Source organism: Sphaeramia orbicularis, chromosome 11 (genome assembly GCF_902148855.1).
Source record: "Sphaeramia orbicularis chromosome 11, fSphaOr1.1, whole genome shotgun sequence".
Classification (NCBI taxonomy): Eukaryota; Metazoa; Chordata; class Actinopteri; order Kurtiformes; family Apogonidae; genus Sphaeramia; species Sphaeramia orbicularis.
The window spans coordinates 19,451,904-19,596,082 of NC_043967.1; the positions used below are offsets into that span (position 1 = coordinate 19,451,904).

The 144,179-nt window shown below is 37.7% G+C and overlaps 5 protein-coding genes across 10 annotated transcripts; 2 read left to right on the forward strand and 3 right to left on the reverse strand.

Moving 5' to 3' along the window:
• The first annotated feature begins 33,398 nt into the window (after nucleotides 1-33,398).
• Nucleotides 33,399-37,868, forward strand: tac1 (tachykinin precursor 1). The gene is made up of 5 exons (XM_030147757.1): nucleotides 33,399-33,854; nucleotides 35,073-35,175; nucleotides 35,272-35,295; nucleotides 37,136-37,192; nucleotides 37,273-37,868. Exons 1-5 carry the CDS (start codon nucleotides 33,738-33,740, stop codon nucleotides 37,317-37,319), a joined length of 348 nt encoding a protein of 115 aa, XP_030003617.1. The 5' UTR covers nucleotides 33,399-33,737; the 3' UTR covers nucleotides 37,320-37,868.
• A 349-nt stretch (nucleotides 37,869-38,217) lies between these two features.
• asns (asparagine synthetase) lies at nucleotides 38,218-59,929 on the reverse strand. Its single transcript, XM_030147756.1, has 12 exons — nucleotides 59,834-59,929; nucleotides 56,846-57,101; nucleotides 54,165-54,402; nucleotides 53,871-54,056; nucleotides 53,693-53,794; nucleotides 52,270-52,397; nucleotides 51,810-51,936; nucleotides 49,228-49,334; nucleotides 46,628-46,728; nucleotides 43,015-43,096; nucleotides 42,765-42,920; nucleotides 38,218-40,290 (listed from the first exon to the last, which is right to left on the reverse strand). The coding sequence occupies exons 2-12, from the start codon at nucleotides 57,092-57,094 to the stop codon at nucleotides 40,084-40,086; spliced, it is 1,683 nt and encodes a 560-aa protein (XP_030003616.1). The 5' UTR covers nucleotides 57,095-57,101; nucleotides 59,834-59,929; the 3' UTR covers nucleotides 38,218-40,083.
• A 5,959-nt stretch (nucleotides 59,930-65,888) lies between these two features.
• On the reverse strand, nucleotides 65,889-85,656 carry LOC115427845 (asparagine synthetase [glutamine-hydrolyzing]-like). Of its 4 annotated transcripts, none has more exons than XM_030146542.1 (12): nucleotides 85,572-85,656; nucleotides 83,467-83,722; nucleotides 80,906-81,143; nucleotides 80,612-80,797; nucleotides 80,434-80,535; nucleotides 80,214-80,341; nucleotides 78,905-79,031; nucleotides 73,715-73,821; nucleotides 72,461-72,561; nucleotides 70,574-70,655; nucleotides 70,324-70,479; nucleotides 65,889-67,900 (listed from the first exon to the last, which is right to left on the reverse strand). In XM_030146542.1, the coding sequence occupies exons 2-12, from the start codon at nucleotides 83,713-83,715 to the stop codon at nucleotides 67,694-67,696; spliced, it is 1,683 nt and encodes a 560-aa protein (XP_030002402.1). In that variant the 5' UTR covers nucleotides 83,716-83,722; nucleotides 85,572-85,656; the 3' UTR covers nucleotides 65,889-67,693. The 4 variants fall into 4 exon arrangements, with proteins under 4 accessions (XP_030002402.1, XP_030002405.1, XP_030002404.1 ...); XM_030146545.1 differs by having other exon boundaries at nucleotides 83,467-83,719; nucleotides 85,572-85,636; XM_030146544.1 differs by lacking the exon at nucleotides 85,572-85,656 and adding an exon at nucleotides 84,352-84,411.
• Nucleotides 85,657-104,514: 18,858 nt separating this feature from the next.
• anln (anillin, actin binding protein) lies at nucleotides 104,515-122,599 on the reverse strand. Of its 3 annotated transcripts, none has more exons than XM_030147355.1 (24): nucleotides 122,441-122,599; nucleotides 120,222-120,363; nucleotides 119,585-120,019; nucleotides 118,426-118,736; nucleotides 117,739-118,045; nucleotides 117,409-117,611; nucleotides 117,228-117,335; nucleotides 116,979-117,099; nucleotides 115,803-116,119; nucleotides 115,511-115,647; nucleotides 114,376-114,517; nucleotides 114,147-114,282; nucleotides 112,892-113,083; nucleotides 112,569-112,695; nucleotides 111,182-111,230; nucleotides 110,640-110,693; nucleotides 110,289-110,321; nucleotides 110,141-110,159; nucleotides 108,467-108,579; nucleotides 107,804-107,857; nucleotides 107,449-107,535; nucleotides 107,258-107,365; nucleotides 105,904-106,076; nucleotides 104,515-105,801 (listed from the first exon to the last, which is right to left on the reverse strand). In XM_030147355.1, exons 1-24 carry the CDS (start codon nucleotides 122,456-122,458, stop codon nucleotides 105,687-105,689), a joined length of 3,501 nt encoding a protein of 1,166 aa, XP_030003215.1. In that variant the 5' UTR covers nucleotides 122,459-122,599; the 3' UTR covers nucleotides 104,515-105,686. The 3 variants fall into 3 exon arrangements, with proteins under 3 accessions (XP_030003215.1, XP_030003214.1, XP_030003216.1); XM_030147354.1 differs by having other exon boundaries at nucleotides 115,803-116,122; XM_030147356.1 differs by lacking the exon at nucleotides 107,804-107,857 and having other exon boundaries at nucleotides 115,803-116,122.
• A 2,790-nt stretch (nucleotides 122,600-125,389) lies between these two features.
• matcap2 (microtubule associated tyrosine carboxypeptidase 2) lies at nucleotides 125,390-137,069 on the forward strand. The gene is made up of 7 exons (XM_030147358.1): nucleotides 125,390-125,685; nucleotides 127,633-128,312; nucleotides 130,594-130,737; nucleotides 132,048-132,180; nucleotides 132,302-132,607; nucleotides 132,786-132,883; nucleotides 134,803-137,069. Exons 1-7 carry the CDS (start codon nucleotides 125,661-125,663, stop codon nucleotides 134,959-134,961), a joined length of 1,545 nt encoding a protein of 514 aa, XP_030003218.1. The 5' UTR covers nucleotides 125,390-125,660; the 3' UTR covers nucleotides 134,962-137,069.
• Nucleotides 137,070-144,179: the final 7,110 nt, after the last annotated feature.

A 144,179-nucleotide genomic window follows, 5' to 3' on the forward strand; every position in this document is an offset into this window, starting at 1 on the left:
GTAGTGGCTGGATATTGGTAGGAACGTGTCCCTAGCGTCCCTATGCAATTCTACGCCCTTGCTGTTACCCACCTGGATGTCAGACGGACACAGGTTTTAGACATGTCAGTACTCACAATTTCAAAATCATAAGCTGTCCATCCTCTTAGACTAGATATGGTATGATCAGAGTGAAACATTTAACCCTTTAACCCCTGACGTGTCTGTGGTGAGCGTTCCATATGTATGATGTATTTTAAATATTCACACAAACCGTTAGATCAATAAGAAAAAATTCAAACTGCGCTGATAGAATAGACCTTGTTCTTTACAGAGACATCTGAGCATGCTCAGTGCACCCCCTGCTGCCTGTGGAATGGGGGGCAAAACACAGAGCAGGGAGTGAGACTGACTCACTAAAAAAAAAAAAAAAAATGGTTCGGGCTTTTTTTTTTTTTTTTTTACACTGTTTTCGCAGTTGTTTTTTGTTATTACTGTTGTTTGCAGTGTTGTGGTGATTTTCCTTTATTTTTTTTACTGTGTTTTTACCAAGTTTTGACCTTGTAACTACTTTGGAGTTCAACCAGGTATATACCAAATCTAGGGATTGAGGTTTATAAATGAGCTGTTCCTGTTTTTAACTTCATTTCCCATCATGCGGTGTGGTACTGCGCTTGCATCAGCTGTCATGGGCAACACACTGTGATTGTAAGGCTAACGTATATCTCCCAAAATATTGGTCCTATCAACTTACTAACATATTTAATGTGGAGATGGGACTATTCCTCAACTGTAGGTACCAAATGGGCCTGTTAAAAACATTTGAGTTTCTCAAAACTGTGCACACACACACACACACACACACACACACACACATGCTTTGAGACCTTCCAGTATTATGATATAGATGGTTTTGTAGCCCTGGTTGCAATGAAACACCTGAATTCAAAGTGCCCCACTACTTTTGTCCATATAGTGTGTCTTATTTTGCAGAATATATGAGTGAACCTATCCCCAAATACAAATTAATCATAGCCTAAACAATCCAGAAGCACAATAATATGTTTATTAAATACACATAAGACAATAACTATACACAATATGGACAAAAGCATTGTGACACATTGAATTAAGGTGTGTTATTGATAACAGAGGGCGGGGCTACAAAACAACAAGGACAAATGTCATTATTGATTGAACTGACATTTGTTGTGATAATTATTGACAACAACCGACCAACATAATTATTGTGATAATGATAATCCGCTGTAATGGGAAATCCTACATGCTGTTGATGTGACGAGTCCCAGTATTTTTGTCCATGTAGTTCATGTACTGAGTCAAAACAGTACGAGTAAAGGACGTTTTCATGCAGAGTCTGTCCAGAGCAGGAGAAAAGATGATTATTAAGAAGAGCAATCCATCACAGGGACATAAAGTCTTTCATTACTGAAATAGAAGAGGTCACGTCCAGCTCGTGATCAACAGCATTTGTTTGGCGTGGCTCAAACCTGCTGATATGATGAATATTCATGGAACCTGGACTGATTAAGAGTTGTTTCCCAAAGGTCACAGGATCAATGAGGTTTCCAGAGGTGCCATTCCACAGTCCACAGAGTGCTTTCAGTCTCTATGTTCATTTTCTGCTGTGATGGCTTAGGAACATTTACGTACACAGAGGGAATAATTTACTCATATCTGGAGCGCTGAATTTACAGTATGCTCATCGGTTTGGCTAATGGAAGTATGGGCACTAAGTAGACATAGTAAATTATTTTTATGATTGCGTAGTTAAGTGGTGGTGGGTAAATGCATTGTATACTTATTTAATGAAAATAAGAGCACCACACAAGCTGCTTGGTTGTTGCTTTTTTGCTAGGTGTAAGATCATAAATTCAAAGTAACATAATACAGGTGAAGTAATACAGTTCTACTCTGAAATTGTGCTGAACTAGCTGGAAATTTGAACCCATAAAGACCCAGTGATACTTTTGTGGCATTTCCCAAATGAGTTTTTCTGTCTAATTAACCTTTCTTAAGTGATTTATCACCATTTCTCCCTATATTTCCATATATTTCCATCCTATATTTTCTATATTTCCATATCATGATTTATATCATTGTGTGCCTGTCCCCCCCCCCCCCCTTTTTTTTCGTTTTGTTTTGTTTTGTTTCATGTTTAGTAGTAGGTTGTATGTACGTGGGAAGGGTGGGAGGGAGGGGATTCTGTTGGTTAAACTAAGAAAAACAATTCAAGACACTATCTAAAATACATTATGTATTGTTTTTCCTTTCTTGAATAAAATATATGTATACATTGTTACGGAAATTTTTGCTCTGCTGCTGGTGAATAATGAAATAGAGACTTCTGCCATCCAACAAGATTTTATTTCTTTGCAAAGAAAGGTCAGTTCTGCACACGAGCGGTGATTTTGAAGAAAAGACAAAGAGCTTCTCACAAGATCCACCTTTTATAGAGTGAATTCTGGAGTGGATTCTGTTGGGTTTCTGTAAATTGGCTTAGAGTCTGGTTTTGACCAACTCTATATATAAAGTGTCATGAGATAACTTTTTTGTTGTGATCTGGTGCTATATAAATAAAATTTGATTGACTGAGTGATTTGATTGGTTTTCCCCTGTAAGTCGCTTTGGAAAAAAGCGTCTGCCAAATGCATAAACATAAAAAATGAATCCCATTTGAAAGTGACACCTCCAGTCTCTTCAAAGGGTCTTTTGATTGAGTGATGAGCCCCAGGTTTTGACAAACAGTCACCTTTTGTCACCTTCCAAGAAAATTAACACACACAGTAGGAGGGTTTGGGTAAAGGTACGGGAAAGTTAGGATGCAGTAGAGGTGCAGAGGTATTTGGGAAAGGATACGGGAACAGAGAAGGGGATTAGATAAAGAAGTTAAAATTCCATTACAATATATGAAAAAGTGATTTATCACCATTTCTCATAATATTATCCTCTGTATTTTACATTTTTTACTTTAAATCATGTACTTTCCTGTATTTAGTTCCATAATATTTGAGAAAGATGTTCATGGAAACTCAGAGTTAAGTCAAAGGTTATTTTACCAAAACAGAGAAAACTGAAGAGCAAATCTATCATTAACTAAACAAAAAGTCTCTCTATCCACTGTCATTGATCCAACTCTATTGGTTTTACTGGTGAATCAATGCTGTAGAAGATGATGGCGTTTCCATGTTCTCTATGGAGCCTCTGAACATCCAAATGGGTCATATCTGATGACCATGAAAAGATGACAAACTGTATTTTACACCAATTATTTACATGGATTGATAGGATTAGTGGATCAATAGGTATTAAACAGTTTAGTTCAGTAGATGCTTTTGGTTTGGGTTGGGTCTTTTTGGGTTAAGAATAGCCAATACAACTGTCCGTGGGTTTCATGGTTTGTGATTTTTTTCACGGTCACGTAGACCTGATGTTGAAGGCTGGTAAAACCCTCGACATAATGACCATAGTAAGGACCTACTAAATGATAAATACATAATTAAACAAGGACATCAATTTCCGTTCTTAAGTGATTACGTTTTATGACAAGTATATTTCCTCCGTTTACATCAGCCCTCATCCACCTTCCCCATCATCTCTGCTAATCATTTTGCAGGTTCCAGACAAACCTATAAACTCAGGCGCCTGTGGCCTATTTGTTTGCATCGCTACCTTCTGCTTCAAATCATCATCTGACCAGGAAATTAACCTCTTATGACAACAAACGGGAGCAAAAGCCCCGACTGCATGTCCAAAGCCTAAGTTTAAGTGCTGCATGTACTTCATTAAGACATGCCGTTCAGTTTATCTACTACTGCAGGGGTGTCAAACTCATTTTAGTTCAGGGGCCACATCCAGATAAATTTGATCTGAAGTGAGCCAAACCAGTAAAATAATAACATAATAATATATAAATAATGTCACCTCCGAACTTTTCTCTATGTTTTAGAGTGAAAAAAGTTAATTTACATCATGAAAAGGTTTACATCTACAAACTATCCTTTAAAACAATGTGACTAACATGAACAAGCTGGGTCTAAGGAGATTATAGAATGTTACAATGTGAGAACAGATTAACAGCATTAAAAAAAAATGTATTTCATAGTTTTCACACAGTATGTCAGTAAATGCATGGTGTCCAGCTGACTGGACATTTTTGTAACCCCATGAAAAATAGGTAGGAAAAAAAATTCAATCACATTGCTTTTTTTCATGCCTAAAGAGGAATAAAAACACTCAGGAAAAAAATCTTGATTAAGGTTCTCATAATTCATGCATGAAAGGGTTAGAGTACCTGGACATTATAGTGACGTAGTGTGTAACTTCCATCGATGTCTGCTCAGAGAGTTGCTGATAAACTCACTTATTGTGTGTTGTCCCGTCAAGTTCACACTGACAGAAATGAATGAACCTCCTCGACCGACCACAGTGTCATTTTGTGGGCTGTCACCATAGATTAGCCTACCGGTGTATTTACTGTAAAATTCCAAATCTGTTTTTTTTTTTTTTTTTTTTTTAAATGGTGTGTCGCGCATTGATGACGCAATTATGCAGAGGCAAATCTCTGACCAATCAGTGGTCTGCAGCGTTTACACATCACATTTTAATATCTCTTCACCTGTTTTGGAACCTCGGCCCAGCAAGTACTAAAAAAAGTAGTGCCAGGGACCAGATTCCAGGTTCTTCTAAGTAACAGAAATGCAAAAAGGCCGAGTCCAGTCGAGTCGAGTCCAGCCAGAACCATATAGTGGAAATGCGGCAGTAGAAGCATCTGACGTATGTTGAATGAAACCTGCTATAAAAGACATTATCTGAACTAAAGGGTTGAAGACATGTTAAATGCAGTGTGAGGTCACATTAACCCTTTCATGCATGAATTATGAGAACTTTAATCACAATTTTTCCCTGTTTTTTTTTTTTTTTTTTTTTAACCGGCTACCACCACCCCTCCCCTTCAGAGGACAACTTCATTTTTAACTATACAGGGGTTATTTTCTTTTGTTCAGAACAAAAGAAAATAATCCCTGTATCATTAAGATACGAAGACAAAATGAAAATTCTTGAGCTATTTATTTTTAATTACAGCTTGTGTTTAAGTAACAATCTCAAATTTTATATTTGCATGTTCATCCATTCCTTGCTCGTATACATATACATAGAGGGAGGGCTCACATAGATGAAAGTGTACAGGGACAGGATGGGACAAGACCATGGTTCCTCTTTAGGCTTGAAAAAAACAATGCGACTGACATTTTTTTTACAAACTTATTTTTCATGGAGTTGCAAAAATGCCCACTCAGATGGATACCATGCATTTAATATTTGAAACCAAGAAACGTGTATTTACTTATATATTGTCTAAAAACTATGAAATAAAAATGTTTTTAATGCTGCTAATCTGATGTTTTCTCATATTTAAATATACTCTAATATTAGTTATTACTCAGTTCATGTTGCTAATATACAAAAAAAAACATGTTATGAAAAATGATAATTGTAATCTAATAACAATCAGCGATTGATTTACACTCAAACATGTTGGTGCAGATCAGGTTTATCAAAAACAGCAAAGTTACAGTAATGGTATGAATGTCAGTGTATGGGATGGTGCAAAAGTGTCCACTGTGTTGGCTGATATGGAACTAAAACAACAAAACCCACTCATATAAAAGAGAACAAATGGAGAATAACTGTCCACTGTAGTGACCAGTATGCATGAAAGGGTTAAATACTACCGCTGCTTTTCCTTGAGACTTTTGTTTTTCCTGCTGTTCATACTTCACATATATCCAGATTGGATCTTAATACAGAGACTGAAAAATACACATGTGGTCATTTGAACTTTACTAAACCAACAAACCTAATGTAGGACTAGGACTTTTACACAGTACTGTGTATTCTACATGTGTCTTATTTTGTCTGTTTTGAGTGTGTTACAAGCAGTATAGAAAGGAAGACATGACATTTTTTTGACAACAGTTTTCACTATACAATAGTGGAGGGGTGGCTCAGCTCCTACACACTGATGTCAAACAAAAAGTGTGTTAAATTGGATATTTTCGTGCTTTCATTCACTGGTTTATTTGTGTAGGTGTGTTCACATCGTTATTTATGGCAAAATACGGAGCACTAAAAGAAACGACAGGAGAGGAAACTGTGACTGGCGTTGGCGGAAGCAAACATTACAAAACCACAACCATTTATAAAAGAAAAAAACACAATGTGATATAATATAAATAGAATCACATGATAGTGAATAATGCACCAGGTAAGACATGGAAAGGTGAGTTTACTGGCAGATATTCCTGATATTAGTTTGAGTTATTCCATGTCAAACCTAAAAACTCAGCCAAACAGGTTAGTTAAAAACCACTACAGACACAGTGTGAAGGGGAGCAGAAAAAAACCCCAACATATTTCAATATTTCAAAGCATCAAGTGGAGGTGATTAATAAAACTTAATAATTAATAGTCTTTTTCTTCTGTTAAAATGTGGCATCCTTGTACATTCCATAAATCTTCTATGTTTTGCTGTAGGTTAAACTGTGGGAGCTGTCTCCTGGTAGGACATAAGAAACTGTACAGCACTGAACACTACTGAACAACCATGTAAACACCGATAAACGACATAAACCAGATTAAAAACCTACAAAATTGAGGTGCACCCCTTAAAGTTCGATCCATCATATTGTGGCCTTTTCAAAACTGAGCTCGAAGCCTTGAGAGAGAGAGAGAGAGAGAGAGAGAGAGAGAGTCAAAATAGAGATTTGCGGTGCGTATTTATCAGGTATTGACAGAAATCTCTTTTCAGGCGATGATAACTCCAGAGGAGACCTTTTACCATCTACACTGAAAAGGGCAAACAAAAAACTATTTCAGATTTAGCTCATAACAAATCGTACAATAGGTTGCACAAGGTAGTGGGTGAGTGGATGTCCTTGAGGACGGCAGGCTATAAGCTGTCACGATGGTTATTTCTGATGCATATAATGTGTTTAATTTTAATTGGATAGCTTAGTGAGGTATAATGATCTGTAATGTGCTTTAATTAATAAAGTTGCCACATATGTTAATCTCCATGGTAGTGGAGACAGAGATCCAGCCACTTATATACAGTAAAATACATTTACAATAAGCTGGTAAAGGTGTGTTTTTTTTTTACTTATTTACTTCTTTTGCAGTATACATTATATTGGTCAAATGACTATGTGACTTAAAAAGGCCACGTAAAATATATACACAGATTTTTGCCACATTGAAGTCAGTCAGTACATTTTAACATTTTATTGGGCAAGTAACTATTTTTGGTAATTTCTGCACACATTACAAGACAATGACAATATACAATTTATAAATACAGTTTAGATTACAAAAAATAAATCTTACAAAACCTCTTAATTTCACATTGTTGCCCAAAATTGTAATTTGCAAACTGGGTAGTTAAACTACAAAAAAGTACCAAAAAAGTACTTGAACTACTTGTTGCTGCACAAAATATGAAAGGAGTTTAACTACCAGCAAGTTACCACAAAATGTAGTTTAACTACATATTTTAAGTCTCCCCAACACTGGAATTATCACCACTAATGTAATAGCTGATTGGTGAATATTACTGTTACAATAACACCAGCTGGACATTTAAAGGTGGGGTGCAAGATGTTTTCCTGGAGCATTTTTCACTGTATTGCTTAAAATCCCCTTCACACCCCAATTACAACCAATTAATTAAATGCTTGAACACAAAAATAAAAAAATTTAGTCACCCATGGAACGGACAGGACTGAAAAAAACACCATCCAATCATTTTGAGCACCCAGTTGAAATGATTGAACGGTGATATGTCTACCAAACTCAACTGTCATTTGTCCCTCCTCCCTCCCCCCTCTGTGCGTACCCCCTCTTCATGCGTTCTCAGAGGTTTGGAGCACTTGTACAGGAAACGAAGCCAGAGCCAGAGCTTGGCTATATTAGTTATATTAGGATGGAAAGTTCACCACCAAACTGTTTTGTCACCAACATAAATCACTGGGAAATGTAGTGTTTGCCAGATAGGTCTGAACTGGGGCTGTTCTGTAAGAGCGGGGGTGTTAGAGGAGACTGAATGAGGTATGCATGGATTGGGGCCAGAGCTGAGGACGGAGCCGGGGCTGGAGCTGGCGAATTGTTGCTGTGCAGTGCTCGTGAACTCTTGGGAACAAGCATTGCACTTGCCAGTACTCTGGAGGTGTGGCTTCAGGGGGATGTCTGAAGAAAGGGGTTTGGACTTTTGAATTAAGTATTTTCAAAATGTGTCTTGCTTGAACTGTTTTTCTAAGATCTCGTACCCCACCTTTAATCAGCTCAACTTAACCCTTTATAGTTCACTCATAGAAATACTCTGAAATTCAAAATTTCTCTTGCCAGATGGCAAGAGTTCAAAGAGGTGGTGGGCAGGGTGGAAAAGGTCTTTGCGGATGTTATGGGACTTCTGCAGACAGTGAGAAGTGAAGATGTCATTCAGAGCAGGTAGTTGGGAGTTGGTGATGTTCTGTGCAGCTTTTATGATCCTCTGCAGAGCCTTTTTGTCTGCTGCAGAGCTACTCCCATACCATGTCAGGATCCTGTGGGTCAGGATGCTCTCAATGGTGCAGCAGTAGTAGAACACAAGTAGATGCTGGGATAAGTAAATCTTCCTGAGCGTTCTCAGGAAGCATAGCCTCACCTGTGCATTTTTCATCAGCATGTTGGTGTTGGCAGTCCATTTGAGGTCCTCTGTGATGTGGGTACCCAGGAATTTGACACTTGCCACCCTCTCCATGTCTTCACCATCTATGCCTAATGGCCTGTGTACATCCTTTGTTTTACCTAAAGTCAATTATAAGTTCTTTTGTTTTTTTGATGTGTGAGGTTATTTTCTTTACACCACATTGTCAACCCTTGCACATCCTCCCTGTAGGCAGACTCATCATTGTTACTGATCAACCCCACCACTGTTGTGTCATCTGCGAACTTGGTGATGGCATTGGTGTTATGTGATGGGGTGCAGTCCTGTGTGTACAGGGAGTAAAGGAAGGGGCTTAGCACACAACCTTGTGGGGCTCCTGTGCTCAGCGTCAGAGTGGAGGAGTGATGAGTGCCCATCCTGACTGACTGTGGTCTGTTTGTCAAAAAGTCCTTGATCCACAGGCAGATGTTGTGCTGTATGCCCAGGTTGTACATTTTGAAGAACAGCCTGCTGGGTAGAATAGTATTAAACGCAGAGCTGTAGTACAGCAGTTGTACATATGTCCCCGATTGTTCCAGGTGGTGCAGTACCATGTGGAGGGCAGTGCAGATGGCGTCATTAGTTGACCTATTGCTCCTATATGCATACTGATGTGGGTCCAGGGTGGGTGGGAGGCCAGCCTTGATGTGATTGAGCACCAGTCTCTTGAAGCAGTTCATGATTATAGGTGTTAATGCCACCGGTCTGTAATCATTTAGCTCAGTCACTGCAGCCTGCTTGGGAACTGGTACTATGGTGGATGTCTTCAGACATGTGGGGACAGAGCATTGCAACAGAGATAAGTTGAAGATATTTGTAAAAACCTCATTCTAACTCTGCAGCGCAGTCTCTGTCAACCCGTCCTGGTAGTCTGTCTGGGCCAGCTGCCTTCCGAGTGTTGATGTTCTGGAGGGTACGTCCCTCGTTCTGCTCATGTCCCCCGAGCGGAAAGCAGCGTTACAGGCCTTTAGTAGGCAGTGCACATCTCTGGTCACCCAGGGCTTGTTGTTAGGGAACACCCTAGTTTGTTTGGTGGTGGTGACATTGTCCATACAGCTTTTAATGTAAAACAGTACAGTTGAGGTGTAGATGTCAATATTGTCCTCCTCAAACAATGACCAAACAGTACACCTGAAACAGTCCTGGAGTTGCTCAGATGCTCCCTCTGACCACACCTGTATCCTTTTGACAGCTGGTTTGACCATGTTGTTAAGAGGTCTATCTCTTGTCATGGATAAAATCTAATAATAATAATTATAATACATCTTATTTGTAAGCGCCTTTCACAGAACCCAAGGACACATGTACAGCAGAGGATAAAAAAAGACAATACACAGAATTAGGGATGGGAATCGAGATGCCGGTTCTTTTTGAGAACCGGGTCCCAGTAGCTCAATTCCTTGAAATCATTTCCCTACCTGCTTATCAATTCTGCTTATCAATTCTGCCTTCGTTGCACATGCATGATGACATCACACGTACACTGCATTGTTTTGGTCAGAACGTAGCCAACATGGCGTGAAGGGAGAAACAGTCTAAAAAGATGACACCAGGTCCACTTGTAACACTGTCAAAGCTTCCATTTCTTCAAAAGGGTGAAATCCCTCCAATATGTTCAAACATTTGTCCACATGGCATGTGATTCATTTACAGGAATGTCACGTATTTGATACGCTATTTAGCAGCACTTGTGAATGTAGCGGCAGAGTGAACACCAGGACGTCATCCGGGCCCAGTTCTGGTTCCGGTGTGGGCAACAAACGTCGTACCCCCTCAAATACAAGTTTCCAAAGGTAGGGGAAAGGAAATGAGGTGCACAACAATGGGAGACGGGCAGAGTCAAACCGGTTCCACATAGTGGAAATGCAACAATAGAGGAATTAGTAGAGCGTCTTTTATTTCACTTCCACCGTCCACCCCCCCCCCCACCACCACCACCACCACCACCACCACCCACCCAAATGGGGCCCGGTGTCATCTGTTATTATTATTTGTACATATTGTATATGTTATATTTTCCTGCGCAGAGATGGAAATATAAAAGACAGTTAATACAAACACACCTGTTTGTACTCTTTTATTCCCTCACCCAATAAGAATCGATAAGGAATCGGATCAATAAGCAATATCGATAATGGAATTGGAATCGTTAAATTCTTATCAATTCCCATCCCTACATAGAATATAAAATAAATAAATAGATAAATAAGTAATTACAATAAACAAAAGAGTCAAAAGAAAAGAAGTGAAGAGATGCAGTGCAAGGTAAAATCTAATAAATTATCAAAAACTACATGAAGAAAATATATGAACTTAATCGCTTAAACTTCAGTGGTATTTGTTCCACTGCTTTTATGTGGAGGATGATTTTCTGTTTGACTGTTCATACAGCACTGTGAAGCATATTTTACTAAAACTGATGACACTGTTGACTAGACACAAAGCACGATGTAGAAATAGCAGAGGATGATTCACCAGTCCTGTCTGAAGTCCGTCTCACTTGTCTCTTAATGGCCATTAAGGAGAATCTGTACTAATAAAGATAAGTTGGTGAATGAATGAAAGAAGGAATGAATGAAAGTTGGAGTAAGTGTGTGCCACTACATCTAAAAGCCCCATTGAGATCCTCAGTAGCAATTTATGAAATGCATTGGCATCATTGAGAAAAGCCATTCATTCTAAATAGGAACGTGGCCAACAACAGCAGCAACATCAGCAGCAGCATTACCCAATTCATTACCCAGATTGGCCATCGCAGTCTTCTTAGTATGCAGCCTGTATTTCTTCCAGACCTGACAGGGTTCAATACTGCGATGGCATCAGAGGGTAAAGCGGTAAAAACAGTGTTCTCCGACTTCGAAAAGCTAAAAACAAAAAAAAAAACCCTTAAACATAAAATGCTTGTCGGATACTGTTACAGGAACGCTGTGAGATTCTGACGTCGAAGGTTTCTTGTCAATTGAGTTAAAGACTGCAGCAGGAGGGGGAGGGAACAGGAGCCCCACCCACCCACTTACTGTGCATCTTCTCGCCGTAATGGCAGGAGAACCGAGGGAGCTCCTGCGTATTTCCCTGTCTGAGTGTGATTGATAATGTCTGGGCTTCGTCCTCTTCGTCATTGCTGTGAAAAAACACCAGACTGACTTCACTCACTGCTGCAGTCACTCAGCCTGGCTGGAAACACATTGAGTCACACATGCATTCATTCAGTCATTGTATATATAATGAAGGTTATGAAAAAAGCCTGCAGCATCTTTTTTTTTTTTAAATATTGATAAGGTTTTTAATTACTCGTGTCACTAACACATCTTGATGGTTATGGATTTGTGGTAAAAATGTTATTGGATTACTCCATAAATGAAGTGCACTCATGTTATTCCCTTTTGATTTATGATACACTGAAGATTTTGTGTCTTCATAAGCGTACAATAGCAAATTTAAATAAGTGATGTTTTGCTTTTTTAAATGGAATTATGCATTTAAAAACATTTCCCTGTGGTCTACATAAATTGTAAATGCTATGCTTGGGTCTGAATTCTTCATTAATTCAACTCTCCAGGTCCATCGTCAACCCTATTTCTGAGTAATGACACGAAAAAGGTCATTTTGAGCACTGGCCCTTTAAATGCACATGACCCCACCCCCTCCAGATTATTGGCTGTGCTGCTCTGTCCCGTTCAACCACTTGAGTTTGTTAATACAACCAACAATTGAACGTTTCGGGTAATCGACTCGAAGTTTGGATATATTTTCAGTATGGACTACAACCGCTGCTGCTGACTAACAGTTATGTCGTACTCATGTAACCGGTGGTGTCGGACTCTGCATTGTGTTTTTTTAAGGACGAGACCCGCACGTACAACTTTGGGGGCAGTCTCCGTTTATTGTTTTTCGGCTCCTGACAAAAGTGGCATAGACACAAAACCCTTCGGTCAGTGACCCCTGTAAAACATGCCCCTACACAAACCAAATGATACAGAAATGTGTTTCAGCACATCATAAACACCTCATACAGTTTGGACTAGCCAGTTCATTAAAAAATTTAATTAGCAGAGGCTAAACCAAAAATGTCCCCTGACTGCACAGCTGCTTACCTCTCCCATAGAGATCAGGAACAAAAGGGAAGAGGTAAAGGTGTGAAAACTGTAGTTATAGTGGGCAGTGTCACACTGTAAAGTACTCATTGGGGAACAGACTCCAATTTAAAGTTCCACTTACTGACTCGGAGGCCCATAACGTCAGGTATTAACCAAAACAAATGAAAATAAAATGAACAGATTTTGTGTAATTATAACAACAAACAACACACAATATCATCTGCATACCCACATTGCTGCGAAATAATTGACCCTGTTACACTCGGAGAAATGGTTGTCGGAAGTCTTGACCTTATATGTGCAAATGTCGTGACATAACTAGTTATAGACGTAACAAATTAAGAAGGAATTAAAACAGGTTGTAGAAATCCCAAAAAAATTTGCCAGAATGAATATAAAGATAGCTTTGTAGCACCTGGAGGGTTCAAATTCAATCTTTATGAACTGTAACAGTCCCCAGATACACAAATAAATGCACCAAAGACTGATAAAAGTGGGTTTAACAAAATATGACCCCTTTAAACACATCACACATATTCATATTGACACACAATATGAGTCTGCCTACTGTTTGTCAGTAGCTCATAAATACATGGACAGGAAGACAGTTAAACACAGACAAACAGATATCAAGATAATGATGAAGAGAAACAAGCAAAACATATTGCAACTCCATACAACCCACAGGTGGATAAAGACAGGTGAGTTACAGCAGCTGCTCACACTATTAAATATATTTGCTACTGGACAGGTAAGTATTGACTGTTGTAATAAACATTTTAGTGTTTTAATACACATAGGTGTCACATAAAGTCTACGTACCGCCTGAATAAATATACACAAAGTTTTATAGCTTGTGTTCTCTGGTTCATATTATGTTTCTTATTTTCTTTAATATAATTGACAGAAAAGCTGCTCTGAAAATGAGCAGTGGATGATCACAAACGTTTATCTGTTTCAAGCACAACAATGTAACACACACACACACACAAATAACCCAAAAGTTATGACCTTCAAAAGTATTTGTTGTTTTGATGGAACTTATTTTTATCGGCTTTCATCGAGTGTGATCATACAATATTTTACTGTCATATGTGTTTTCACTTAATAGACTGAATGAAGGTTAACCATATATAGCCTATCCTCAAAGCAAACCTGAATAAAGACATTATAAAAGGGAGTAATGAATAATACTAAAAATATAATAGTGATAACAGTAAAAATAATAATAATAATAATTATTATTATTATTATTATTATTATAATTACCTGGCATACCTGGAGGTATTGTGGTCACTTTGCTTTGTGTGTTTGTGTGCATGCATGCATTATGGCGTGTTTGTTTGTTTGTTTGTTAGCAAGACAACTCCTCGTTGATACGAAATGATTAAATTTTGATAATGATCGGGGGGGGGGGGGCAGATCTGTCTTGGCGGAGGTCTGTGCTCTCCGAGTGCTTTTCTTGTTAGTATTATTATAACAAGTGGTACCAGACACAACAAACCCCGCCCCTCGCACATATTGTTGGTTATTTTGGCATCGATCCAGCTCATGTCATTATGTCTATGTGTGTGCTGATGTCAGCATATCAGTTTCCTCTATGTATATGCCAAGTTTGTAGTAAACTGAAACAAAATTGATGCTTTTAAAGACATGTGAAATTTCATAAAATATTTGACCTGCTTTTCCCAAAATTTAATCAGATCTTTTCTGGGTCACTGGCAATCTATAAACCCAATTTGGTATAAATTCAACCACTAGTTTTGTTCAGGAAAACAGTGAGAAAAAATCTCTGTCTGTTCAAATTGCAGCAAGTGAAAAACAAAAATGAAATGATTGCAGTCTTGTAATTGTAATCTTGTAGTTACACTGTCTCCTTCCAATGACTAGTCTTTCCATAGGATCAGGAAACTATGATTAAATTTAGCAATTCATAGAAAGACTCTCAATAGTAATGCTTTATGACTAATATTCCATATATACCTAGCATATATCTAGACATTTGTAAATTTCATTTTGTATCTTCTGCAATTTTTTATGATTTCTGACAGTCCCAAAAGATACGTGTGGTCTCCCTCAGGCAGCATTTGGCAGATGCAAACACACAAACTGCATGTATTGTATGCAATGTGACAGACGCCTTGTTGTAAATGCTGAAGAGTGTTTTAGCTTTCCAGTCTACTGAGCTTTTGCAGACTTTTATTTAGGCCAAATGCAACTAATGTAGGCATCCTCAGTTGTATTACACTCCGTTATACACCAATATTAATCTGTAACAGCTATTTTTCAGGGAATTGTGTGTGTTCTAAAAAAGATTAGGCTACTGCAAGCATCCTATTTCCCATCTTTTGAGGACTGAACATCAAAATCTAAAATGACTCAATCATGTTTCCCTCAGTGGTACTTTACATTTTAAAATAATCTAATAGTCTCATCTAAGGTTGAACTAGCCCTGAAGATACCGTATCACTGGGGTTATTTCCTCAGGTTGAAATGGTTCCCTTCAGCTCATCTGTGTTGAAGGGCACATTTTCATTGGATGTCTTCTAAAACTAAGACTGCAGCGCGTTAAGTAGATGGATTGTGGTTATATTGCACCCATAAGATCATATTTTAACTGTCCTGTTTTCTTTCCAAACACAAACAAACCTTCAGGGACATCTAAAAACATGCATAATGCAAATTCACATGTTGTGTTCATCACGGGTGCCTGGAGCTTAGTCCTGTGTTGCAGTGTTAATTATTCAGAAGACTAAAATACAACCTAACGGGTTGTGCCTATGGGGCACTTGGGAGATGTTTGTCTTTTAGGACTTTATGCCAAAAAGTCTCTGCCAGAAAGACTTTCAAATACACAGTTAATGCTGTGGAATGGTCTATTTTATCCCATCATGTTTTTTTTCTCTCATTTTTTCCCTAAATCTAACCAGTGGAGGGTGGATACGACTGAGATAACAGGGAAGAAACTCATATACTTGGAGAATAGAAATGACTGGTGCTTCATGTGTCATGTGACTAGTGTCTGTCTGCAGGTTAACAGCAGAGAAAGCTGTGAAAACATCTCTCAAAAAATTACATTTTCATGCAACAAAATTGTTCCCAGATTCTTTTTGAAACCAACACAAATTAAAATATCATCTGGTTTCAGTGGCATTCATAAGGGTTTTGTGCTTAGGTTTAGGCATTAACAGCACTTGATTAATGTTTTAAAAAGATATCAGAGTTTGGTTTAACTCATAAAGCACTGAGCACTAAGGATGCAATGCAACATTTATTACAAAATATAATTGGATTTGGGTAGGATAGCTGCATTTTAATGAAATTTATCTGAGGCTGTGTAATAAGAAAAATTAGGTTCTCCATACTGCAACATGACATCCAACCCAAAATAAACAAAAACTTGAACCGATGGTTCAAAATGTTTACTCCCTGTCTCCTAGTGGACATAGACAGAGGGGTTGAGAACAGGTGAACAGATGAAAATAGATGGATAAGGTCTACATAGAATAATAGTAACAACACCAAGATTTTCCATTACTGCTGTTTGGGTTCTAGCATGTTCCTTTAGTTTGTGGAAGACTTAAATGTGTAGATGTATTGAGACACAACAATTTTACAAAATTTTGCAAAATATATGATTTATCATCATGAATATGGACCAAAATTTAAAACAGCCTCTAAATCACTGAAAAAGCTTAAAAACCAATACATGCCTAATGTTACCTTGGTGATATAAAAGGAGAGTAACTGATCGAATATGTCCTTTTTTACTTTTTATTTTTATCCTGTATTACTATTGCTTGTAATCTGTTTTAATAAGCTAGATATGTCCATGCTGTTCTCTCTCAGGATGTTTGGGGAAAAAAAAGAGAGAATTAGTTTAATTCCTAAGAAAGTGAGACCGAGACAACCAAAAATGTATTAGCCACACTGTACCTCGTCTGATGGAGAATGTGTTTCTAAATATGTACACAGTGAGGAATATGTAACAGATTCATGTGACTGGAAGATGTAGTGTCTCTTATGCTTCAATAAAAAAAGAAAAAGCTTAAAAACAAAGTTGGCTGAAGTGGACTTAGGACCACCTGAAGTCTTTTTTTGGTAGCTTTGCTCTCCTCATTCATTTTTCATTAATTGCTCTTAGGTGGTGTGCATAATGGCTTGAGTGCTCCACCTCAAAGTTAAAAAGATGAAGTCCCTTTATTATTTATTGCAGGGAAATTCTGTCACTAAAATGTACCTATCCTAATATACACAGTTTAAGGCCCTTGGAATAGTGAGCTGCCACTGATGGTGTTCAGGGACCACCCTCAGGTTTTCATCAGTACCTTGGTCAAGGGCACAGGAGAATGACAGGAGAATTAACCTATGCATGTTTGTGATGTCAGAGGAAACCACAGGAACCAGAGGAAGCCTGAGCAGCATGGATAGAACAGGAAAACTCAAAATACTGCAGATACTAATCTGACTGGCAATCGAACATGGAGGTGGTGAGGAGGAGGTGCTAATCACTATGCTGCTGTGCCATGCTAAACCTTGTAATGATGGAGGAAAACCTGACTTTTTAACTGGAAAGTAATATTGTTTCATCATAATTATCACTTGCTTCATTATCCAGCTCATTTTTACCTTCTTTGGATAAGTTACACATTGCCAGATGTTGTGAGTGTATGTTACTGACATGGAGACAGGCTCAAATAAAGCCTCCTAATTCTCCAAAATTAATGACATTGATCCATTGCGACAGCCACAAAAAGATGCAATTGAAATTATAAATATGAACATGATCTTTCAAAAAACAGGCTCTCCATGAAAGAGTACAAACACCCTCCCTCCTCATTTGTGGAATGGACAGAGTTTATTAGTCTGTTAACATTGCTGTTTGTTCAAGGCTGTGTGCGAGGGCTGCTGAATTGCAGCAGGCAATTCATAACAATAAAACATGGGGGCCAGTAAAACTTATGAGATCAATATATCTCTGTGCTGCAAGCATTCTTTTTTGCAAACCACATTTAATTCTAGTAAATAAAAGATGGGGGTTTTATTATGGAACAGGTTATGAGACATAGCAGCTGTCAGTGGGTCGGACACATCAACACCTGTGTGGTCTCATGTCAACACATTTAGAATAAAGGTACAGGAGCAGCGAGGAGGGAGGTGAGTGCCAGTTCATGCCAGAAATGAGGTGCAATGAGAGAGCGTCCTGCTGAGTGCCAATTAGAGCCAACGTCCCATCTGGACCATCCAGATTACAAAGTCTTATAAATGCTGTGGAAAGCTGTCACCCCTAAAAATTCTCCACGGTAATCCATTCTTTTATTCCCATGGGGGCTCTAAGTGTCTTTGGGTGTTGTGGAAGGACAGGTGACAGATTCAGATAATGTGGCTGTTGATGATGCAACCGGATTCCTGCATCTGTCACACTGTGTGACTCATTTTTGTATCACTCGAGAAAATTCAAACATCCTTACAACCTTCAAAAATAACATAGCATATTGTGTTGTGTGCGTTTTTGTGTGTGGGTGTTCCTGTGTGGGAGGGTTTAAACACGGCCTGTTATTGTTTTCACCCACTCCAACCACTGAAATCATATTGTTCGTCCATTGCTGCATTCATTCCAGGTGTACTTGACATTCAGCAGTAACAATAGCTAACCAAAGTTGATGGTTTGAAGTACTGAAAACAACTGGTCAATAATTCTGTACAATCACCTCTGACAATGGAAACAAACCCCACTCCTGGTGGTTATGAGTGCTCTACAGCAAACAACAGCCACTTGTCTTTGCATAGCTTTATGCAGTTCATGGTTTGTTGGATTCTGTTGGGGCGGACAACATTAGATTGTTGTTAAGTAATATATCTATTAAACTGTCAATTTAAAAGGTAATTTTAACAAGTCAAAATTCGTGATAACACTGTTGAAGACTGAAAATATGTAAACAGAAAGACTACACACCTGAAAGTAGAGGTGAGGTCATGATTATACCTCTCTCCATGATCTATTCACAGCTGCTTCAACATGACCAGATCGATAGAGATTTTCACCATTTTTAATACTTTTTCACCTCACCCTCAAAAATTAAGGTAAAATGTGAGAAGGCAGCAGCTGTTTTGATGTTGGTGTCAGATGTAATGATAGATGCAGTCCATGAAGCTCCTTACAGTGACTTTATTATCTTTGCCACAAACTTTGGCTTTCAGGGCTGGTGAAATTTACTTTTAAACAGACAAACATCATATGTTTAAATGGCAGCACAAATAAAATCCATCCATCCATTAATTGTCTTCAGCTTATCCGGGGCCAGGTTGCAGGGCAACAGTCTAAGCAGGGATGCCCAGACTCCCCTCTCCCCAAACACCTCCTCCAGCTCTTTCGGGGGAACCCCGAGGTGTTCCCAGGCCAGCCGAGAGACATAGTCTCTCCAGTGTGTCCTAGGTCTTCCCCGAGGTCTCCTCCCAGCGGGACATGCCCAGAACACCTCCCCAAGGAGGCGTCCAGGAAGCATCCCAAACAGATGCCCGAGCCACCTCAGCTGGTCCGTCTGGATGTGCAGGAGCAGCAGCTCTACTCTGAGCTCCTCCCTGGTGACTGAGCTCCTCACCCTATCCCTAAGGGTACGCCCAGCCACCCTACAGAGGAAACTCAACAAATTGGGAGATTTTATCACCACTTGGATGGTGACAGATATGATGTTGCAAGATCAGCACTATCCAGACTGGGGCAAAGCAGCCAGAAGGTTCTGGAAAAAGGGCAACAACAGGATTGTTCTTTTCTGGACAAATAAAATGGGATCAAATAATTATTCCTCTCTTACTATTAACGAACATTAATATTTTTTTCTGAATTTAGGGTCAGTGGGACACAGTGGAAGGTGTGGGATCTGTCTTACACTCATGATGGTAGAGGTGAGATCTTGGCTGGTTACCAAGGTTACGTGAAGTCAAGTGAGGGAATAAAATATGTGCATAGTTACATAATCTGTTTAATTCATTTGCATTTTTCATTATGTATCCAATTATTACTAAAACATATTTGATAAAATAGAACCAATAAGAGCAAATTTCATGTCAGTATTTGTTACCTGTTTCTTGAGGAAGAAGAAAATATTCTACTTTTCCATCTTAAAAGTTGCTGGTAGCCTTTGAACACATTGATTTCCACCTTTTTTCTATCTTGCTGTCAAGCACTTAGGAGAAAAAGGCAGCAAAATAGCTTCTCACCCATCATTCACTCTTCTGAAGATGCCTTTATTTGTGGTTCTTTTCCAAAGAAACATTACAAGCCAGTCTGCATCCACAGTGCCTTCAACCCAACGGTGTCATTAATGTAAATGTACTGGGCTGGTGGAGTTGAATGGATGATAAAGTCTTCACTTAAAGAGTAAAAAAAGCCTTCTAAACTTTACTTTTTTTTTAACTTTGAACAAGAGGTACTAGTTTGTTTTCAGGCTGTATCATTTGATGATATCATTAATGTTTATTCTGATCAAATTCAGTTTGGTAAAGCTGTGGTAAAGCTCATTTCTTATGTCACACAGACAGTTATCAATATTCCCTCCACATCAGCCACCGCCCACCAGTGAGTATCCATTAAATAGATGGAGCCCAGGGGACCAACTCCATCAAAAGGTCACAGCTTTGTTCATGTAACCAAACTCTCAGCTCAGAAAGTAATTCAGCCACAGATGGAAAGAGTGCATTTTGGGTTCAAATCAAAAGTTGATAAAAAGACCAGAATCTTCATAATTTTGCAGTGAAGTATCAAGCTAGCTGGAATGACTTTGACATTGATTTCAGGAAGTTCTGTTTGAGGAAGCAGATGCATATGTTGTTCACACTTAGACTGAGAAAATGACAGTACATTATTGCACAAGAGACTCCCATAGTCTGCTTTATGATGGCGTATTAGGGTCACATAAAATAAAAACACTTGTCACTACAAGAATAAAATCATGAAGTGTTGAGATAAAACCTGTAATTTTATGAGAATAAAGTTGAATCTTAATTTTACAAGAATGAAGTCATAATATTATAAGAATAATGTTGTCATATTTCCAGAATAAAGCCGTAATATTACGAGAATAACATCATAATTGAAAAACAGATGGGAAAAATATCATAATCTAACCACCGATAGCCCTGCAGTCAACCCCTTCCAGTCAGTTCCTCCTCCACAAAAGAATTAATTTGCTCCAAATCCATTTGGTTCTTCCAATGATACAAACCCAAAGATGTGCAGACTCGCTTCAAAGTCCTTAGACTAGTGATAATGTGTTGATGGTGGGATAATAGGCTCAGTATTTCACCATGTGTAAACCCCAAATGAAAGTATAACCTCACAAAATGTCCCAAGTTCTCCATTATGTGACAAATGGGTATGACTTTATTCTATTTTTCCTGCCTTTTTTTTAAAATTGCGATGTTATTCTTGTAATATTATAGCTTTATTCTCCAAATATCATGCCATCATTCTCATAAAACTATGAGTCTTTTTGTATTCAACTTTATTCTCATAAAATTCCGGGTTTTATTTGCGATATTTTACGGCTTTACTCTCGTAGTGACAAGTGTTTTTATTTCCTTATGTGACCCTAATACACCATCGTACTGCTTTACTGAACTCACTGCACATATGGAAAATTTGTTTAGAATGATTGCTGCCAATTTTTTATAGGAATTTTGACAATGAAATTAACAATGAAATAACACAACAGGTAGTTATCAAAGAAAGAAAATAAAAGCATGAAGCAGAACACCAGCACCTGAGAAGTCCTCTGTATTCCTTTACCCAGTACAAACAGTTTAGGCTTTAACGTTTATAATTACATTTACAACAAGAAAAGCACTCAGAGAGTGCAAACCTCTGCCAAGGCAGATCAGTGCCCCCTCCGATCACCACCAAAATTTAATCATTTCTTCCTTGAGCCAGTATCAACATTTCCTGAATATTTCATGAAAATCCGTCCATAACTTTTTGAGTTATCTTGCTAACAAACAAACAAACAAACAAACACGCATGCACGCAAACACACAAAACAAAGCGATCACAATATCTCCTGGCAGAGGTAATAAAGGTGTGAAATTGATAACATTACAGTAAAAACTGAAATCACAAATAGCCTCAGATAAAATGGACTCATCATCCCTTATGGTTATTTATTGTGCATTATTTATAAACATGTAGGATTTGGTTATACATGATGCAAAATGATGATTTGTCAATGTGTCCTTTCCAAGACTTAAACAACAGCACAAGTCAAGTCAAAGTCAACTTTATTGTGAGTTTTGCCATATTTACATTGCACACAGAAAACTGAAATTACAAAACTCTAGGGCCCCACCATGCAAAACGGTAGAAAAAATACAAAAACAGAAAAAAAAAAAAAAAAAAAAAAATAGAATATGTATAACTATAAACAGAATACAACTATAAACAGCAGGGGGTTGACGAGACAATACACAGGCAATAAAGATGCAACAGTGGCGTTAAACAGATGAGTTATTGGTAATAGATGAGTTGTTGAATTTAAGTGAAGTGCAATATGTGCAATAAAGTAACTAAGTAAAATAAAGTGGCTGAGATCAGTGATCTAAGATTTAGGATTTATGTTTCACCCTTGAAATGAATGACCAGACTCACGTTCATCTTCGTTTTGGGCAACTTTTATTACTGTCCTCAGTTTGTTTTACATCAAGCATTTTTTTAAGTTTCTGCACGACTATACAACAATGCACTGACTCTACTACCCATGAGTCCTTTCGTGTCTCACTCTTAAAGGAGCATGACCATGTTATTACATAGGTACAGTTTTAGAATGAAAAAAAATGAATTACTCAGTTGTGTATATATATGAATAATGTTTTAACCTCTACAATGAAATATAAATTTATAATTATGTACTTATAATTGACTAAATCCTATTACCGTGTAAATAGTTTTTGCTTTTAAATTTCAATGCGCTATATTTAGGAGACTCTAATTGTGGAAATGGCACATTATGTTTTAATTATTGTAAAATTACATGAAAACAAGTGGTGACAGGCACAACAAACCCCGTATTGTAGCATGTATTGTAGCTTATTTTGGCATTGATCCAGCTGATGTCATCATGTCTACGCATGTGCTGATGTCAGCATAGCAATTACCTGTATATACTGTATGTGCCAAGTTTGAAGTAAACTGAAACAAAATGGATGTTTTTATAGACATTTGAAATGTCGCCCATTATAAGTAAATGGGAAAATTGTTTTTTTTTTAATTCATAAAAAATTGATCTTTGACCTACTGTACCCAAAATGTGATCACATCTATTCTGGGTCACTGGCAATCCATAAACCCAATTTGGTATGAATTCAACCAATAATTTTGCTGCTAAAGTGTTAACAAACAAACAAACCGAACCAAAAACAATACACCTTGCCTTTCCTTTGGGGGTGGAGTAATAAGAATTATTCTGTTTTCATTACCATAGAATGAGCCATTTCTATGTACACAGAGATGAGCCTCCTGAGCTGTAGACTCTTCACAGACTCTTCACAGACTCTGCAGCTCAGGACACATTTCTTCTTTTTTGTTCCATTGTGGGTGGTGTTAAATGTGAAGGTGTCGTACTACTATGTTTGAGTGTGGACTAAACCAGTGACTCAAGAGTAAGAAGACGATTGACGTAAGGAGAGAATATAAGAGGATAAAATGGAAATGTAAAATTAGAAATGACCTGTTAACACTACAGTCCACTGTGTCCTGGAGGAGGTGTCACCTACTGAGTCCTTACTCTACACTATCTGCTCTGAGAGGATCACACAGGATTTGGTGTGTGTTTCTCAAGTGTTTCAGAGAATTGTCCAGGCTTTAATAAGTGCTTTTTGAAGTTTGAAATTTTCTTGAAGGTTATAAAAGGTGGTCACCAAAAGCCGTAGTAGTGAGTAGAATACTGTTCTATTCACACCGAAAATAATCCTTTTGGACTGGGTTTTTTAATGCCTTTTACATAATTGTGATTAATGTTATTATTGTGGTATTAATAAGTGCTCCCTGAGGTACTGCAGGATGTTTGGTTGTGGTCATAATCAGCCTTAAGTGGATACTACTCATTTCATGACAATAAAACAACATTTTTGAATCAACAGCTCAGTACTACAATGCATCAAAAATGCAAAAGATGGACGGACGGACGGACAGATAGGCAGGCAGGCAGGCAGGCAGGCAGGCAGGCAGGCAGGCAGGCAGGCAGGCAGGCAGGCAGGCAGGCAGGCAGGCAGGCAGGCAGGCAGGCAGGCAGATAGATAGATAGATAGATAGATAGATAGATAGATAGATAGATAGATAGATAGATAGATAGATAGATAGATAGATAGATAGATAGATAGATAGATAGATAGATAGATAGATAGATAGATAGATAGATAGATAGATAGATAGATAGATAGATAGATAGATCTTAAATGCATATGTGTGGTCATTAAAACTTTACTAAACCAACAAATATAATGTTGACCCAAGACTTGGACACACCTTCTGATTTAACCCATAAGGCAGTGTTTTTCAACCTTGGGGTCAGGACCCCACGTGGGGTCATCTGGAATTCAAATGGGGTTTGAAATTTCTAGTAATTGATAAAAAAATTTTTAAAAAGTACAATTAAAAGCTATATGGTGAGTTGAGACAATCCCAATCCATAAAATACATGACAAACTGTGAGTCTGAAACTGAAGCACTGTGGTACTGTTTATCTGTCAAATGTTCATTGTGGTCAGTTTCAGATGCTGCAGCTCTTTCATAATTCATAGTTTGAGTTCTTGTTTGTTCAGTATTAATTGTCAGCCTTGTAAATCCAAGCTGGACTGACTGTACATATCCTGACCAAGGAAAATAAAATTCTCACTTTGTGCAGTAATCTACACCTGGCTTTTCTGCCTCTGTCCATAATAATATACATTATATAGACTAAATGTGTCTAAAATTAACATTTATTTGCAACATAGTATAGCAAACTATTACATGATCAAAAACAAATTAATTTTAGCAAAAAAAATGTCTCCATTTTGAATGTCTGGGGTCGCCAGAAATTTGTGATGTTAAAATGGAGTCATGAGCCAAAAAAGGTTGGGAACCACTGCCATAAGGACCCAGTGTGACTTCTGTGTCAGTTCCCAAACGAATTTTCTCTCTATTTAACCTTTCCCAAGTGATTTATCACAATTTGTTATATATGATCCTCAGAATTTTGGCTTTTTTCCAGTGAAAATCAACTATTTTCCTATGTTTAATTGACTAATTATGAAGATGTCCATAAAAGCTCAGGGTAAAGTCAAAGGTTATTGTGTCAAAACAGAAAAAAGTGAAGAAAAGGTGACTTTTTGAACAAAATACAGCATTAACTGAATATAAACCCAGTGTGTCCATCCACTGTCACTGATCCAACTCCATGGGTTTTACTGGTGAATCAATGCTGTAGAAGATGACAATGTTTCCACGGTAACTACAGAACCTCTGAACGTCCAAATAGGTCATATCTGATGACCATGAAAAGATGACAAACTGTATTTTACACCAATTATTTATATGCATTGATATTATTAGTGGTTAAACAGTTTAGATCAGTAGATGCTTTTGGTTGACAGTGGATGTTTGGGTCTTTATGGGTTAAATGACAGGAGATGGACCGCAGATGGCCAATAAGTGCTCAGCATCACTGGGAACTCCTTCAAGACTGTTGGAAAACATTTCAGGGGATTACCTCATGAAGCTCATCGAGAGAATACCAAGAATGTGCAAAGCAGTAATTAAAGCTTAAGGTGGCTATTTTGAAGAATCTAAAATATAAAACATGTTTCGAGTCATGTCAGACTTTCTTTTTTTTTTTTTACCTACGTAATGTGTAACTACATACGTGTTCATTCATAGTTTTGATGCCTTCAGTGAGAATCTACAATGTAAATAGTCATGAAAATAAAGTAAAACCACTGGTAGGGTACAAACACAAAACACATTCAGCTGAAATGCACATACCCACATAATCACACACTTATCCATACATGTATATAAATACACATACACATGCACATCATACTGGCCAGTCTGAGTTATCTGTGTCTGTTAAACAAGTTGATGGCAGTTGGTGGAAATGCTTCAAAAAGCTTTATAATCTCCACAAAACACCCATAACACTATCCCCACTGAAAATAGAAAAACAAATTAACTAATTGAGGAAAAAAAAAACTCAGGAAGAGGGATCCCTCTGCCAGGATGGAGAGACAGCACAATAGGTGTTGAATGTACAGACATTTGGATAAAATAAACACAGAAGATCTATAAATATAATGATTTTAGTGTCAAAGTGACTAAGTTGCTATTTTTAAGATGCATAAGTTCAGCAGTCTGTATCATATATTGTGCAGGAAAACAGGTTGCAGCATTGGAAGGATCATGAATGTGAAGTTCATGAAACATATGATTTTTCCACAAGCTGAATTTCCCACTCCTATATCCTGGCTGACATCATCCTCAGGTTACTCCACAAGCTGTGTACAAATTTGATCAGTTCAATTCAGTAAACCACACACTTTCTTACGTCTTGCTCCTTTTCTAGGTCATTTCATGCATTTATCTGATATTTTTGTTCCTTGGGGTGTAATTCAATCAAACATCTACTGAATTAAATAGTGGTGAAATTTAATCTGTGCTTTGTGGAAAAGTGTATTAAAGGCCCCTATGGAGACCCCTGGACACCAGGGAGTGAGCCACGGGAGTAAAGTGTTTCACCACTTTCTCTAATTAAAGTACTGAGGGGCCACTAGCAGGAGACTGATTACCATTCTATGTTTTATGGATGTAAAAAAAAAAAAAAAAAAAAAAGTGAAATAATGATGAAAACAAAGCTTGTGTGCACATAAAGAAACCTGACAGTGATGTGCAAGAGTTTATGGAGCAAACTGGGATTTTACAATGTTTTCCATGCAGCAAATGCAGCTCATTTAAACTGCTGTGGGAGGTTTTTAGTGGGAATTTAAGTAGATTTAGTGGAGAAAAATGCACTACCTTTGTGCTTTGAACAGCTCAGATGATTACCACACATGAATACACAGGAGATTCTGATCTAAATAAAAGTGATTGTACTTTATTCACACACAAAGAATTATTCCAGTCATTAACTCCTCTCCATAAATATGATTGAAACTGCTGCACTGGATTTATTCAATAATCAGAATCATTTATCCCAGGGGGAAATTATTTATAGTGTTATAGTTGCTCCATTCAAGTATTATAAAAAGTAGCAGGAAAGAAACTATCAATATAATATAAATAATAAAATAAAAAATATACTGTATATACATACATTTATATAAAGTTCTAAATGTACAAACATTTATAGCTCTGAATGTACACATACCTAATATACATATTAAAATACTTCACTAGACCAGGGGTGTCAAACTCCTTTTAGTTCAGAGCCACATTCAGCCCAATATGATCTGAAGAGGACTGGACCACTAAAATAATAACAGTAAAAAAAAAAAATTACATTATGAAATGTAATTATCGTTACAAAAGTTTCCTTAAAAATGTGAATAGCATAAACAACCTGAAATTTCTTAAGAATAATAAATGCAATTTTAACAATATTACGCCTCAGTTTATCATTTATGTTACATGTGTAACAACTTACAGATCACAGTGGATGTATAATGACAGAAAACATTTAGTAAAAGGCAGAATATTGTTAAAATTGCACTTACTTCTCTTAAGACTTTTCAGGTTGTTCATATTTGTTCAGGTTATTCACATATTTTTTTTGTGAAAGAATAGTTTGTAAATGTAAACAATTTCAGGTAATTATATTTTTTTACACTAAAACAAAGACAAACATTTGGAGTTATCATTATTTATAGGTTATTATGATATTATTTTTACTGGTCTGACCCATTTGAGATTGAATTGTTCTGTGTGTGGAGCCTAAATTAAAATGATTTTGACTGCTTTGATTGTTAATATCTTCAGTGTAATTTTTGCGTTTGACAAATTGATCCCATGGGCTGGATTGGACCCTTTGGCGGGCTGATTTTGGCCCATGGGCCGTATGTTTGACACCTGTGTACTAGACAATATGTTATCATTATATTTAAAGAAATATAAGTGTGCAAAATAATGTGTATAATTATAATTATAAGGTTATAAAGTGGAATTAAACACTTATAGTAGTTCTATTCAATACCAAGTTTCAGTTCCATGACACCAGCAGTCAACTATGGAGTTTATTTATTCCTCTTTTTCCATAATAACCACAGAAAAAGTATATTTCTCTAAATGCACAGTCATTTACGTTATACAGCTTATCATATTTTTAGCACAGGTCACTAAACGGAGCTCTGAGGCTCATGTCTATGGCAGCCATCTGCTTCTCTTGCTGGAAAATAAACTAAATGAGCTCCTGCTGTGGAATATGTGGTGAACATGTGATACCCACAGAGAACATTGACAGGTTGTAGCGCCCTTTAAATGATCACAACACCTTGAGTTTAACAAGAAACAATATGTGATGCTGTGGCCTATATGTTCAGAATTTTATTGTATCTTCAGAGTGTCTCCTGCATCATTTTACATTAGTGAATAATGACTTCATTAGTTGGAAGATGATGTAATTACAGTTAAATGTATGATCCCATTCCTTCATTTACCAATGTCTCTAATGAAGTTCTAGTCAAGGCAAGTGTTACAATTCTACCAAACCCTAAACATCCTATTTGTACATTTCCATTCATTTAAAGATCCTTGTGATAAATTTTGTTTCTCATATTAATATTTGAACAACCAGGCTATTTTAATTTAAATATAGATGAAATCACAGTCACAGGATCTATGTTTACACCCGAGATTTTCTCATTCCAGTTGCTCATGCATTATCTATTGGCACTGTGTTGCTTTGAATCAGTCATCTCCTCCAACAAATTATCTGCTCTGGATTCATTCCATGCACAAAATCAACTAATTCCCTAATATATCCATGCATTATATGAGCATGTTAGAGTCCCATTTGCTTTTGGATGTGTTCAGGAGATTGTCCACAGTGACCTACTAAGTAATCCAACTGTTGATATTGCCTACGTATGCTCTCTGGACCGATATGGCCACGTCTCCCTATCTGCATATTTGTTTATCTCTAGATGCCACAACTTCAAAAGCACTGGCCGTCTTTTCGCCTCCTACATCTCCCTTTTCAAAGCTCCTCCGTGGTAACTCCCTCCCATGGTTCCAACAACTCCATCACCTCTCTATGTCTCTCTCTCCTCACCTCCCCCTTCCGTCTGTTAATTGGATGAGCTGTCACAGTTGTGAGCGTGATTAAATTCCGGGCTGGAGTTGCTCTGTGACCACAGGGCCCCCTCGGTGGAGATAAGCAATGGATATCTGGTGTGAACGTATTCACATTCGCTTTGCCTGTGCAGAAGGTTTAACAGAACATCTCATCCTATGGGTCATTACACACTGTAAGACCGGAAGTTGTATTTACTAAAATACTTTAATTACAAAAATGATTTAAGTTTTATGACATTGCCATAAAATGTTCAGTATATTCTACTAATTTGTAGACATAGTTGAAAGTACAAAAAAGTTTAAGTTGAAGGGATTTAAATCACTAAGTTTGAGTCATGACCACACCTTTTTATCTCCGCGTTCCATTGTGGGTATTGGGCATGTTGTTGAAAATGTGTTATTCTTCTGTGCAGGGGTTCAGCGGGTTGTGGTGTTAGTGTTAATTTTGACTTAATTTGCATATGGCAATGTTTATTGGCCTTTTGTGTTTGTTTTTGTATTTTTGTAGAGCTGCACCATGAGTGAGAGCCGAAGGCCCAACAATGGCTTTCCTGTTCATCCAATGTGACTTTTTGTAAGTGATGAGACTATTGGGTTTTTGAAGGGAATTGTTCAAGCAGGAGCCATTCACTGAATAGAGACAATTGAAAAACTGTCTCTTCTATGTTTTTTGTATAATTTGGAAACACCAACATTTTAGTGACTAAATAGGCTACATGTGATGATTGACATTACATTTTAAAGGTGTTTAATTGGCGCGGCAGTAAATATTATCTTACTGTAAAAAAGAATAGTTAGTTTAAATGTGTGGGCTAAATACATGACATGAGAAGTGACATTGGGCAAATGCTGGAATTTGACAAAACATCACGGTACATTATGTGGACTAGTCTGTAGCCTAAAACTGAAGAAGAAAATAATACATTTTCTTATGACATAACATTTTATTCTCCTCAAAACAAGAACGATAAATGTGAGTTTTCAAATGGCGGTGCAAATTATTCATTGACCCAGACTTGAAAGACGTATTTTTTTTTGCAAATACTGTATTACAACTTTCATGCCCATCTTTTCTTTCTGAAAAGTGCATCCAAATACTCCTCCTTTTTCTTTGGCTCATTACTCACAGGTGGTCACTCACTCACTTTCAAACTTTTCTCCGGTTTTGACCAGTCTTCCAGCTCCGCCTTCTTGAGTATGCTCACCTTACGCTTCAAACTGTTGTTTTTTTGCTAACTTCTTGCCATGAGACATGCACATTGCACAAGCACTCTTTTTTTTCTGCTCGAACATTCTCCTCCTGCCCAATGCCTCCCCTGTGGTGCTAAACTGACAGGCAATCGGACACTCCCTCCTTAAAAAATAAATAAATAATTTTTTTTTTTTTTTTTTTTTTTTTAAATCAAGGGCTCTTTACAAAGACTCGGTTCCCATTGTTCATTTCAAAGAGTCGTTCAAAAGATTCGATTCGTTCATGAACGTCACATCACTAGTTTCTGTACAATGGAAATCTTTGTCATACAAGGACCGGACTGCCCTTAGCAAAGGGCCCCGGACCCCATACTCCCGAAGCACCCCCCACAAGATACCACGAGGGACACGGTCGAACGCCTTCTCCAGATCCACAAAACACATGTGGACTGGTTGGGCGAACTCCCATGAACCCTCGAGCACCCGATGGAGAGTATAGAGCTGGTCCAGCGTTCCACGACCAGGACGAAAACCGCATTGTTCCTCCTGGATCAGGGAGGAGCTCGGAGTAGATCCGCTGCTCCTCCGCGTCGAGAGGGGCCAGCTGAGGTGGCTCGGGCATCTGTTTCGGATGCCTCCTGGACGCCTCCCTGGGGAGGTGTTCCGGGCATGTCCCACCAGGGGGAGACCTCAGGGAAGACCCAGGACACGTTGGAGAGACTATGTCTCTCGGCTGGCCTGGGAACGCCTCGGGATCCCCCCGGAAGAGCTGGAGGAGGTGTCTGGGGAGAGGGAAGTCTGGGCATCTGAGCCTGTTTAGACTGTTACCCCCGCGACCCGGCCCCGGATAAGCGGAAGAGAATGGATGGATGGATGGATGGATGGATGGATGGATGGATGGATGGATGGATGGATGGATGGATGGATGGATGGATGGATGGATGGAAATCTTTGTGCGTTGTCATATTACATGCACTTCCTGTACTGGGGACTGACATTTAGCTAACTTCCATCTATGCTGTAATATATTAGATGGAATAATTATACAAAGCACTTTAAATTGCAAAAGATTTCAATTTTTAATCAACTTATGATTGAGTAAAATGACCTGATGATATTAAGTCTAATGATTATACAAAGCAATTGATATTGCAACAAATTTTAAGTTAAATTAATCCTTTCATGCATACTGGTCACTACAGTGGACAGCTATTCTACAGCTGTTCTCATGTATATTCATGGATTTCAATTCATACCATTACTGTAACTGTGCTGTTCTTGATTAACCTGATCTGCACTAACATGTTTGAGTGTAAATCAGTTGCTAATTGTCATAAGACTATAATTAACAGGACTCTTAAACAAAAAGTTGTTCGTTTTTGTTTTTGTTTTTTTGCATATAATCTCCATGAAGTGAGTAATAACTAGTATTAGAGTATGTTAAAAATGTGAGAAAACATCCAATTAGCTGCATTAAAAATGTTTTTAGTTCATAGTTTTCACACAGTATATCACTTTCTGATGATGGTTTTAAATACATGTTTGTTTGCTTTAAAAATGAAACACATGGTGTCCAGCTGAGTGGACATTTTTGTAACGGCATGAAAAATCGGTTCATTACAAAAATTATCAATCGCACTGATTTTTTTCATGACTAAAGAGGAATAAAAACACTCAGGACAAAAATCACAACTAAGGCTCTCGTAACTCATGCATGAAAGGGTTAACTTGGCGTTTAGTGTGTTGTACTTAAAATAGCAATTCCATTCAAATCAAGCATTTAAGTTTAATACACTCAAGTTTCCATTACTCATTACTTACATATGAGTTACCTGAGATTTTTTAAGTAAACTCAACTATCCGGTCTTACAGTGCATGTCGGAGTCCCGTAATCAGGCATGACTTGGATATGTTCACCACTGACATGAGGTCAAATATGCCAAACAGGGCCAGTTAATGCACAACATCCTTCATAAATACACCTTTTCATGTAAAGTGGTGTGGCATCATGGATACATTGAACAGATGTATGAATGACACTTGCCACGTAAGACAGACTGAAGGGAAAACATTTGCATTCGCCAGTAGCACATGGGTAAATAAAATGGACTTATTGTAACCGGGATAAAGGCACTTAAGCAAATCAAGCCTTTATTCAGTTGTGTGGATGCTGAACTTGACATGGCAGTGTACTCCTCTATTCATCCTCAACATCCTACTCTTAAAAAAACAGCTTTTCGAATGGAAATTAGTGGCACCCAGAGGTCACAGGCAGCTCCAACGAGTCTTGTTCCTGTTCTGTTCAGGCTTTGATATGCGAGGTTGGTACACATTTTACATTTTCTTTGAGCAAGAAATAGAAATATATCAGATACAGGGAGCAGAGGGGGTTTAAGGTGTGTTCAAAGTCAACATAGAAACGACGCAATTACCATTCAGTAATTGAATAAAAAAAAAAAAAAGAAAATACAAGGATTACAAAGCTTCAGTAAAAAGTGTTGTTAAACGTAAAGGCTACGTAAGACTGCGTGCGTCATCACATCTGTACGTGACTGCTGCGTTATTAGATAGTAGCTACGTGACATACACTTCACATCTGCTGTTAGTTTAAGTAATATAATATGAAAAAAAAAAAAAAAAACAGCACTCAAAGTTAAAAAATGTCTCCATTTAGTGTGAATCACAACTTTTAATTTGATGTAAAATTAAGCAACATTAAGCTACAGTCAAAAAAAACAAAAAAACAAAACACTTATATGGGGCTATATATTTTATCAGGGTACTTTCCCGTCCGCTATAAACGATAAAATTCTTCTGATAGCCTACAGGTGTTGAACATGATATAACAGGACACGATGAAACTTAATTAGACAGTGGAAAATCTCCAGTGACGCATATAATTTACAAGTCGTGATAACGAAAGTGCGGATGGAGTAACTTAAGTAAACTCAAGTACTGGTCTATACTCACTGCTGGGCTCAGGTAATCACACTACTGTGACGGCGTTACCAGGCAACACCGCGAGACCGCTATATAGGAGCGCGTGAAAGACTCAGCGGATAGGAGTAGTGCGCACGAGACCGAAGGGGAAGTTGGTGCATCCGCAGAGCGCGAGGAGCAATTTGGAGACAGTGGCAGGAGCCTGGCACAGCGTCCTGACGCACGCACTATGGACTACTGCTGAGCTCTGACGGAGGAGCAGTGCGCACACAACAGCAGCTCAGCCCTTCACTCCTTTCCTGTTTTCTGTTTTTTATGTTTTGGAATTAACTGTTGTCGCTTTAAAAAAAAAAAAAAAAAAAAAAAAAAAAGTTTTATAACGACAAGTAATATCAGAGTTAATTGAAGTGAGCAGAGCTGCGTCGAGAAACAAACAAGTGTTTTGGCCAAAATGAAGTTGCTGCTTTTACCAGTTTTAATGGCTTTTTTCGCCATCACTCAAGTTTTTTGCGAGGAAAACAACCCAAGAGAAGAGGCTGACTACTGGACAAGCAGTAATCAAATTCAGGTAGATCACAGTAACTTTGTCTAAGTGCTTAATATTAGACTTTGTATTAATGAATGTATAGTTTCATTTATTTATGGAGAATAGTGAGTCTTTAAAGCTGTTTCATTTTGCGCTTTTGTTTGACCAAATAATGACATTAAAGAGTGGCTTTTTTTTTTCTAATAATACCTAATGATGAATTTAGGTAAGGTCAATTCATCATCAAATAGCCTATTAAATATGAGATTTTTAGATTAACCTGTCGACAGATCGATGTTACTACTTTTGAATGGATTTTAACTTAACTGTGATATATATATTCTGCGACTTTTAACAACTTGTAAATTATTGAACCTGAACCTCCTCCTCTCCTTTTGAGAAATATCTTAGTGTTATTTTTGTCATATTTTGGCTGTGCGCACTGGTGAAAGAGCGTGATTTAGAAAACAGATTATTGTTAAAAATGACTGAGAACACTGATCAACAATCTAGAAAGGAGTCAGATGTTGCACCGATGCCACTTTTATATATGTTCCCCCAGTGTATTGTTAAAATAAATTGATAATTGAAGTTTTTTCAGTGTAATGTTTTATGAAACAGATTGCTGCAGAATGGAGGATGGATGGTGATGCAGTCCTCAGAGCAGGTTACCCAATGGGAAAATTGAATAAAAGCTTAAGTGCATGGTATACTGGGGTCTACAGCCCAGAATATCTCCATCGACATGAAACGCACGTCCTGTGTTTGACTTTGCAAGATGGAAACGTGCCAAGCTGCACGGCTAATAGTCTAAACGCATTGGCTGGGGCCACTCTGCAGATGAATACCAGGACCATAAATCACGACAACGTTGAGCGGGAGACATTAGTGGCCCCCAGGTCTACATCAAGACTAATGCATACTGTAGAAATATATCCTGAGATGGAAATAGAAACGTCTAATGATGGCTCAAAAATTCAAGGCCCATATTGGTTATTACTGTGGGTGTGAGTGGAAGGGGAGTGGGGGCAGGTGGGGTTTGTATAAGCAAATCACACATCACATCTAGATACACAAGACTTATGGGGTTTGTGGTAATTATAGTATGACTGAAGCAAATGTTAAGGGGAAAAATGTAAAATTATTGAAGAAAAAGTACAAAGATGTCACAATATTTAACCTTCATCACCAAGCAAATGTCTGTTAATATTCCCAGCTGTCTCATTCATTCATTCATTCATTCATTTATCTTACTCCCAGGATCCTTGGCTTGCCAACGACCCATTCAGAGAAATCCTGCTGAGGATGACAAGAAAGCCTCGGCCGCATCAGTTCATCGGCCTGATGGGGAAGCGTTCTATGGGTAAACAGCACAGCTTTAACCTCTCCACTGTTTATTGTATCATTCCCTTATACATTCGTTCTCAAAACTTTGTCCTTTTACTTCTTTCTCCTCCAGCTAATGCACAGATCACCCACAAAAGTAAGTAGAGTTCACAGCTAGTCATTTGTTCATTCCTTTCATTTACAGTCGTGACAGTTCAATTACTTGTATTATTAAGACCTAGAAGTTCTGACAGATGAATCAGTGGTGTCATTTATTAGACTTCCCTTAATTCTAATATACAGGAAACGTTTGGGCCTCATGTCTTATTCCTGGTCACTTTGGCTGGATGGTTCATTGTCCGGTTCAAAACCTAATGTTTGTATATGTAGGTTTTTAGAGTGTAGTTTAATGGAAACAATAAAGAAAAGAAAATGAAATGTCTTAGACAAGGACATAACCAAGGCCCCCCACTCCCAAGAAAAACACAGTATGAAACATTTTGGAAGTATAACATTTTCTTTAAGGTTTTTCCCCCAAAAAATTTAATTCACAATAATGTCAGGGATGTGGAATTAGTTCAGAAGAATTGTAATCACTGTCCTCCTCCTAAACGACTTTGGCTGGAAGATAAAGTCTTAGTGCAATGCTTTCAAAAGTTAAAATACACTTACATTTAAAAAAAAAAAAAAAAAAAAAAAAAAAAAAAGGATTAAGAAATGTTGATTTTAATGTAAAGACAACATTTGTGGAGGTGCATCATTGTTAACTAGTTATAATATTTTCTTGTGTAATCATAGTCAATTAAATCCAAAGATTTTTCTTTATGATGTGCATTTTAATGTGAATTCACATTGGACGCAGCAGAAAATTCTGTGTCCAACCATTAGCGCTGGGAATATTCTTGTCATATAATTTATTGTTATTAATATTATAACATCTTCCTCCTATGGAAAGCATAAACATGCATTATAATTAACTTCACTCTTTCTTTTTATGTCAGCAGTTTAAAAACAGTGGGCAGAGCATTTCACAGTTTAATTAACGGTAACTGGAGACTATTGTGTGTGTTTTTGTTGTCTTTTGAAGACGGTCCACATTAATTTGTCAGTAACGGAGGTGGTCTGGAGTACAAGTCTGTGTGGAAGAGAGGGAAGAGATAAAGAGCATAGAATGAGGAGGAGGGGATTTTCCCCTTTCTTTGTCAGGTTTCTTGTTTTTCTGTCTTGATTAGTCACCCACTCAGTGATGCAACATGGTGCAGCATAAGTATACATCCAATTTATTCCTCTTATGCAGCCATGACCATAAGTCACTCATCATTAGGGTGAGGGAGAGTGCTGGGATCAATGCCCCAAGGACATCCGGGAGTTAAATTGGATTGTTTACGCTTGTGAAGGATAGAAGGCGCTTGGAATTTTTCTCTTCACTTCTAACGAGAATGTCTTCCCATTCATTCTTCCTTGCTGCCGTAAACACAAAATGAAAAATGCAGCCAAGGCCCTACAGTTTTATTAGTTTTCTTGCAATAACTTCAGATTTTACACATTTACAGTCGAATGTCATCAGTATAATGCAAGTAATGATATGTGTAATGTTCGATATTTCCTCAGAGGATTCCATAGTTTAACACCCCAATCCAATACAGCCCCCCCAAACCTGCTCCTCCTGATCGTATTACAGTCCATTACCGTGATTGACGGGGACTCCAGTCAGTCTGTGATGCAGCTGTCTGTCAGGTTTACACCGGTTCTACCTATCCCAGAGTGCATTAAAAGTCTGAACAAGCACGCCTGGATTTGACTCAGCTGAAGTCGAAACACTTCAGATTACAAGTTTAAAGACCCTTAATGAAGGAGTTTGTAAAGGTAGACATAACTCCGCAGTGTTTCTAAAAACCTTATTATGTCCTTGGATAGACTGATGTAAAATGCTATTGTTGCCTCATCTTTGTTGCTTTGTTAGATACTGTTTCAGAGAGCTGATCTTTTCATTGCAGGGCATAAAGTCAACTCTTTTGTCGGGTTAATGGGGAAACGGAGCCAAGAGGAGCCAGGTACTTTCATTTTAAACATATATGTGATATTTTTGTGAAAGCTCCGGACACACTCTTTAACATGGCTTCTCCTTTTGCAGATTCCTACGAGTGGAGCACAATACAGACGTATGACAGGCGCCGCTAAACAGCCATCTCCTCACCTACCTGCTTCTCATTTTTGCTATTCCTCATCCATAGGAGGGGTACTCGACCCTGGTTTTGTTTTCTCAAAACTGTGTATAGCTGTTAGTCAAATAAAAAAAATTATGTTTCCACATTGTAGTGATGTAGCAGTGCTGTACCTGTGCCAATTTCATTTGTCCAAGCAGAAGGTGGAAAGAGGTGAGACGGTGAAATGATGTCATTATCAATGTTTGTGGTTTCTGTGACCATTTTAGACCATCTGCCATGCCACAAAAATGTTGTTGTGGACCATCCAAGCAAGGCCATACCCCTGGGGTATGCTGAAAATTGCACTGCCAAAGTCACTGTCTAGTGCCTCATAACTGTTTAATTGCAGCTGATTGTTCTATAAATACAACACACGTGAGACAGGTTCTCATTTTGCTTTTAAGTGACTTTATTAGAGCTGTTGTGTTTTCCACATGGACACATGGTGTGACATGACAGAATATCTGTGTGTTCTAGTGGTTTGACAAATATTAAAATTATTTTCTTTACTGGTTCAACTTCAGTTTGCTATTGTGAATTCCTTTTGATCTGTGGTAAATATTAATGTACTGTAAAGGTAAACTGAGATGAGAGAGCCCCCTAGTGGACGACAGATGTACTGCATGATGCATGCACATTACATAGAGCTCAGTACAAATTCATCTTGAGTGGCTCTAGAGGAGATCTCAACTGAGAATATAACCCTTCAGCTTGGCCTTTAGACACTACTGAATTGCATTAGGGGAAACTAGCATTTTTTTAAGTATACAAAGAGTATGTTTTGTCAATTCTTTTTCAATTCTATACTGACTAGTGAGAAGAAACTACACCCGAGAACCCTGATTGTAAAAATAAAACAAAAAAAAACTACATTTTTAGTGCCAAGAATGCATTTATTTATTTATTTATTTTTAGCAACAATTAGTATGAAAAAGAAGCAATGACAAGAAAGCAAGTCTCAGACAGATAATGGAATTGATTACAGAATTAAACAACTGAAATACCATAATCAAATAGCTTACACTATATTGTCAGATATTACAGCTCAGACCTTGTGCAACACACAAATGTTTGCATAGCTAGAACTAACCAAAGACCAATCTACCAGTAAACAGATCTAGGAATTGCATTTGTCTGTTATTACTTTTATTGACAGTTTTCAGAAATGACTCAGCTCTAACCATGAGCAACTGTAATGTACTTCGCACACAGACTGCATAATAGTGGTCAACAAACTTTAGCTGTAGCATTTCTGGTGTTAACACCTCTAAAGAATTGATTCAAGATTGGATTACAAACCGTCATTTACATATTTTATGGAAAAAACTATCCTAGGTATTAGTCTGAATCAACTACATTACATTTTCTATTGCATCAAGACCACAGTGTTGAAGAAATAGCAGCAGTTTACAGACAATTGAATGACACTGACATTTTTGGATTAAATCCATGGTCCATGATCATTTTGTGCCACTAAAACAAAAACTAAAACACAAACCGTAATAACAGAAAAGGAAATATATAGGCATGTACAGCATGTTTTGATGCTAATGGTTTAGTTGGTTCAGTTGCTCCTGGAGGCGGGTTTTACAGTCCTACACCCGAGTAGGAATACCATGATCTATCTTATAGTACCTGGAACATGATGAGGCTTGAGGGCTATGATGGATGACCCATTTCATGCAAGCTCCAAGTTTCCGCAGGCCTATTTTCACTTGATAGCAAAATATAATGAACTGAAACCGATGACTGCCTGGAAGCTACGAAATCTGTAACTAATGACATGATTTAGAAAATAGTCTGCAAATAGTTGGTCTTACACAAGCATTCATCACTAAACTAACAAAACAGGTTTGGTCATACTTTCAAGGTATTTATTTTGTGTCAGAGGCAGGTAAAGTTTGTCAGACTTGACCTTACAATGCCAACCTGGGCCCGTGGGAAGGAGCTGTCAGCCACATAATGTGAGCATGTGCCTTCGGAATGTTCATGACCATGACCCATAAGACACCTGTTCATTCACAAGAGCTGAAATAACAAGCATGGAAAATGCATCTGCAGATAAAAAGTTACAGATAAAAATGTTCCGTGAGTCGGTTTTGGTGCATTAAGTATAAATGCAACAGAGGGAATAAAACAAGCAATGCTAATTTATTACTACTACAGAGTACGACACAGTTCTCTTGTAATAGTGATGGAAAAGTCTGTCTATGCTGGAACAGACAGAAGTTTTTTCTAACTTTAACTAGTGACGACACTAATGAGAGGGTGCACAGCAGTACCGTGGGTGAATGCTTCTAATAAACATGCTGCTTTCAGGACACAGCTGGTGTTCAGGTGAGACTGTTGAGATAACATGCACCTTTATTGATCCCCTGCAGGTGCAAAGTAAATTGACACAGCAGTACGAAGGATGACTATACCGAAGGTGTGATATGCACAGAGTCAAAGACCTGCACAAGCCTATGGTAGGTGTTCAAAGCGCTACAACTAAAAGTGTACGTCAAGGCTGAAAAATGGAAACTGCGCACACACAGCAGCCCTTTTATTCCTCCATTCGAAGAAAACAGTAAAGTCTGACAAACTTCACCAGTGTCTGACAACCTGCAAAGCAAGAGAAAGTACAGCTCAGCAGAACCAAATGTTTGTGTAGTGTAAAAAAGTACAGCTAAAAATGGCACGTTTGACTAATAATCTCCTGCAGAGGTCAGTGTTGCAGTGCAGGAGGCTCCACTGGTTCACTCTTTGTCGGGTTTATAAATGGACAGCGTCCGGGCTGATGGGTCGGAGGCGCCGATCCAGCACGGCATCCAGTAATGAGAGAGCCACTCAGCCCGACCTGGGAAGTGCTTCTCAAACACCTGCCTAAAGTAGTAGGCCTCTTTGGTGGGAGGGGGGATGTGGAGGAAGGTCTTCTGAACCTGCTCCATCTGGTCGTCATTGACCTGAGAGGAGACAGTTTACACCAGTACATATAATATAGTATGTGATGGGAAATCTGGATACTGTACGGTCTGGAGTGTTCTACTCATTTTAGTTCAGTTAGTTTGATGTTTTGTGTTGTAAAAATGTTTAAAAAAAAAAAATAAATAAAGTGTGTTAAGGAAGCAGAATCAATTTAATTATTAGTTCGTAAAAAGAGGGTGGGAGTCTGTAAGTTCTACTTCTTCCCACTCTTTTTCAAGTGCCAAAAATTTTGTTTGTCCATGTTGTATTTTTCTTTGTTATCTGATGATTTTATGTGCTCAAAATAAAACTAAACTAACTAAGTTCAGGGGCCAAATACAGCCCAATATGATCTCAAGTGGGTCAGAGCAGTAAAATGATAACAGCGAAAAAAGTCAAATTACATTCTGATAATGTTTACATCCACAAATTATCCTTTAGAAAATGGAAATAACATTAACAGCCACAACCAGAAATTTCTTAAGAAAAATTTTAACAATATCATGCATCAGTTTATCATTTACACATGTGCATTACAGATCACAGTACAAAGGCACAAAATATTTAGTAACAGGCAGAATATTGTTACAATTGCACTTAATTTTTCAGGTTGTTAATATTTGTTAGTCACATTTTATGAGACAGGATAGTTTGTAAATGTTAACATTTTAATGTAATTTTACTTTTTTACACTAAAACATGAGAAACATTTGGAGTTGTCATTATTTATAGGTTATTATGATAGTATTTTACTGGTCCAACCCACTTCAGATCATATTGGTCTGTATGTGGTACCTGAACTAAAATGATTTTGACACCCTCGACTGTTGATATCTTCAGTGTAATTCTTGCATTTCTCAAAGTCATCCCACAGGCTGGATGGGACCCAGTGGCAGACCAGGTTCGGCCCACGGGCCATATGTTTCACACCCTGGTCTAACATGAGACTTACAATAAAAGGTACCGAGTTCATTTAAAGAACAGAAGAAATGCATAATTTATTTGAAGTTTATATCTCATAGTAAACCTCTACTGTATATTTGTAAATGTTTAAAAAGAATAAATGCATGATTCATCCTACTATATTATGTATTCTGTGTCTGTCCAATCGATGTTGCAGCACAGGAGGGCGTTTGTACGGATTTTCCTCAGCCTTCACAGGCCCGATCACTGCCAAACTCGCCAAATGAATTGAAACATCACCTGACTATCTACTAGGCACAATTTTATGTCCGTATTCAAATGTTGTGAGGTACGCTGGGCAATTTTAGCCTCTCATGCTATCGTACAATGCCGCTAGATGATATTAATTCATGCTTTTTTGTTAGTGTTAGTGACATGGCAAAAAGCTGTATGAGCCTTGGGAACATGTCGTTTTTTTCCACTGTGTAACTCAATGTGATTCAGACATTCTATTTCATTAAAAGTTTTTCAAGTGGATTACATCTGTCATTCACATCAGAATCGTGTTACTGCGTCCACACCTCAAATGGGTCTTATTGGACATACAGAGGGAACTATGCAGAGTATGTGATGTGAAATGTGAACATGTCACTCTAAGCCCACAAGAGGTATTAGCACATACATAAACGCTACAGCAGCTGAAGAACAGCGACATAATGAAACATATAGTATAATCACAGCAGAGAGCAGTGCAGCTACTGTAGATAGAGGCAGACATTTATGAAATACTGCACTGCAACATCCTTGACAATATTAGTACTATCATTTCTTCACGCGGATGACCATATTTTAACACTTTTGAACATAGTAGCAGTAATATATATATATATATATATATATATATATATATATATATATATATATATATATATATGTGTGTGTGTGTGTGTGTGTGTGTGTGTGTGTGTAAGTTATATCACATATTTATATGCATAAATATGTACTATAAAATGTGCTATGAAATTACTCTGTCCCATAAGTGGTATTTGATGACTTTTAACTAATTTATTATGAGCATTTTCACACTATTAACAAATGTGGACCCCTCTAATTTACTATCCTGTTGGGATACACAAAACTGCTATTGAATCAACATACATCAATATTGTTTCTGTTTTTGTTTCTGCATTACTCTCTCAAACCACTTCAGACTGTTCAAAACTACCAAATTCAATCATTTTAAATGCCCGTTTGGACACATGATGCCACGTTTTATAAAAGAAAACAAAAAGAATATGAGCTATTTTCCATATAATACATACAATACACATCTGTTACTCCTTTGGCTTGGCTGTGGAAATCAGTCAATGGTGGAAAAAAGGTGGGATCACCATCTGACTTTTTTTCCAGGATCTCTGTGTAAAAGTGGCTTGTGAGTGCTAGCCTACTAGCAGCAAGCCTTGACAAAAGATTCATGGAATAATATCTGTAAATTAGAGTAAAAAAGCAGACCTATCATGCGTATAGGGCTTCTGTTCAGTGTTTAGTGGTCTGGTCTGACAGTACGTACCATAGACTCCAGGTGGTCCTGCAGGTAGGCATACCAGGACTTTTTTATAGACGTCATTCCATCACTGAAGGCTTCTTTTCGCCTCCACAGGACCTCATCAGGGATCAAGTTGAGGCCTTTGAAGGACTCTCTCAGAAGGTGCTTCTCCACTCCGTGCTGTACACACAAGTACAAAGCAGTTTAATGACCACAGGGAGTAACTGTGTATTTTGGCGACACAACAGGCTGTCAGCTATGCAAATACACCAACCCTTGGGATCCTCATCTCCTCAGGCAGGGACAGGTAGTACGCTGTGAGTCTGTGGTCCAGGAAAGGCACTCGGAGCTCCAGACTGAAAGATGAAAAGGTGGATCAGATGAGTAAAGGGTTTTGTTTCTCACATGTTTTCTTTTATTCATATTTTACTTCTTTTGAAGCCTTACTGGTTTTGTTGGCTTTCATTCCTGTAGCTATTCAGGCTTGTAATTAAGATTTAATTAATAACACAGGGTCAGAGTGTTATTAATTTGACTGTTAATGATTCTCAGTCAGGTTGTTATTGACGTCAGCCTACAGAGCAATTCATATTCCACCCCTGAGAAAAAGCTTCATTTTTCTGGATTCCATCATGGCTAAATTTAACAAATGAACAGTACTAAAAGCTCTTATTAATGAGTCCAGTTTCTAATGTCAGTGCATTTTTTTCTGCAGATCACAGAAAAGCAGAGATACAGAAGATACAGAAGATGTGCTGATGGCGCCCTCTGTGTGTGAAAACAAGCGGTGCAGGTGTGATGTTGATGTTGAAACAACAGAAATCTGACTTCATTGAAGAGGTACTGGGGATAAAACATGTTTCTGAGATGTAAACAGGATTATGACTTCAATGTAATGAAAAACATTAATGTTATATGTTAGCATTGGACAGCTGGTGTTAATATTCCTCCAAATCTGTCAGTTTCTTCAGTTTTTCTTCATAGAAGTGCCTCAACATGCCACTTCCTGCTTTAAAATCATTCTGAGCCCAACAGTCATCAAGTCACATCCCACTTATAAAGAATTTAAAGAGTTTTTTTTTTCCAAAACAGGCTTGTAAGCAAATGTTCAATGTCAGTGTGAGCTTTTTTTTATTTATTTATTTTTTAACTAACAAATTACATACATGACCCTAATAATACACTAAGTGAACACTGAGTGATTGCACAATTGAATGTGTACATAAAATATGATATATGACAAAACTGTTGCTTTTATTACTCAATGTGATGTGAAAACAGTGTGCTTTTCTGTTCTAAATTACATTTCAGTTTCTGACTTTCTCATTAATATTGATTAATAACATGCACCTTCATATGTCGTCAATTTAAATCAACTGTGAATGTGAGAATGATTGGTTGTTTGTCAGCATATAACAGATTGTGATGAACTCCAGCAACCCAGCAACAGTGGATGGATGGATGGATGGATCACTGAGATTGCACCAAAACAATCTGAAAACCACAGACTTCACAGCCCTCTTGGAATGAGTCCCACTTTTGGGTTGACAGTTGAGAAAGGTCGCTGTAAAGACCCTCTAGTCCAGACCTGGGCATTGTGAGGCCTGGGGGCCTCATGCGGCCCGACAGCTGACCCTAACTGGCCCGCATGAGGTCATTGGCAAATTAAAAGTCAATGCAAATATATATCATCATAATAGACATAACCAATACAATGCCACTGCTTTTATTTTGAAAGATCTGCTAATTTACCGTTTTTTTCCACACATACTTTCTGTATTTGCATAAGGTTTATGCACTGAGTGGTTTGCTGGTCAGTTTCAGCCCATGAAGATGTCAGCTAACGGCAAAAAAAAAAGAAAGATTGATTTTGAATGCAGAGTTTTTAACAAGACATGGACTTGTAAGTATTTCTTTACTGAAGTCAGAGGTAAAGAAAATAAAAAGGAACTGTGATATGCAAACAAACAAAGCTGGATATATAGCCGATATATATTGAATGAAGTTTGAATATTTTGAATGAAAGCCAATATATATGGAATGAAGTTTGAATATTTTGATTGAAGTCTATATATTTTGAATGAAGTCTGAATATATGGATTGAAAGTGTATATATATTGAATGAATTTCAGACTTTCAATTCATATATTCAGACTTTCATAATATATATATATATATATATATATATATATATATATATATATATATATATATGTATACATATATATATATATATATATATTATATATATATATATATATATATATATATATATATATATAATTTCCTAAACGGCATGCCATTATATATACATATATATGAATATATATATATATATATATATATATATATATATATATATATATATATATATATATATATATACAGAGAGAGAGACAGAGAGAGAGAGAGAGAGAGAGAGAGAGAGAGAAAGGAGAGCTGCAAGTGTATTGACCCGGCCCTTAACAACTGTCAAAGTTTCTCATGTGGCCCCATAGGAAACTTAATTGCCCACCCCTGCTCTAGTCAAAGGTGTGCAGCCCCCTCTGCTCTATACCTCACAGGACTACAGTTTATCAATTTGTACCTGAACTGACAACTTACAACATCAAAATCACACAATAACACAATATTTCTAACCAGTTAAGGCAGCTCTTGTTCCAGGTAGCGTTGCTGCTTTTCTTAAGGTAGTCTGGTGGGTTGAAGGATGCTGCAGGGTGTCACTTAACTGTCAAAGTTCTGCCTCCCAGTAATGTAGAGTAATGAAAATACTCTGTATACTGAGTACACTTAAATTGAAATTTTTAGGTAGCAAAGTAGTTTAAAAACTAACCCTTTCAGTCTCTAATGCTAGGAAAGTACAGGGTGTCCCATAAGTCTCCATACATACAGGGTGGGGAAGCAAAATTTACAATATTTTGAGGCAGGGATTGAAAGACAGTGTATGACCAATTAATTTATTGAAAGTCATGAGAATTTATTTGCCACAAGAAAATTGACATAATAGAAAATGTTTTTATTCTATGTGTCCTCCTTCTTTCTCAATAACTGCCTTCACACGCTTCCTGAAACTTGCGTAAGTGTTCCTCAAATATGCGGGTGACAACTTCTCCCATTCTTCTTTAATAGTATCTTCCAGACTTTCTCGTAATAGTTTTGCTCATAGTCATTCTCTTCTTTCCATTATAAACAGTCTTTATGGACACTCCAACTATTTTTGAAATCTCCTTTGGTGTGACGAGTGCGTTCAGCAAATCACACACTCTTTGACGTTTGCTTTCCTGATTACTCATATGGGCAAAAGTTTCTGAAAAGGTATGGATAATAGTGTTAGTCATTGATTATGACATCAACATATGTTTGGTTTCAAAACAATTGACATAGTGCCTGCTGAGAAAAAACAACTAAATGTTCATTGTAAATTTTGCTTCCCCACCCTGTAGGAGACATAATACATTCCATACATATATGGTTCTAACATTTATTTCTTTATATTTCAGATAACCCAAAGAATACATTTGAATAAAGAGCAACGAATTGAAATCATCCTGATGGCCGGTTCAGCAAGCAGTCGTATGGTTGCAAGCACATTTAACAGAAAATATGGGATGAGTATCACACACGACACTGTGGCAAAACTTATTGTCAAGTTCAAAAAAACAGGAAGTGTTTTGGATCAATTTGTTCCCGACAAAATGGCAGTCATATAGAGCATATTATATAAATAAAAATGGTTTATGTCAAGAAACGTTTATTTTTCCTATGTATGGAGACTTATGGGACACCCTGTACAACCAGAAATGTTGCAGTTCAATGGACCTGTTATAAAGAATCCAATAAGAAAACTGTTTTTGTGGCTGTACTGGGTGCGAGACAAAGGGCGTTACCCATGAGCAGCGGTGGTACGGTCCGCACGGAGAACGTCAAACAAGTAGAGCTCCTTCAGGAGACGAACACTGTCCTCTGCAGCTGCTCTGGGAGACGGAGCCTGGGAGACAAGAATACATGTGATATTATTAGCATTAGTATGATGTGTATGTGGTAGATGATATCAGATTGTATTAAAGACAAACACAGGACGATACAAGAGGATAAATACAATGACTGGATGTTAACATTAGTAGGTTCATTATGTGATCGGTTATTATTCTTCAATCGTTGCTCGACCTGGAAATCATTTCAGTCCGATATCACAAAGACTGTTTTGCAAATCACATACAAGATCATCTCAAGCAGGGATTCTCAACTGTTACGTTGCAACCCAAAAGTGGGTCGCAAACCCATTTTCAGTGGGTCGTAGGCCTCTGTCTGGGAAAAAAAACAATGTTAAGAAACTAATCCTGTGCTTTTTTTTTTTTTTTATGTAGCTGAGCACCACACATTCACATTCCCCAACAGTAGGTGGCAGTAATGCGCTGTCATGTTTTATTAACACGAGACATTTCTCAGCATAAAAGAAAACCCAAGAGTTTCTATTTGAAGCATGGAGAAACTCAGGTATGACACCGACTACATCAGATATGGTTTTACCTACATTGGACAAAATAAGTGATTGAATGCACCTTTAATTTTTAACTGAGTGCACATTTTTGGTTAAGATCTGCCCAATTTAGCACTTCATTATTGGCAAGACGGCACCTTCTCCTTCATTGGAAATCCACAAAGACTCTTTCCAGTACGCAATGGTTCAGGGCTGTTATGTCTTTCTTAAAAATAGAAAAGATTAGATATTCTTTAAGAGCTGTTCCCTCTAAGTTCTACAGTAAATGGCAGTGCTTCTTAAGTTTGTTCAAATCACTTTCATTTTTTTTGTGACTGATGACCCCCCTCCTTCATTTTTATTCATTTATTTTTATTATATTTCTCTTCTTCTTTTATATACTTAATTTTACTTAATTATTTAGTTTCTGTGTATGTTTTCATGTTTTTTTTTATGTAGGTTTGCTTACCTCTTGTATACTTTCTGTATATGAAAAAAATCTTTTTGTGTGATGTACAGCAATAACTATGACATTTTGTTTCCTGAAATGTTGACTTTCTGTCTTTGATGTGCCATATTTTTCACTAAAAATATTTATAAAAAAAAAAAAAAAGATGTACCCCATTTAGGGTTAAAGGGCATATTTTCCTCTAGCATCATCACCTGCTGGTCAGTTTTGTTAATCATTAAACCTGTCTTCTGTGTTTTCATACTGTGATATTCTGTGTTATCTCAGGTTCAAAACACACCATCTTTTAATTCAATAAATTTGGAAAGTTTGACGTGTATCAGTTTGGGTCACAGATTGTCATTGAGTGCTGATAGTGGGTCCTGAAGTCAGACCAGTTGAGAACCATTGATTTAGAAAGTCAATAGAAAACTGTTGTTTGATTATGCTGATCTGAACCAAAAAATAAAAGAAAAGAGCGGATTATTTAATGAAAAGGATCTGAATCTGTAAACATAAAACATGTTTTGTGGATTACACTTGTTTTCATAAAATGGACTTTTAGGGAGAAATGGAGACACCTGATGTCCAACAGTCCAATTTTAGAAATGAATATTTATATATTTACAGAATACAAACCTTAATTTAGTTTAGATATTTCATTCATAAAAATAATACAGAAAAAAAAGAAAGACACAGAAAATGAAAACCTGCTTTTACATTTCAGCAAACTGCCCACATTATGAACAAAAAGAAGCAGAAAAAAAAAGAACAATCTTATATTTTCTGCCTCTAACAAAATCAAACCTGCATGTTTACAATGGTAATTTCATACAGAATCAGTACTTCACTGATGAACTGATATGAAACTTTATTTGAATGTTGTTGTTTTTTTTATTAACAGCATTTAAGATTCTCTAAGTGTTTTCTCTTTTTGTTGCTTGATAACAGCATGGAGTCAGACTTAAAGCATGGTGTACTGTCCAACAAAGACCCTTATTAAAGAACTCTGTGGTTTTATGAAAATGTGTGAATCCCTGTATCACAAAGCAGGATTAGGAGGGCTGTTGAGGTGAACACTGGGTTTGCAGGGACATGAAGGTGAATTATTAAGTCATCTTTCCTGCTCCAGAGCATCAAGATAAGACAAGTCAAAATGTGACACCTGCTGACCAATCTATTCTTCCAGAAGATCCTGTGGACCTCAGTGCATGGATTAAAAAAGAAAACAACTCAGCCGGCTGCAGACGCTGTGTTATTATATTAGAACATTCCTCAAATGTTGGATGGACTGGTGTGGCTTCTTGGCCAAGTCTCCCTCAAAAAAAGGTTTATTCTCAAGGGATTTCCTAGATAAATAAAGATTAAGTTAAAAAAAAATATGTGTTTAAACTTGTACTTTGTTCTTCTTGTGGCTTTAACCCTGACCTTGGACCAACTCCACTCATTTTCTGTGGATAATACAAGTGGAAAACCACCTTTGTGATACTGTGTGGTGTCTCTGGATGGAGTATCTGACTTATTATCATGTGCTTGTGATGTGTTGGTGATGGACCTGCCTTGTGGAAGTAAATGTATCCCTGGGTGAGTTCATCAGATCCTTCTCCAGAGAAGATCACCACACTATCAGTCTTCTCCCTGATGTACTTTGAAACCAGGTACATACCTAAAAGGACAACAAACAGAAAACAACACCTCTGAAAACACACACACATATATATAATGTTTGTCTTCACTTCAGAGAGTGAAGAGCATAGAAGGAAAGGTCATTTCAAGCACCAGTGTGCACAGACAACTTTGAAGCAGATGTGTAAATCAGTGGCTGGTGTTAAACTCTGGAATTCTCTTTATAATGAGCTGAAGGACTGTAAAAACATGTGCCAAGTGAAAAAAGTGTATAAAGACAGAACAATGAGATTATATGAACAGTTCTAAGTTTTTACATTTTGCTTCAAATTTGTTTTGGCATCTTGTGACACATTTACTTATTTTGGTCTGGTCTCATAATTGTTTTGCATCATTTGGTCAGGTATATATTTACCTATGTTTTGTTTGTTTTGTACTTCCTAGATATGTAGTTTTGCACTTGGTTTTGTATTCATTTTGTATTATCTTTGGATGTATTTTGTTTGCTTTGTTTGACTTTATATAGTATGACTTTATAGCTAATTGTGTATCACTATTATTATCACTATTAGTATGTAGAAGGGGGCAGGAAATATAAGATTTTCTTCATCCTGCTCCTTTTTGAGCATAAGTGTGTACATGTTTGTTCACCTGATGATTATTGAATGTCTGCTGATGAAATGCACAAAATAAATGAAATGAAATGGAAAAAAATATGGTTTAAATTTAAAGTTAATGTTAATTATTCCTTTATTATCCCACTGGAGAAATTCTCTGCATTTTTACCCATCCTAATACACATACAGCACCTAGCATTAGCATTAGCACATAGAACTTACATTAGGAGCAGTGAGCTGCTGTTGAAACACTCTGGGACCAACTCCAGATCTTCATCCATACTGTGGTCACCGACAGGAGAATTAACCTACATGTACCTCAACAGAATAAAGGCTCTGGTCCACCTGAGGACCAGAACCGTCTTGCTATGCCTTCCTACCTACATCACATTACATTATTTCACAGTACATACCAGGTCAGTGTATGTATATATTAATGTTAGATCTGCTTTTCATGTGTATGTGTTTGACTCAGAGGCAGTAAATGTCTTCCATTTCTGCCCTCTGTTGACCTCTGACTCACTAATCTCACCAGATTCCTCCCTAATTCTGGTCAACCACTCAGGAAGAAAAGGAATGCACATACTTTGACACATTCTTAACACAACAACAAGCACATCGATGATGTAAAAGAAGATTTACGCACATGTATGACACACAAATACTATCATGAGGCACCTATTCAGAACTGGACCCTTTTCATGACAGTATATAACATCAAGATCACAGATATAAGAACACAGATATAATCTCACTATCCAGGAATTAAGTCTGGTGTGTTTACTTTTGCTTTCATAACACATATTGAACTTTACATTTTTATGCCATACTCAGAGATTATGGGTTATTGTTTAATACCAACTGAACTTGAACATTTTTATTACACATGCATATCTTACCTGAGTGTCAGGTGGTTTTTAAAGGAACTTCTGGTATAAAAACTACTTCTGTTACATTTTTATAGCTTAGTTTCCTACATTTCTTTGGTTGTAAACTCAGTGTACTGAAAACTGACTGGTAGTTTATCTCACTACACTTTCCAGTAAATGATTATTGCTTCATCTCAATAGTGATCAATTTAAAAAGTTTATTTTTAACAAACTCTGCACATTCTACCTTAATTTTATTTTGATGTGAAAGGTATTTACTTAGTTCTGCTGCTATTTATAACATTAATATCACTTATAGGGTGAATTAACAGTTTTTAGTTGATGAAATGAAAATTATATCATGGTAAATTGTTTGATTGAAACTTCAGCTTTCAGCTATCATTGCATTAACTTCCATCACCTTTCAGTTTATTGCAATTCAAGTGACCTAAGTGGAAACAAGACTCCAGCTCCTCCTCTTGACTGTTTACGGAATGTAGAAGATTCTACCCTAAAACATAAGATTTTTCCTGATCACAGGTGTTTTCAGACACGTGTGTGCAGAATACATGATTGACAGTTGTAATTGCTGTAATACTCTACTATAATAGCTCTAAGAGTAACCTGGCAGCTTCCAAAATTTGGCTTCACTTTCCCATATCAGCATGAAAATGCATCATATGTGTAGGTAAACCATGACTTTAGACGAAGGAGTGACCTGCAGTGCAAAGGTGTGTATTTTTAAACCGTGATGTTTTTTCTTGGTCACTGCAGATTTAAAGAGATTAATTTTTTATCTTTTTCTTTGTCTTTAAAGTCATTATTTTATTATTTACTTATGTTATTTATAGACAACTCGTGGGTTTTTGTAGTGTAAAACTGTGTGATTATCTAAAATGCGTGCTTTTTGGAAATCTACAAAAGGAAAAGAATTAGGCTGCATATTTGCACTACAAGTGTAAAGTCATAAAATAAAACTCATATATCATTTAGCCTGAAAAATATTTGTAGTTTTGTACCCACACTTACCAACAGAGGCACGTATGGTGGTTATATCGTAAGTCTCCAGGTGAAAGATGACGTCTTCTATAGCCTGGATGCCTTCTTCGACAGAGAACGTCACCTCGTGGTGTTCACTGCCGATGTGAGCTGCAACCTGACAAACATGAATATGAGAAACTACAAACAACAGATTATACATTTCAAAATTATTTACATTTCCTTTCATTTACCTTAATGATTTTGTTCTTTCTTGTGTTCTAAACAAAGTTTCTCATCCTCATTTAGCTTCATAAGGTACAGTTTTGTTAAAAAAAAATCTCTGTAAAGTATTTATTTGCATTCCTAATCTAATATCCAACAGCAAAACTAGTCATTTTTATTCCTCATTCTGCAGAACTTGTCTGTTTGCTTCCAAATGTTTCCACTGTTTTTCAGCCCCCCCATTCTACATGCAAAGGCAAGGGAAGCATTTGGCACTAGAACTTACTTTGCGAGCAGCTAGAATGTCTGGGCTGTCCTCTGAGCCGATTGCAAAGGTCTGGATGGGATACTGCAGCTTTTCCTCCTTGCTCAGTTTTACTACCATGGCTGCGACCAGGCTCGAATCCAGACCACCTGATCAGGAGACAACAGCCATGAGGATCACCAAAGCACTGACATCTGTGGTCAGGAAGTCCTTAGTGATATGGAGATACAGGCAGGGTTCCTACGGGTTTCTACAAGTTACATCTAAGACTTTTTAAGACAGAATTTAATGCCCATCTCACTGTAAATTTCACAGCCATACTGGCACATATTCATGACTCCTAGAATTTAGGAAAATGTATTTATTTACATCAGCAAAGATTAAATATCGTATATCGATGGCCAAAAAACAAAACCTCCAATCTGCAAATTTTTAGATTTTGAGTTTTCACATTAAATGGTGAGTATATAGTATGTATTGTTACCACATAATATAGAAAGAGAGTCTGAGAACAGTAGAATATGCTTGGATATCTTTAACAAAGACCATACTATAATAAAACTAAACTTTTTTTTTTGTTTACTGAAAAAAAGTGATTTTTTTCAGATAGGAGATTGTGTATTCTGGCCATCGATATGTACTGCAAACAGAGCGGAATGTTCTGGGATCATTTCTAACCAGTGGCTGCAAAGTTAGTGATAATTGGTTCCTAATTTCAATATAAATTGTCAAGTTGGAACGGGAGGAACTGAGTAGACTAATGTTAGTTTCTTTGCTGTTTGATGTTTCCCAGACACATTTAAACACAATACAGTGAGCAAGTTTATGGCAACATAGCTTAAGACCTACATATCCAGACACATACCTCAGGAATGGCCAAAAAGAGATAAACATTTAATGAATATTTTGCTGGTGACCTGTAAAAACACTATTATTACTAGGAAATGGCTATTACAGTAGAGCCCATCTTTAAACGGTTGGATGGAAATCACAAAGGATAATTATAAAATAGAAACGATGACAGCATTTGTTAATCACAAATTGGAGAAATTTGCTTCATACTGGGAAAACTGGGTCAACTATGTCACACCCTATAGGCCTAATTTTATTTTAACAAATCAGTGATTGTGTTGTATGGAAAAGATCACTCCCTACTTGTACATAGTTTTTTGTCTTTTTTCCTCTTTTATTTGGTTATCTGACATAAAACAAAACTATCATCCTGGAATTTAGAGCAGACAACAGATGTAGGATATTATATACATATGATGTACCGAATGTGAATGTCTGATACTGAAAGTCAATAAAAAATAAATTAATAGAAAAAAAAAATAGACCTACATATCAAATTTAATACCTTTTCAATACTTTTTAAGGTATTAAATGCAGATTTGTAAATTCAAGATTTTTAAGACCCCATGGGAACCCTGGCAGGAGTGTTTACCTGACAGGAGACACCCAATTCTCCTGTGAGCCATGAGGCGTTTCCTCACAGCGTTCTCAAAAAGGGATCTGATGTTGCTCTTGACCGTTTCTTCATCAAAACCTGCAGAAAAATCAGTGAAATAATGCCACACAAGCATTGAATTACTCATCCAAACAGAGAGTGCACAGATTCCTACTTGTATGGAGTCTCTCCACGGAGTCATAGATGGCATGAGCAGGCTCCTTTGTGCAGCAGTGAAACTGATCCATCTGAATAGACTGCACTTTGCCATTGGGCTTTAAATCAAACACCTCAAAGTAGCCAGGGGGAAAGGGGGCGATGGTGGCTGGGGTATCCATCTCATGGGAGATGTCTATTAGACCTGTGATCAGAATATCAATAAGTGAGCAAACCTGAAGAGTGAAAAACATTCTTCACCAGGCTGTAAAAGAGCTGTGGTCAGTGAGGATGTAGTCAACTATCTCATTACCTTTGGCCTCTGAGCAGACCGCCAGGAAGCCGTTGTCAGTCAGGAGTTTGAACATAGGTCGGACACCGTACGTATCCCTTCCCAGAAAGACCTTTCGGTTGGCAATGTCCAGCAGAATGAAAGCAAAGACACCATCCAGAAGAGACGCCATCTTCTGGATGCCAAAGCGGTCGTAGAGGTGAAGCAAGATCTCACCATCCACATTAGTCTGGTACTCAAACTCAAATTGCTTCTTCAGCTGAGAGAACATCAGAAGAACACAAAAGAAATGTTAGAGTTTATACCAGCAAAGCCTGGCTTCCACCACACATACATCACAAGGAAAAAAATCATCTGCATTTAGTGTTTGGGTTCAATGATAAAAAAAAAAAAAAAACCATATTCACCCTTAATGTGTTCCATTAAATCACAGACACATGTTTGTGTTTAACTCATAAAGATGCAGAACTATTTTTGTGGGGACTTCCACATTAACTTTTCTCTATATGTAACCATTACCAAGTGATTTATCAGACAAATAATAATAATGTGATAATGCATTATAATGGTTGTGAAAGTGAAAAGCCATGGGATCAAGACAGATTATTACAGTTTACACATACACATGATGGTGACTACAGTCTGAACTGTAGCTGTTAAACAACAAACCCACCCAGATTAAATAATTACAAACAGTGAATGACAGAAACAAGCAATTTTCACAGCAAATGCATCATCACTGCCTGATAAATTTGCAGTTTTCTTCCACATGCAAGGCTGGAGGATCTGAACCAAAAATCATATCATAACATTATTTTCCTGAATGGCACTACATAGTTTAATACTATTATGTGTAGTGGGTTAAATATTAATGTTAGGCAGACTAATAAAATACTTACAGTGGTGACAAACTTAAATAACAACCCATCGGTCAACAGTCTATGTATAATACTTTACTTTATGCATTTACACTAGTATTCGCAATGAGCAAGAAGAAGAGGAACGAAGAAAAGAAGAGGTAAAACACCAAAATGAGTCTCAGATATGTGAGAATCTGTACTTGGTGTTCACAATATAGTAATTTACTACATCCCACATGGAAAATATAGTAGCACACACACACACAGACATTCATTTCAATGGGGAAAATTGATTTGGAAAACAATGGGAAATCAGGATGTGAACTTCTGGCTTTTGTATACTGAAAAAAGGAAAAAAAAAAAAAAAAAGCAGAAGAACCTTCAGTGTGAAACTTGAGAATGCACATGTCTGTGGTTCCCAGAAAACAGTAGCATAACAGTAACAGCAACAGTGAGTCTGATGATCAGGTTGAGACAGACAGAACAATGAAGAAGTGCATCAACTAAACAAGAAAAGGAAAGGTTCATAGAACAATTTGTGCTGAACTGGCATAAGCTAGAACTTGAATTTCAAAAGTCAACCATTTTTGTGGCTACATTCTAAGTGATAAGAGATGCAGTCCATTCAGCTGTTTAGCACAAAACTAGATGCTTCCTTATAATTTTTACCACAAACTGCTGCTTTCTTAGCTTGAAAAAACTTATTTTAAACTGACAAACATCATATGTGTAAATGAATGTGAGAGAACTGTTTGTCCTTCTGTATCAGATAAACTGGTGGTACATTCAGGATGGATGGATGGATTTGTGTACAGGTTATTACATATTCTGAATAAACAGAAATTTGTTCGCTCCTGGTACTGCGAGAAAAGAATGATGTCATTTTTTTTCTGACAGCCCTGGTTTTGAAGTTCTCACAGCTTATTCTTCACACATCATCTGGGCAGAAGTTTTTTTTTTTTTTGTACGGTGTCTGACAAGTATTGTGTGATAGGTTACAAATCTGAAGTGGGCGTGGTTAATGTGGAAAAGCTGAGGAATTCCCGGGATTTCTACTTTTGAGTTTCTCATTAAGTCTGAAATGTCCTGACCAAAACTAACTCTGTTCTTGTTCTTGCCACTTCGAGAAACGAACACCTTTGTCTGTTGTCACTGAGTATGTACAGGCCTTAACCCTTTATCGGGCAAGTGAAATATGAGTCCAACCCTGTGCCTCAATGAGGTCAAGAAGCATGTTGGTTTTTATAACTATAAAATAAATGTAAATAATGAATATGAGTGATTTTTGTCAGTTTATGATGTTATAACAGTTATTTTATTTCATGTTTTTACTTTTTAGTAAGTCCTTCCCGGATGTTTTATGGCAAGAGGAGAGAGACTGTTGCCACGGCAACCGATGAGGAGGTGGATGACGATGTCCAATAACACACGAAGGTTAAAATTTTGAATTTCAAAGTATTTCAATGAGTACTCTATAGAGGGTTGAATGGTGGCAAATGGGATCAAAACATTATTTGACTGCTTTTTTTAAGTTAGGTCACATGGGACAGAACAGAAGGGGCCTGACTTTGGTTCTATGCTTTTATTTGATCAGAAAATCATCCAATGTAAAAAAAAACCAAAAAAAACAAAGCAAACTGTCCCATGTCACTCTGTTCTCCCTTACTGGTATTAGAACATCTTCAGTTTGCACTTCGCAGTGGCCAGTGATAGTGAGCTACATGCTGATAAACAAAAACACCGACTACCACATTGTGCATGAAAATTTATGACCCACAGAAGATTCCTCAACAACCACCTGAGGACATAAACCAGTGTGATTTGTGAAACAGCTAAACCCACCGTGCGATGGTTGTAAATCTCTCCATTGTAGCAGAGCCACAGGAAGGGGAACTTCTTGATCCGTAAGGGCTGCATGCCGTACAGGTGGTCGGTAATATCCAGCCAGTGGAAGCCAAAGCAGCAGTTGGTGAAGCCTTTGACATTCTCAAAGCGGAAAGCGTCGGGGCCTCTGTGAGCAATCTTCAATGCATTGGTGCATTGAACTGACAGGCACTCATCACTGCCGAACAAAGCCCAAATACCACACATTTCACTGCTGCAGAAGGGGTGGGGGTGGGAGGGGGGCAAGAAAGACAAAAAAACACACATAAACTCATTTATGAGTGAGAATACACTATGGAAGACACAACAGTCACTATCAAAGTTACTTTAACCTTAATGGGAGTAAAAAGGCAGGAGTAAGCATGCTCTCCCATGTGGTTACAGTTGCACTCATTCCCAGGCACACAATAACCCCCCCCCCACACACACACACACACACACACACACACAGTCCACTCAGCCTGTTTCTAGGTCAAGGAACAGAGAGTAGGGAGGCATTGATGATGTAAACGGACAGTGTAGGTCAAACAATATGCAAATAAGACTGAAAGAAAGAAAGAAAGAAAGAAAGAAAGAAAGAAAGAAAGAAAGAAAGAAAGAAAGAAAGAAAGAAAGAAAGAAAGAAATGGACTACAAGATAGGTGAGATTCCCACTAGTGACAGCGATGGCAACACAAGGTAATAATAATAATAATAAAAAGAAGAAGAAGGATACATGGCAATAATACGGAGCCTGGGAAGGGACATGAAGAAAAAAAAGTATTAAAAAAATTCCAACAGTTTCTGACTGAAATTCATATTTGCCCAGCTTCACGGTTGTGGGCAGCTTCACAGATCCAGGTGGATGTATGCCAAGTATGAATGGTCTACATGTGAGAAAGGAGGATGTGCACATTGTTTTAAAACCTTTTACTCCTAAGCCTAAAATGGTCCACCTGGACTTTTCTTATTTTGACCAAAAAAAAAAAAGTGAAAAAATATGCTTTGAGTAAGTCCTTTTGTCCATTTTTGCAGAACTCTAGAACATTCAATATCTAGCAGTCATGTATAATTCACTGCTTGTTTTAATACTGTATAGTTAAAAATGAAGAAAAACACAAAAATTGAGGGTTTTTTTTTGTTTTAGTAGAAAAACACTGAAATTACACATGGATACAAGATGTTGAATGTTAAATATGAAATTTGAAAAGTATAAAAAGTATTTGCAGCAAAATGTTTGAGTATTTGTCTTTTATTGTGCAAAAACAGGATAAAAGTGCAAACTCTACAGGGAATTTCCCCCCCCACACACACACACAGGGCATTTGTCTGTTCTGTGTCTGCAGAGTGCCTTCATGTTCATGGTTCTGCACAAACAGTTCTGTCAGTTCACAGGTCTCACACATCCAGCCAGTGCTCCTATGGCAGAGTCTGCACATGGAAAATAGTCTCCTGACACCAATAACCAGTCCTCCTGTGGATGTGTTGAATGTCTGTGTTATTTGGACTGATCCTCATCAGGCTCTGCCTCCGTCCTGCATCTGTGTGTGGACAGTCTTCAGTATCTGCTCTCATCACCGGAGCCTTGTGCATCATCACAGCTTCTCCCTCTTCATCCTTGAATGTGACATCTGGTGGACACATGGAAAAACACAAACAGAATAATGTATTACACAAACAAGACAAGGTAAAATCGCACCGTTAAGGAAAAAAGTCACTGAACATCAGTGCACGCGCTCTTATTTTGTCGAGCATGCGCACTTTTATGCACAGGAAGTACAACAGACTATAAACTTACACATATTCTACATGGTTTGTACCTTATTCTACAAAAACACCATGCAGCATAAGCGTGAATTTACACATACAATAAAGTAAAACAAGTAAAAACCACACAGAGAAAAGCAGAGAGTTCTTCAGTCATGTAGAAAGTCCACTAAATGGAACTGGTGAACTTTACCTTTCTTCTTCAGGTGTTGCTCCATCAGTCGTTTCTTCATTCACAAATCCATCCTAAACCTCCAGGGTGCTCTTGGAACTCGGGGTGACCGTCTTGCCTACATGTTCCACCACTAGATCTGATCCGTTCTCCGCTCTGCTGTGTGCGTCCACAGCCACACAACCCACTCTTTTCCGGCTTCTATGAGTGATGAGGACCCGGCAAAATACGACCCGATAAAGTCCATAAAACACAGGGTTTCAGGTTTCACAAACAGGTGGAATTTTTCCGATCGGACAAATATGAAATAGTTGCGGTCATCAGAGCTGCACATGCACAGGGCAGGTGTGTGTCACAGCTGACACGGACTGGATCCAAATAAGGCAGAAACTGTTAGAATGCAATACTGCTGAACTACTGCGTTCTAACGCAATAGTTTCAATTTTTTCGTCATGTCCTTTCCCGGACTCCGTACAATAACTCAGAAGCAACTAGAAAAAAATGTTGAATGTACCGTGATTTTTTTTAAATTATTATAATCCTTTTAAACTTAGAAGGACCTTTATCAAAATGAACTTGAAACTGAACTCCATTAAAACACCATCTCCTTTAACAATCATCTTAGCTGCAGTCCCATCATAGGTTGCTAATTTGTAAGACAGGACCTAAATTCAGTTCTTCATGTATAATTGTTAATTTGGCATTAACCAGGCTCTTTTATTTCTCCTAGTACTGACTCCGCCTGTTTCCTCCACCTTTTATTCTAGTCACAGATGCTCCATCATGGATGCTCACAGGGACATTTTTTATGACTAAACACGTCAATTCTAGGTTGATACTAAAGCCGAATCGGCAGAAACGCACTAGATATTCAGTACTGACGTAAGGATGTGATCTACATGCGAGTAAACTTCTACTGACAGCCCCATGTGTAACTTTACAGAAGGAGAACTGGTTCAACAGACAGTGAAAACCCACTGCTGTCCACGCACACATGTGACTGTAGTCTGTACTGAACACCCACTTACCTTAGTCTGGAAAAGATCCACGGCGAAGTGAGGACACTTATATTATCTCGTTGATGCGGGAACCGCAAGGTGCACTGTCGTGAAGTGACTCCACTAATATACTGTCCACCCCAACCGGAACATGGAGTCAGCCTTCAAAGTAAAAGCATCTAAACCCACGGTCACGCAAAAAGGGACACGACGTACACTGAGTCGTGACGTGTAATTAAAATAATACTTCTTTTTTTTTTTTTTTTTTTTTTTAATTAAATTAAATTAAATATAATAATAATGAAATTTCTCATTGTGAAAGAATCATACTTCCATTTCATTTATGATTTAAAAAAAAATAATAAAAACAAGTATTTGAATTTATTTCAGTCTACTACAGATATGTCATATTATACAGTTATATTAATGTCCATGTCTCCTCTACACATATCCACATCTGAATCACACACAAACTGTACCGTTTTTGTTAAAGAGATGCATTATATCAATTTTTCCATTATTATAATCTTATGTTAAAAAAATACAAAAGAAAACATTTTTCTTGAGTGTAACATATTGACTTGTTTTCCATTTTTATATTTTTATTCTGTGACAACTGGTATTATTATTTCTACACCATAATTGTTTCCACTTCATTGTTTGTGCCAATATCTACCAAAAACAAGCTCATCTTTTTCATTTTCCTAGTTCATTCATTTATTCTTACACCTCGGTATTTCCTCTGTGTGTTTATTTTGAAAGGTACCGTCACGTTGTTGTATTTTCACCAGCTTGATGCTGCAATGGCTAATACTGTTGCATCACCTTTTGTAGTGGCATCACATACATTCACTGGAAAATGTTCTGCTCAGAGCAATGCACCTGTTCTTTGCCACATCTAAATGTTTGCATATTGGTCAAAACTTTCATCTTGCAAAATAGAAATACCAGCGTATTTAGTTTTTTTATTGAAAGGTGTTTTTTTCTCCAGCCCTGTTCAGTTTCAGCGTTCAGTGGGTGTTGTCACCAGATCACAAACTGTCCTCATACTTTCATTCTGAGCTGCACCTTCAGGAAAAACCAGAATCAGCTTGTCTAATAAAGATAAGGACTTTTCTAAACATGAACAGCAGTCAGCATGTCCTCCAGTACAGTTGTATTTAATGTTGCACTGGAGTTATTGGTTAAACTGTGCAGATGTTTGGGTGAATTCTTTAGTATAATCATAAAACTGTACAATCATTGAGCTCTCCATGTCAGCTGTCCTTTAAGGTCAGTACTATGAATGCATTTTCAAACTGCAAACATTACTTTATTGCCCCATGGGGATATATTATGGCATTGTGACATTGTGTTCCAAAACCATGTAATTATTTATTCACATACCAAAAGCAAGTATGTTTTGGGAGGATTTGTACTTTACTGAGTAATTTTTATTCTGTTTACTTTCACTTTTACTTCACTGCATTTCCTAACTCAATCACATACTTCTACTCAGAAACATTTTTAATGCACAGTATCGTTACTCATTATAAAAAGTAAATTAAAGGGAATTTGGTGTTTTAACCGCTGATATTACCGGTGACCGCAACAAAGTCAGGAAGATGATTTGTCATTGGACCTAAAAGTGCAAACAACGGTCCACATACTCAACCTGTCGGGTATCTGTTGATGTGAGCAGCAGCGTAATATTCAATATTCTGTCTGCCTTTGGTTATCATTAACATTTACATGTACTTTTACTTTCATTACTTGAGTACATTTAATTGTAGATTACTTGGTATACTTAAGTACATTAAATACTAGCAAGATTTTAACTTAAGTAATATTTCAGTTGGTGACTTGAACCTCTAGTTCTACCAATGTCATTTTTGGTAGAGTACCTGTACTTCTACTCAAATGTGACTTTCCAGTACTTTATACAACATTAGTTTTACTTTACTTGAATATTATTTATATTACTTGAATTTTTTTTTTTTTTTTTTTTACATTGCTACCTGCAAATAACTGTACTTTCTACCAGAGGTGGGAGTGTGCAGGTGAGTAATAAGTCTTGAATCTCCATCAAATTCATCTAAGTCTAACTTCTAGAGTTTTTAGAGAAAATCAAACAAGTCAACTCATTTGAACGTCTACAGATGTATCCTATAAAAAAGCAGAGTTATTAATTACAAGCTTCCCTGAAAAAATATTAGACCTGAATGTGTCCAAAGGGAAAACAGACCGTGCTTTCACACAACTAATTATCCATTAACGCTAAAAAATAAAGAATAAAAGCCTATAATTCTCATGTTACCAGCAGTGGTGGACTGTAAATATTAAATATAATTTGAGGGTTTTATACTTTACTTTATTATTTCCTCTATTTTATGCAGCTTTTAGAGTCTGATCTGGACTAGCTCTAAATGTAAAGTGTCATAAGATAACTTTTGTTATGATATGGCACTATATAAGTACAATTTGACTGACTGACTGATTGATTGATTGATTGATTGATTGATTGATTGATTGATTGATTGATTGATTGATTGATTGATTGACTGATTGATTAGGCTTTATATTTTGACTGAACTACATTTCAGAGGCAAACATTATACTATACAAATAAATATACGAGTCAAACATTATACTCATTAATCATACTTCACTGTATTAGCTTTAAGTCTTAAATACTCCTCATCTCCAGGCTTGCTGGTTTAAGACTGTCATTATAAAAGGCCACCTAGATGTCCTTATTCTTTCTTTGCAAGAAATGTGCCAGAAAATGTCTTTTTTGCCAATTCTTTTAAACTTCTGTAATCATGAAGAGCATAACTTTCAGTATCATCAATAATAATTTTTATTATTATCAATAATAAACGTGTAAAACATTCTGTTTTTGTAAAAAAGAAAAAAAAAATGGACATGAAGTTTTTAGCATATTTATTATTAGAAACAACTGTAAATGTCCATAACAAAACTTTTTGAGATTGCAGAAATAAACTTCCAACTATTTTACATCTACTCAAACATACTTTTTTGTCTTGAACATTCAGTATGACTTCATATTTTTTGTTATTTCCAAGTGTTTTTAGCCTGTGTGGAAGTCTCTGAAACAGTTCCTTTCTACTTATAATAGAGTCCCACACTGCTGCTGTAAAGTGTTATATAGTGTCGGAAAGCTCAGAATCTGATTGCAGGTGTTAGAAAGAGAATCTTGTATTATTTTTCAGTTTTGTATATGGACATACAACATACACTGAAGCTGACACTCTGCCTTTAATCCATCACTTGCTCAACACGCGGGAACACACCACACACTAGGTCTTGCTCAAGGGCACATCAGATAACTTCTCTGCTGATCTGGGTAGTAATCAAACCACCATGGCTTACAAGTACTGATCTGGCTTAACTGTACTTAGTTTCTGAGATTAGACAAGATCGGGCGGGTTCAGGTCTATAAGTATAATAAACTGAATGACAAAGTCTTCCTTAATGCGTTAACGGTGGGGTAGGAGATGTTTTCCTGGAACATTTTTTACTCTATATTTAAAATCCCCTTCACACCCCAATTACAACCAACTAATTAAATGCTCTAACACAAAAATAAAAAAATTTTAGTCACCTGTGGAACGGACAGGACTGAAAAAACACCATCCAATCATTTTGAAGCTCATCAAGAGAATGCCAAGAATGTGCAAAGCAGTAATAAAACCAAAATGTGGCTATTTTTGAAGAATCTAAAATAAAAAACACACTTTGAGTCATGTCACACTTTTTTTTAGCTACACAATTCCATATGTGTTCATTTATAGTTTTGATGCCTTCAGTGACAATCTACAATGTAAACAGTCATGAAAATAAAGAAAAACAGGTGAGTCCAAACTTCTGACTGGTAGTGTGTGTATATACAGGATAACAAATACAACAAAGAATAAATATGCATATAAAAACAAATTGTACCTTTAAATATGTTACTTAAATACTCACCACATCCACCAGAACCTCAGTAATAACAGACCATCACTAGTATATTTTGCTACACCACATATCAGATCTAGACTTTTGACTCCTACATAAAGGATTTCTCCACCCTGGTTACATGAGACAAGTACCAGGATGAGAAATTATACAATAAAAAAACTATCAAATTACATCTGTGACTTATGCAGTGTTGTCAAACAGGTTTCTGGTGTTGCTTTTCATTGTTTCTTCATCAAAACTTGCAGATATCATACTGACATAATGCCACACAAACATCTCTTACTAACTCCACCTCAGACACTAATGTTTTCTACTCAGGAGTTTCTCCAGTTGCAGATGATGTGAGAGGTGAAGAGATTGTATCATTCTGTTTCAAACTGAAGACGTGAAAGTATCCAAGGAGAGAAAAGAGACAAGGCCTCCTGGGTAATAATGTGTCTTCAGCCTAATAACATGCAGACGACAACTTTTAGGAGTGAAGGACGATAAAGAGCACGAACCCTCTGGTCTGAAGTGCTGCAGCAGCATTTATCCCATTACCTTTGGCTTCTGAGCAGAGTAAAAGGAACCCATTGTCTGACAGGAGTTTGAGCAAAGGTCACACACCGGACAGATCATTTCCAAAGAGACCTTTCTGTTGGTAGTGTCCAGTAGAATGAAAGCAAAGACAACATCCAGACGAGGGCTCAGGTGTCTCCTGGATGCCAGAGCGGTCGTGAACATGAAGCAAACCTCAGTGCACAAATGAGTCTGATGGTTTATGTCAATATAATCAAATAGCGTATCTTTATATAGTGACATTGTATTCAAAATAATCAATTGCAAAATATTTTTAATGAATTAATAAAATATGTTTCCTTTTCCTATAGTGGATCCAGTGGACCTAAACAGATTGTGACTTGTTTGTTTCTTTTTAACAGAGAGCATCTTGGTAGAAAAGTTTTAGCTTGTGCATTACAGGTCTGTACACTGCAACCTGATTGACTGTTCTTTGGCGCCATCTGGTGGTTGAATGAAGAATAGCATAGGGTAAAAAGAATGAATGGACTGGAAAAAAAAAAAAAAAATTGCAGCAACATTATGTCTAGAACTACATATTTTAGTGTAAAATAGTATAAGACCATGATATATTCATTCATATATACAAGAGGGAGTAAAAAAGTTCTCAGACTAATGTAATGAAACATTTATTTTATTTACTTATTTAACACACCTCTGCCTTGAATTTCACAGGTCCAGCTACTCTGTTTGGATGCCACTGTTTTGCTGTCTGGGTCAAACTGGTAGATCCATGTTTCAACCCCCAGGACACAGCGCTCATCTGAGAACTTACTGACTCTCTTTTGTATAATCAACACTTAATGGCCCTGTATACTATAACTATAGGCTGCCATTTAGGTGAAGGCACCAGTGCATTAGCAAGTGTTATATAAGAAACTGAAAGATCAAATCAAATTTTATTTATATAGCACCAAATCATAACAAAAGTTATCTCATGACACTCATGGCAGACAATATTTTATCAGATACTTCTCATGCACTGCACCACAAATATATTATACTTAAGTCAGGAAGAAGGTACAGGGTTCCACTATGTAAACACAACAGGTACAAACACTCATTCATCCCTTTGTCAGTGAACCTCATTAATGAGCAGATTACCAAGGATGAACAGAAAGACAGAAAACCAGTAAAAACCAGTAAGGTCATCCACATAACTGTGTGTAACAGTGTAAACTGGGGTCCAGCCAGTGCCCAGTGTTTTTCATGTGCGCTATTTATCTGATAATTACAGGAAAGTAAGTTGGCTAAAACAGTGTAAAGGCTATTTTTAACATGAAATAAAATCTTTTTCTCCATAAGTATTTCACAAATCTGGTATTTTTGGTATTAGTACTTAATATACTATCAGCAACAATACTATGAACTACTTTTAATGTGTACTTTTGGAGTAATTATACTCCAAAATCCCTTCCAGGCTACAAGTGTTTTTGTCTGAAATAGTGTAAAAGACTAAATTCAATGATAAATAAAATACATTTTTCCAAGAAGTTCCTCATGAATCTGGTATTTTTGGTATTAGTACTTAATATACTATCAGTACCAACACTATGAACTACTTTTACTGTGTACTTTTGGAGTAATCATACTCCAAAATCCCTTCCAGGCTACAAAAGCGTTTTCATCTGAAATAGTGTAAAAGACTAAATTCAGTGATAAATAAAATAAATTTTTCCAAGAAGTACCTCATCAGTCTGGTATTTTTGGTATTAATACTTCATATACTATTAGCACAAACAATATAAACTACCTTTACTGTGTACCTTTGGAGTAATCATACTTCTAAATATACAGGATTCATGAGATACTTACCGGAAAAATTAATTTTATTCATCACTGAGTTTAGTCTTCTACACAATTTCAGACGAAAACGCTTTTGTAGCCTGGAAGGGATTTTAGAGTGTGATTACTCCGAAAGTACACAGCAAAAATCGTTCATTGTGTTTGTGCTTATAGTAAATGAAGTACTAGTTCCAAATATACAGGATATTAGTGATGCACGGTACCCTTGGTGCCAAAACGTCATGGTTACTACTATACCAGAAAATCTACACAACAGTACTACCACAGATTACTGAACTACCACTGAACACTGCAGTGCCAGTTTCCACTGTGTAGTGGGACGACACTACTCCTCCAGGCTCCTGTTCTCACTACACACTGTTCTGATGTCATCAAACACACATGGCCAATAATTTAACAAATCTCCACACATATTTCTAACCAGCCAGCCTTACCGGTCCAAACAGGAGCACTGTGTCAGACTTAAGGAGCAACTGAATAATGCTTTTTTTGTTGCCTATACCAGGCTCAGTGTACACACCAGGGGGGTGATACACTACAATAAATAGCATAGGCTGGAATGTTTTTTAGATTGGATTCGATAAGCTAAGACTAAGACTTTCAAATGAGTTCAAATTTGGCTTAGGTTTAGGATTCACTTGTAGATGTGAATTAAAAATAGCTATAACTCCTTCTCCTCAGCCTGAGTCTAGAGGAATCTGATTATTTAGGTGACTAGGAGGAGAAGCTTCATTTAAGGACACATACTCCTCCTCACAAAGCCAAGATTCTGTTAAACACAATAAATCTATATGATAATCTGATATAATATCATTGATTAATATAGCTTTGGAAGATAGAGATCTAATATTTAGGAGGCCACATTTTATTTTCTTGTGCTTTGGAACTGTTGCAGTATTGGTGTTGGTTTTAATCAGGTTTTTATGTACAGATGTTTTTCTCTTTACTTCAAATGTAAAACCAGTAACGTTTATTTGATAATGGTTGTTTTGCAGCAGTTGACAGAGTACGACACAATTCTCTTCTAATAGTGATGGAAAAGTCTGTCTATGCTGGAACAGATAGAAGTTTTTTCTAACGACACTGATGAGAGGGTGCACAGCAGTACTGAGGGTGAATGCTTCTAATAAACATGCTGCTTTCAGGACACAGCTGGTGTTCAGGTGAGACTGTTGAGATAACATGCACCTTCACTGATCCCCTGCAGGTGCAAAGTAAATTGACACAGCAGTACGAGGCATGACTATACCGAAGGTGTGATATGCACAGAGTCAAAGACCTGCACAAGCCTATGGTAGGTGTTCAAAGCGCTACAACTAAAAGTGTACATCAAGGCTGAAAAATGGAAACTGCGCACACACAGCAGCCCTTTTATTCCTCCATTCGAAGAAAACAGTAAAGTCTGACAAACTTCACCAGTGTCTGACAACCTGCAAAGCAAGAGAAAGTACAGCTCAGTAGAACTAAATGTCTGTGTAGTGTAAAAAAGTACAGCTAAAATGGCACGTTTGACTAATAATCTCCTGCAGAGGTCAGTGTTGCAGTGCAGGAGGTTCCACTGGTTCACTCTTTGTCGGGTTTATAGATGGACAGCGTCCGGGCTGATGGGTCGGAGGCGCCGATCCAGCATGGCATCCAGTAATGAGAGAGCCACTCAGCCCGACCCGGGAAGTGCTTCTCAAACACCTGCCTAAAGTAGTAGGCCTCTTTGGTGGGAGGGGGGATGTGGAGGAAGGTCTTCTGAACCTGCTCCATCTGGTCGTCATTGACCTGAGAGGAGACAGTTTACACCAGTACATATAATATAGTATGTGATGGGAAATCTGGATACTGTATGGTCTTGAGTGTTCTACTCATTTTAGTTCAGGGGCCAAATACAGCCCAGTGGGTCGGACCAGTAAAATGAGAAGTGAAAAAAGTCCAACTAGAAAAGCACTAGGAGAGCGCAGACCTCTGTCAAGGCAGAACCCCCCCCCCCCCCCCCGGATCACCACCAAAAATTAATCATTTATTCCATGTGCCAGTATCAACATTTCCCGAAATTTTCACCCAAATCCGTCCATAACTTTTGGAGTTATCTTGCACACAGACCGACAGACAAACCAACGCCGGCAAAAACATAGCCTCCTTGGCGGAGGCAATTACATTCTGATAGTGTTTACATCTAAAAATTATCCATTAGAAAATGGAAATAACATGAACAGCCACAATATGAAATTTCTTAATAAAAATATGTGCAAGTTTAAAAAGATTATGCATCAGTTTATCATTTACACATGAGCATTACAACTTACGGATCACAGTGGATCCACAAAGGCACAAAATATTTTGTAACAGACAGAATATTATTACCCCGCCCCCAAAGGGGAGGCAAGGGGTACTGTTTTTGGTTTGGTTTGTTACCTCCACCAAGGAGGTTATGTTTTTGCCGGTGTTGGTTTGTTTGTCTGTCTATTTGTCTGTTCATGTGCAAGATAACTCAAAAAGTTATGGATGGATTTGGATTAAAATTTCAGGAAATGTTGATACTGGCACAAGGAACAAATGATTAGATTTTGGTGGTGATCGGGGGGGAGACTGATCTGCCTTGGCAGAGGTCTGCGCTCTCCGAGTGCTTTTCTAGTTTGTTTCTTTGTTTGTTAACACTCTAGCAGCACAACTATTGGTTGAATTCATATCATATTTGGTTTATAGGTTGCCAGTGACCCAGAATAGATCTCATTACATTTTGGGAAAAGTAGGTTAAAGTTTCAATTTTTAATTTAACACCCCCCCCCCCCCCCCATTCACCTATATTGGTCGAAATATGTGCAAGGGGTGGGGTTTTGTTGTGCTTGGTACCACTTGTTAAACTTGAACTTGCCTCTCAGGTTGTTAAGATTTGTTATTCAGATTTTTTGTGAAAGGACAGTTTGAAAATGTACACATTTTAATGTAATTCAAAAAATTTTTTACACTAAAACATGAGCAACATTTGGAGTTGTCATTATTTATAGGTTATTATGACTGACCCTGGACTGACCCACTTGAGATAAAGTTGGTCTGTATGTGGCCCCTCAACTAAAATGATTTGGACACCCTTGATTCAAAGAAATGCATGATTCATTGATATTAATTCATGCTTTTTTATTAGCGTTAGTGTCATGGCAGAGAGCTGTATGAGCCTTGGGAACATGTCATTTGTTTCCACTGTGTGACTCATAGTGACTCAGACATTTAATTTCATTAAAAGTTTTTCAAGTGGATTACATCTGTCATTCACGTCAGAATCGTGTTATTGCGTCTACACCTCACATGGGTCTTATTGGACATACAGAGGGAACTATGCAGAGTATGTGATGTGAAATGTGAACACGTCACTCTAAGCCCACAAGAGGTATTAGCACATACATAAATGCTACAGCAGCTGAAGAACAGTGACATAATGAAACATATAGTATAATCACAGCAGAGAGCAGTGCAGCTACTGTAGATAGAGGTAGATATTCAGGAAATGCACTGCAACATCCTTGACAGTATCAGTACTGTCATTTCTTCACATGGATGATCATTCTGAGTCATATTTGAACATTTTAAAGTAGCAATAACAAAAATATATAACATAAAATTGTGCAATGAAATTACTGTCAATCCCATAGGAGTATTTGTTGACTTTTAACTAATTTATTTTTTCAGTTTTTTTGTGGCTTAATCTCTCAAACCACTGCAGCTCTGCTCAAAATTGCCAAATGTTCAATAATTTTCAAGATTTTAACCCTTTAAATGCCACTTTGAATATGTGATGCCATGTTTTATTAAAAAAACAAAAAACAATATATGAGCTATATTCAATATAATACATGATGGAGTCATGTGACATTGTTTAATATTCATGTCTTGGGCATGTCAGAGGTTAGCAATAATGCTGATTTCACTGCAATAGTAGTTTTTGAGCAGTGCAGGATCCTAGAGGCCTCACTGACTTACACTGAAACCACATTTTTTAAATCTCACATAAGAATACTGATTCAATGAAATCAGTGCTGTTTATCTGTCAACAGTCTCAACCTTCATCTGTGAGTGCTAGCCTATTAGCAGTAAGCCTTGACAAAAGATTCATGGAATAATATCTGTAAATTAGAGTAAAAAAGCAGACCTATCATGCGTATAGGGCTTCTGTTCAGTGTTTAGTGGTCTTGTCTGACAGTACGTACCATAGACTCCAGGTGGTCCTGCAGGTAGGCATACCAGGACTTTTTTATAGACGACATTCCTTCACTGAAGGCTTCTTTTCGCCTCCACAGGATCTCATCAGGGATCAAGTTGAGGCCTTTGAAGGACTCTCTCAGAAGGTGCTTCTCCACTCCGTGCTGTACACACAAGTACAAAGCAGTTTAATGACCACAGGGAGTAACTGTGTATTTTGGCGACACAACAGGCTGTCAGCTATGCAAATACACCAACCCTTGGGATCCTCATCTCCTCAGGCAGGGACAGGTAGTACGCTGTGAGTCTGTGGTCCAGGAAAGGCACTCGGAGCTCCAGACTGAAAGATACAAAGGTGGATCAGATGAGTAAAGGGTTTTGTTTCTCACATCTGTTTTCTTTTATTCATATTTTACTTCTTTTGAAGCCTTACTGGTTTTGATGGCTTTCATTCCTGTAGCTATTCAGGCTTGTAATTAAGATTTAATTAATAACACAGGGTCAGAGTGTTATTAATTTGACTGTTAATGATTCTCAGTCAGGTTGTTATTGACGTCAGCCTACAGAGCAATTCATATTCCACCCCTGAGAAAAAGCTTCATTTTTCTGGATTCCATCATGGCTAAATTTAACAAATGAACAGTACTAAAAGCTCTTATTAATGAGTCCAGTTTCTAATGTCAGTGCATTTTTTTCTGCAGATCAAAGAAAAGCAGAGATACAGAAGATGTGCTGATGGCGCCCTCTGTGTGTGAAAACAAGCGGTGCAGGTGTGATGTTGATGTTGAAAAAACAGAAACCTGACTTCATTGAAGAGGTACTGGGGATAAAACATGTTTCTGAGATGTAAACAGGATTATATGACTTCAATGTAATGAAAAACATTAATGTTATATGTTAGCATTGGACAGCTGGTGTTAATATTCCTCCAAATCTGTCAGTTTCTTTAGTTTTTTTGGGACAGAAGTGCCTAAATTTCAGATCACTTTAAAATCAGAATTTAAAGTGTTTTTTTTCCAAAACAGGCTTGTAAGCCAACGTTCAATGTCAGTGTGAGCTTCTTTTTTTTTATAACAAGTTACATACATGACCCTAATAATACACTAAGTGAACACTGAGTGATTGCACAGCTGAATTTGTACATAAAATATGATATATGACAAAACTGTTGCTTTTACTACTCAATGTGATGTGAAAACAGTGTGTTTTTCTGTTCTAAATTACATTTCAGTTTCTGACTTTCTCTCCGGGTCATTCAGCTTCCTCCCACCGACCAAAGACATTAACAACATGCACCTTCATATGTCAGCTTGTGATGAACTTCAGCATCCCCGCAACACTCTCAGGGAGTAAGTGGATGGATGGATGGATGGATGGCATTTGCATTACCTCTTGCCTATAAACATCTTTCAACAAGGGGTGCCAGGCACAACAAACCCCTCCCCTCGCACATATTGTAACTTAATTTGGCATCAATCAAGCTGATGTCAGCATATCAGTTGTCTCTATATATGTGCCAACTTTGAAGTAAATTGAAACAAAATTGATGTTTTTTATAGACATTTGAAATTTCACCCATTATAAGTAAATGAGAGAAAAAAAGAGGTAAAAAAAAAATTCATAAAAAATTAATTAAAAATTTGAACTTTGACCTACTGTTCCCAAAATGTAATCAGATCTAAACTGGGTCACTGGCAATCTATAAACCCAATTTGGTATGAATTCAACCAGTAGTTGTGCTGTTAGTGTTAACAAACAAAGAAACAAAAAACTAAACCAAAAACAATACCCCTTGCCTCCCCTTCGAGGGGTGGGGTAACATCAGCCACCACGATAAAGGATATATCACTGAGATTGCATCAAAACAATCTGAAAACCACAGACTTCACAACCCTCTTGGAATGAGTCCCACTTTTGGGTTGACAGTTGAGAAAGGTCACTGTCAGAAAGTGCCGTCTACCACCAATATTTAATGGTGTATATACTGAGTATACTTAAATTGAAGGAAGTTCAAAAACTAACCTCTGCAGTATTTCAGACTGGAAATTACAACCAGAAATGCTGCTGTTCAATGGACCCGTTATACAGAATCCAATGAGAAAACTGTTTTTGTGGCTGTATCAGGAATGAGGCAAAGGGCATTACCCATGAGCAGCAGTGATACGGTCCGCACGCAGAACAGCAAACAGGTAGAGCTCCTTCAGGAGACGAACACTGTCCTCTGCAGCTGCTCTGGGAGTCGGAGCCTGGGAGACAAGAATACATGTGATATTATTAGCATTAGTATGATGTGTATGTGGTAGATGATATCAGATTGTATTAAAGACAAACACAGGACAAGGGGATAAATACAACGACTGGACGTTAACATTAGTAGGTTCATTATGTGAACGGTCATTACTTTTCACTCATTGCTCCAGTCCAATATCACAAAGACTGTTCTTCAAATCACATACAAGATCATTTAAAAGTAATTTGAAATCTGTTATTTGATCATTCTGATGTGAACCAAAAATAAAAGAAGAAAGCTGATTATTTAATGAATAGGATCTGAATCTGTAAACATAAAACATATGTGTTTTGTGGATTACACTTGTTTTCATAAAATGAACTTGTAGGGAGAAATAGAAACACCTGATGTCCAACAGTCCAACTTTAGAAATTAATGTTTGTATAGTCACAGAACAGGAACCTTAATTTGTTTAGTTATTCATAAAAATAAAAAGGAAAAAGACAAAAGAAAGACAGAAAATGAAAACCTGCTTTTACATTTCAGCAAACTGCCAACATTATGAACAAAAAGTAGCAGAAAAAAAATGGAAAACCTTATATTTTCTGCTTCTAAAAAAATTGTATTTGTATGTTTACAATAATAATTTCATACAGAATCAGTACTTCACTGATGAAGAAATATGAATGTTTTTTATGAATGTTTTTTTTTTCTTAATTTACAGTATTTAGGATTCTGTTGGTGTTGTTGAGGAGAATGCTGGCTTTGCAGAGTCATGAAGGTGAATTATTCAGTCACCTTTCCTGCCCCAGAGCATCAAGATGAGACAAGTCAATGATGCCAAAATAAGTTAATTTATATGTAAGGGTAGGCGTTTGTTGTGCCTGGCACCACTTCTTATATTAGAAAATACTGGATGGACTGGTGTGGCTTCTTGGCCAAGTCTCCCTCAAAAAAAAAAGGTTTATTCTCAAGCGATTCCCCAGATAAATAAAGATTAACTTAAAAAATGTGTTTAAACTTAGCTTTAACCCTGACCTTGGACCAACTCCACTCATTTTCTGTGGATAATACAAGTGGAAAACCACCTTTGTGATACTGTGTGGTGTCTCTGGACGGAGTATCTGACTTATTATCATGTGCTTGTGATGTGTTGGTGGTGGACCTGCCTTGTGGAAGTAAATGTACCCCTGGGTGAGTTCATCAGATCCTTCTCCAGAGAAGATCACCACACTATCAGTCTTCTCCCTGATGTACTTTGAAACCAAGTACATACCTAAAAGGACAACAAACAGAAAACAGCACCTCTGACAACAATATATGGTTTAAGATTAAAGTTAAGGTTAATTATTATCCCACTGGAGAAATTCTGTCTCTGCATTTTTACCCATCCTAATACACATACAGCACCTCGCATTAACATTAGCATTAGCACATAGAACTTACATTAGGAGCAGTGAGCTGCTGTTGAAACACTCTGGGACCAACTCCAGATCTTCATCCATACTGTGGTCACCGACAGGAGAATTAACCTACATGTACCTCAACAGAATAAAGGCTCTGGTCCACCTGAGGACCAGAACCGTCTTCCTATGCCTTCCTACCTACATCACATTACACACATTACATCAGGCAGTAAATGTCTTCCATTTCTGCCCTCTGTTGACCTCTGACTCACTAATCTCACCAGATTCCTCCCTAATTCTGGTCAACCACTCAGGAAGAAAAGGAATGCACATACTCTGACACCTTTTTAACACAACAACAAGCACATCGATGATGTAAAAGAAGATTTACGCACATGTATGACACACAAATACTATCATGAGGCACCTACTCAGGACCGAACCGTTTACATGACAGTATATAACATCAAGATCACAGATATAAGAACACAGATATAATCTCACCATCCAGGAATTAAGTCTGGTGTGTTTACTTTTGCTAATATTCCTATCACTGGAGCGTACATGGACTGAACATACAACCTTAGAAGAAATATGTTAAGTTAATCAATACTTTGATTTCAGATCCTTTAATTAGTTAAACCAATGCTCATTGTTGAGCTTTTAATATATCATATATTGATATTCTTCCCTTTTGCTTATTTTCATGACACATATTAAACTTTAGATTTTTATGCCATACTCAGAGATTATGGGTTATTGTTTAATACCAACTAAACTTGAACATTTTTATTACTCATGCATCTCTTACCTGAGTGTCAGTTGGTTTTTAAAGGAACCTCCGATATAAAAACTAGTTTTGTTACATTTTTGTAGCTTAGTTTCCTACATTTCTTTGGTTGCAAACTCAGCGTACTGAAAACTGACTTAATGTGGAATAACTGATAGTTTATCTCATTATACTTCCCAGTAAATGTCAATCTATTCATGATTATTGCTTCATCTCAATAGCGATCAATTTAAAAAGTTTATTTTTTTTTTTTTTGAACTTCTTTTTATTTAGATTTCATGTGTGTAGCCATACAGTGCATTGTAACAAATCATTATATACCAGAGATATATGTATATATATATATACATACACACACACACACACACATATATATATATATATATATATATATATATATATATATATATATATATATATATATATATATATATATATATATATACATACACATACATACATATATATACATATACATCTCAGTCTTAATGGGGGTAGTAGTCCATGGTTGTATCAAGTCCAAGGCTACAGGGACCAGAATATTCAGGAGAGGTCAACATCAGCCATTAAAATACAACATGGTAGAACCTTGACATTCTTTCAGAATCTGAGATAGAACAAAATAGCAATCCACAACAGTGAAAAGCAACAACACTTACATCAAATTAAAATGTGACTTAATGTGGGTCCAGTTGTTCATAAATATTTCTCTTTTCATTTGTAACACTGCAGTGGTATATTCCATGTTGTACACATCCTGAATTCTATCCCTCCATTGGACTATTGTGGGGGGTTGTGGCTTTAACCAAGAGGTTGTTATTACTTTGTTTGCAATCAATAAAAGTATTCTAAGCAGTTTTGTTTGACTGTTTTCCTGAAGATCCTCAGGTATTATGCCCAGTATAAAATGTGATGGTTTCATTGGTAGGTCTATGGACAAACATGCTTTTATTTCTCTTTGAATATTTTTCCAATATTCTGATAATTTTGGACAATCCCAAAATATATGTGTATGGTCTCCTACCAAGCCACAACCCCTCCAACACAAAGATGAGGTATTGCTCCATCTCGATATTATACGAGGCGTTCTGAAGTATCTCATTTTTAGCTTCCATCCGTATTCCCTCCAATTAGGACTATTTGTTGTTTTATGTCCCTGTTCAAATGAAGTTTCCCATTGTTCATCAGAAATTATTATGTTCATCTCTAGTTCCCATTTCTCTTTAATATCTAAATTATTCTCTCCCATATCCTCATTTATTATCTTATATAAATATGATATAAATTTTTTCTTCACTGTTCCATCTATTGTTGAAATTAAAAAGTGTTCTATTTTAGATGGTAGAGAGCAGAGCTTTTCCCGTTCTGGATGTCTGTTTAAGTAGTCTCGTATTTGTAAGAACCTGAAAAAGTCCTGGTTTGATAAATCATATTTTTCCTTAAGTTGTTCAAATGATTTTAATATAGTTCCTTCAAATAACTGGTCTAGAACTTCTAAACCCTTTTCTTTCCATCTTTCAAAGCCCTTATCAAGTTTTGATGGGAGAAATTCTGGATTGTTGGCTATTTTCATGGCCCTGGATATAGTCTTAGGTAGTTGTAATTTTTTCCTAACAGTAAGCCATATCTTCAAAGTATTTTTAACCCATATATTTGAAAACTTCTTCATCCTACCAGTATCTAAGTTAAGAAATGGGATGGAGTTCAATGGAATATCTGAGCATTCAGACTGTTCCATTCCTACCCAAATAGTATCCTTTTCTTGAAGTATCCAGGAGACCATGGGTCTTAATTGGGCAGCCCAATAGTATATTTTCATGTTAGGCAAACTCAGGCCTCCATTGATTTTTGTGCACAATAATCTTCTAAATTTAAGCCTTGGGGGTTTACTTTGCCATATGAATTTTGAGAACCATTTATCTATGGTGGTGAAAGTAGCGGAGGAGACATAGATAGGTAAAGACTGGAAAAGAAAGAGCAGTCTGGGCAGAATATTCATTCTTATGGTTTCTATTCTTCCGATTAAAGAAAGTGGTAACATTTCCCATCTTATAAGATCTGCTTTTATACTATTCATCAATTTTCCATAATTGTTTTTAAACAATTTTGATATGTCTGCCGTTAAAATTATCCCTAGGTATCTGAATTTTTGTGACCAGTGAAAATTAAAACTTCCTGTTAATTGAGTAGGCCATTGTCCTTTAAGCATCATAGCTTCTGATTTTGTTTGATTGATCTGATAACCAGAAAGTTCACCATACTCTTTCAGAGTATCCATTAAGGCAGGAACAGATGTAATTGGTTCACTTATGTAGGTCAAGATGTCATCTGCGTATAGGGATATTTTATGTTCTGTATTCCCCATATCCCTTATGCCTTTTATTTTGTTATTTTGTCTTATATATGTTGCTAAGGGTTCAATATTAATGGCGAAAAGCAGAGGGCTAAGACAATCTCCTTGCCTCACCCCTCGCTTCAATTCAAAGAAATCAGAACAGCATCCATTTACTCTGACCCTTGCTTTTGGTTTTTTATAAATAGTTTTAACCCAGTTTATAAATTTTTGATGAAATCCCATTGTAGACAGCGTCTTATACAGAAACTCCCAATTCACAGTATCGAATGCCTTCTGTGCATCAAAGCTTATGAGCATTGATGTCTGTTTATTTTTCTTCGCATAGTTAATAATATTCAAGGTTCTCCTTATATTATTAGCACTCTGTCTGCATGGGATGAACCCTGTTTGGTCTGACTTAATTAATAATCCAATATATACTTGAACTCTTCGTGCTAAAATACTTGTCAACAGTTTTTGATCATTACATAGCAAACTAATGGGTCTATATCCTTCACAGAATGTTAATTCCTTCCCTTCCTTATGAATTACAGATATGATAGCCTGTGACCAAGTTTCAGGGGGGTTGTCCCTAGAAAGGGCGTATCTAAATACCCTTGTTAATACTGGTGCTAGATCATTAATAAAGCATTTGTAAAATTCTCCGGGAAGTCCATCTACTCCTGGGGATTTATTATTTTTCATTCTTTTTATTGCATCTCTTACTTCAGCTTCTGTGATGGGTGAAACCATTTGTGATGATGCCTCTTTCGTTAATGTGGGTAACTTTAATTTTTCAAGGAAAATGTTGGTGTTATCAGTTGTTGATTGTAATCTGGGTTCTCTGTATAAATTTTTGTAAAATGTCGCAAATGCCTCTGCTATTTCTTTGGGGTGTGATACTATTTTAGTACTTGTTGGATGGACTATTTTGGCGACAGTTCGGTCAGCTTGAGCTTTACGGAGTTGAAAAGCTAGGAGACGACTAGCCCTGTTTCCACTCTCATAATATCTTTGTTTAATGAATCTTAAAGCTCCTTCTGCTTTGAGTGATAAAAGTTTATCTAAAGTTTTTCTTGCTTCCTAAAAAGTTTATTTTTAACAAACTTTGCACAGTCTAAATTAATTTTAGGTTGATGTGAAAGTTATTTATTCAGTTCTGTCGCTATTTATAAAATGAATTAACATTTTTTAGTTCATACGAAAATATATCATGGTAAACTTTTTGATTTAAACTTCAGCTTTCAGCCATCAGTACATTAACTTCCATCACCTTTCAGTTCATTGTAATTCAAGTGACCTAACTGGAAACAAGACTGCAGCTCCTCCTCCTGACTCTGTTTGCAGAATGTAGAAATTCTACCCCATAACACAACATTTTCCTGATCACAGGTGTTTTCAGACGTGTGTGTGCAAAATACATGATTGACAGCTGTAATTACTGACTACTGTAAAACTCAACTGTAATAATTCTAAGCATAACATGGCAGTTTTGTAACCAAAATATTTTGGCTTCACTTTTCTGGTAGTGGCATGAAAAAGCATCATGTTTATATATAAATCATTTTTTCCTAGTTACTGCAGATTTAGATTAATTTTTTAAAATCTTTTTTTTAAAGTCATTATTTTATTATTTACTTATGTTATTTAGAGACAAATTGTGGGCTTTTGTGGTGTAAAACTGTGATTATCTAAAATGCTTTCTTTTTGCAAATCTACAAGAGCAAAACAAATTAAGCTGCATATTTGCACTACAAGTGTAAAGTCATAAAATAAAACTCATATCATTTAGCCTGGATAATATTTGTCGTTTTGTATCCACACTTACCAACAGAGGAACGTATGGTGGATATGTCATAAGTCTCCAGGTGAAAGATGACATCTTCTATAGCCTGGATGCCTTCTTCGACAGAGAACGTCACCTCGTGGTGTTCACTGCCGATGTGAGCTGCAACCTGACAAACATGAATATTAGAAACTACAAACAACAGATTATACATTTCAATATTATATACATTACCAAAAAGATGCATTTTTTTGTCTCATTAACTAATACAAAAGCGGAATTCATTTCTCAGTACGTCCATGACCTCTATAACAGGATATCACAGAACTTTAACAAAAATAAACAAGTTATAGAAGAGTTGTGAGGGCAAAGACCCTAAAGAAAAAGACTTTTAATCAAAGAATGATTTCCTGTTAATGTGAGAGTGATTAGTTGTTCGTCTCTATATGTCCAGGTCATTATTGAAAATGAGAATCAGTTCTCAACTAACTTACCTGGTTAAGTAAAATAAATTTTAAAATATGTGCAAATTCCAGTGGGATCAAAAAATTACTTGTTCTTACCAACGACTGTAGGGCAATTTTTGCCTGAAAAAAAGATCCCATGGAACTAAAAGGGGTGGGACTTGGCCTCTCTATATCTGTACCATGCCCATTTAGGGCTCATTTATGTTCACTTAACGTACATAAATAGGTACATCCGTTTCTAATGCTGTCATATGTCACTGCCTTCATACTTCCATGAGAAGAGTAAAAGTAATTTGAAAAGAAGAAGTCAGTAATAACAAACATACTGATTAACATTTATAAATAGAGGTCCATGTTCTGCTCTTTTGTTATTTTAGCCCATTTCAAAATTAGCCTCAGTTTGTTAGAGCTGTTTTCACATACATCTGCATCCTCTGCTCACATTTAACATTGGGATGGAACAAATTAAACTCAGTTTATTCCTACTCCATTTTGAGCACAAAGTGCTATTAATGTGTTACACTGAAATAATTGTACATTTTGTATGCCACTTTTGTTTGGTTTTGTCTCATTGCTTTCTGTATTCTAGAGTATTCTGTTGAAATGTGTGTGTTTTTTTATTTCCTTTCATTTACCTGAATGATTTTATTTTTCTTGTGTTTGAAAAAAGTTTATCATCAGTATCATCATCATTAGGCTCCATAAGGTACAGTTCTCAGTAAAGTATTTATTTGCATTCCTAATCTAATATCCAACAGTGCAATTAGACATTTTTACTCTTCATTCTGCAGAACTTGTCTGTTTGCTTCCAAATGTTTCCACTGTTTTTCAGCCCCTGCATTCTACATGCAAAGGCATGGGAAGCATTTGGCACTAGAACTTACTTTGCGAGCAGCTAGAATATCTGGGCTGTCCTCTGAGCCGATTGCAAAGGTCTGGATAGGATACTGCAGCTTTTCCTCCTTGCTCAGTTTTACTAACATGGCTGCGACCAGGCTCGAATCCAGACCACCTGATCAGGAGACAACAGCCATGAGGATCACCAAAGCACTGACATCTGTGGTCAGGAAGTCCTTAGTGATATGGAGATACAGGAGTGTTTACCTGACAGGAGACATCCAATTCTCCTGTGAGCCATGAGGCGTTTCCTCACAGCGTTCTCAAAAAGGGATCTGATGTTGCTCTTGACTGTTTCTTCATCAAAACCTGCAGAAAAATCAGTGAAATAATGCCACACAAACATTGACTTACTCATCCAAACAGAGAGTGCACAGATTCCTACTTGTATGGAGTCTCTCCACGGAGTCATAGATGGCATGAGCAGGCTCCTTTGTGCAGCAGTGAAACTGATCCATCTGAATAGACTGCACTTTGCCATTGGGCTTTAAATCAAACACCTCAAAGTAGCCAGGGGGAAAGGGGGCGATGGTGGCTGGGGTATCCATCTCATGGGAGATGTCTATTAAGCCTGTGATCAGAATATCAATAAGTGAGCAAACCTGAAGAGTGAAAAACATTCTTCACCAGGCTGTAAAAGAGCTGTGGTCAGTGAGGATGTAGTCAACTATCTCATTACCTTTGGCCTCTGAGCAGACCGCCAGGAAGCCGTTGTCAGTCAGGAGTTTGAACATAGGTCGGACACCGTATGTATCCCTTCCCAGAAAGACCTTTCGGTTGGCAATGTCCAGCAGAATGAAAGCAAAGACACCATCCAGAAGAGACGCCATCTTCTGGATGCCAAAACGGTCGTAGAGGTGTAGCAAGATCTCACCATCCACATTAGTCTGGTACTCAAACTCAAACTGCTTCTTCAGCTGAGGGAACATCAGAAGAACACAAAAGATATGTTAGAGTTTACACCAGCAAAGCACCACACATACATCACAAGGAAACAATTCATCTGCATTTAGTGTTTGGGTTCAATGATAAAAAAAAAAAAAATCACCCTTAATGTGTTCCATTAAATCACAGACACATGTTGCTTGTGTTTAACTCATAAAGACACAGAACTATTTTTTGTGGGGACTTCCGCATTAACTTTTCTCTGCATTTAACTATTACCAAGGGATTTATCACCATATATTATAATATTATCCTGTGCATTTTTTCAGTAATAACCCGTTTTTTCCTGTAATTTATTGACGATGTAGATGTTTATAAAAGCTTAGAGTAAATTCAAAGCTTAGGAAACAACCATGACAATTTCAGCAAAATATATATTGAACTTTATATAAAAACAAGTGTCTATCACCACTGTCATTTGTCAAATTACAAGAGTTTTATTGTTGAACCAATGTTGCAGAAGACAACACTGTTTCCATGTTCAATAATCCAGACTATGAATGCATCCAAAATAGATATCCAATGCTGCTGAAAATCTTAGAAAAAAAAAAAAAAAAAAGAAAAAAAAAAAAAAAAGCATTTTACCTTAATTATTTACATGCATTGACAGGATTAATGGTTCAAAAGTTAAGCGTTTTAGATCAGCGATGCTTTTAGGTCTGTACGGGTTAGGTAAGGTTATGTTAAGGTGTGTTTACGAATTTAGTAGCAAGTCAAGAGACTAACACCTGAGCCCCCTGCCCAAAAACCTGTCCCCTCACCGGCCTTGCAGACACCACAATCTACAGCGCAAAGTTGTCAAATAAATATTTCACCCTAACTATCTTCTTCTGTTTCCTTCAGGACTTATGAACACCTGGATCAACCTCTATGTTTTCCTCTGTTGGTACATAATAAGGTTCTAGGTATCATTGAAAAAAGCCTATATTTATACACGCTTGAAGTCAGAAATACACTGTGACCATTGATAATCTCTGCATATTCAGGTCATTTCAAGTGTCTGAAAAGTTTTTAAACTATTCGACTGATTATGGACAGACTCACTCAGTCCATCTCCTATTTTTGGACAAGTTATGATTGTTGTTATTTTGGTAGAACAGGAAGTGCATTCAGATTGGATTCATCCATGTTATTTACTGAACAGTCTGTTCACACAAGTGCTTTCCAATAAATGTTCCCAGTGCAATACATTCACAGAATGTTCTGAGTGCCCCCGCCCGCCCCAGAAAATTATCTATCAGATTAACAATGAGATATAAAAAATTGCATAATAATGGTGAAAAGCATGAAAAGCCATGGGATCAAGACAGATTATTACTACAGTTCACACATATGAAAACAACAAACCCACCCAGATTAAATAATTACAAATAGTGAACAATAGAAACAAGCAATTTCCACAGCAAATGCATCATCACTGCCTGCTAAATTTACAGTTTACAGTTAAATTTACAGTGTAGTGGGTTACACATAGAAATGTTAAAGGTGCGGGAGACTTTCGTCACCAATTTTTCATCAAATCTGTAAAACCCTAGTCATAGCCTAAGTATCACGAATCCGTAAGTCTTTCTGTGATTACTCACCTGAATCTCTTCCCTCACAGTGAACAATTTCGAAGTGCCATGTGTTTACAAACAGAGCCGGTAGGTAACTCGGGCATCTTCGGAAATTTGTCGCAACGTGCATTGTGGGAAGCAGAGCTCCAGCCGTTTCTGCGTTGTGTTTGTTGCAGCTGCCAGGTGGAGTTCCGCTTGCTCCACTTCCCTCCAGCCGTTTCTGTGCACTGCCACTGCCAGGCAGCTGTGCAAGCCTCCGCTTCCCACAATGCACGCCGTGACAAAATTCTGAAGATGCCCGAGTTACCTACTGGTTCTGTTTGTAAATACATGGTTTGTTTATGGTGGAGTACACTTCGAAATTGTTCAGTGTGAGGGAAGAGATTCAGGTGAGTAGTCACAGAAAGACTTACAGATTCGTGATACTTAAGCTATGACTGGGGTTACGTTAGGTCACATGGGGTGAAGTGGAAGGGGCATGACATTGGTTCTATGCTTTTCTTTTATCGTATCATCCAATGCAAAGAAAAAAAGCTGTCCCATGTCACTCTGTTCTCCCTTACTGGTATTATGACATCTTCAGTTTGCACTTCGCAGTGGCCAGTGATTGTGAGCTACATGCTGATAAACAAAAACACCGACTACCACATTGTGCATGAAAATTTATGACCCACAGAAGATTCCTCAACAACCACCTGAGGACATAAACCAGTGTGACCTGTGAAACAGCTAAACCCACCGTGCGATGGTTGTAAATCTCTCCATTGTAGCAGAGCCACAGGAAGGGGAACTTCTTGATCCGTAAGGGCTGCATGCCGTACAGGTGGTCGGTAATATCCAGCCAGTGGAAGCCAAAGCAGCAGTTGGTGAAGCCTTTGACATTCTCAAAGCGGAAAGCGTCGGGGCCTCTGTGAGCAATCTTCAATGCATTGGTGCATTGAACTGACAGGCACTCATCACTGCCGAACAAAGCCCAAATACCACACATTTCACTGCTGCAGAAGGGGTGGGGGGGGGAGACAAAAAAAAAAAAAAAACCACACAAACTCATTTATAAGTGAGAATACACTATGGAAGACACAACAGTCACTACTCTATTAGAGTTACTTTAACCTTAATGGGAGTAAAAAGGCAGGAGTAAGCTTGACCCAAACAATATGCAAAGAAAGAAAGAAATGGACTGAAAGAGGAAATTCCCACTTTAGTGATGGCAACACAAGGTAATAATAATAATAATAATAATAATAATAATAATAATAATAATAATACACGGCAATAACTCAGAAGTAGCTACACAAAAAATGTTGGATGTGTAATGGCGTTAGTACAAACACTGAATCCAAATGCAGTAACTCGGACACAAAAATAAGGTTCAAAAGATTTATTATTCACACACAGGAGAAAGAATAATAATAATGACAGAATCTTGAGGATAAAGGTTGGAAATATCCTCCTCTGATTCGTCCTCTGGTTCGAGGGCGGCAGCCCGTCTCCCCGAGCGGCGTTTGGGGTATCTTTCCCGACTGGGAAAAAGCAAAGGGAGGTCAGGGACGGAAACAGGTCATGCACAGGCAGGCTATCACTCAGGCAACAGGACATAAGGGCTAGACAAATACTCACGTACCAGTAAGTCAGGGCGAGAAGATCGAAACCAGGAAATCAGATGAGGCAGACAAAACCGACAGGGAGCAGGCAGTAGGCAAAAAACCGAGGAATCCAAAAAGGGTCACAACAGGCAGACAAAACGAACAAACGAGGTCAAGACGCTGGTAAGAACTACAAGAGTTACAAACTGGCGTCTGACTGAGGGAAGAGACAGGGTTTAAATACACAAAAGGGAGGGAAGACAACTAGACACAGGTGGAGCAAATCAGGGCGGAGACAGGTAATCAGGTAAGAGGTCAGGGAGAACAGAGAACAGGAAGTAAAGACGACAGACAAGAGACATGAGGGGAAACTTAACAAAATAAAACAGGAAATGACAAACAAAACATAAAAGACAGACAAAACCAGACTAACGTCTGGCTGCGGGTATGACAGGATGTACCATGATTTTTTAAATTATTATAATCCTACTAAACTTAGTACGACCTTTATCAAAATGAACTTGAAACTGAACTCCATTAAAATATCATCTCATTTAACAATCATCTTCGCTGTAGTCACATCATGGATTGCTTATTTGTAAAATAGGACCTAAATTCAGTTCTTAATGTATAATTGTTCATTTGGTATTAAGCAGGCTCTTTTATTTCTTGTATTACTGACTCCGCCTGTTTCCTCCACCTTTTATTCTAGTCACTGAACATCATGTCGCAAAGGATGGATGCTCACAGTGACATTTTTTTATGACTAAAAATGTTTTGAAGTTAATACTAAAGCCAAATTGGCAGAAACACACTACACTGCAAATTATTTGATTCTTACCAAGATAAAAAAACAACAAAAACTTAGATTTAGAAGTGTTAGATATTTATCTTGTTATAAGAGTAAATGTCTTATTTTAAGTGTTCATACAGCTGTAGACATGCTTATTTCTAGATTTAACAATCTTAATTCAAGAATCTATTCAAATTAAATTATCTTGCTGCATGGACAGATAATTTCACTTGTTTTAAGTACCTTTTTCCTCAGATTTAGTGTTTTTATCTTGTTTTTAAGCACCCCTATTTTACAGTGTAGATATTCAGTATTGATGTAAGGATGTGATCTACATGTGAGTAAACTTCTACTGACACCCCCATGTGTAACTTTACAGAAGGAGAACTGGTTAAAAAGGCAATTAAAAACCATTGCTGTCAACGCACACATGTGACTCTAGTCTGTATCTGAACACCCACTTACCTTGGTCTTGAAAAGATCCACGCAAAAGTGATGACACTTATATTATCTCTTGGGTGCAGGAACTGGAAGGTGCACCGTCATAAAGTGACTCCACTAATATACTGTCTAACCCAACTGGAACATGGAGTCAGCCTTCAACATAAAAGCATGTAAACCCATGGTCACGCAAAAAGGAACACAACGTACACTGAGTAGTGAAGTTGTAATAATAATAATAATAATAATAATAATAATAATAATAATAATTCTTACTGTATCTTAATGCGGAAGAGTCATACTTCCATTTCATTTATGATAAAAAATTTACAGTGTATGTTAAAGAGATGCATTCTATCTATTTTTTCTATTATAATCTGCTGGAGCCAAAATACATCTTTGTTTGTTTATTCCTCTTTTTTATTTTGACCTTAATTTAATAATTGTTTAGTAGGTGTGGCTGTGATGATTGCCACAGGTGCAAAATGGTTTGTTGGTAGAGGTGTGGCAAACTGACATATACCTGCTGTGTGAGGTGGGCGGTGTGTGTGTGAGGACAGCCCCAAACAATTTTCTGACCGTGAGATTGAGTTGGTCTGTGTTTTTAGTATTTTTCTTGTGTTAAGGAGCCTATTTTGTTTATTTGTACAACGTATATGGAATCACAATTGTGAACTATAATGAACTCTTGGACTTAATATTGGTGAATAAATGGATTGGCATATCCAAAGACAAAGAAACCCAGCTGGACATTCATTCATGCACACGTCAAAAATACCATAGGTTGAACCCTTCCACACCGTAGTAGTGGCTAAAGGTAAAGCCACTACATAATCTTCTATGTTAAAAAAATGCAAAAACAAAAAAAAAAAATTATTTTAGGGCTGTCAAAATTAACACGTTAATGTGGATTAATCCATCATCATGATTAATCTGATTGAAAATTTTAATGCAATGAACCCATCTGCAGCACAGAATGACTCTGCCAACGCATTTGGGACAGTTTGTCCAAGTAGAGTTACTGTAATGAACAAATGGGCAGTTGACAGGCAGCAGAACCAACCCATAAAGATGGAAGACACTAAACAGCACATTGGCCCTCTGGATGGAAATATGAGGACAAAAAAAAAAAAACAACACGGAACAGTCGGCCAATGTAAAGTATTATACACACTGTGCAGGAAGGAGTTCTCTTTTCACTGAAGCACTTCCAGCTTCAATGTTGTGAGCTAAGAAAAACTCAAGCCAAATTCCTAGTAAATGTTCACATGCTTGGCCAATAAAGCTGATTCTGATTAAAATACCACATATCTGACCACTCCTGCAAACACTGTAATATGTGACAGACTGCTCTCAGTTGCAGGCAACATTGTAAATAAGAAGCAGTCAGCTCTCCTCTCAGACAATGTCAACAAGTTAGTTTGTCTTAGTAGCTGGCTGAAAGAGGAGTAACAGGGCCACATTACTTACCCTGCCCCCCCGAAGGGGAGGCAAGGGGTATTGTTTTTGTTTGTTTTTGTTAACACTAGTAGCAAAACTACTGGTTAAATTCATACCAGATTGGGTTAATAGATTGCCAGTGACCTAGAATAGATCTGATTACATTTTGGGAAAAGTAGGTCAAAGTTCAAATTTTTCATTAATTTTTAAAATATTTTTTTCCCCATTTACTTATAATGGGTGAAATTTCACCCATTATAATAATTAATAAACACATAATTGTGTCTATAAAAACATCAATTTTGTTTCAATTTACTTCAAACTTGGCACATATTTAGAGACAATTACTATGCTGCTGACATCAGCACATGCATAGACATGACATCGATGCCAAAATAAGCTACAATACATGTGAGAGGCAGGGTTTGTTGTGCCTGGAACCACTTGTTTGGATAAATGTTTGTTTGAAAAAGAGGCAAAAACCTGTTCAAGTTCAAGTTATTTTGTTGAAACTGTTGAAGGTGTTTAACAATCATGTTGAGTGCACATATATTCACTTCTTTCTTGAGTCTGTTTGCTCATTAATATAAATTGAAAATGAATGATATTTAGTTGTGATTAATCAAAATTAATCCACTGAAACCTAATGATAAATCTGATTTAAAATTTTAATCATTTGACAGCACTAATTTATACGTCTTTTTTGTGTGTAACATATTGACTTGTTTTTCATTTGTATTGTTTAATTCTATGAGTACCTGGAATTATCATTTCTATACTATTATTGTTTCCACATTTATTTTTTGCGCCAATATCTACAAAGACGAGCTCATCTTATGGTGAAAATTTTTCATTTTCCTAGTTCATTCATTTATTCTTACACCTCGGTATTTCCTCTGTGTGTTTATTTTGAAAGGTACCATCACACGCCGTTGTATTTTTACGAGCTGTAATAGCTAATACTGTTGCATCACCTTTTGTAGTGGTATCACACACAGTCACTGGAAAATGTTCTGCTCAAAGCAATGCACCTGTTCTGTGCCACTTCTAAATGTTTGTATACTGGCCAAAAGTTTCATCCTCCAAAATAGAAATAGAAATACCAGCGTATTTAGTTTTTTATTGAAAGGTGTTTTTTCTCCAGCCCTGTTCAGTTTCAGCGTTCAGTGGGTGTTGTCACCAGATCACAAACTGTCCTCATACTTTCATTCTGAGCTGCACCTTCAGGAAAAACCAGAATCAGCTTGTCTAATAAAGATAAGGACTTTTCTAAACATGAACAGCAGTCAGCATGTCCTCCAGTACAGCTGTATTTAATGTTGCACTGGAGTTATTGGTTAAATTGTGCAGATGTTTGGGTGAATTCTTTAGTGTAATCATAAAACTGTACAATCATTGAGCTCTCCATGTCAGCTGTCGTTTAAGGTCAGTACTATGAATGCATTTTCAAACTGCAAACATTACTTTATTGCCCCATGGGGTTATATTATGGCATTGTAACACTGTGTTCCAAAACCCTGCAATGATTTATTCACATACCAAAAGCAGATATTTAGGCTTGTTAAGGCAGGTCTTATACTTTATTTCATGGCTTTAGTTTGTGCCAGCAAACCAAAGATGGACAGTACAAATACAAATACTTTATCTCAGTACTGAAGAAGAGTTTTCAGGTATCTGTACTCAATGTTGTATAGTAACAAAGTAATTATACTTCACACCTGTACTCAAGTATGTTTTTGGAGAATTTGTACTTTACTGAGTATTTTTTATTCTGTTTACTTACACTTTTACTTCACTACATTTCCTAACTCAATCACATACTTCTACTCGGATACATTTTAAATGCACAGTATCATTACTCGATACAAAAAATAAATTAAAGGGGTTTTCACTGCTGAGATTACTGCAACAAAGTCAAGAAAATGATTTGTCATTGGACCTAATCACGTAATGAACAAGTGCAAACGATGGTCCACATACTCAACCTGTCAGATATCTGTTGATGTGAGCAGCAGCGTAATATTCAATATTCTGCCTTTGGTTATTATTAACATTTACATGTACTTTTACTTTCATTACATGAGTACATTTATTCCATCCATCCATCCATTATCTTCCGCTTCTTCCGGGGCCGGGTCGCAGGGGTAACAGTCTAAGCAGGGATGCCCAGACTTCTCTCTCCCCAGACACCTCCTCCAGCTCTTCCAGGGGGACCCCGAAGCGTTCCCAGGCCAGTCGAGAGACATAGTCTCTCCAGCGTGTCCTGGGTCTTCCCCGAGGTCTCCCCCCGGTGGGACATGCCTGGAACACCTCCCCAGGGAGGCGTTCAGGAGGCATCCGAAACAGATGCCCGAGCCACCTCAGCTGGCCCCTCTCGATGGCCCTCTGGTGGACCCACCACCCACCGGTGGAATCGTAGGGGCTTGGTGCTATGTGGATTGGGTGGCAGTCAACGGCAGGGGGCCCGATGACCTGATCCCCAGACGCAGAGTCTAGCTCTTGAGTACATTTAATTGTAGATTACTTGGTATACTTAAGTACAGTAAATACTAGAAAGATTTTAACTTAAGTAGTATTTCAGTTGGTGACTTGAACCAAAGTCATTTTTGGTAGAGTACCTGTACTTCTACTCAAGTGGGACTTTCCAGTACTTTATACAACACTGACTGTACTTTACTTGGATATTTTCAGATTTTCTTTTACATTGCCACCTGCAAATAACTGTACTTTCTACCAGAGGTAGGACTGTGCAGGTGAGTAATAAGTCTTGAATCTTCATTGGATTCATCTAAGTCTAACTACTAGAGTCTTTAGAGAAAATCAAATAAGTCAAGTCATATGAACGTCTACAGATGTATCCTATAAAAAGCAGTTATTAATTATGAGCTTCCCTGAAAAAATATAGATCTAAATGTGTCAAAAGGGAAACAGACTGTGCTTTCACACCACTAATAATCTGTTAAAGCTAAGAAATAAATACTAAAAGCCTATAATACTGATGTTACCAGCAGTGGTGGTGTGTTTGTGTTCCTTTTCTCCAGTGGTTTTATTTTACTGTGCGTTTTAGGGTCAAAATAGGGTGGAATAACAGAAAAAGACAAAGGGACAGATCTAATAAAGGTTTGCGTGTATAAAAACATGTGCAAACTCATTGGACGCGCAAAAAAATGTACAAACTGATTTACTAACAGTGTGCACTAAGGATTGCATCTTTCAAAGGTGCAAAATAGCGCGTCTGCATCCAGTTAGTATGTTTGCCACAATGCGCAATATGGGGTGTTTACACACAGTTGTGCAAGTGCTGGGAGGAGAAAATGTAAATATATTAATTTACCACACACAAAGTGATTTATCAAACCAGAATGCAATTTTACTCATAGAAACTGCATCTATATTTAACACATCTCAAAAGGAGGTGCAAACAGTTTGCTTGTGTAATTGCGCACAGATGGAAGTGGTTATTCTTGCAAAAAGGAGACATCGAAATGATGAAACGCATTCTGTCTTCACTGGTGTTTGTGAACTAGCTGTACAGATAGCTAACAGTTCTTCAAAGAAAAACACCCGGGAAGTTTCTTGCTGTTTTGGATATTTACTTAATGGCTGTGAAACTGTATATACAAAAACAAAATGCATGTCACAATCATGTATACCTACATTTTTTATAAGCAAAAACATGTGTAGAACATTAAAACACAATTTATCAGTGTTTTGTATATGTAATTCATACACAACATTCACTTACAGCGAGCTACAGTTCCAAAATACAAAAAAAAAAAAAAAAAAAAAGTCAGTTAATGATAGCGATTAGCATGATGCTTAAATACATGGAAAATCCCATAGGTATGCTAATGCTATTAGCATCTTCTGTTAATGCACAAAAATAAAGGTATTAAACAACACAAAGAGCCTCAACTGACTAAGTACAGTGTTTTAACATCTTAATATATCACACTACTTAGAGACACATGTGTTTGTAGGGCCAAAAAACAGGTAGCTGGTCTGTAACCGTAACCAAACTGACCAGACTTCTGTAGCGGTCTAACAACTACAGTGGCTGTGAACGGACAAAACACACGAACCCAAACTGAACTATCTGTGTCCACCAGAGGGCAGCACAACGAGATGCAGAGAACACATTGTTCACCCTTGTGAACATTTTTGAAATGATTCTTTTCCACTTGATCTGACGATTGTGATTAAAAACACGCATCGACATTAGGCTACAGTGTGACAAAATTAAGTGCACCTGACAGTCAATCCAACAACCCCAATGCCCCCCCACCTCTAAAATGAAAAATACATGAATGAATGAGTCATGAAATACCTCCTATGACAAAACTCCTCCAACTTTACATTTCCTTCATCTGGATCATTCAGCGCACTGTTCCCATTAGTGCTGCTGTATCCCAGAGCAGTTTTTGCAGCATATAGAGGGTATGCACGTGACGTCACCACTAGTGGAAGTCACCGTGGTTCCGCCCACTGAGTGGCAGAAAGAGGGAGATGAGTAGCGGCTTTGGCTTGAATACTGCGAAAACTTTAGAACAATCTAAAAAATGGGGAAGAGCTGTTGTGTCATTGATCGCACAAATAGATTTAAAAAGCACTCGGAGCTATCATTTTAGCGGCGACCTAAAGCCAAAGACAGAAGACGCGGATGGATCGCTGCAACTCGTAGAAATAACTGGAATCCAGGCAACAAAACCGGGATTCCTGTCAGGAAACGTTAATTTATGCTGTATTCTTGTGTAAAATCATACCTTAAATTACATATCGTTTTGGCTAATGTTACTTCTTAGTAAAGCTCTTAATGTTAGCATCTGTCATTTAGTTCTATATTTAATAACTGAAACGTTTTTGTCTTCAGTTGTGTGATTCTAAACCTTGTGCTCTACATGATTTGTAAACTAGCTTAAACTGAGGCTAACCTAGTTTTCCAAATAAGGGGGTACTCTAGCACAAAGCTGTTGTAGCTGTGTTGGATCAAGTATTTAATGTTAACTCTACTTAAATCTCCACAGTACCAGTAGATCATCCACTCACTTGGGTCAATACTAAGGGTTCAACTCCAGTAAATCAGTAGTGAACTGTGAGCACTACTGCTGGGCCTTTACCTTGGAAATCACCACCAAGAAAATACGTCTGCACTGACATAAAACCTCAAAAACAATAGTATGTTGAACTGAAAGCACTCACCAGCTGTAATCCTCTAATTAACGATGACGAGGATGTCAACAACTCTTTGGCTTTTGTATGCTTTCAGGCTTAGCATTGGGGATTTTCCCGGCGTTGAAATCAGGTTCATATAAATGTCAGGATACGTGATTTCTGTCCACATATCAATGTTCGTAGACCACTTGTTGTTTGGTAGCTTGTATGGATCCATGTCCAGTCCAACTGTCTTTAATTTAATGTTATATTCCACATTTTTCCCAGTCTCGCTGTAGTTACTGCTATGCTCCGGCATGTTGAGCAGGTTTGTTTTTGCCACTCAGTCTGATTTAGAGGGGTGTGGCCTAGGGGGGAAGTAACGTATGTCCATTCCCTCTATTGTCTCCAGTAGTGTGCGCAAAACCCTCATTTAAATAGGGCAGTCTCCAAGACTTTGCACCTGTTGACATTTACGCAAGCAATCTTAGTAAATCACCCGCAAACCGCAGTTCAACCCCACATGCAAAATTCTAGATTGCACACACAAATTAGTACAGGCAAACTGGGATCTCAGTAGATCTGGCCCAAAGAGAGGAATTGAATTTTGACAAGTTTTTACCAAATAAGGCACTCAGAATGTACATCAATAAGAGATTTAGGATGATGAACATGAACTGTGAACTGAAACACACAGAACAACAAGTGTTTGAATTTTGGCCCAGGAGTTTTTGTTTTAGTGCCTTTTTTTCTAAATCAGTCCAGCTGCTTTTTGACACCTGGTTCAACTCCAAAAAGCAATTACATGGTCAAAATTTGATAAAAACACAGTGAAATAAACAAATAAATAAATAAATAAATATCCCCACAACACTCTAAACAACAGTAAAAACAAACAACAACAAAAATAGGAAACCGATGTAAAAAAAAAAAAAAAAAAAAAAGCCCATATCATCTATTTTTATTGCGAGTTGGTCTCAGTCACTGCTCTGTGTTTTGCCCCCATTCCACAGGTAGCGGGGGGTGCACTGAGCATGCTCAGATGTCTATGGAAACAACAAGGTCTATTCTATCAGCATGTTTTAACATTTTTCTTATTGAGAAAACAGTTGAATTTTTCTGAATATTTAAAATAAATCATACCTTCAGAACGCTCACCACAGACACATCAGGGGTTAAATGGTTAATACCACTTTGCAGGTCAGTGGTTATGATGTTATGGCTGATCGGTGTATTAATAGCATGTACAGTAGTTCAAACGAGCTCAAATGTAAAATGTAACATGAACACAACAGTAAAATGACTCAAAAACACCTAATATAATAGAAAAACACTGACTGGGACCATTTCACTGCACAGCGACTGTTGCTGTTGCTATGTTAACTACATGTGACTGGTTATAAGTATTTTCAGGGTGTCATATTAGCACCTTTACGAAAGTATCTCATCTGAATACTGTGGTGAGTGGTTTTAGTGACAGTTAACCCTGATATTAGTACAGTATTAATAGTATGTTAGTATGTTACTAATGGGCTGACCACATTCTTTATTGGTTCACTGTCTGTTATTATTGGATGCTCTTTCAGGACGATTTCTAATGTAGTGTGTGATAGACCTGACTTTTCCATATGTTTCTGAACAGGATGACTTGTCAAATCATCTGCCACACAATAAAGTCTAAGTCACCTCAAGTTTTTCAAGTACTAAAACTTGTGACTTATGCCTAATGAAGTCAAATCCTGTGACTTAGTCCCTCACGTCTGCTTTCTACTCCTCACATTTATGAATGAGACTTTAGTTTCAATGCATTTAGGGGGAATTATTTAGCATTTTTCTAATGTTCAAACCAATTTCAATCTAAATGAATGGGACAACATGGACAAAATCCATTGATTCATATCACACACAGTAATATGGGTGCTTCTATGGGTTAATTTTGGTACCTGGCACTTTATCAGCTTTTTAAACCCAATAATAAAAGAGAAATTCAGACAAATTTCCCCCCAGGATATACCTAATGATGACCTCAGATATTTGCAAAAAAAATTATACTCTTGTTCTGAGTCATCCCTAAATTAATGAATTTTTAATAAAATATTGGGGCCAAAAATAGAACCAAAATTGGGACAGGAAAAGCTACCTAGGTGTCAGCGCATTTGACCTGGGAAACATGGCTGTAAATGGTCTTATATAGAACTATAAATAAATACACTGTGTTAAATTTGACGATCCTAGTGGTTTTTCTAATCCAGACTTGCGGGTTTTTCATGAATCTCGGTCTCATTCCAGGTTTCGCATGTTACATGCAGAACCTGCCCAGCAAGACACAAATATGTTGTGAGTGATTTTGCAACAGCAGTCATTTTTGTAAAATACTCTGCCTTGCATATTTAGTTCAATTCCCAAAATGTACTTGTAAGAGAATAGATATTCAAAAAAATAGTAGCGTGTAATTTTCATGTTCTTTTAACTGTGTTACATGTAGATTTTGGTATAAAAAATAACAAAAAAATATATTAAAAAAGTGTTTTATCTGAAAAATAATCTCTTTTTTTATCTCAGTAAATACTTATGTTTAAAATAGACCCAAAGTGCTTCCAAACTTGCTTCACCAGTCTACATCTGGTTTGAGTTTTTAGCCCCCATGTCCTGTTTTTAGGTTCCAAAAGTCACTTTTTCTTCAGGTTTCTCTGTTTTTGATATAATAAAACAACTTTAATCTGAGTTTTAATAAACATCTACATGATCAGTAAATTAAATATAGGAAAATACCAAATTTACACTGAAAAGCACAGAATAAAGAGGATAATATTATAATAAATGGTGACAGATCCCTTAAAAATGGAAGCATTTCAAGAAAAAAGTATTTAGGAACTGTCACAAAAGTAACACTGGGTCTTCATGTATTAATCTTACACAGAGGAGTCAAATCCTAAACCCCATAAATATTCTGTACAGCTACTGCTTGGCCAAATATAACGCTACTGTAATAATATTAATTTTCATCATTTTAGGGACAGGTTCAGGGTAGGTTCGGCAACAATATGTGTCCAAAAACTGATGGAAATAATGTTGTAACACTGCATAACCTTATCAAAATGATGCCATGGCTATAATTACAGCTAGATAATGAATACGGCTAAGGCTTATATAATAAGGCTTTGTTTTTTTACAGATTACAGGTACAAATTGTACCTTTGTTACTTAAATACTCACCACATCCACCAGAACCTCAGTAATAACAGACCATCACTAGTATATTTTGCTACACCACATATCAGATCCAGACTTTTGACTCCTACATAAAGGATTTCTCCACCCTGGTTACATGAGACAAGTACCAGGATGAGAAATTATACAATAAAAAAACTATCAAATTACATCTGTGACTTATGCAGTGTTGTCAAACAGGTTTCTGGTGTTGCTTTTCATTGTTTCTTCATCAAAACTTGCAGATATCATACTGACATAATGCCACACAAACATCTCTTACTAACGCCACCTCAGACACTAATGTTTTCTACTCAGGAGTTTCTCCAGTTGCAGATGATGTGAGAGGTGAAGAGATTGTATCATTCTGTTTCAAACTGAAGACGTGAAAGTATCCAAGGAGAGAAAAGAGACAAGGCCTCCTGGGTAATAATGTGTCTTCAGCCTAATAACATGCAGACAACAACTTTTAGGAGTGAAGGACGATAAAGAGCACGAACCCTCTGGTCTGAAGTGCTGCAGCAGCATTTATCCCATTACCTTTGGCTTCTGAGCAGAGTAAAAGGAACCCATTGTCTGACAGGAGTTTGAGCAAAGGTCACACACCGTACAGATCATTTCCAAAGAGACCTTTCTGTTGGTAGTGTCCAGTAGAATGAAAGCAAAGACAACATCCAGACGAGGGCTCAGGTGTCTCCTGGATGCCAGAGCGGTCGTGAACATGAAGCAAACCTCAGTGCACAAATGAGTCTGATGGTTTATGTCAGTATAATCAAATAGCGTATCTTTATATAGTGACATTGTATTCAAATTAGGGCTGTCAAAATTAGTGCCTTAACTCGGATTAATCCATCATCATGATTTATCTGATTGAAACTTTTAACGCAATTAACCCATCTGTAGCGCAGAATGACTCTGAACGTCCCTGCCAACACATTTCAGGCAGTTTGTCCAAGTAGAGTTACTGTTGTGCACGAACAAATGGGCAGTTGATCCAGTAGTGACAGGCAGCAGAACCAACCCATAAAGACAGAAGACACCAAACAGCAATTTGGCTCTCTGGATGGAAATATGAGGACAAAAAACACAAGATGGAAGAGTTGTTTCAAGTTGTTTTGTTGAAACTGTTGAAGACGGGTTAAGTGCATGTATATTCCCCTCTTTCTTGGGTCTGTTTGCTCATGCAAAATGAAACGTGATTAATATAGATTAAAAATAACTGATATTTAATTGTGATTAATCAAAATTAATCAACAGCAACCCTGTGATTAATCTGATTACAAATTTTAATTGTTTGACAGCATTAATTCGAACTAATAAATTGTGCAAATATTTTTAATGAATTAATAAAATGGCTTTTCTTTTCCAACAGTGGATCCAGTGGACTTCAACAGATTATGACATTTTGTTTGTTTCTTTTAAACAGAAAATATCTTGCTAGAAAAATTGTACTTTGTGTGTTACAGGTCTGTGCTTTGCAACCTGATTGACTGTTCTTTGGCGCCATCTAATGATATCATGAAGAATAGCATAGGGTAAAATCAATGAATGGACTGAAAAAACTAATTAGAAGCAAAATTATTTCCATGTATGATTCCATGCTATATTATTCATTCATCAGGGTGCTTACAGTAGGAGCTCTGCACTGTGGCACAAGCGCTGTGGATGAATACTATACTGATTCGGTGAAGGAGCAAAATGTTAGGATGCCCCCTTTTACATCTAAGTTTTCTTCACCAGAAACCTAAATATCTGGGACTTTGATCTTTATTTGATCTGTACTAAAATGTGGAGAAAATATATCTAAAAAGATTAAACTAAAACTTAAAATGTGTTGGTAAATTCTAATTTACAATTTATTCATGGGGAAAAACTGCTGACACATGTCTTCATTATTTAAAAGATAGAATCCTGAAAAAGCCTCTCTGCTTTCAATCATCACCTGGTTTGTACCTGACTAGGTGCATTCAATCTGCATTTTAGGCACTGGAAGGAATAATGGACATAAAAGTGTCCCAACTTTTCCTCCCAAATATACTGAATTTACCAACATATTTTAAAAGCATTTCTTTAGTGTCATCTCTTTTAGTGTATGTGCTCCATATCTTAGTATTGTTATAAAAACGAATCTGAATCCCAGATATTTATATGGTAAAGAAAACTAAGAATTAAAGGGGGTGTCCTAACTTTTTCATGTGACTGTATGTGAGGCACATGTTCTGAAATTACACAAAAGCCAGTTTGTGAAAAGTTGTGGTTTTAAATCAATAAATAAATAATCAAGCTCATTGAATTGCACTGCATTATTCTTTTATCAGAACGAATGTGTTGAATCATGTAGTCTCATGACGATGGAGTGAGTGAACAGACTCAAAAACAGAATTATAAATTATATTATCTTCCTCTCCGTGTCAAACCAAATTCCTGAACAATCATGCTGATTGGTTGGTTAGCAGGTCAGTGCACGGACATCCTCTGCAAATGACATTTATGAAGACAGATGATCTTAAGGAATGAGCCTAATGGACTTAAAAAAATACTTCCTCAGCTATTGTCATCTGTTCTTCATCAAGAGCCATTTCCTCTCTGACATAGTAAATTGAGGACTCATAAACTTGTGCTCACATTTTGCTGACTTTGTCCTCTCAACATCTGTTTTTATCATGTTGCTTATCCAGAGGTGAAGATGAACCCAGAAGAAGAAATAGACTGAATGACAAAATCACTATATGTGCCATGTTAATAATGTATTACATTATGTGTTAATGTTAATTAACTCAGCATGTTAACTCTTTTATGCACGTAAGACTTAAGCCATTTGCCTGAGCTGTGGTTTCACATATGTGTGTCCTGATCATGTTCACGGTGAATTATGTGAAAGTAAGAGTATCACTGCTTATAGCATTTCTGAATAATCATGCTATTATTTTACTGATGCTTAAGTGAGGTTACAGGTGATGTATAAAGTTTGAGTGATCTTATTTAAGGATCTTATTTAAGGATGCAAAGTTTTCTTACAAGTCTACAACATCCTCTCCCCCTCTGTCTTCCTAAGAGGGAAGAGAAACGTGATACTTTGAGATATGTAAATGACATACAAGGGACTTTGGTTTCCCGCCGAAAACAGACAAAGAAGGCAACGCCCCAAGGCATCGATGACTCATCAATATGCACGAGGAAGGCGTGCCGGGTTGGTTTTTGGACAGAACTATAAAAGTAAATGAAACCAACTTTTCAACAGAGTCTTCTCCAGAGTCTTCTCCACCTCTTCTGGGCTCTCACCTAAGAGCAGAGCAGAGCTTTTCCACCCTTGCTGCTCTCACCTACGCAAAGAGTCTTTCCCATCTCCCAGGCTCTCACAGAGCTTAGCAGAGCTTTCTCCAAGGAGTCTTGACCATCTCCTTGGCTCTCAGAGCTGTTCCATCTTCTAAACTCTCCAAAGAGCTTTACCATCTTCGCTGTTCTCCACTTCTCCTGGCGAGTTTTCCAGAACCAGCCGCCAGAGCCAGCGGTGAACCTCCTCCAGCCAGCAGAACTTCAGACCTCCAGACCTTCAGGCCTCCAGCGCAAGCACGTCGCTTCACAGCCTGTTCCTGCTTCGAACTACGTCAGAAGACTTCATCCGTTCTCCGTCAAGGCCTCTCCAGCCTGCATCCTTCAGAAGGCCTCTAACTTGTAAGAAAACTTGCTCCTGATTTATCTGAGTTGGTGTTATTCCAATTTAAGTAGGTTTACCTCAACGTAACCTCACTAACGTTAGAATATCTTGAATATAGCTATCTGCCAACTTAATCTACATATTCTCCCGTCCATAATCTCCTGCTCCTTTTGTTGTATTTGTCTCGTCTTTATATTATTTGTGTGTCTTAGTTTAGTTAATAAATTATTTATATGCGTATAAATCCATTGCCTCAGTTGTGCTTTGTGTACTAATTTTTCACACTCGGGTTCTTCTGTGCAGTCCACGAACTATCACCTTTGCAAGACTTCTAAATTATTGTTTTGGGTTGATTTAAGTTTAAGCTTAGTTATAAATCTATAATTAAATTAATCAATAAATCAACACTCAATTAATAAATAATTTGGTATCCTATTCTTGCTACAATCAGAATGTGCTTAATCACTCTGTATTGTGATTTGGGTGTGAATCGTACCATATCACATCACATCGCGAAATGCCACACATCTCTTTAATATATCGGATCAGAGATACTGTATTGAGCTGCGTATCGTATCGGCCTTACAACTAAGATTCCCAACCCTAGTGTGCACGACTTATTAAATCATACGCATGAGTTAATGAAACGTGCGCACAATTTTCCCCAAATTCTCTGTGAAAGCTGCTACCTCCAGTGGAGCCACAGTGATCGTCAGTGAGAAGAAGAATGTTGTGCTTCATAAAGACGGTTCCAAATTCTCCACACACATACACAACAGGCTTTACTATCTGCACACATCAGAAGGTGACCGACCAGTGTAAGAAAAGCCTTGATTTGCAGAGTTGGCACGAAATCCTAGGACACTGCAATTATTCCCTCCTCAAGGAGGTTATGTTTATGGTTATGTTTTTGTCAGCGTTGGTTTGTCTGTTTGGCTGTCTGTTTGTCTGTCTGTGTGCAAGATAACTCAAAAAATTATGGATGGATTTGGATGAAAATTTCTGGAAATCTTGAAACTGGCACAAGGAACAAATGATTAAATTTTGGTGGTGATCAGGGGTGGGGGGGGCACTGATCGGCCTTGGCAGAGGTCTGTGCTCTACGATTGCTTTTCTAGAAAAGACAGCACAGACCTCCGCCAAGGCAGATCAGTGGCCCCCCCACCCCTGATCACCACCAAAATTTAATCATTTGTTCCTTGTGCCAGTATCAACATTTCCTGAAATTTTCATCCAAATCCGGGGCACTGATCTGCCTTAGCGGAGGTCTGCGCTCTCCGAGTGCTTCTAGTTGTAGATGGGATGGACATTAAGAATGAAAGAAATAAACTTGTCCCACATTGTGAAGTATGCACTCAGGGAAAGTTTGTTCAAACTAGGAACAGAGGACCAGATGTGAGGGCTAAAGCACCTCTGGACATGATGCACACAGACTTAGTCGGTCCTATAGATCCAGTGTCCAAAGATGGTCACAGGTATGTACTATCTTTCACAGATGACTATTCTAGTGCAGTGTTTGTATACTTTTTGAAAAATAAAAGTGACACTGTTAGAAAAGTATAATATTAGACTATATTCTGTAAATACCAGTTGTCCAGAGCACAAGTCATGGATGGGTTATGATGACATATTCTGTAAGAATGTCCAGACATATCCACTCAGGATATGTCTACCATTTCTTTGCTATCTGCTTGTTTTCCATCCAGTTTGGGTCCAGAGTGGCCTGCTGCCCTTGAGGAGATCAGGCCATGGTGTAGGTGGGAGAAGAGTGCAAACACAGTCACTGAACCCATGCATCACCGTGTTTTGAATCCCTAAGCCCATGGTGAAAGTGATCAACGTCATTATGTTTGGACACTTGGACCAATGGTTGTAATATTTATGTTCTGTTATAAGATCTTAAACTTCCTGCTGTGAGTCAGTCAGCTGCTGCATCTCACTGTATGTACTTGACTTCTTGCAAGTAAAATCTTCTGATTCCAGAATCCAGTGACTTTTGTCTCGGCGTGTATCACAGAATTTTTCTATCAGACACAGTGCAAGCTACTGAGACATTTATAGCTGATATGGCCCTCTAAAGCCTCCTAAGACCCAGGAAATATCAGCAAAGTACAAGCTTTTTTTTTTTAGTTTTTTATTAAATAGGTGCCTATTTTGGAAACATCATGATGCAACAGTTTTTTCAGATGCAGTTTTTAAAAATTTTATGGAATGTCCTTTGTGGTGGACAGTTTTCTTTTCTTTTTTTTGTATAAAGTTTTGAAACTCTTGTCCACAAATGTGGATGGAAAACCCATAGCTGGGTCTTAGGAGGATAGCAAAATAAAATGCATGAGATCTGATGATGGCACAGAGTACACAGGTAGAGAGTACCAAGCATTAATGAGCAGGAGTGGTATTAGGCATGAGACCTCAGCCCCATATTCTCCACACCAACATGGCACTGATGAACGCAACTGGAGAACCCTGTTTGAGATGGCCAGGTGTATGCTCACAGAGAGTGGGCTGCCAAAGACGTTGTGGGCCAACGCTGTCCAGACAGCTGCTGTGGTGAAGAAAAGGTGCTTGAACAACCGCACTAAACAGACTCCTTACTACATGTTAACAGGCAGACAGCCAAATATTGAGAGAATGCAGAAGTTTGGGCAAGTCTGTTCTACTTACAAACATCATAAAGGAAAGTTGAACTCTGGATGTGAGAGAGGCATTTTTGTTGGATATGACAAGAATAGTCCAGCCTGCATGGTGTTCTCCCCCAACAACAGGAAAATACAAAAACACAGACATGTGGAGTTTGTATCTAGAATGAATAAAGAAGTACTGGACGCTGAGGATGATGATTTTGTGATCCAAAATAAAACACAATCTGTGAAAACCCTGCCAGTTAGCCCACAAACAACTGAAAACCAAGAAGTGCTCACAGAAAATGAGACAGTCACATCCTCCTGAGACACCACTGTGGTATATTATCTTACCAGACTGCCTAGACCAGGGGTGTCAAACATGCGGCCCGAGGGCCAAAACTGGCCTGCCAAAGGGTCCAATCCGGCCCATGGGATGAATTAGTGAAATACAAAAATGACACTGAAGATATCAACAATCAAGGATGTTAAAATAAATTTAGTTCAATTCCATCTAAAGAGGGTCAGACCAGTAAAATACTATCATAATAAAGTATAAATAACAAAAAACACATATTTTTGTCTTTGTTTTAGTGTAAAAAAAAAAAAAGTAAAATTACACAAAAATGTTAACATTTACAGACTACTTTTACAAAAAATGTGAAAAACCTGAACAAATATTAACCTGAAATGTCTTAAGAGATTTAAGAGTAATCGTACCAATATTCTGTCTTTTATCAAATGTTTTGTGCATTTGTAGATTCACTGTGATCTGTATGTTGTAATGAACATGTAAAAATGAGAGGCTGAGGCCAAATAATGGCATAAATTGTTAAAATTGCACTTTTTTCTTGAAAAATTTCATTTTGGTCATGGTTCATGTTTTTCCATAATTTTTTTTAAAAGATAGTTTGTAGATGTAGAAAATTTGATAATATAATATTACTTTTTTCACTCTAAAACATAGAAATTAGACATACAAATTTTGGAATTGATATTATTTATGTATTATTATGTTATTATCTTAATGATCCAGCCCACTGCAGGTCATACTAGGTATATGTGGCCCCTGAACTAACATGACTTTGACACCCATGGCCTAGACTGTTCTGACTGCCCCAGAGTATTTATGTTCCCACTTTAACTCATCATTGTGATGAGTATCAGTGTCATTTTTCACTTTAATTAGATATTGTGGAGATATTTCTTGTGTTTGTTGTTCTTGTGTTTCAGAAAATTCACCAAAGGATCTAGAAGTCAGCAGTTTCGAAGCCCCCATACCCAACCTAACCAAACACATTAGCCTTGGCTCCCCTTTAGGGGGCGGGGTCATTAAACTGTTCACATGATGCACATTTAGTGTTGGATTGTGGGTAAACTGCACTGAAGAGAAGGAGACACTGTCAAATATTTCCCTTGTTTAGTATCAGCAATTTGTCAAATCCATCTAAACAAACAGTAGGAAAAGGACACAGTTCATCAGTGACTTTGTTTTTCACAATGTGACATACCAGTCTGGGGCTGCTCCATATTGGAAAAAACTGACTGCCATTTTTTTTAATCCTTTGATATATATTGCGATATGAAAGACTACTCAGGGGTATATAAGTGTGGCACTGATGTAAATGGTCAAAATAATTACACTGAACAAAAATATAAACGCACCACTTTAGTTTTTGCTCCCATTTTTCATGAGCTGAACTCAAAGATCTAAAACTTCTTCTATGTACACAAAAGGCCTATTTCTCTCAAATATTGTTCATAAATTTGTCTAAATCTGTGTTAGTGAGCACTTCTCCTTTGTCCTTTGCTGAGATAATCCATCCACCTCACAGGTGTGGCATATCAAGATGCTGATTAGACAGCAGGATTATTGCACAGGTGTGACTTAGGCTGGCCACAATAAAAGGCCACTCTAAAATGTGCACTTTTACTGTATTGGGTGGTCCAGGGGGGTCAGAAAACCAGTCAGTATTTGGTGTGACCACCATTTTCCTCACACAGTCTTCTTCATGAATTCTCTGAAACAGCTTTGGAGATGGCTTATGGTAGAGAAATGAACATTCAATTCACAGGCAAAAGCTCTGGTGGAGATTCCTGAAGTCAGCATGCCGATTGCATATTCCCTCAAAACTTGTGACATCTGTGGTATTGTGCTGTGTGATAAAACTGCACATTTTGGAGTGGCCTTTTATTGTGGCCAGCCTAAGGCACACCTGTGCAAAAATCCTGCTGTCTAATCAGCATCTTGATATGCCACACCTGTGAGGTGGATGGATTATCTCAGCAAAGAAGTGTTCACTAACACAAATTTAGACAGATTTGTGAACAATATTTGAGAGAAATAAACCTTGTGTGTACACAGAGAAAGTTTTAGATCTTTGAGGTCAGCTCATGAAAAATGGGAGCAAAAACAAAAGTGGTGCGTTTATATTTTTGTTCAGTGTAGTTGTGTTTCCTCTTGTGTCAACAGGTGGATTAAGGCACTATTGACACAGAACACATGTTTCAGTATCATCCTTCTTGTAGCCAAAATAATTCCAAATAACTGACGTTGCTTTTCTTTTTGGTACCAAGTCTTTGTTTTTGGTGATTTTCTCTTGTTCGTTGCTCATTTTTCAATGACATCACCAGTGACTCACTCCAAACTGATTAAGAACAATTGTGATTGGTGGATCTCTGTGTGCAGTGTGTCAGGTACCCTTTAAATTAGATGAGAACACGTCGGGTTCATTTGCCTCCTACATTGCAGGACCTGTGATGTGATATATTGCACACACATACATCGCAATGATGATGCTCAAACAATACATTGTGCAACTCTACACCAGTCCCCACTTGTATTTCATATGAAGAGAAAAAATAAAATGGACAGGACCATCGTTGGGTTAAAGCAGGCATTTATTTTAGTCTCAGTGTTTCACAAATACCTGACGTACTGTGCCAAATGTATGTAAATGTTGATGTAGAAACAACACATACATCAATATATCTTAGAGTTTTGTAAATTTGTCTTTATCTTAACAAGTTCAAAGAGCTTTGTCATTCATCTCAAGTGAAAACATATTTCCGGGCATCACTGTTAAGCTGGTTACACACTCGCAGCTGGTGATCATGAGGCCTTCAATGCAAAATATATATGAATATCAGAAAAAACTTGTTACATTTTAAAAAACAATCGGCCTCTTGTATAAATAAACCTTCTAAACCAACTTCCTGTTTCTCCTGCATTTTCCTTGACTTATTTACAGTTCAATCCTTTTTCACTTCACATCAGCACTCACTGGTGATTTGCTGGAACCTTTTATCTACAGTGCTTAGATGAGCATTTGTCTGGAGGAAGTACCACAAATATGCTCAAAACTGATCTGACATACATTTAATTCCATCTTCTCTGTCAAACTCAACATGGACTGTGTGTTAGACCTTATCCCTGGATAGCCAAACTATAATTTTCAACATTGAAAAAGTCAAACAAACAATAAACATTGACAATTGAATAAAGTATCAAAAAGCTGAGCATGGCATAAAGAAAAGTCATGTGAGAGTCCTGCCTTAAGCTATAACAGCTAATATATAAAATAAAAACTGAAAAAAAAAAAACAAAAAAAAACCCCAGAAAAAATCAAATGTGTTGTGCCATCTTGTGAAAAAAAAATGTAACTGTTGTGATTCAGATTTTATCACATTTTCTACACTTTAGCTTTTATTCATTTAAAGCCATGCATTATGTGACAAACACGCTTAAATTCAGAATTTACATAAAAATGGTGGCACCTAAACAACACCTAACATTATTACCATCAAACCTGCACAGAAATGTATAAAACAAAAGGCTTTGAATGGATGGTGATGTGTGTCCAGGCCTGCAAATAATACTGAAATGTTTCAACTCTATGGCTTTATTTACTTTTCCTCACATCTATAAGTGATGTGAGTGATTATTTACCTCCTGTAAAATATCCATAAGAAAAAAAAAAAAAATTAAACAACTCTCATTCTTTATTGCACTTAGTAATTGCATGTGTTGCTAATATAGACAGTGACAGTGCAGTGATTTTACAGCGGCTGGTAGCAGGCATCTGGTTGCCACATCCTCAGATCCATTAGAATCTGGTTCAGTTTCTTCATCCACAAATTCCTCTCGTCCTTAGTGTCGGCACTCAGCCAGTTTCTGTGTGGAAGGGGAAAAAATACAAAAACAGGTCATGGTTTGACATGTCCAGGTTTATGAGGACATGGTTTTAACAGACACGTTAACAGCAGGGGTACTTACTTGGTGACACACATGGTGTTCTTGCACTGACTGACCAGTGTCTCTTTGTCGTCCTCCCTCTGTGGTCTGACTGTGATGAGCTCGAAGGTGTTCGGTCGGGCACAAAACTCTCTGTTGGCCGGTTCCACCTTCCTACTGGTGCAGTTGGCCAAGTTCAGGCGACCGATGGGATTCTGACAAAACAAGTGTGACAACCATCAGTGTTCACATTAATAGGATTAACTAGATTTGTTATAAGGCTTTTCCTAAAATATTGTGATTTATGGAATCCTTTATTTTTTCTTCTACAGTTTTATCAACCCTGATGTGCTCGACTGTTTCCAAAGTCGTTTCTCTGTTTGTTTCTAACACTCAACTTCCTGGTCCCTCACCGAATCAAACTGTAATGTAATGTAGGTAATACAGAAAAAGGTTCTGTCACTTTAAGAGACACCTGCGCAAGGTATTCTGGGATGCGCTGTTAGATATGCATGTCACTGTTTAAGGAAGTATCTGCGCTATGCACGGTGGGCAAATCACCACCTTTACCAGGTTTAAGTACTTACCAATACCTACAGAAATATGTGTAATAGAATATTGTAGTTTTTTTAGTTTGAGTTACAGCCTGTTGAACAGAAAAACTGTAGCTCCATAACCACTTGACCTGACCCAAATGTCACGTGAGCATGTGCAAATGTTATACAGAAATCATCAAATGACTATAATAAAAGTGCAACATAAGTCGCTTTTCCATTGACCCTTAAATTATGCAAATATGTGCACAAAAATTTACCTAATGGAAAAATGACAATTTCACCAAAAGTCTCATTTTTCAATTAAAAGTTTTTGCTCTGGCAAGAGGTGGTTTTTCAGGTGTAGCCCAAATGGTATATCATGCAAAACTGCAATGGAAAGACCTTTTTTCGCAACTAGAGTCAGGTGAATTAAAAAACCGGATGTTGACGGACGTTACAACAAGTGAAGAAGAAGAAGAAGAAACATGTTGCGGTATGTGTGGATGACCCAAAAAACCCAATCATTTTTTAATTTAGTACGAGATAGAGGGGTTATATATAATAATAATGAATATATCTGTAAATCAACACCATATTTACGTTTGGCGCCATGTTTATGGAATGACTTCTCATGTCATTTCACGATAATAAATAAACAAATCATCCCATTTGTGATGTAATGGAAAAAACAGACATTACGCACTTCTGTTTTTTCGACATTTAATAAATATCGGTAAAGTTTTGCACAGATGTCCAATGGAAAAGCGACTATAGACTGGATTTCAGCAAAATCAAACCAAATGCTATCCATTGCAGTTACTCCTATTAGCCCTTTAAGTTGATCGTAAATCAATATTCACCTTCCGCTTTTCATCATCGGGATACGTCCAGTAGGAGATGCAGTATCCTGACAGAACACACCACCTCCGATGCCAGGCTCCAAATCCACTCACGTCTTCAAACATTGTCTGATATGGGGAAAATGAAATGGAAAATGAAGCTACCACACACTGCAACATACTGGTCATTTGATGTAATGTCAGAGACTCACCAGGAAGCCCCTCTCCTCCACCTTGGATCCAACCTCACACTTCATCTTGAGGTAAATGTGGCCCTCCAGAGGGCATAAGAACGGCACCTGGAAAAACACAGATATTCATGGGAATCTGATCATGTCAAACAGGTTCAATGTATTAAATGTGATTAAACTGAAGGGTTAAACTGTAAAGCACACTGAAAGCAGCATGAACTTCAGACTTGTGACCAAATTAAGGTAAAATGTTAGTGAGAAGAGCCCTAATGATAGCAGAGACTGAGTCCCCTAACAGTGTCTCCTGTATCCCCACAGAGAAAAAAAAAAAAAACAACCCATATTAGAGCAAACAGACAATAGCGCAGGCAGTAACCTTGTGGAGAAACATGCCACTGAGTAGCTCGCTTTCACTTCCTTCATATTTGATCTAAAAGAAAGATAACGAATGAATAAATGCAGGAGTATCAGCCATGCCACCAGCCATACATGAGCCCCTTTTCAGACATAGCCCAGACCAGACCCATCCTCATGCTTTAGTCATTCTGAAATACGGACAAATAAACAACCGGGTTTATTTTTCCTTTCTATTAATTACTAACACAGAGCAAATGAAAACATAAAAGATTTTCAGCAGCTTTGGTTGTTGTTCAGACTTTGAAAACAATAACAACACTCAGATAAATAGAAGGGAGCACAGCTGCAGGATTAGTCTATATTTAGACCAGTGACTATTCATAGGTGATTTGATAGAAGAAAAATCTATGGAGGTGGAGTGGCATCGCAAAAGCAGGAAAACATTATGTTAAAGTTACGATCATACTATGCACAGCTTTTATGAAGAATAACCATACATACAGTTGCAGAATTAACAAAATGGGGTGCATGTCTGAAAGGGGCAATACAGAATACAAGCTATTGTGGCAGAAAATAAACCAAAACATGCACATGAAATCAGACAGGATGAATGAAGCAAAGCCTTTAACAGAACTAGAAGTGTGAATATGAGAAAAAGGTGAATTTTAATCAGCTTCAGTACCTTCCCCAACTGAAACTTGTTTTTCCCAATGGATGAGAGGGAGAGTTTGTGTGATCCAACCAGGACGAAGTTACTGGTGCGAACAGCGTTGGGGCCTCCAGGACTGGCCACGACTGCACACAAACATTGAAGTCACTGTACTTTAGTGTATATGAACATTTAAGGATCAGTCTGACTGTTTTCAGGGTTCCTACAAGTTCAATTTAAGACCTTTTTAAGACTACTTATAACAAAATTTAATGCCCATTTCGTGGCTTTACTGGCAAAAAAAAAAAAAAAAAAAAAATTGTGACTCCTAGAATTCAGGAAAATGTCTTGATTTACTCCAAAGCCTGGATTCCCACTGTTCTGAGTCATTTCTCACCGGGGGCTGCAAAGTTAGCAATAATTGGTTCCTAATATCAATATAAATTTTCGGGTTGGAACAGGTGGAACTGAATAGACTAGAGATGTAACGATTTCCGGTATAATGATAAGCCGCAGTAAAACTCCCGATGGTTACCATTATCATTTAAATTCTAATTATCATTAAAACTGTGTTCGATTACTGCACTTTGAAAACTCCGAGTGATGCTGCTTATTTCCTGGAGAAGCAGCAGCGTTCCAGGTGCACATGCGCAGTTTGCAATATTTGGCCTGCAAATACATGGTTGAAGGCAGCCTCAAGGACAGCGCTTCAGAAATCCAGGGATAACTGGCTCCCGCACAGACCCAGTCCAAGTGCTCCTACATCTCTCTCATTATGAATGATTGGATATGGAAAATGGTCAAACAAACTCAAGTATGGCCTGTCCAACTACTTTTTTTCCCCACTCAAAAAACCACCCAGGAGTCAATAGAATTGATAAAGAATTGGACTGGTAAGCAGAATCAACAATGGCATTGATATTGATAAAGTCCTATCAATAACCACCCTTTGTGCAGTTATCTCTTATGTCAATAAGGTGCCATCTTTAATGCACATTGGTATGTCTGATGTTTACATGTTAATATTTCAATATTTCTGCCAACAGAGAGTACATTGTGTGTGTTATTTTATTTGGATTTTTCTCCCAAAATACAACTTGGTCAAATTATTTTAGTGTGTTTAAACACTTTTTGAACATTTTGAACATATTTCAACAATACCACAATAATAATAACCGAGCTAATTTTGGTCACAATAATTGTGATATGAAATTTTCATATCGTTACATCTCTAGAATAGACCAACGTTACTTTCTTTATAACTTGGATTTAACAGACACGTTTAAACACAATACAGCCAACAAGTTTATGGCAACATAACTTAGGACCTAACATATAAAATTTAACACCTTTTAAAGACTTTAAGGTATTAAATGCAGATCTAGAAATTCAAGACTATTAAGACTTTGAGACCCTACAGGAACCCTGATTTAACACATCAAAGTTTGTTTACTTGTCATAAGGACACCATGTGGAAACAGATATCACTAATACATATTTAAACAGAAAGGCTGAAAGTGAGGTTAATGTCTGGGATAAGAAAACTGTACAAGACCCAGTACAGTATTAATGGAATTATACAACCCAGTGTGGGGCTGTAATTTGCAAACGTTTGTTACCAATTCATCAGTAGACTGTTTTGACATCTGGTCACTTTATGTGTGTGATGCATTTATAATATTCAGATCTTTCTGAAAATGTACATACCTGGTGTTTGTCCACTTTTCTGCAAGACAATGTAAAAAAACACAAAACACATTTGAGAAGCAAATCAAGGACATAAATGTGATGGTACCATGAAATTCTGACTAAAACATTCTAAACAGAAAAAAACGCAGGAAAAAGAATTACTTACTGTAATTGCAAGGAATCTCTTTGGAGTGATAGCCTAAACAGATGAGAATGAACCATTATATTTTAACCATGGAACATTCTATTCAAACACTCTACTGAACAAAACACCCTGAGATGTGTCAAAAAACAGTTGCAGTGACAGTATTCTTTTAAGTCTGCACCCCCCTCCTTAGTGCACACCCACCAACATTTGAGGGACTGGATTAAAACAGTTCATACCGACATACACAAGTCATGGGCCTCATGAACCTGTCTCCAGATAGTCTGGATGCACATAGTTTATAAGCATTAAAGCAAATTCTGGGAATTAATAACCTTGGTTTGTCCATGTGACAAAAAAGTGGAGCTTTACCTTTGTTTTGTTGAGTTTCTTCTTCTTGTCATTGCAGATATCACGCTTCTGCACCTGAAGGCATCATGAGTCAGTAATGTTAGACATCAGAAGAATACTGAAAATATTCATGTACCAGTTATTAGAAATGGTTTATAGATGCTAAAATGTCAAAAAAGAATGAGACACAGACATAATAATGATATACTGAAAGAAAAATGGGAGAAAGCTTTAGTTCTTATTGCAAAAAGATAGTTAACTCTTGAGTTATGTTAGCTATAAAAGTAGGAAAAAAGTTTTGGAATGTGCAGTATTACAGCTGAAGAATAACCTTTTTTCTTTAAATAGTTGAAACAATCAATCAAATATTTTGGTCACCTAAAGAAAATGCAAGACCTTCAGTACGAAGCTCTAAACAATGTCCTAAATTTGTTCACTTATGTGTTTGACAATTTGGAAGCCAAGAGGAAACAGATTAGTGGACTATCATTATTTTCCATTTTCTCTCCTGGTTGATACTTCTCCTGATTAATTCAGCGTGTTTGAATCATCTACACACTTACCAGACAATACACCTCAATATCAATTTCAAAATCACTGGTGACATCAGATCTGAAAATGAAAAGAAAAGCATTTGTTATAAAAGAGTGTTTCTATACCAGGGGTGTCCAAACCTGGTCCTCGAGGGCCAGTATCCTGCATGTTTTAGATATTTCCCTCTTCCATCACACCTGGAAGTCATTACATCGTTATAAGGCTTCTGCAGAGCATAACGATGAGCTGATCATTAATTGAGCCAGGTGTGCTGGAAGAGGGAAATATCTAAAACATGCAGGATATCGGCCCTCGAGGACCGGGTTTGGACACCCCTGTTCAATACTATTGGATTAAAAAACACACTTTTTCAAAAGTACAACCACACTTCAGGTTGCTCTTTAATAAAGTAATAAATCACAATGAATTAAACAACACTACAGATCAAATAGTGTTGTAGTACTCGAGATTGGTCTTGAGACCGCTTTTTTAATGTCTTGGTCTCATCTCGGGTGTATTTTTACTCTGTCTTGTCTCGGTCTCTGACTGTGTGGACACGGAATTTTAAGATGAGATTGGTCCAGATCACCGCTGTTAAGTTTTTTGCTCTCGCCACTGATTAGAGTGGAAAGGGATCAATTTCAAAGCAACCAGGTATCGGTTGCTTGATTTGTTTCCCATGGTTCCCCAGCAACGGCTGCATACAAACACACCACACGAGTGACAACACGCCCCCCACTCCCCCCTTCATGCATGCATGCAGTGAGTGAAGGAAGACCAGGAGAAGGTGTTTACATGTCAGATGTCCTGTCAAATGCATGCACATGCTCAGTGACATCTGCAAACTCGTTAAAGTTTGGTTTCCAAAACCACAAAGAATACATCTGTAAATCAACATGCAAAACCAAACTGAGCCAAAACTATGACAAAAGTAAGGCATATATATTCATGGGTTTGTTTTGAATGGTGAAGACGTTTGAGTGTTTTGTCATTGCATTTTATTCAGGCTTGGTATGTTGTCATCATTTTAATGCTGTAATTCTGTGAATGAAACAGCTGCTGTTCAGTTGATGGATGCTGGATTTTTGACACAGAAAAATAAACTAAGAATTGAGATTTCCTGCATTGTGGTGCTTTGAAAAAAGTGCAGAGACTGTTTGTCACCATTACTGTTGCTGTAACTCAATCTTAAAATAGAGAATTCTTACTTTGCTCACTCTTCTAATAATTTTTCATTGTATGTACTGTCTTGGTCTTGTCTCGGTCTTGACCTGCCTTGGTCTTGACCCTTAAAAGTCTTGGTTTGGTCTTGGTTTCAGAAATGTCTTGGTCTCAGATGGTGCGGTCTTGACTACAATACTAATATCAAAACACCTCAAGTTACAAATGTTCTTTGGGTGGCGCTGTTGGACTCACATGGTGAACCTGGTCGGGTAGGTGAGTGTGTCTCCACTGAGGCCACGGTGTGTGCTGGCCAGTGGGGTGGCCACAGTATTCTCTGCTCCAGCCCGAATCATGATGAAGAATGAGTGTTTGGTTGCCTCTGAAAATGGAGGCAAAAACTATTGTTATCACTTACTGTAAAATGCAAACATTCTGGTTAATTTCAGAACAATATATATTGCAACCATGACGAAGGAGTCAGAATAAATATGGCTATTGAACTTCATGCAACAAAAAAAGTATCAAAAGCAGCTAATTAAAGAACAGCCAGATATGGTTAGATGCGTTGATCCTACCTGGCTTGTTGGCAGTAGAGCAAACAAAGTCTGCCTTGAGTGGCAGACGTAATTCCTGCAGTGTGATGGAGCCTCTGGAAGCAGAGATGCCCATTTGCTCTGGAGCTGTAGGGGCTTTTTTCTGTCCCGATGGACCGGCCGGGTCTCCTTTCAGACGGTCCAGCTCAGCCCTCAGCGCCTCCCTCCTCTCCGCTAACAAGGATAACATTTTAAAGTGAACAGGATTTTCCATATCAGACTTATATTAACTCTTATATAGCCTCCAGGAAGCAGCTCCAACACATTAGTTAGTAGTAAATCTGTCTGTTCTGATTGTAATTGTGCAGTGTCTGAGTATATATCATGTCTTTCTTCGTACTCATGTATGAGGGGGGGCTGAAAAGTTCATAGCCTGACTAAGAAGGAGTTATTGCACAGCAATGAAACTTGGCATACATTAAATTCAACCTTTCAAGATACTAACTGCATGGTTTCCTTCCAGATAAACCCACATTAGATAAATAATTTAGGACTTTGAAAAGTAGTACTAAAGACATTTCATGAAAATGCTTGCTTTTCACCCCTCCCTCGTTCTCCCTCTCCCTCTTGAATTCCTCTTCCCAGTTTTGCACAGTTGATTAAGCTGGAGCATCATCCCCTATAGCACCCATGTCAACATGAATGTCCTTGGGGGCTAACCCCTTCTTCTGCAGGCATTTGATAAGACCACGGTGCCACGGATGGTTCACAAAATGTCTGGTACTACTTTTCAAAGTCCTAAATTATTTATCCAGTGTGGGTTTATTTGGAAGGAAACCATGCAATTAGTATCAGGAGAGGATGAATTTAATGTATGCCAAGTTTCATTGTTGTGGAATAACTCCTTCTTAGTCAGGCTATGAACTTTTCAGCCCCCCCCTCGTATTTCTGATACAATAACCCTTAACTTTAATATGAGCTTTTAAAAATGTCTACATGATAAGCAAATTAAATCTATGAAAATACCTGATTTTCACAGAAAAAAGGATGTATAATATCATAATAAGTAGTGATAAGTTGCTTAGGAAAGGTTAACCAGACAGAAAAACTCATTTGGGACCTGCCACAAAAGTAGCACTGGATCTTTATGGGTTAAACACAATAAAAGACAATAACGATCTCTGAATAAAGATACATCACAGCTGGAAGAACTCAGAAACAAACCTACAAAACAGGAAAACCAGTGGTATCAAAGTACAACAATAGTCAGAAATACCATCTAATTTGCCTGACTTACTTGCCACCAGCAGCAGCCTCTCTGCCTCAGCTTCCACCTGTGACCCTTTGCCGTGTTCTTCATCTGTACAGCAGTTGAGTGCCTGGCTGGCCTGGTGGATCACTGTCTGCTGCAGGTTCATCTCATTGGTCAAAATCTACATAGAGAGACAAAACATTTCTGATACTTTACAGCTTCGTATGTGGATTCCTGGTGTCAAGTGAATAGAAATTTAGACATAATTGCGAACCTTCATTTTCTGTTTGATGCTGAAGAGACTGGAGCCTCTGGGTTCTTCTGCTCTGTGGGCCACGTCCTCTTTTCTCACAATCACCTGCTTCACACTGGGCCTCTCGGTCTCCTTCACCCTGGTGGACCTGTAGGCGTCGATGCTAGCACACAAAACAGGTACAGCACTTTAAAAATCAAGATCTAATGACACAAAAAGGACAGATAACTAAAAGGGGTCATGTTTTGCTAAACCCACTTTTATTAGTCTTTGGTACACTTATTTGTGTATTTGGGGACCCTCAAAGTTAAAAAAAAGTTTGAATTTGAACCCTCCAGGTGCTGCAAAGCTATCTTTATACTCATTTTGGCAAAAATTAAGTGGATTTCTAAAACCTTTTTAATTCCTGCTTAATTTGTAACGTCTATAACTAATTACGTCACAACATTTGTACATATAAGGTCAAGACTTCCGCCGAACATTTCTCCGAGTATGGCATAATTGTTTGTCAGCAGCGGTTGTAGTCCATACTGAAAATTATAATTAAAAAAAAAAAAAAAAAAAAAAAAAAAAAGGACTATGCATTTTAAAACATTTCCCTGTGGTCTACATAAACTGTAAATGCTATGCTTGGGTCTGAATTCTTCATTAAGTCAACTCCACAGGTCCATCTGCAACCCTATTTCTGAGTAATGACACCAGAAAGGTTGTTTTGAGCACTGGCCCTTTAAATGCAAATGAGCCACTTCACACTCCACCCCCCTCCAGGTTGTTGTCTGTGCTGCTCTGTCCCGTTCAACCAACAACTGAACATTTTAGGTAATCAGCTCCAAGTTTGGACATATTTTCAGTACGGACTACAACCGCTGCAGCTGGCAAACAATTATGTCGTACTCGGAGAAATTTTCGTCTGAAGCCTTGACCTTATATGTGCAAATGTCGTGGCGTAACTAGTTATAGATGTAACAAATCAAGCAGGAATTAAAACAGGTTGTAGAAATCCACTCAATTTTTGCCAAAAGCTTTGCAGCACCTGGAGGGTTCAAATTCAAACTTTTTAAACTATTAGGGTCCAAATATACAAATAAATGTACCAAAGACTAATAAAAGTGGGTTTAGCAAAATATGACCCCTATAAATACAAGACTGAACTTACCTATAAGGTAATTTATGGTCCTCGTCTAAGGTGTCCAAACTGTCTGAGGAGGCCGTCCGTGGCATATTTGTTTTCTGATAACTGCTAGGTTTCTCATGAGTGTTCTTCACAATGAATGAGCTGGCTGGAGTTGATGTCTGCAAAAAAAGATAACTTATTATTTTAAGATGTTTATGGAAGCATGTGCCTGATTCATGAATGACTGGCCTGCAGGAAAAAAGAATCAGAAGCTGCAGCATTAAAACTGAAATGTCTGTATGAACTACTGCTGAGTGTCCAGTCAGTAGTTTACCATCATTCTCCTCTCTGGGCTCTTCACCACAGCAGCCACAGTCTCTGCCAGTGGAGTGAGAAGGGACATGGAAGAGATATTCAAAGCATCTTCCTCCTCGTCTTCATCTTCCTCATCATTCTGGTCTTCACTTTCTTCCAGGACACCATCGAACAGCTCATTGATGACTGCAGAGTTGATGGACTGGTCCACGTTCATCTCCACTTCTTTGACCTCCTCCTTTTCTGAGGTTTCATCAGATGCTTTCTCCTCTGTGACCTTCTGTGACCTCAGAGGGCTGGATGTTGAGGCTGGGGGGGAGATCACCAACCCGGAACCTGCTATTAACATAACCTGTTAGAAACCATTCTCATCTACCCACCTATGAATAAATGAACAAATAAAAAAACAGACAGAACTGCATTTGTTAGCACATACTCAGCATGTATTAAAACACAGATTGTAATTAGTTTAGAATGGGTTACAGATCCTTACATTAAATGAGTGATATTTTGCTTTTTAAAAATTGAATTATGCATTTTAAAACATTTCCCTGTGGTCTACATAAACTGTAAATGCTATGCTTGGGTCTGAATTTTTCATTAATTCAACTCCACAGGTCCATCTTCAACAATATTTCTGAGTAATGACACCAGAAAAGTCATTGTTGTGAAGCACTTTGTGCTACATGTAACATGTATGAAAAGTGCTATAGAAATAAAGTTTGATTGATTGATTTTGAGCACTGGCCCTTTAAATGCAAATGAGCCACTTCACGAGCCACCCCCTCCAGGTTGTTGTCTGTGCTGCTCTGTCCCATTCAACCAACAACTGAACATTTTAGGTAATCGGCTTAAAGTTTGGACATATTTTCAGTATGGACTACAACTGCTGCTGCTGACAAACAATTATGTCGTACTTGGAGAAATGTTCATCGGAAGTCTTGACCTTATATGTGCAAATGTCATGATGTAAAGAGTTATAGACGTAACAAATTAACCAGGAATCAAAACGGGTTGTAGAAATCCACTTAATTTTTACTGGAATGAATATAAAGATAGCTTTGCAGCAACTGGAGGGTTCAAATTCAAACTTTTTGAACTATTAGGGTCCCCAAATACACAAATAAATGTACCAAAGACTAATAAAAGCGGGTTTAGCAAAATATGACCCCTTTATGGAAAAATCACAGAGTACCTGGAGGAATACACTTGGTGGGGGTCTTGGCTGTCTCCATTGAGGGGGCAGTGGGTTCACCATATGACCGATAAGGGGCTGCTTCATTCTCCACAGGTTTATTAATTGGTTTAGATGGTTCCTGGAAAAAAAGAAAGCACTATGTTAAATATAAGTCCACATATTCACTTGACAGCTGTGTTAATTTCACGAATCACTATCACCATCTTTATCATTAATCATGCAGTTTTGATAAAATTGTTAGCCAACCTTGGCATCTGTGATTGTCTTCGCCTCTGCTTCACTGTCTTTGTTTTTCCACATGTTGTTCCCCTTCTGGAAACGACTGCGAATCTGAGCCAGCTCAGACTCACGCTCCTGAAATAACAGTGAATGGTGTTATCATCACATTAAAACAGGTTATACTGCAGTGCAGGCACCGTGGACTCACCAGCTTCTGTCTTTGGGTGAGATCAGCGGTGGTTGTCTTTGCATCCTGAGCAGCTCGGAGCTTCTCCTGTACCAGTCTAGTGTTTGGGGTGACTGATGGAGTTACAGTGGGAGTCTTGGCTTGGACAGTGCCCCCTGCTGGGGAACTCAGGTTTGTACGCTCCTGGCATCTCTCCCCAAAGCGCTCCAGGAAAGACTTTACACCTGTTGAAAGTAAAACCAAAAGGTTTTGGCATGTTTACACAGACAACTACAAGGAGAAAAAAAAAAAAAAAAAAAAAACACAGATGATGTATCATTCTATATTAAAAAGGACTGCAACCTGACGTACCAGGGGCTCCAGGAGTTGCCTTTTCCTGGTGGCTGGAAGAGGGAGTAACTACAGGCTTGGCACGGATTTCTGGCTTTTGAGGACTGGAGGTCAGTCCCAGACCTTTGGAAAGGACCTGATTCTTCAGGGGGCTTTGAGAAACTGGTTTTGAGAGTGCTTTCTGTGGACTGGACGTATAAGACTGTTCCTGGTTAGAGCTCTTCTGGGGACTTCCTATTGTCTGAAGTGATGGAGTGACGGCAGGTACATCAGACTTCTGAGGGCTGGGGGGAATCACTTGACTAGCCTTTACTGGAGAGTTCACCGACTGTAAAAAATAAAAGGGAAAAAACAACAAACATTAATCAAATGTTTTATCTATAAATCGTGTTTAAATAATAATAGGTTGAGGCGTCCTGGTAGTGTATAACTGTGTTCAGACCCCCCCCCCCCCAAAAAAAAAAAAACATGTCATATCCTAAAAATATGACATTTTTACACCTTTGGCAATTCATTGAAATGGGTATGTCCTTTTAGGGCTCTTATAGTAGCTCTTGAGGTGGTGGTGGAGTACCTTACATATTGTATATAGTTAATATAAAAAGATTTAACAGCTCCACAATGAACCACATCCACCAAAGGGGGATTTTAAAGAGGAAAATTGTGTTGGACAGAAATATGCAATTTACATTAAGTAAATTGACCTACCTGATTAGAGCTGGTTGTGGCTTTGACCACTACATGGTCAGCAGGTTTGGTGCTAGCAGCCACACTGACATCTCTACTGGCAAACTTGGAAACAGAGGCTGCAGGAGGTTTGTTTTGCGGATTCTCTTTGGGAATGTTAGCATGGCTCATGTCATCCTCCCATGATCCAATGGTGGCTGCGAGGTTGGCCAGTCTGCCTTTCCTCCCGAGTGGAGTTCCCGAAGACACGGAGGGGGCAGGCGCTGATGGGACATCAGCTTGTCTCCTCAACACAGACAGGGGAGTGCAGTCTGGAGTTGCATCAGAGGGGCCTTGAAAGGTAAGGATACAGTTAGCATTCTTTAGGTAGCCTTTGTCTCCTCAAGGTTCGACTACTGTAATGCCCTTCTCCATGGGATCCCCAAAAAACAGCTGCAAAAACTTCAGTCCATTCAAAACAGTGCTGCCAGAATTCTCAAACGGACCCATAAACAAGAACATATGACTCCCATTCTTCATAACCTCTACTGGCGACCAATCCCCTTCATCACCTTCAAGTGCCTCCATAATAACACCCCCAACTACCTCAAGGACCTCCTCACCCCTCACAACCAAACCCCCCCCAAACTAAACTTCGGACCATGGGTTCCCCGGCCTTCTCCTCTGCTGCCCCCCATATCTGGAACTCCCTCCTGGACCACCTAAGAGCTCCTCAGTCACTGGACTCCTTCAAAAAGGGGCTAAAAACATTCCTGTTTAGACAGGCTTTTTATGGACCACCTTGATGCTCTGTTTTATTCACCTAGTCTTTTATTCCTGATACAGTATTTTTATTCTTTTATTGGACTGTCTTTTCTCTGTAACACTTTAAGATTCTGCTGAATGAAAAATGTTTTATAAATGCAATTTATTATTATTATTATTAGAGACAAGTTTCACAGAATTTCACAACCAAGATGAAATGCTGTACAAAAACTGCATTAGTGTCTTAGTGCCTCTTTAACACACACAACTTCCATGGCCAAATGCGTTACAAGTTGAAATTAAAAAGTAGATATTTAGTCAGACAGCCAGTGTATTGTAAAGTACTGCAAAAGGAAGTAACCGGATACGTTCCCCTATCGACAGTTCAGCCCAACATAGATTTTGTTGCCGACTTTAAATAAAGAAATTTACTTACCATCCCAGCACTTTCTCTGGTTTGCTAGCCTCTGTAGACGTGACCTCATGCCAGTCTCAGATGGAGCACAATCTTGCACCTTGTCCTCCTTGCTACTCTGCAACACTGAACTGACAGACACCATCTCCACTTCTCTGCTGCTCATGGGTTCAGCAGCAGTGGTCCAAGACTTCTTCTCAGGCTCTGGCTCTACACATTTTGGCTGCTCTAGCTGAGGCTGGACCACAGGTTGGGTTGTGGTCTTCTCTAGGGAGGGGGTAGATCTAATGCTGGCAGGGATCACTGGGGGTTTCTTGTCTGTGAGAGGATCCTGGAGGACAGGGGTCACAGCCCGTGGCACCAGTGGCTCCTTGTTCTCCTCACCAGCTGCAGGCTGGATGTTTTCCTCTGAACACTTGCGCTTGGAAGGAGATGGCTTGGATGACGTCTGTGGAACTGAACAGAGGTGGAGGGATGAAGAAATCAGAGCTGCAACTTCCTGCATAATTTAAACAGTTTTTTTAATCTAAATGGTACAGGAAATAAGGGAGTGTGGATGGAAACATTTGAGTCAATTAACATCTTGTGCTGGTGAACTGTAAGAAATAAAACAAAAACACACATATAGACATAAGCTTTATTTAAAGTGGGTTCATACCTTTATCAGTGACTGGCTCAGTGATCACACTGTTGGTGTCTGTCAGTGGCCTTTTCACCATTTGTCTGTTTGCTGCATTTGGTCTCTCTGCAATTTTCTTCTGTAGGTTTTCTCTGCGAGCCCTCGTCCGTTGCAGCAATTTCTGGTTCAATAAGGCCAGAGTTATCGTTACTAACTCAGCAGATGTTTTATTTGTATATATGAACTAATGTACTGATTCAATTAAAGTTGACAATTCCCAACATTTTACAATAGAGGTGTACAAAGAAACCATAGCAGTTAAGACTATTATACATACATTTATGCACATCAGTCTGTTTTGTACTGCCAATGGATGAAGTCATGAATCAATAAAGCAGTGCAGGTTTTTACAGCTCACTTCTGAGAATATTTACCATCTGCTTTTATACTTCATCTCCAGAAGAACATGGACTCCTTGGTAACTTATAGTTGCTCACAAATCTTTGGCTTCCCAAGGGTAATTAAATGTTTGCAGTATATTTTTAGCAAGCCTTACTCAAACCAAAGAAATGTTTGTAATTATCAGGGCCTATTTTCAGTGACAGTTTAAGCTACATCTGGTGCTCCAGTGAGTGTTTCCTGTGGCAAGATGGTAAGTTGGACAACATGGGATGGAGCAATGAAAAAAAGTTTTCAAACTGTTCATAAGATCTATTCATCATTGTGTTTGATGCATGATTTGAACGCAAAAATCAGCTTAATCTGATATTAAATGCTAAGTATATTCATTTGGCCAAAAGCTGTCCATGACTTGACATGGACTTTATATATGATTAATGTTTACAATTATTTAATATACTCATACATAATTGCTAAAGTTATCTATGGAGTATTTGATTGTGGAAATCCAAGAGTCAGTATCCCTACAGTAGTTTTGACCTCAGTTGTTGAAATGAGTTAAGTGGAATGCTTGTTTGGACAATTCTGTTAAAATCAAGACAGAGTTGGGACTACAGGGTGCTTTTAAACATCTACAAAACAACTCTTTTTGGACCGAGGCAACATTTCGGTTGTTCTAACACATTCTACAAGCAAACTTGTTTAGTGAGGAGACCAGTAAAAAGATACAACTACTAATTTTGTCATTTCAGCAAGATGGTGCCAACTAAAAAACAAACAAAAAAAATCCTGAACTTCAACTGCACTACAGTAACCTCTTAATGAAAACTGCAGATTTCAGTAAGTGCAGAGTATCTTCAAAAGCAAAAGGGAGCCAGGACAATCCCAAATGAACTAGTTTAACAAGTTTTAACTGCTGGAGAAAACACACAAAACAGTCCTTGTCCAGTATAGATAAAAAGGCCTCTATCTGTTTGCCCTTTTTCCTCTTCCTCCCTTTTCTTTTTTTGACACGCCTGTCACACCATCTGATTTACTGTGCTGTACGTTAACTGTGCAAGCCCCAGCGCATTCCTGCAGCTGGGCTGTTTCTCCGGGCAGTGTGGAAAACCTCAAATCACATTTAACAACATTCCCCAGTCATGAGCCACTCCTGCCTGGAGTTCCTGGATTTCAACCGTTTGAATTTTACTGGCTGTGTGACTTTAGGACCAGACCAGATATTAACCAATCATAGTTTCAGCATCTACATGAGTGTATATAGCAACAAACAGAAATTCAAACAAAAGGGTCAAATGTTGGACATTTTCCAAGACTGACACATACCACTGCCTTAAAAGGAGAAGTACTCACTTAGGTTGCATTTCGTTATGCAGAGTGTGGTGTATTTTTGGGTGAGAAGGAAGGAACTACATTGAAACACACAGCATTACTCACATTTTCAAGGAAGTGGCCAGTAATAGTAATATGTATAATCTACTTTATTAAAAAGTAGTATCTAATCACACGTTTGAAAACGATGTTTCATGACATTGGTACTCAGATTACAAGCTAGATATTAATTTATCTCAGAATCGTAGTAATTTTGTGATTGCTGGAGAATGACAAGACAAAGACAAACACGTGATATGTTTTCATTGGTCTAATTTCAATGTACAACTACAATTTCCAATATCTTAACGTTATTATCTTACAATGTAAGGGTGTACATAAACAGTGGTCACGAGAAAAGACAAACCAGTTTTCATCAAATGAATAAAAGCAGAAAATGACACACGTTATATTAGCATTAGCAGGAGAGGCACACAGCTACTTTGAACGAACCTCACATTAGCTAACAAGTTAGCTTACTGACTCACCTCCGTAAATGGATCCATTCCGGATGATTTATACCTCTTCGAGTAATATTTCAGGAGTTTGATATTTAATAAGCTAGTACACTACAGTGTGTACACAAACAGGACGCGTTGGTAGGAGCTCAGCGGCTCTCAGCTTTCTCTTCTGTCCACTTCTACTACAACTACAAAACAACTGTTCAAATTTGAATTTCAGCGGTGCGTTACTGCGCAGACTCCAACAGATCCCAAGAACCAATCAGAGACAAGGAGCCGGGCTTTAAACCCGCTCAGCCAATCACAGTCTGCGTACATGGAAATAACGCGTAACTTTATGGAAGGGCAGACACCACCCCAATACAGACAGTACATATAATCAGTGATAGTTTACTATTCACTCTTGTATGCAAATGAATGTAACCAACGGTTATGATGTACATAGATGTTCATTATCAACATCTGCAATAATGGCACAGGTGAGAATAATCTGTGTTATATGATGCAGACTAAATTCTCTTCCCCATCAGAGAGGTAAACAAGAGGATAGTGTAAACTCCATACAAAAAGTAGAAAGTGTAAACACAGAAGCACAAGGTAATACAAATAAATCTTTAAAATAAATAATTAAATTAATAAAATAAAACACACTAATTATAAGCATAATTTTGGAATATAAACCAAGATGATACAAAAAGACAACAGCCGAATGTCTTGACATCACAGTCAAAATTTTTACATTAGATGAGATATTACCTTATTGATCTCGATGTAGGGCAAATTGCAGTGTTTTACAAAAGCAAAATACAGAAAACAAAAGGCAGAAAACAAACAGAATATATAAAAGCGAAAGGCAAAAATGTATTAAATATATTTTATTAAATTCCTTTTTTGTATACATACATATTATTTACATATTTCCAAGGTGGTTCAACATGATGTTGATGTTTATATGATATGGGGGGAATAGAGTGTGAACTATTGTATAGTCTGATGGCTGTGGAAAGGACTGATTGCTCCTTCTTTCACTGGGGGTGCAGTGTTGAAGGAGCAGCTCAGGGCCTCCACAGTCACAATCGCTATATTATTTCACACAAACATGACAGCTGCGTCCTTTTATATGCATAAAAAGTCAGGTGCAAATAACAGAAAAAATTATCATTATTTCCATATGATGTAGTGCTTTACGTCCAGGGTGTACCCCGCCTTTGCCTATAATTAGCTGGGATAAGCTCCAGCAGTCCCTGCGATCCTAGTGAGGATAAAGCGGGTTCAGAAGATGAATGAATGTATTACTTCTGTTTTTTGGTTATGGCTGATTATATTTCATTATGATTCATGATGATTTTGCACCATGGTTGAATATTTCACAATAAGGTTTTTATATTTAAGTTATGCCGTATCTGATATTTTTGAGTGTTAAAAAATTCATTAAAATTTTACGGCAATAAATAGTTCTCAGTTCTGTATTTAAAGTGTATGTGCAAATTAAATGTTTATTAGAGTCATACTACAGTGGTAGCATAAGGCTAACATAATAGATAATATCATTGTCTGTTGCAGTTATTTGGATAATATTTAAGCGTCTCAAATTCATCACATCATCAATCATTCATCAGTCATCACAAATTTGAATATTTTGACAATAACTTGATTTTGAGAATCAGTAATCTGGCAAATACATTTACATATGATATGATATGACGCCCTGCGATGAACTGGCGACTTGTCCAGGGTATACCCCACCTTCGCTCCTATGTAGCTGGGATAGGCTCCAAGTGACCCCTGTGACCCCAGTGAGGGTAAAGCGGGTTCAGAAAATGAATGATATGATATGACTCTTGCAGTCACAAACAGTTCAGTTGTTCAACATTTATATGTCTCTTGATAATCTCAAAGCATCATCATATAAACTACTTGTTTGTGCTCACCTGCTTTACTATAGTTTGTCCACAAGTGCGCAGTATAGAGTTAAGCACAATGTGCACTGAACAGAAACCTCTTTACCCCATCTGTACATCCTCTACATTTGTATCAGAGAGTATCTGTTTGTGCATCCAATATGTGGTATTTACCTATAAATATCTTCATTATCAGTCACTTGGTAAATGATAAATGTGTTTAAATGAGTTATCATGTGTAATATTTCGATTAACACATGAGATGGACACATTACATAGACATCTATCAGCATAACATAATTTTCCACACATTCTATAGTTAGCTCAAAAGGGATGGATGCATGTGATCATACCTAGTCACCGTTATCAAGAGATGCTGTATAGCGGTGTAGCCTCAGTTGTTATAAACCTGATACCCATATCAGCAAATAAACTAATTTGAACATCAGTATATTCATTTTTCATTTCTACTCCAGAAAAACACTAAGCTGCACAAATCACTTGTTGAAAGCCTCTTGACTTGACACACCAGTGGCTTCATATAGAGAAAGAATTAAGACATCAATTATTTAAAATAAGGATTTAAAAATTGAGGTTTCATAGCTTATCCTCCAGGGCTGCAATAAATTAGTTATGAGTCAGCCTCATTCAGCATTTTTCAACACATAGCATAAAGCTTCTGCTGCTGAAAACAGTATGTCACCAAAGTAAATCTGCAGACAAGTCCAATAGCAAAGTTGTGTTTTCTTGTTCTTTTGTTCCGCCTAATCATAAAGTTAAAAGTTAAACTGAGTGCAGAAGGTTATATGTTTCTTGACCCATTTTACAGCTCTTTCCACTGTTTGCTTTACTCGTAATAGACACAATAAATGTCTTATCTGCATTAAATTCATTCCCCAGGCTTGAAAATCTATGCTCACTGAACAAATCTGGATAGATATTACATTTAATATCAGACCACCATAACAAAAGATGTGTCACGTGTATAGTAGCAGTCACAGGTACTACATTTCCCATGAGCAGCCACGTGTGTTGCGTGGATGACGACGAAACCATGGAAACAGCTCAGTCGACGCATCAGCTCCTTGTTGTCAGTTTGGCTGGGGCTCGGTGTAGGCGGGACGTTTAATGTCAGCTCGGCTCTTAGCTACAAAATGCCCTTAAATTTATTTCTTCGTGTTCAGCACTAACATTTACACGTTGTCATCAGAGACACCCTGCCTTTTTCATTCGGTTTACGTGTGGACAACATTAGCCGGTGAGCTAATGTAGCTAATTGGGCGAACTACTACTAATCTCTGAGCCAAAGTGGTCCTTTTAACTTCACGAATAAGCTTTAACAAAGGATGCTGGAGTCTATAAACGTGACAGGTAATGTTTTTTTTCTTTTGTGTCACTGGCTATTTTTTGACTGTAGCTAGATGCTCCTTCACTCAGTAACAGCAACATATTAACAATAACGAGTCACTTTATTCATGTAATGAGGGCAGTTCTTCTAACTTCAGCTCTTTACCCTTATTTAAGATAAGTGTCATGGTTGATCATAGGAAGGTGATTGTTTCAATTATTTTGTAAATAGTCATGTTAAAACCAGAATTGTATATAGAATAGAATAGAATAGAATAGAATAGAATAGAATAGAACAGGCTTTATTGTCATTACAACAGTTTTGCAACGAAATTGAATATATGCTGTAAAATGATATGCTCTTCAGTGTATTGTTGAATGGGTTGTTAAGTTTCAAACTTACCAGTGTGGAGTCCATTTACTTAAAAAAAGATAGGGGAATGCTTTATGTACATGTAAATATATATATGTGTGTGTGTGTGTGTGTGTGTGTGTGTGTGTGTGTGTGTGTAAATATGTCTCAAAAGTTTTAACTCATACATTGACATAAAATAATATAATATAGGCTACAACTGCAGGTGAACAAATAAATGGTAAATATAATTTTAATTGAACACGCTGGACTGTGTATAGGCTAAATATCTTTCACCACAGGTAACTTCTGTAATTTAATTTGTAATAATTAGATTGAATATCTTTAAAATGACTGTATTAACCCTAAAATGCACAAACAGCCACTGGGAACCAAAATCATTTAGTGATTTAAAATGTCTCATCATTTCTGAACCATTAAATTTGTCAATATATTGAAATAATTCAAGTAAAATACAGTTTGTAATCTTTTCATGGTCATCACATATGACCCATTGGGATGTTCTGAGGCTCCATAGTGAACGTGCAAACACCATCATCTTCTACTACATTGATTCACCAGTAAAACCCATGAAGTTTGACAAATGACAGTAGATGGAAATGCTTGTTTTTACATTCACTTACTGATATCATTGCGCAAAAAGTTACTTTTTATTTAGTTTTCTCTATTTCTGATATAATAACCCTCACCTTTAATCTGAGCTTTTATGAACATCTACATGATTCATAAATTAAATATAGGAAATTACCTGATTTTCACTGAAAAAAGCAAAATACAGAGGATAATATTATAATGAATGGTAATAAATCACTTAAGAAAGGTTAAATAAAGAGAAAATCTATTGGGAACTGCCACAAAAGTAGCACTGGGTCTTTATGGGTTAATATTCACATAATTAACTTGATATGTTGGTATACTAGGAGGATGACTTGCCTGTAGTGCTGTGTAATAACTGGAAGTGAATAATGAGCTTTGTGTAGGCTGAAGTGTTAGGTAATAGTATTTGATTTGATGGCTGAACATGCTAGTGCAGCTTCAGTTTGTTCTTCTCTCTTTACCAATCATCATTGCTGCTGAGGTCATTACTTTGTGGTTGAATGGATTCTGCCTCAGTGCTCCTGTCCGCTCAGTGAGCAGCCCTCTCTCTTTGATGATGTTTCAGGAAATTGCAGTCCCTGTGTTCTGACTCTTGCACTGTATTGCCAATTCTTTAGAGACATGATGTGAATAATTTCCTCCGTACTTGCAGAACACAAACTCCAAATGAAATGGGTTTGATGCATAGACCCGGAGAGGTGACGTAACAGAACAGAATGAGTCAAATTAGGTTGATATGAGTCAAATCTCATTGTTAGTTTGCTTGCAAACCTGTAGGAAGACACTTCTCATCACATTGTTCTTAGATAATGCCATCCGTATATTACCTTTTTAAGCTCAGCATCAGAATAGTTCAAATAAGTTCTAAGTTCTAAAGTCTTGATAAGAGGATTAGTCTATCTAGCTGTCTATATCAGCTCTGCACGTGTAAGATTCTAGTTCTAAAGTTAACAACAGTCACACTCACTGTTTGTTTTGGTCTCACATCCCACTTCTTGCAGAAAGACTCCGTTGGCCAGAGAGAGAAATGTCCAAAAAGTACATCTTAAACACTGCTGACAAGGCAGTGAGTCCAAGCCAAGTATACCTAGAGAAGATTCCTTCTAGTGTCCTCAAAGACCTCTTCAGCACTCGCTCTAGCAGCTACAATGTTCTGCTGCAGGCAGACAAAGAGGAGAAGAAGATTCCAAAGCAGTCACCACTCAAGAAGCGAAAGACTTCAGTGAAATATGTCTCCACATTAAGTAAAAGAAACCGTCCAGTCATGGCTGCTAAAAAGTTTCGACCTCCAGAACAAGCCAGTAAAATCACCCAGATAAGCTGTGTTCTCTCAAGGAGCAGCTCCAATCTCCCTAAACCACCACACAACATGGCGGTTGTGGGCAGCACTATGGGCCTGAGCCCCCGTACAGTTCCACATCTCAGGAAGACGCACATCCCCAACCCCAACTCACCTCGCACTAAACTTCCCTCTTTGTACAAATCACCAAGCACACGGGAAGTGGAAAATGCCAAAAAGCTCTGCATCCTTACAGCCATCAAGCCCATTAATGTGGAGAAAGAAAAGGCCAAGTTTTTCAAGTCTGACTTCAGCTATAATCCACAGTTTGAGTACAGCTGCCCCGTCTCTCCACTAGTATTGGCGCGACATAACAACGCCTCAGATCGCTTTTTGACTCAGGTAAAGATGTGTCTAGAGCTGTTTATTCTTATACTTTTTGTTTTCCTTTCTACAGGTAACAAAATGTAGACATACTATGTCTACATACTATGTCTACCTATCTACCTTAGGTAGATAGAGTTTTTGGATTTTATGATGACTTTGCTTTTTTTGCATATATTTGGACTTATTTCATTACAGTATTTGGCAAATAGCAACAAGTTTTCTCTCTGATGTCAACTTCCAGTTTCAACTAAACAGATATAATTATTACCCCAGCCCCCAAAGAGGATGCAAGAGGTATTGTTTTTGGTTCTGTTTGTTTGTTTGTTTATTAACACTCTAGCAGCAAAACTATTGGTTGAATTCATACTAAATTTGGTTTATGTATATTCAGTGACCCAGAATAGATCTCATTACATTTTGGGAACACTGGGTCAAAGTTCAAATTTTTTATGAATTTTTCAATTCTTTTCTTTTTTTTCCCATTTACTTATAATGGGTGAAATTTCAAATATCTATAGCAACAAAACTATTGGTTGAATTCATACCAAATTGAGTTTATATATTGCCAGTGACCCAGAATAGATGTGATTACATTTTGGGAAAAGTAGGTCAAAGTTAAAATTTTTTATGAATTTTTTTACATCTTTTTTTTTCTTCCATTTACTTATAATGGGCGAGATTTCAATTCAATTTACTTCAAACTTAGCACATATATAGAGGCAACTGATATGCTGTCATCAGCACACGCATAGACATGATGAGATCAGCTGGATCGATGCCAAAATAAGCTACAATACATAGGAGGGGCGAGGTTTGTTATGCCTGGCACCACTTGTTAAAAGCTTTGTTGCAGAAACATTTTCAGATGTAATGAGGACTGACTGACTGACTGAGCACTGAACAGACAAACCTTTTTTTAGGGATACATGGAGGCTTCTAAAAATATTCAGGTGCTGGACTTAAATCTTGTAATTGTAGGGGAAACATTGTCACACAAATGACACATCATTCGAGTCATCTGCTGTGTATAGGAGCATCTAATACCTAATACTGAAGCAGTTTAATGCTTTATTTTTGTTTTAAATGCTGAAAGAAATTACACTAATAAGCAGGTGATGCTGAACACCAGTATTTTCTTTGTTTCAGTTCTGAATTGAAATATGTGTAAAAATAGCTTAGAAATTGTTTTGCTGGTAAATATAGTGTAAGCTGCTGGGAAGTCTTTTATAAGAAAGTGCATCTGTGCAGTTTAAGTCTACCAGAGTCCGGCCTGGAAGCAGTGACAGGTCATTCATCACTTCCAATACACTGTCCCTAGTGCAAGGGCCCGATGCTGAGCTGGCTGCTTCCAGATCAGCACCTTGCTCATAGTCCAGTCGGGTACTTTGAGCATAGAGACTTGCTGCCAAAGCTGTTTAGTGTCAGGCCTGATCACAGCCAGTACGGGGTGAGTGTACAAGTGAAAGTGGACAAAGGCTTAGATGCATTAGCCGAGGAAACAGAGGAAAGTGACTATTTAACAAAGAGAACAGCAGATGACAGTGTTAAGTGTCCTAAATCATGCTTTTAGCAATCACATTACCTAGGATTTAGGATTTAAGATTAGACATCTGCAGCGTAGAGTCAAGCTCTGTGGTGTTCATTTACCGGCTCTTTGGGTAACCTAAGTATGCAGATAGCAAGACAAGGAAAGAGTGAGTGAGCTGAACAGGAAACAAAGTAAAGTGATCCTCTGGAGGATGCTCTTAGTTTTTCCTTCCCTGACTCTAGCCTAGTTTAGTCAAGTTTCCTTTGTGGAAATATACATTGTCACAGTTGATAAGTCTAAATAAAAGAGTTCACTTTTGGTTATTTTGGCACTTGTTGATGCTACTGATGGTCAAAAAAAGAGTCTTTGGTGAATATTTTAAACCCAAAGTCCACTTTCAGACGAGCTATTTCTAAAACGTTCATAAAATCCCTCTCACCTCTGTTCAGAAACTCTTACAACTCTAAACAAGAACTCTACACAAAACAAATCAGATATTTATTAGGTGTTGCCATGTCACGCATGGTTAAGGGAAATAATGAATCAGCAAAATAAAGTTATGTATGAAATGAATTAAGATAAAAGTTTTGTTGCTTTATGTTTTTCTTTGTTTTTTAAGTATAACGTATATTTGAAGTTAGTTATTAAACTTTTGTATTTATTTCAGTGAACAAAAAGGCTGCCCTTGGTTGACACAAAAGCTACTAAATGTGTCAACAGTCAGTCATTAGCAGTCTTTCCATTAAAAGCCTTTATCACTTCTTGCAGGCTGTGCACATCATGGAGCTCGCTCTGCAACGATACGGCAGCTACGAGAGGTTTGAACAGGTCACAGGAGGCAGCCTCCTCACCAAGAGCCGCATCTGGCAGAGTGTCAAGAGATACATGGAGAAGGAGGGCTGCATGGGAGAGGTAAAAGGACGACTAGTAGAACACCGTCACAGTGCTGTAGCTTCTGCATTTCCACATGCTGATAAATTCAGCTGTGAGCATTCATAGTACAAACAGTGAAAGAGAATAAGAGATTAAGAGGCTGCGAGAACTGGAGCTGGGCTGTTTTTTTCTGTGTCATGGTGGATTTGCACTTCATCAGAACAGAACAGCAGACAGCAGAGCATTAAAGTGAATGTGCTCCAGGGAAAAGTAAGACGTTGCAAAAAGCTGCCATTTCACCGAGGCATCCTGCAGTTTGCTTGTGTGGAGCTGTGTTTACGTAACTGACAACAAATACATGTTACATCACCAAGTTAATAATGTGTCAGTGAACACATAATACCACATGTATGCACGTTACAATAGGTGTGTAAACAGTAGGAAAAATACAAGACAGTGAATTGCATTATGGGAACAATCAAGACTAACAACATCAAACATTGGCACGTAGTCATAGTCCATATGATGAAAATGTTTACAGACCATTTGTAGAAATCTAAAGCATCACTGTCAGTGTTTGGATTATAGTGTTTCACTGGGTTTCACTTTCAAAGACCATTTTAATTTAAATTTAGTCTAATCAGAGTGGAGCTAAACAGAGTTCAAAATGAGTACATCCAGATTTAAAGTTTAGTTAGAGCCTTGTTGATCTCAGTTTAGTAAAACCAAGTTTATTGATGGAAACAGAAATGGAGCAGTTTACTTAAAATGGAGATACTTGCTCACCAGAATTAAAATAAATGAATAAATAACTTAAAAAGTGCACACTGTTGTGATGCTAAACTGTGGGAAAGTGCTGACTCTTGACAGAAATTCAGAAGGTAGTGTTATAAAACTCCATTAAGCTGAGTGCATCCCTTAACTTTGTTTGGGGAAACTTGACTATTTTACTCCATCCATCTAAAATGGATGCTTCATATATAAGTAGAGAAGTAAATTTAATCTAACTTCATAAGATGAAAGATTACATTTAAACCCGTCTTTGAATCTCAGTTTATTTTTTTTACTCTAAACTAGTTTTACAGCATGGTACCACATCATTTAAAAGTAAATCATGATTTTACTGGGTTTAAAAATGCATCTATTAGTGAAACTTAGACTAAATGTGTTATTTTATTTTATTGTTATTTTAATTATTTTGTCTGTCCTTTAAACATCAAACAAATCATATCTGACTCAGTAAAAAATAAAGGCAGTGTGTCAAAAAGGGAGCGTCAAAAATTGTCACAGGTCATTATAGTTTACCCTTTTGGACAAAGTGACAGGTTCTGTCCATGTGGTGTTGACAGATAGTTGTCCAGGTGACAGATGACCTCCTGTCCAGAGCCTCGATGACCGTGGTGAACTGCAGACCCACTCTGACCATCAACGTGTCCACTGCCCGGGAGCACTGGCTGGAAGGGATGCTGAGGCATGAGATTGGTGGGTAACTGCTTCACTCTGAAACTGGAGCTGCATCTCAGTTAAACTGGAGTTCAGAGAGGATAATGAATTGACTTCGCAAATGCCACGTCTGATTAAATACAACGTCTCTGTCCTCCAGGCACCCATTATTTCCGTGGCATTAACAACTGTCACCAGCCATGGAGCAGCAGCGCAGGAAGGAAGAAACTCAACCTGAAGCCGCTGAATCCCACTGAGGAGGGCTTGGCCAGCATCCACAGTGTCTTGTTCCGGAAAGACCCCACACTGTGGCGTGCCGCCCTCCTGTACTACACAGTGTACCAGGCCAGCAGCATGTCCTTCACTCAGCTTTTTCACAGTCTGGGACGCTTTGTCCAGGACCCTAACACCCGCTGGGACTACTGTGTCCGAGCCAAGAGAGGCCAGACAGACACTGCACAGCCAGGTCAGTATGGTCAACCACTTGTCTATTCACATACATGGGAGAGTAAATTTAAAAAAATGTGTGTTTGATGAAATATTTTATGCTTTTATTTGTGTCATGCCCCCCTAGTTAAGATAAGAACTTCTAGTTAAGCCTAGTTAAGTTCTGGTCTTACTTTCTGTGGTACTTGAAATTGCAGGGTGCTTCAGTAAAGACCAGGTCTACTTGGATGGTGTCCTGAAAATCCTGAGGTACAGAGACAAGATCAACTTCCCGTTGCTGATGGCTCTAGGAAAGGTCTGGATCTTCTGGTCAATTTTTTATTTTAAAATGAAATATTTTAATGCAAACATGTGGAAAACTGGGCTTCATCTAACTGTCATGTTACACAGAGATGTAGTTTGGATGACTGAAGCAAAGACTTTTTCACAAATAATAAAGAAATGTGCTCCACTTCATTGCAAGTTGTTACATGGATGGAAAAGTTGTCTTTTCCATCCATCCATCCATCCATCCATCCATCCATCCATCCATCCATCCATCCATCCATCCATCCATCCATCCATCCATCCATCCATCCATCCATCCATCCATCCATCTCCCTTAATCCACATTCATCTTGGAATAGCAGCCAGTAATGCGCCTCCACTCTAACACAAATCTTTTTTTTTCTGTGAGCTTTTTTTTGTGTTTCTCTGTGCAGAGTTTGACCCTGTCAGGATGTTTCCATATTCAGCTGCTGAAATTGGAGAGTTTCTCTTGCCTGGTTCACACTGTCAGCCCAAATCCATCTCATTTGTGCATAGTCAAGTAGCATTCAGATTGATTTTAGAAAGTCTGGATGGTATGATTCCAGTCGGATTTCAACAAATGCATCTTGTATGAACACTTGAATCAGATTTAAAGTGTGTCTGAACCAAATTACGTGGATGATGGTAGCATGATGTCAAATCTAGCAACACAGGTGCTGAGCGGAATCGACGCTGTTTCTACAGAGGACACATGGAGAGTGGAAAATGAAAATCTGTGGACAAACACCAAAATAAAGTGTCTGCTGGCGCATTGGCAAATGTTTTGAGGGTGGTATGATTTCTCATGTTTCACGTCACATCATCAGCATAGTAGCATACTTACTCATGCAGTCTTTGTTACCATAGTAACCCAAGCAGACAGTTTGGTGAGGTCTGGACTCACAAATCCAATCTGATCGCTGGCAGATAACGGTGCTGACACAGCCGGCCTTAAATTAAGTCTGTCTCCAATTTGAGTCACAAATCTGATTTGCCTGCAGGCTGAACTAAACCTCTGTGAACCACCTCATCTTAGAGTTCAAAGGTCAGACCTGTGCGCAGAATGTGTAACTGCATTTAAATAGTTCTTTTCAACCTTTCTGGTACTCAAAAGTGCTAACGTTGTACCTCATTGACTTCCCAGCAGTGGAGGGAGAACTGCCACTGTGAGCACCTTGATTTTACTTTGATAGAATTAACAGGAGGACCCAGTCATTGAGCTGCTGCCTTTGCAGTTTGTGGAGTGCTTGTCCTGATTCTGTGTCCTTCTCCATCACATCTACTCCTCGCAAATGATAATCAAGTATTGGAAACTGATGTCCTGCTTTTAGACTTCAGAAATGAGCAAATAGATTCTGGAGTTTCAGCCGGAAATTGCTATTAATCATATCAAACTCAAGTTATTATTCAAAGCAGCACGATTTTCTTTTGACTGTTAACATGTCCTTAGGGATCAGCAAGATCAACACTTCTGAATTATCCTAGTTCACTCCATCTTTACTAGATAGGATGTATATAATCAATGCAGGATGTACAAGGTCTGCTGGGGGGTTTCTTTATGTTGGATATGTGTGTGTGTGTGTGTGTCCTGATCAAATGTCGGAAACACTTTAAATCAGCTCACTGGTAAAACAAATATAAAACAGAGTTCAATGATCTTTATATAAGTTCTTGGAGGAGGGATGACAAACTTGTTCCACCTCAGAGAAGCCTAGACACAGATGATTAAACTAGAAGCTCATTTCAGCTGAAGATGCTGAACATGATGTAAGAGGTGATGTGATTTGATAAAACTATCCAGAGTATTTTTAGTCACTTAAGCAGCTCCTTTGCTCCATGGAAGACAAACCAAAACTTTCTTTGTCTCTTGTTTGTGCTGTTCGACATAGTCACTTAATCTGTTACTGTTATTTATCTTTGACTCAGGTGTCATTTGAGGACGTGGACCGTCTCAAACCCCTGGCTCAGATGGAGAACATCCGCATCCCACACTTCGTGCAGGATCAAGCCAGGTATGCCGATCAGCTGACCAAAATCATGGCGGTCAACCAGCTGACTGACGAGGAGCTGAAGGCTATCATCTGAACCTGCACATCTCTGCCAACCTCGCTGAAGCCCAAATAAAAACCTGTTGCACCACTGCCAGCCAATACCTGCATGTCTCTAAAACACCACCACCATGCATGGTAGCAGAGTGTGTGACCAGTGCAGCATGCTGTATTGCATGAGCTATAGACATACATTATATGTAAGTTAAGTGAACTAGACATTTGTTTTGAAAATCTGCTCTCATCATTTGTCCACTGGTGACAGGGGGCTCAGGACACACTCATGGAAACTCAACATGTTTTATTTAGTTGAAAGTTTTCATCCCAGTGCCAACATAAATCTGTCATAATTAAAATCACACTTGTTTTGATACCTCACTTTACTTTTCTATATGATTTTTAAGAAGCATTTGATGCCAACCTTTGTTGATTTTAACATAGTAGAGACATCTTTAGTATCCCATGATGATCTGAATCAGAACCCAATGATACAGGATTATATGAGGTCAATTATGAAATCTTGATGTATCTGCTAGTGTTGTTCCTAAACCGAGATCAAGACATGTCAAGGCTGAGGCCAAGAACTGATCAAATACACAACAAGACTAGAATGGTCCACCTGTCGGGTCACTGTTTATCACAAGATAAAATATAAGTTAGGAGTCACAGTTTTTCCCCTCGGTCTGACACAAAGGGAAATACCTCTCAGGCTACATCAGTATATGCTAACTAAATTAGGCAGTTTGCCGACCTAGTTGATGGTAAATACCCTGTCAGCAAAATGGAACTGCAGCCCTACAATGTACAATGTATAGGTGGCCAATATAACATCTGTAACTCTCTTGGTTTGAGGGGTGAAGAGATTTGTAAAGAGCTTTGGTAAATGTGCAGATTGCTAATAATAGCTATTGTTGCTAGCATCTCTTATACTACCATAACTTGTGATTTCTGGGCTGATAAAATGGTTTAGGTTGATATAATTACATAAGATGAAGCTGATATCTCCACCAGACAGCCATCACTTCTTGCAAAAAAAAAACAAAAAAAAAAGAAATTACAATCCTCTCAAGTTATTGTTTGTTATTGTTAAGTTAAGAAGCAGTCATCCAGGCATCTTGACCGGCCTAGCAGTAAAATCCCAAGTGCAATTTATAACCTAAGCACATTACGTACCCAAACATTTGCAATGAGGATGGAAATAAAGTATTTAAATATGGTGCCTCTACACATGAGTAATGCTACTTTGATTTACATACTACAGAGCTTGATCTGGGAGCCCCCACGCTAAACTAAGCTAACCCCTTCCTGACTCTAATAGACTTTAGTTTTCCTAAAATCACAGATGTCACTTAAAGAAACAATATGACATGAACATGCAGTATAACATGGACATACCTGCACCTGATCCTTAGCTTGTTTAATGAATTGACTAACATTTGTCAGGGGAGTGAAATGCTGACGTCAGCTACCTAAGCAGCTCTAAAATACGTGTTTTCTGGTGTTTCCCCCAAAAACTTTTACTATTGTGATATTTTTTGACGCGCACAAAGAGAAATGTCCTCGGTGTAAACCCTGTCAGTACTCTGTGGTGGACAAGGCTACTGTCACATTCCTTTGGCAGTGACGCGGTCCAGTGTTTTATTATATTGGCTGACAAATGGACTGACAGTGATAAGCTAATGATAGTATTAGCTGTGCCAACGTTAGCAGGGTTCCAATCTGAAAGACACTTTCTCAGTGTGATAGTAATCACAGTTGCTATTTATGTATTATGTCTTTTGCATGGAAAGAGTTGAGTCAACAGTAGTCTAAACACAATCATATACTAAAATCCTTATCCAAGTGTACTTACCTCTAGTTAAGAACATATTCTTGCACTTTCCTGTTGGAACTGTCTAGAGTTACTGATCATGTAAAAGATGTGTTTGTTGATGGACTGTGAATGAGAAAGATAAAAGCAGAATGGTGCACAATAATGCTCTGGACCACGTGACCTGAGGTTGTTTCCTGTCCTGTGAAGTCTGAGTGGTCCACGTACACTGACTTGAAGCCCAGTTCCACTATTTGCACTTTCTTCCTTTGTATCTTATCAGCTTTGTTGGTGTGATTTATACAAACTGATAAATCTGTGTTTAAAAACCCAAACCAAATGCCTTGTGTTTTTCTTGTGATAAACAGCATTTTGTGTCATTAACACCAATGGTGACTCTGCCTCCTCAAAGACTCCTAAAGTGGTGTAAGAACATAAAGGTTTCTTTTTTTCTTTTTTTGTCAGACAGATTGCAAAAGTTGATTTTTTTTTTTTACCTTGACATGTTTCAGCTACAACCTGTAGCCTTCCTCAGAAGGGTCAGTGATAGTCGTCCAGACTGTGAACCCCCAATTTGCGCTGCCATTTGAAAAAATGCTGCATTTCAAAGACCCCAAAATCACTGCATGCCACCAGGACCTATGCCATTATGATAACATCATTATTAAATGTAAGATTTGGAGGCTGTGGGGCCCTGCAGTTAGGGCACATTTTAAATCCACTCAAAATCTTGTCTTTACCAGCAGGGCAAGTTTTCTTCAGCTCTCCTCCCCTCTTTGACATGGTATGGTGATGCTGTAAACCAGAAAGAACAAGGTATTACTTACCTTATGAGTCAGCAGTATTAAAAACAAAAGTAGTTACACAGATAGCACAATTTGGCCACAAATATACTTAGGCAATCATGTTATGAGGATAATGATATTCAAAATAAACTGATCTGAACTGAACATTAGAGGCAAAGTTACTTCTTTTGTATTTCTGGTATCCATGTACTGCAAGAGTCACTTATTACTGTTTGCAGTTGAAACATTAATCTGAACTATCAACTATCTGCCGAGTTAACCCATAAAGACCCAAACATCCACCGGCGTCCAAAGTCTTCTACTGATTTAAACTGTTGAATACCTGTTGATTCACTAATCCAATCAATACATGTAAATAATTGGTATAAAATACAGTTTATCATCTTTTCATGGTCATCAGATATGACCTATTTGAACATTCAGAGGCTCCGTAGTTACCGTGGAAACACTGTCATCTTCTACAACATTGACTCACCAGTAAAATCCATGGAGTTTGATCAATGACAGCTGATGGAGACACTGGGTTTATGTTCAGTTAATGATATATTTTGTTGAAAACTAGCTTTTTTCTTCAGTTTTCTTTATTTTTGATATAATAACCCTCTATTTATTCTGAGCTTTTATGAACATCTACATCAGAGGTCTCAAACATGCGACCTGGGGGCTAAATCCAGCCCCGCCAAAGGGTCCAGTCTATTTTGCAGTCAATGCATCTAAATCAGTGGTTCCCAACCTTTTTTGGCTCATGACCTCATTTTAACACAGCAAATTTCTGGCGACCCCCTAAAATGAATGTTTTTGATCATGTAATAGTTTGCTATACTATGTTGCAAATAAATGATAATTTTAGACAACATTTAGTCTATATAATGTATATTATTATGGACAGAGGCAGAAAAACTAGGTGTAGATTACTGCACAAAGGGAGAATTTTATTTTCCTTGGTCAGGATATGTACAGTCAGTCCAGCTTGGATTTACAAGGCTGACAATTAAAACTGAACAAACAAGAACTCAAACTATGAATTATGAAAGAGCTGCAGCATCTGAAACTGACCACAATGAACATTTGAAGGATAAACAGTAGCACAGTGCTTCAGTTTCAGCTTCACAGTTTGACATGTTTTTTTTTATGTATTGGGATTGTCTCTGTCAACTCACCATATATTTATATTAGTTTTTATTTCTTTTTTTTTTTTTTTTTTTTTTATCAATTACTAGAAATTTCAGGCGACCCCATTTGATTTCTAGGTGACCCCACGTGGGGTCCCGACCCGAAGGTTGAAAATACTGATCTAAATCTATGGACTTTTACTGTGTGAAAGATTATCAGTTCATTTAAAAATACCAAATGGATAAAAAAGGATCCGTGTGACCGAGCCATAAAACTGATAATGGTGAGAGAATAGTCTAAATACTGCAGCTCTGAGGGCGTCACAGATCGAGCTGACGCACAATCCAGGTGACCTCAGTAACTAAATCTGTTCCAACACCCACCCACCGCTGACCACTCCAACCCCATCAGTGTCACACTTCCTATTCATCAGGGTCTTGTTTCACTGGGAAACTGGAAACCTGACGAGCACGGTGAGGGTTGGAACAACAGCGACAAAGTGACACTGGACAAAAAGTGTCACTCTACAGCAGTTACACTCAGATATAGGATGACAGTGGAACACATGTACAGCATCACATGAAAATGTAGTTGAGAACATGTTAAAAAGTTATTCCATCATCTACACCAGGGGTCTCAAACATGCGGACCAGGGACAAATGTGGCCCACCAAAGGTTCCAATCTGGGATGTTGGGATGTTTTCGCAAAGTCAAACATTCCAGTCTTGAATTGAATTAAGCAAAAAAATCATATATTAGCTTGAATTAAGGAAAAAATGTTGAATTAAGCAAAAAAAATCTTCAATTAAGCAAAAAAAAAAAAAATCTTAAATTTAGCAAAACATCTTTAATTAAGCAAAAAATCTTGAATTAACAACTTCAAATTTTTGTCTTTGTTTTAGTGCAAAAAATAACATTAAATTATGAAAATATTTACATTTACAAACTGTCCAGTAACAATAAAATGTGAACAACCTGAACAAATATGAACCTGAAATGCCTAAAGAAAATTAAGCACAATTTGAACAATTTTCTGCCTGTTACTACGTGTTTAGTGTCTTTGTAGATCTGATTTATAGTGCACATGTATAAATGATAAGTTGAGGCATAATATTGTTAAATTTGCACATATTTTTCTTAAGAAATTTCAGTTTTTTCAGGTTATTCACATCTTTTTTTGTTTGGTTAGTTTATAATAAGTATTTTCATAATTTAATGTTTTCTTTAAACTAAAACAAAGACAAAAATTTGGAGTTGTCATTATTTATACGTTATTATTTTACTGGTCCAGCCCACTTTCAGATCAAATTGGGCTGAATGTGGCCCCTGAAGGAAAATGAGTTTGAGACCCCTGATCTACACAGTTGTTGAATGGATGAATGAATGAATATTGTATTTCAGATGTGTAAAAAACACAGTAAAATCACCAATGAAGCAAATGACTGAAGCAAATTATCAACAGAAAACAACCAAAACAAATAAAAGAAAAATAAATTCATCCTATTATACTAAATAATTTTTATTTTGTAAAATTTATTATTATTATTATTATTTTTTTTTTTTACAATTTAATTTTATTAACACATCTGAACAGTACAGGAAAAAAGCAAACTCTTATTTAATTCCATCCCCTTTCCATAAATCATGCATTATAATATTTCAACCTCCTGACATTACTCTAAGCTCCAAGTGCATAGTTAATCCTAACCCACCAAATGAAACTGACACAGGCAGTGTGCTTGCCGGGGGCCTTTTTTACGCTTTGTAATCTGATACAAGTTGTTTTTCTCTATCTGCAAAATTGAGAGAGTTACGGTCAAAAATCGGGTATTTTGAAAAACATGACCTTAAGTTTGAGCTTTCAAGGTCATCAAAGGTCAACAAAATTGGTAACAAGTGAAAGGCCATATGTAACTTCTGATTATTGGATAATACCATGTCAGTCAATATCTGTCATCATTTCACAGACAGAAGCCATTTTGTGAATTTACTCAGAAGTGACATGCAAATTTTCAACTGTTATAACTCAGAAACTGGAAGTGATAGAGGAAAACTAAAAGGACATTATTACCTACTTTTCCAAGCTGAACATCGTGATAGAAGTCGTATTTTTCTATATTAAGCAGTTCCGAAGTTCTAAGTGAATGGAAATTGCAAAAAAGTGCCAGAAATAGGAACTTTAGGAACTTTAAAACAGGAAATGATACGGAAAAATTAAAAGATGTGTCCTATGTGTTTTTCTCTATCTGCAAAACTCAGAGTGTTATGGGCAAAAATTGAGTATCTTGAAAATCATGACCTTGTGTTTGACTTTTCTACACTGCAGATATCTAAATCTTACCAGTGTATTTTTCTCATTTCTAGTCAAAATATCTCATTACACTTAAAAGTATACAACAGTGTTCCTTAAAAGCATCTCAAAACAGAACCCTATTCAATTAGAAAAACATCTACATCCAGATTTATTGTTTTCCCATTCTTTAAAAATGACTTTGAATGTATTTAACCCTTTAATGCACAAATTATGGGAACCTTAATCAAGATTTTTTTTCCTGAGTGTTTTTATCCCTGTTTAGGCATGAAAAAAACACTGCAATTGAAATTTTTTTATGAACCTATTTTCATGGAATCGCAAAAAATATCCACTCAGCTGGACACCATGTGTTTAATTTTTGAAGCAAAGAAACATGTATTTACTGATATACTGTGTGAAAGCTATGAAATAAATTTTTAAAAATGCTGCTAATCTGATGTTTTGTCACATTTTAACATACTATAATATTAGTTATTACTCACTTTATTGAGATAATATCGAAAAAAAACCAAAAAACTTTTGTTTAAAAAAACTGTTAATTACAGTCTAATAACAATAACAAGGAATTAATTTACACTCAAACATGCTACTACAGATCAGGTTTATCAAGAACAGCAAAGTTACAGTAATGGTATGAATTGCAGTGTATGAAACAATGCATAAGTGACCACTGTGTTGGTTGATATGGAACTAAAACAATAAAATCCATGAATATACAAGAGAACAGATTTGAATAGCTGTCCACTGTAGTGACCACTATGCAGGAAAGGGTTAAATGAAGGCTGTATCTCACTATACTATGAAACTGAATGCAATAATCAACTTAGAAATATCAGTTAATTCCTCAAAAATGACCTAGACAATAGAGCATATATAATAGTGTATAATCTTTCCTTCTGATGACTGATAGAACATTTCCTCCACATTTGCAGGTACCGTTCATCTTATTTCTGAGGGTGCAGTATTACATAGACAGTGGATGGCTGATACTATAAGTCCTTCTCCCCTCAGCATCTTTTCCTTGTGTTCTTTATTGCGAGTTCAACACTTCCCACAGAACAAACCCCTGACAGATTTCCATCCCTGTTGTGTGTTTCCAGTTGCATTTAAGGGAGTCCATATTTATCAAGTAGGTCTTACATAATAACAATGAATTACATAGAATATTTCAGTAAATTATTGAGTTTGACTTGTGGACTTAAAAACACTGATGTTTCCTAAGGAGGTGGAAGGGAAGCGGTGTCTATGATCTGAGCTTTGTTGGACTGATGTAGACCGCTTCACTTTCCAGGTTGGTCCCAGTACACGCACAAAACCGACAGTCAAAACTCAGTTAAGACTGTTTTGTGTACAGGCTCTTCTTTGATGCACTGGAAAGATCTAATAGTTCCGGTGTCTTAAAGAACAGCAGAGCTCCAGTTCCTTCCTCCTCCTCCTCCACTGTAGCACAGATGGACAATGGTGGGAATTCAGATGTCCTCAGGAACTGTCCCTCTTCAGACTGCCTCCCTAGTGCCACCCTAAAGAGACCAGGTAGACCATCTACAATTTCTCTCAACAACTTCTTCAGTAGCCAAAGGGAACAGATCTTTATACGCTACTCTGATTATTAAAACTATCCATCAGACCTGCATATTGGTACTTAAAACTAGGGTACTCTACTCTGATTACAAAAACTACCCATCAGACCTGCATATTGGTATTTAAAACTATGGGTTACACTGCGCTGATTACTAAAACTACCATCAGACCTGCATAAGGCTATTTAAAACTATAGATGCGCTACTCTGATCTTCATATTTACTGATTAAGTAGAGTAAACAAACAGATATTAGCATCTTTTCAGCGTACCGGATTGGTAATCTGATACAGTATGACACAGGTTAACATTAGTTTTTCATGTTTTAATCTTTCTCTAAATGTTATCTAGATGAAAGGACTAGTATAAAATGACTTTTTTTCTTACCTTTGCCATGGCGGCAAACTTTCTCCCGGTCAGTCCGGTATTCTGGTCCTGGTCCTGATCTTCGGTTCCGGGCTCAGAGCCATCAGGATGACATAGGCAAGGTAGGCAGCTGCCTAGGGCCCCCTTGCTGAAAAGGGCCCCCGATGGCTGCATGGTCATTTATCTGTACAACTTATTAAAAACCATCCATTGTAAACAAACCACCACAGTGAAGCAGCGCTAACCCTCTCCTGTACTGTTTTGTGACTGGGGCCCCCCAAACTAGAGGGATTCCCCCTATGCAATGACAAACACTATGAGGGTCATGTAGAAGTGACCTCCGCCCTCGCACACCCCCCATCACACCCCCCACTTGCTGTCAGTGGAACAAACGGTCTGTCCACACTGAGCACGGCGGTGGCCATTTTAAAAGAACAGCAATGATGAAGTGCTCCTACCCTTCAGGGTTTGAAAAAAGACAAAAAAAGAAACAAGAAGAGGAAAAACGCCAACGACACAGCGGTAAGTATTAAGTAAACCATTTTTTTCCCCAAGTAGGCCACAACTGTGTGATATGTTTGAAAGTGTGCGAACAAAAGCCCTCACATCAGTGACCAAACACACAGATAGATGTTAGCATGAGAGGGAGAGGATTCAGTTCAACAACTAATCATATACACACAACACAACTGTGTTCTGTTGAAGAATTTAAGGAGAGAAGAAACACAACTTCTCCATCGCCCTTTTCTACTGTTGTACAGCGTTCCAAAACTTCTTTTGAGCTAAATAATTTTAATGTGGAGGACCAAAGTACGACAGCATTAACAGTATTTAGTCCTGAAAAGCCAAAGCTAAGCCTACTGAAGTGTTTTCACTTACTCTGGACGGTTGTCTGCTCCTGCTGCGGTCACCCACACAACTGTATTCCAAACTAAATGGTCTGCTCCTATGAATCCCATCCAGTTTGGACAAATAATCCATCCAGTTCAATTGACATTTTCGGTTAGCTAGCAATTTCCGTTGGTGATCTGTCCATCCCATTAGGAGAAAAATGTCCCTTTTCCATTGTGTTTGTCCGTCTCATCGTTTGTCCTTGTGTGTCAGCTGGTTTAGGCACAGAAGAGGACTAGAGGAGGACTGCAGCAAAAGTTTGTATTTTCAAGCCAACATTTGTTAAAGTCCCTCACATCAGCTCTGTGCCCTCACTGCAGAACTGAGTTCTGTTCCTGTTCAAGGAGGCACATGTAACCTTACCAGCTGAAACACT

What these genes read in the sequence shown, in the direction of transcription:
- asns (XM_030147756.1), bottom strand. Translation starts at nt 57,094, where the DNA reads ATGTGTGGTATTTGGGCTTTGTTCGGCAGTGATGAGTGCCTGTCAGTT. An exon ending in AATTGGGTGTCTCCTGTCAG is followed by an intron (nt 52,398 to 53,692) that starts GTAAACACTCCT and finishes TCTCCTGATCAG; the next exon opens with GTGGTCTGGATTCGAGCCTG. An exon ending in CGTACCACCGCTGCTCATGG is followed by an intron (nt 43,097 to 46,627) that starts GTAACGCCCTTT and finishes TTCATCTTTCAG; the next exon opens with TCTGGAGCTCCGAGTGCCTT.
- LOC115427845 (XM_030146542.1), bottom strand. Translation starts at nt 83,715, where the DNA reads ATGTGTGGTATTTGGGCTTTGTTCGGCAGTGATGAGTGCCTGTCAGTT. An exon ending in AGATTTACAACCATCGCACG is followed by an intron (nt 81,144 to 83,466) that starts GTGGGTTTAGCT and finishes ATGTTCCCTCAG; the next exon opens with CTGAAGAAGCAGTTTGAGTT. An exon ending in CGTGGAGAGACTCCATACAA is followed by an intron (nt 80,536 to 80,611) that starts GTAGGAATCTGT and finishes ATTTTTCTGCAG; the next exon opens with GTTTTGATGAAGAAACAGTC.
- matcap2 (XM_030147358.1), top strand. Translation starts at nt 125,661, where the DNA reads ATGCTGGAGTCTATAAACGTGACAG. An exon ending in GGAGTCTATAAACGTGACAG is followed by an intron (nt 125,686 to 127,632) that starts GTAATGTTTTTT and finishes CACTTCTTGCAG; the next exon opens with AAAGACTCCGTTGGCCAGAG. An exon ending in CAGATCGCTTTTTGACTCAG is followed by an intron (nt 128,313 to 130,593) that starts GTAAAGATGTGT and finishes CACTTCTTGCAG; the next exon opens with GCTGTGCACATCATGGAGCT.
- anln (XM_030147354.1), bottom strand. An exon ending in TGAGCCAGTCACTGATAAAG is followed by an intron (nt 120,020 to 120,221) that starts GTATGAACCCAC and finishes ACCTCTGTTCAG; the next exon opens with TTCCACAGACGTCATCCAAG. An exon ending in AACACCATGTGTGTCACCAA is followed by an intron (nt 105,802 to 105,903) that starts GTAAGTACCCCT and finishes CCTTCCACACAG; the next exon opens with AAACTGGCTGAGTGCCGACA.
- tac1 (XM_030147757.1), top strand. Translation starts at nt 33,738, where the DNA reads ATGAAGTTGCTGCTTTTACCAGTTTTAATGGCTTTTTTCGCCATCACT. An exon ending in CAAGCAGTAATCAAATTCAG is followed by an intron (nt 33,855 to 35,072) that starts GTAGATCACAGT and finishes TCTTACTCCCAG; the next exon opens with GATCCTTGGCTTGCCAACGA. An exon ending in TGCACAGATCACCCACAAAA is followed by an intron (nt 35,296 to 37,135) that starts GTAAGTAGAGTT and finishes TTTTCATTGCAG; the next exon opens with GGCATAAAGTCAACTCTTTT.